At 50.6% G+C, this 139,440-nt stretch overlaps 4 protein-coding genes across 7 annotated transcripts in view; 1 reads left to right on the top strand and 3 right to left on the bottom strand.

Annotated features, from left to right (window-relative positions):
• The first annotated feature begins 15,684 nt into the window (after window positions 1–15,684).
• On the top strand, window positions 15,685–33,686 carry PIGU (phosphatidylinositol glycan anchor biosynthesis class U). Its single transcript, XM_075721112.1, has 12 exons — window positions 15,685–15,814; window positions 17,467–17,531; window positions 18,855–18,914; window positions 19,884–19,946; window positions 21,494–21,603; window positions 23,265–23,365; window positions 25,092–25,189; window positions 26,864–27,018; window positions 27,522–27,665; window positions 28,481–28,605; window positions 30,458–30,600; window positions 33,474–33,686. The coding sequence occupies exons 1-12, from the start codon at window positions 15,685–15,687 to the stop codon at window positions 33,585–33,587; spliced, it is 1,308 nt and encodes a 435-aa protein (XP_075577227.1). The 3' UTR covers window positions 33,588–33,686.
• A 2,458-nt stretch (window positions 33,687–36,144) lies between these two features.
• On the bottom strand, window positions 36,145–62,137 carry SAMHD1 (SAM and HD domain containing deoxynucleoside triphosphate triphosphohydrolase 1). Its single transcript, XM_075721077.1, has 16 exons — window positions 61,933–62,137; window positions 61,764–61,830; window positions 56,016–56,088; window positions 54,685–54,845; window positions 54,255–54,370; window positions 53,675–53,745; window positions 52,453–52,608; window positions 50,171–50,271; window positions 49,954–50,062; window positions 49,257–49,348; window positions 47,840–47,955; window positions 44,709–44,848; window positions 42,069–42,158; window positions 40,779–40,883; window positions 40,271–40,408; window positions 36,145–38,197 (listed from the first exon to the last, which is right to left on the bottom strand). The coding sequence occupies exons 1-16, from the start codon at window positions 62,135–62,137 to the stop codon at window positions 38,081–38,083; spliced, it is 1,857 nt and encodes a 618-aa protein (XP_075577192.1). The 3' UTR covers window positions 36,145–38,080.
• Window positions 62,138–68,370: 6,233 nt separating this feature from the next.
• RBL1 (RB transcriptional corepressor like 1) lies at window positions 68,371–92,873 on the bottom strand. 4 transcript variants are annotated; one of them, XM_075721135.1, is made up of 21 exons: window positions 92,554–92,873; window positions 91,023–91,087; window positions 90,801–90,929; window positions 90,526–90,686; window positions 89,731–89,780; window positions 87,774–87,960; window positions 86,114–86,280; window positions 83,740–83,852; window positions 83,074–83,177; window positions 82,370–82,507; window positions 80,434–80,598; window positions 80,126–80,261; window positions 78,224–78,490; window positions 77,056–77,234; window positions 74,661–74,837; window positions 73,065–73,136; window positions 72,792–72,876; window positions 72,188–72,194; window positions 70,929–71,073; window positions 70,317–70,481; window positions 68,371–70,060 (listed from the first exon to the last, which is right to left on the bottom strand). In XM_075721135.1, the coding sequence occupies exons 1-21, from the start codon at window positions 92,730–92,732 to the stop codon at window positions 69,890–69,892; spliced, it is 2,862 nt and encodes a 953-aa protein (XP_075577250.1). In that variant the 5' UTR covers window positions 92,733–92,873; the 3' UTR covers window positions 68,371–69,889. The 4 variants fall into 4 exon arrangements, with proteins under 4 accessions (XP_075577250.1, XP_075577249.1, XP_075577252.1 ...); XM_075721134.1 differs by lacking the exon at window positions 72,188–72,194 and having other exon boundaries at window positions 70,929–71,095; XM_075721137.1 differs by lacking the exons at window positions 72,188–72,194; window positions 92,554–92,873 and having other exon boundaries at window positions 70,929–71,095; window positions 91,023–91,155.
• Window positions 92,874–101,140: 8,267 nt separating this feature from the next.
• CHD6 (chromodomain helicase DNA binding protein 6) overlaps window positions 101,141–139,440 on the bottom strand; it is a 50,421-nt gene continuing 12,121 nt past the window's right edge. The window contains exons 5-37 of the mRNA XM_075721378.1: window positions 139,031–139,096; window positions 138,488–138,546; window positions 138,017–138,134; window positions 136,491–136,577; window positions 136,063–136,212; window positions 135,643–135,764; window positions 134,766–135,009; window positions 134,155–134,331; window positions 132,324–132,467; window positions 131,272–131,527; window positions 130,558–130,768; window positions 129,850–130,045; window positions 129,149–129,313; window positions 128,570–128,749; window positions 127,188–127,298; window positions 123,797–123,999; window positions 123,201–123,400; window positions 119,710–119,869; window positions 119,192–119,281; window positions 118,132–118,235; window positions 117,345–117,474; window positions 116,997–117,057; window positions 116,254–116,311; window positions 115,352–115,571; window positions 113,073–113,281; window positions 110,342–111,907; window positions 109,599–109,747; window positions 109,104–109,310; window positions 107,976–108,422; window positions 107,093–107,284; window positions 105,198–105,317; window positions 104,052–104,156; window positions 101,141–102,031 (exon numbers count right to left, since the gene is read on the bottom strand). Of these exons, the coding sequence (XP_075577493.1) occupies window positions 101,141–102,031; window positions 104,052–104,156; window positions 105,198–105,317; window positions 107,093–107,284; window positions 107,976–108,422; window positions 109,104–109,310; window positions 109,599–109,747; window positions 110,342–111,907; window positions 113,073–113,281; window positions 115,352–115,571; window positions 116,254–116,311; window positions 116,997–117,057; window positions 117,345–117,474; window positions 118,132–118,235; window positions 119,192–119,281; window positions 119,710–119,869; window positions 123,201–123,400; window positions 123,797–123,999; window positions 127,188–127,298; window positions 128,570–128,749; window positions 129,149–129,313; window positions 129,850–130,045; window positions 130,558–130,768; window positions 131,272–131,527; window positions 132,324–132,467; window positions 134,155–134,331; window positions 134,766–135,009; window positions 135,643–135,764; window positions 136,063–136,212; window positions 136,491–136,577; window positions 138,017–138,134; window positions 138,488–138,546; window positions 139,031–139,096 (7,398 nt within the window). The remainder of the gene's footprint in view (window positions 102,032–104,051; window positions 104,157–105,197; window positions 105,318–107,092; window positions 107,285–107,975; window positions 108,423–109,103; window positions 109,311–109,598; window positions 109,748–110,341; window positions 111,908–113,072; window positions 113,282–115,351; window positions 115,572–116,253; window positions 116,312–116,996; window positions 117,058–117,344; window positions 117,475–118,131; window positions 118,236–119,191; window positions 119,282–119,709; window positions 119,870–123,200; window positions 123,401–123,796; window positions 124,000–127,187; window positions 127,299–128,569; window positions 128,750–129,148; window positions 129,314–129,849; window positions 130,046–130,557; window positions 130,769–131,271; window positions 131,528–132,323; window positions 132,468–134,154; window positions 134,332–134,765; window positions 135,010–135,642; window positions 135,765–136,062; window positions 136,213–136,490; window positions 136,578–138,016; window positions 138,135–138,487; window positions 138,547–139,030; window positions 139,097–139,440) is intronic.

Consider the following 139,440-nt stretch of genomic DNA (forward strand, 5'->3'; position numbering starts at 1 on the left):
CCTGGGGGGGTTAACTTAGGCAAATGCTCTCCTGAGCAAGGACAGACACCGGTGAGGTTGTTAGGGGCTGATCCACAATGAGGGGGACCAAAGCATCGGTCCAGTGGGAAAAATCACCTCCATATCCTTCACCCCAGCTCCTGGCCCTGCGTCAGCAACCCCAAGACCCTGCAACAGCGCCCTAGGCAGCTCCGCAGCATCCCTTCCCAGGTGAGCAATAGGCAGGAATTTTATTTCAATAAGCTCTTTCCCTTGCCTCATCTGACTGAAAGCAAGGACTCCAGGGCAGCAGCAGAAAGAGCACGTTTAGGAGCACTGCTGCTTTTCTGGCTACAAACCCCTTCACCTCTGAACCATCACACACTTAGATGAGAGCCTCCTGCAGAACTGCTTCTCCTGCAAACCCCGTTTTGCCCCAGCTGGATAATGTGTGTGTGTATAAGTCGGGTCATTAAAAAACCCACCCTTTTTACTTCCTGCTCTTCAGCAGCCGAAGGCCGCCGGTGAGGTGATGCAAGAGCCGGCTGCGATTGCAGCTGGGATAGGCGCAGGCAGTGGTGCCAGCTCCGCTCTCCTGCTCTGGGTACACAGGGTGTTGTGCAAGGTGGGATTTACTGAACTGGTGCGAAGGTAAAGCTGGAGACAGAGCCACCTGCCAAGCCTGACCTCCCCTGCGGTGGGGGGAGGATGTGGAAAAGCAACGGAGAGGATAGAAACCATGCTTTTGGTCGCAATAAAGTATTTTAGGTGTGCCTGGTTCAGCGCCCCAAACGCTGCAATTGGGATGGAGCCAGAATATTGTAATTCCACCGTCGGGACTGGCATCAGCAGGGCTGGTTCAAGAGGTTGCCATTATAGAGGAGCACTCATGGACGTGCTCCTCTGTAGGAAGATAATTCCAAAGTCAGTGGGACTCCACCTGCCCCTGTGCCGCCCTATAACCAGGAAGCTAAAGGTGGTGTTTTCATCGCCGCCTCTTGCCATCAGAGATCTGAAGAAATAAAGCTGGGGTGGGACGAAGACAAAGTAATTTGACCGACACCCCAAGAAGGGCGTTGCAGCCCCTGCCCTGCTTCCCTGAGGTCTGGCGGCGGCGGAGGTCAGCAGGAGCAAGCACCCAAGTCAGGATCCCCTGCGCGCCCACCCGCTGCCGGCACGGCGCGGTGGCACCGGCACGGCGCGGCTGGGGCTGTGCCGGGGGCCACACGGCAGCGAGGAACGTGTCCAGCAGACCTTGTCGCTGCCTCCTGCCACCATGAGCGCAGGCAGCCGAGCCAGGGCGGGCGCTGGCCAAAACACCGGCGATCACCCTGGGGACAAAAACTGGGGAGAGCCGGCCTGAGCAATCCAGCCGAGCCGGGGTGGCGAGGAGCCGGAGAGACAGGTTTGGGAGAGGGACAGCACCTCCTCGGAGCTTCCTCCAAACACCCTGCGCAGCCTGGGCCGGTCCCTCCGCGGCCACATCTCCTGGGCGTGCGTCCCCAGCGCGGCCATCGAACCCGCCGGTGCCCTGCGGCTGCTAGCAAAGCAAGATGCGCGGTGGGGGGGGAGCAGAGCAGGGGACCCCCAGGGCCTGTCCGTCTGTCCTCCCTGCCACGTCAGCACAGCCCCGACCTGCTGTTCGCAGCAGGGGGGAGAGTCAGCCGGCGTGGGGCCGGGAGGGCACAGGGGTGCCGGGCTGGTGGGTGCATGGCCCAGCTTGCACCCGCCCTCCCTCGGCCCCCGGCACACCACCGTGGCTACCGCGGCAGACGTGCCGGCCACCTCTGGAGCACAGCACGGCGTGCCCCGGCACGCAGGTAGCGGATGTGACGGGGTGGCACCCGCACAGTCTGGAAGAACCCCCCGACCCGGGGAGGGCTGCGAGCCCCAGCCCCGCGGGCGCTGACGCTCCGCTCCCCGCTGCGCCCTGGGGTCCCTGCCCGTGAGGACAGGAACGGCCATCACAGCGGGTGCACCCCGATGGGACAGGGTGCACCCCGATGGGACAGGGTCCCTCCCAGAGGACACGGTGCACCCCAGCAGTGCTCTGATCCTTCACCAGGCGGGACACGGGGTGGGGGGCTTGGCCGGGGCAGGGCTGGGGCACGGCAGCTCGGGGTGCAGGGATGCTCCGGTGTGGCGGCGATGGGGAGGACACGGTTTTCCAAATGTCGGCCAGAAACACCCCACTGCTTCCCCGGAGCTCACAGCTCAGGGGCGGGGAGCCTCCGGTGCGGTCAGAGACCCCCAACACTCCCTTTACCCAGCGCGCCATGGCGGGAGCTCGCCCTCAGGGTCGTCGACCTCCTCTTGCGAGGCAGCAGCAAAACCTTCTGCCTCGCGGAGCGCCCCAGGCCCTGCGCCCGCCGCCCGGCCGCGGGGCAGGGAGAGCGCGGGGCTGCGGCCGGCAGCTCAGGCAACGCGCGATGGGCACGAGGGAAGGGTCCCGGGGCGGCCGGCAGCCGAGTCACGCGCCACAGGACAGGCTGGGCGTGGACTTCAAAGAACCGGGTCCCGGCGTTGAAAACAGCCGCGGGGCGACTCCTTGGAGAGCCAGTCAGCAGGCTGAGCGCCCAGCAGACACGCTGATCATCCGGAGCGGTGACGGAGTCACGGCCAGGCAAGCTCCGCGTCACGAAGGCTTCGTGCGTGACCGCGGGTGGCCCCAGGTTCGGCTGGGGATGCAGGAGGAGCAGAGGTCACCGGCTGAGTCGCCGGTGGGTCTGAGCACCGCGCTCCTCGGCGCCCGCCACCGGCTCCCCTCCAGCCCAAAGCGCTGCCCGGTGCCTCCCCCTGGCACCCTCCCCCTTGACCAAACCCCTACCGCAGAGGCAGCTCTCAGCCCCCGCCCCACTCCCCGCAAACTCCAGCGTCAGCGCCAAGAGGAACGACCTCGTTCAAACGTAAAGCAAGCGTTCCCCGAAGCCCAGCGGTCACAAAAAGCATCGAGTTGGGGGCTGACCGGACTTGGGCTCCCAAACCCCTCACACCTGGTAGTGTTTTCTACAGCCAGGCTTCCTGCAGTAATAGATATGCAAATAAAAACCAATTAATGGTTCAAAACAGCTGACCTGAAATGTTTGCTAGTCAGACACAGGTGTACTTGGGCTTCAGAAGGAATATATAGAATATATAGAAGGAATATGTAGAATATATAGAAGGAATATATAGAATATATAGAAGGAATATGTAGAATATATAGAAGGAATATATAGAATATATAGAAGGAATATGTAGAATATATAGAAGGAATATGTAGAATATATAGAAGGAATATATGTAGAATATATAGAAGGAATGTGTAGAATATATAGAAGGAATATGTAGAATATATAGAAGGAATGTGTAGAATATATAGAAGGAATATGTAGAATATATAGAAGGAATATGTAGAATATATAGAAGGAATGTGTAGAATATATAGAAGGAATATATAGAATATATAGAAGGAATGTGTAGAATATATAGAAGGAATATATAGAATATATAGAAGGAATGTGTAGAATATATAGAAGGAATATATAGAATATATAGAAGGAATATGTAGAATATATAGAAGGAATATATAGAATATATAGAAGGAATATGTAGAATATATAGAAGGAATATGTAGAATATATAGAAGGAATATATAGAATATATAGAAGGAATATGTAGAATATATAGAAGGAATATATAGAATATATAGAAGGAATATGTAGAATTTATAGAAGGAATATGTAGAATATATAGAAGGAATATGTAGAATATATAGAAGGAATATGTAGAATATATAGAAGGAATAACTTTAATATATGTGAGAGATGTAAAGTCCATCTTAGCCCACAAAATAAGATGCATTAAGTGTTGTGACAGGCATTCCAGTGGGAATTTCAGCTAATCCATATGAAAGCAGGAGCGGTGGGGTTTGTAGAGAGAGATAATGCCTAAAGCGGAAAAAAACAGGCTTTGGGCACCCCGAGTCTTCCTCAAGTCTGAAAAAAAGAGGCATGCATCTTTAAAGCTAAACAAACCCGTAAATCAAAAGGTTTAATGTTTATGTTTAATGTTGAAGACAAAGTTCGATGGTTAGGCAGGGATGCAAGTCTTTGTGAGAGGTCTCCGAGGTCTCCCCTTGATCTGTGTCTGCTACGGCAGAGCAACGTCTGCCAGGATGGAGAACGCCGGGGACGTGGGTTTGCCGTAAAGCTCGCCTGACGTGAGGAAGCCCGTGGAAACAGCGCAGTTTTTCCGGGCAAACGCAGGGCTTTCCCCAGAGACTAAATTCCGCAGCTTTCCTGTGGCTGCTCAGGAGGTGCTGGAGCTGCGGTCGGTACCCGGCAGCGTCTGTCCGCGCCGCCTGCCAGCGGCGGGGCCGACACCGAGCTTCTGCGACCCCTCTTATAATTTTGGCAACTGCCCGCTGCGGCCGCTGTTGCCGACAGACCTCCGCGGTGTCCTGCGTCAGCCGGGGCTTGGCGACCGCTGGGATCGGTGCCCCGCCGGCTGCCCGTCCTTGGGTGCCGATGGAAGTTCTTCGCCCCGCGCATCGGCGGACGCGCTCGTCGGCCATACGAGCGTGACGGCTTTTCCATGCAGCGCTCAAGGCACCCTTCGCTCCAGGCATTCACACCGGGAGGGAAAGCTGTGCTGCGAGGAGCCGCCACGGCCGAAACCCCGGGGGTGAGGAGGGGATGGCACCGTGCGGGGAGGACATTTGCTGTCCCTGCAGCCCCCACATTTTTCTTCCTTTCTCCAGCTCAGGCTCCCCGGCGAGGCACAGGTTGCTCTGTGCTGGGTGGCACCAGGAGCTGCTGGCAGGGCTCAGGGCTCTCATTTTCCAGTTACAGGCATGACTCAGTCACCCTGTTTTGGCTTGGTGGCCTTTCCTTTTCTATGACAATCTTCCACTCGTCTCTCCAGCATCCCAGAAAATGACACTTGTTTTTAATCACCGGGTCCCAAGCAGAGGGAACCAGGGACTGTGGAGCTGGGCTCAGGGTCTGAAGATTTGCTCCCAGCTGATTTGCAGCAAGCGGTTTCATCTCCCTCTGCTTTGGTTTGCCATTTGGGAAAGAAAAACGGATGCTTCCTCTTGCCTGTTTCAACAGGGAGTGTGTTAGTGCAACCCCTGATAGGGCTAAAAATGACTATATTCATAACGTAGCAAAAACTACCGAATGCTGGCTCAGATCCTGTAGTGCCCACTGAGGGGGAGTGACGTTAGTAGAGCATTTGGGTTAACTTCAGTTGTAAGATTTGGCCAGGAAGGGCATGTCGTTCCCCAGTGGCTCCTTCCAGAATCACAGACGCACAGAATGCTTTGGGTCGGAAGGGACCTTCAGAGACCACCCAGTCCCACCCCCTGCCCTGGGCAGGGACACCTTCCACCGGACCAGGTTGCTCAAAGCCCCGTCCAACCTGGCCTCGAACACTTGCAATGATGGAGCATCCACAGCTTCTCTGGGCAACCTGGTCCAGTGTCTCACCACCCTCGAGATAAAGAAATCCTTTTGGCAACAGGAGAATTCCCTTCCCTGCAGGCTTCTTTGCGTGCGTGAAGCGTCCACCGTGGAGCTGAGAGCGGAGCAGAGGGCAGGCGGACGCTACAGCCCGTGCTGCCCTGCGCAGCGCCGGCAAGACTGGCCAGAGGCTCGTGGGCTCTTCCCACCCCACCCGTGCCGGTCCCACCTCCAGCTCGCATCCGACCGGTCCCTAGTGCCTGCCACGCACGCCCAGCTGCCCGCTCTGCCACAGCCTCGCAGCCCCTCCAACAGTTCAACCCAGTTCAGGGCTTATCTAAATACAACAACCGGAGAGTAAGCCGTGCTTTAATTTTCCTTTAATCTGGTTCTACACATTGCCCTCTTTGTTCCTCGTGCTGGACTTGATGCCTGCAATTGCAGCTGAAACCCCAGGTGGCAACATGACATTTTCCAGCAGCACCCCTTAAAGTGACTTTCTGTGGGGAACCCCCAGGAACGAACAGTGTTTCTTCAGTACAAATAAATATCCATAATAAATAAATAAATAAATTAAAGGAGTGGGAAGAGGAGTACTTCTAGATGTCATCCAGGGTTACCAAATGATGGAAGTGACAAGCCTGCACTTCCCGGCGCTGGCGCTGGCTCTGCTGCATTGGTTTGGACCGGGATCAAGCTGTCTACAACTTTGGTTGATGTTCCGTGGGGGAGGTTGCAACTCATCTGACTTTAAATCTTTTATGTCGTCATTTAGCCTGCTCCCTCCCGTCCCTTCTGAGGATTAGCTGGGAAAATATCGATCCAGACTCGTACCTGGTTTCAGCTTCGCATTGGCTTTCCAAGTGAGGGCTGCTCCCTGCTCCCGGGACAGCACTGCTCTCTTCTGTCACGCAGCGGGGACGGGGAGGGGGGTGCAGGGTGGGGATTTGTTGCTCAGGGATGGAGTGGAAATGGGTTCCCAATGCCCGGGTCAGAGCAGGGCTGCTCATAGGGCTTCTCCGCATCTGGTTCTTGCCTTAAAACACGCACTTGCCTTGAAAACAAATAAATCTAATGAAACGGCTGAGAAAAACATGCTCTGCTCTAGCAGTGCCCGCAGCACACAAAGGCACGGTACAGTTCAGCGGCTGCCAGCCAAAAGCCAGCTTTGTTTTCTTAGAACACACTCGCACCCCTGCGTAGCCACACGAGGAGAGGGAGCATCCATCCTACAAACCGACTGCTTTAGCACGCCGGCAGCAAAGGCTGAAGCCAAAGGAACGAGCCACGTGTGTCAAAACAACGTGTGCTACCGCCGTAGCTGCCCGTTGGCAAGGACCGTGCGAGGGCAGGAGAGGGGCGTGGGAGATGCCCGGGAAGGCGCGGTGCCAAGCGGCAGCACCTCCTGCGCCCACCGCCCTGCTCCCAAAGGCAGTGGGTGGCCGGCGGTTCCTGGGCGGCTGGGAGGAGCCCACCCGAGGAAGCTTGTGCTTTGTTTTGTTCTGCTTTCCTTGTCCTGCTCTCACCAGCAGCTCCTCCTCGGCTGGGACAGTGCTGAGCTGGGTAACGTGCCCCCTCGCCGCTCGTTGCAAAGGCGGTGAGGCAGCCCCAAGCTGAACTCGCAGATCTCTTCTCCTTGGAGACCGTGTTGTCCCACTGGCCTCCCACAGAGGAAAACATGGGCAATAAAAGCGAGTGTGATACGCAGAGCTGCTTTTCATAGAATCGTTTAGGTTGGAAAAGACCTTTAAGATCATCCAGCCCAATTTAAGATCATCCAGTCCAATTTAAGATCATCCAGTCCAAATAATAACTCACTTTGCCTTTCCAGTCTCTCCTTGCTCCAGCTGTTACAGACCTGCCTGGTTTTCTTCTGTGTGAAAAGGAGGAAGGAAACGGGGCTGCCGGCTGTGAATGCTCAGCCTGTGTCCTCGGGATCCTGGATCCGACCCAACCTTTTGGTATAAAGGATTTGAAAGCCAATATTCTACTTCATCAGCACAAACCCCACGTGTTTGTAATAAATGAGCAAACCTAGAAGATCCACAAGTATATTCAGTTGCGAATATTGTCTAGAATACCGCAGATCTGGCTGTAAATTTGCTGCCACATTAAAATTGCTGCGTAGGCTCTTTGATGTGTTAAAATCACAGAGATACGCAGAAGTCAAAGTGCTGGATGCACTTAGGAGAGCAAAGACAAAGTGACTGCCCTCAGCAAGGAGAGGGGAGGCAATCGATAGCAACACGTTTCCTTACTGTTTCGTTAGCCGGGTTAATCTGCCACCAGGGTGCAACCGATGTCGTGTCCAAATGTGTGATCCCATTGTCCGGGAAAACATTAACAGCTTCAGGGCTTATCTGAATACAACAATTAGAGCAGCAACCTAAAAAAACATTAAAATGACAGTTGACCAAGAAATTTGTGAACCCCAGAGAGCTCTTGAAAGGTCACTTTCTAATCAAGATTGGCTCGGTCACTGCAGTGCTCCTGGCCATGAGAGCGCGGGACCGCTGGCGATGGAAAAGGGGCAGGGATTGCACTGACCCCCCCGGCTCTGCTGAAGAGCTTTTCCAGCAGCCTCACTGCTGGCTCCCACAGTCACCTACATCCACAGCAGTCATACTCCTTTTATTCCTTTTTAAATCTTTGGGTTTCTTCTTCTTCTTCTTTTTTTTTTTTTTTAAACTACAACAAGATGTTGTGCCTCTTCAGGCAGCTCAGCTCCTCACTCCTCTCTGAATGGGCAATTCTGGCCAGAATTTGTCCTAAATCTCCAAAGAAAGAGTTTGAGCTGTCCTTGGCTAGATTCTCTCTGCATTTGGGGCTCCTGACGACATGTGGTGGTTGTGTTTGGACTAATCCCTCTATACCGAGTGCTTCAGTTGGTCTCAGCTCCAGGTTGTTATTATGGCAATGACATATTAACCAAGCCTTGCTCCAAATACAGCTTTGTCAAGGCTGGATCACTAAATCTAAGTTGCCTTTATTTTTGGCTGCAGCCTGAGAATTTGGGAGGCTGAGCCTCTTCAGTTTGGTTTCTGTCAACAGTGAGTCTTTGAAGGAGCAATCAGTGAAGGTGGTTGTGTGGTTCTGGTCTGTTGACTGGTGAGTAGATGACCTGGACTTACGTCAGTAACTGGTGGGCAGCTGGAGGTGGAAAAGCTTTGAAACATCTTTATCGACTTCTTAGTCAGAGCCTCCACGCAAAGGAGAGGAGACAGAAATGATTCCATTTCACAGGTGTGTTTCTCACTGCTAACCATACTCCCCCAGCCTGGACAGCGTGAACGTCTTGGTACTGTGATATCTTGGCCCACTGAAATTCCCCACTGGACAAGTATCCATTTTTTTCCCTGAACCGCGAGGTTCCATGGGGAATGCTTAGCAACCCCATTGCTGGTTTAGGCGCCCTGGTCTGCCCCTGTTACCTTCACCTAGACTTCAAGACTGAGGTGGAGGTTAAATGAAGGATTTGAGAGGTGCTATGTAAAATGGGCCCCTGCAAAGCAAGATCTTTGCTAGCTAGGGAGACAAAAGGGGTGAGGTTTGTGGGCTCAGCACTTTTACACTGGTTGTTTAAGAGAAAATCTTTAATTCCTGGGATTTCTGTGCAAATGTAATCGTTTGAATGCCTCCACGGTCACACGACCTCTGGAGCAGCAGTCTTACAGACTGCATCCAGACCAGTGCAGTCCGGCGTATTACCTATTGCTCAAGGCCTTGGATGGCTCTGCACAAAACAGAGGATGTGACACTGCTCCAGACACGCAGCCCGGGAGCAGAGAGCCAGCTGCTCTGGACTCACTCCAGCACGTTGCTTTCTGTAATGGCTCACATGTTGTCCCCTGCCTCTGTGACGGGTCACTGCCGAAGTACACGGTCGTCGGGCGGCTTTCCATGCAAACACCTCTCTAGGAAGGGAGAGCTCCACTGTCCCTGGCAAGAGCTGCCAGCCTCACCAGTCGATGTTGCAGACAACCAATTGCAGCAAACAGCCAGATTTTGAATACTTGCATTCTCTTTCCCAACGCTTAACGATTTCCTTCTGGCTGGACTGTTCCCAAAGCTGAAAAGAGACAGAACAACTACACATAATTCATCCCAACCTTGCTGACAGCAGCAAACACCCTACCTGTGATTCCCTGTTGCAGTGGGGATGTGTGTGCTCCAGCATACTACTGCAGTTGGAAAAGGTGAACTGGTACCATGGCACAGGACTGGTAGGGGAAAGGAGATGCTCCTGCAACTAGCAACGCACCCTGGAAATGAACAAGTGTGAGCGGAAGAGACATACAAAGGAAGGTGGAGGGCAGCGACCTGGGCAAGGGCTGGTTTGCAAAAAGTCTTGGTAATGCAGAGCCAGATCCCTTTTCACTTCTTTCCCATCTGATTGTGTGGCAGATCCTAGACGGAGGTAAACAAGTGGGGTTAGATCTAACTGGGAAAAGCTGTCAAGCTTCCAGGTGCACAGCACGTTCTCCGAGTTCCCTCATCTGCCTGTTCCCATTCCTCAAGCCGAGTGAACAAGGCAAAGGGAAAAGAACATCTAGTTTTAACAATTGCTTTTCCATCCATCACACCCTGCTGGCTTCGATTCTTTCACTGAGTTCGTCACAAATGAAGAAAATCATGTTGATTTGGAACCTGTATTGTCAACTTGGCAGCGCACACATCCTGTATGTTCCCTCCTCTCCTCCCTTCTGCTTCTCCTTTTCTTTAGCCCAGCTGGTGGATGCACTTCCATGGCAGCGGGGGTCTCTGCACGTGGGCCAGTGGCCTTGGTAGGTGCAGTACCTCTAACAGATCATAACACAGATTGTTACAAGCGGTGTGTAGCCCTTAGCTGCTCTGCCAGTGGGTGTTGCAGACCGTTCTCAAACCTTCCAAATGGGCAATACTGGGGGAAAGTAAAGCACTGCTGAAATGGTGGTACAGAAGTACTCTGAACTGTTATGAATTCATCACACCTGAAGTGCTTCTCATCATATTAAAAAAGACCTAGAGCACCCACTGGTCTGCAAGACCGTATCAACCTCTGGTCTCTCCTCAGACTTGGCAAGAAAGGTGCAAAGGAGATGACTCTGTCAGGCAGCTACTAGGATGAGAAGTGAAACCACCAGCCAAATCCGTAAACCTTCACAAGTCTGGTATGAACAATCATCGCTGCAACCCAACAAGGGATTTTAACCGGGGACCTTCCCAGAAGAAGGGTGCCAGGTCCATCTCGATGTTATTATTGGGAGCTGATCACACGCCCAGGTGGTGCAGCCCTGAGCAGGCTGAGTGGAATGATGGCAAAGTCAACGGCAGCTGATGAGACAGCCCATTTTTTAAGATGCTGCTGTCAAGGTGAGTAGTTTGTAATGCTCTGTTTAGACAAAGCCCAAAAGCTGAACAGTGCTGTTTGTCAGACCCTTTAGATTCAGCTTGCCTAACTTCAGCTGTCCAGAGTTTCGGTGTTCAGTTCACGTAATCCGCTTGGCCCTTCCCCACCTAGGAGAGATGTCTGAGGTGAGTTTTTAGCTCCCTGGACAAGCCCGTCTCTCCCTCGTGTAGATGACGAGCTTCCACTAGATGATTAGTTGCCTTCAGTTAGCTGGCAGAGATTACAGCTTTCCTTTTTGGGTATTTTTATTTTTTTAGCGTTGCCATTTAAAACTCACCCTGGAAAATGTTCAACATGGCACCAGAAATATAATCTTCCTGGGGGCTGAGAAAAGCTGATTTCCTTTCTTACAAAGAGATCTGTCTTTCATGTAAAGGAAGTTCCTGGCATATGAAGCCACTCAGAGAAATGTGAAGTGCAATTCATTCACTCCTCTCTCTCTAGCCAAAGAAGAGCTGATCACTCAGACTCCATTTTTGATACAGACCGCTGCTAACCTCCACAAAAGAGCATAAAGCTCACGCTGTCTTCTGCCAATCAGCAGCAGAAAGACCGGAGGATACCTATAGTACTGCTATTCCAGCCTGCTAGGAAAATCTGTTGTTCTCCAAGCTGGTAAACACAAGGCTAGTAAATAAAAGGCACCTTTCTCCCAGTGATTTATAAAACCAGCAATAGCCTTCAATTTAACAGCAGTTTTTACCCAAGAATCCCAAAGAAAAGTAATGAGAACTCATGTAGCCCACACAAATTAAATGCATATGAATCGGGAGGTGGGTGTTTTTTCATTGGCAAAACCAAAAGCTGGCAGGTGTTCTGGCCAATAAACTCCAACAGGAGACAACTTGAAAAAGAAGAGGCAAAAGCAGCTGAACAGTTTAATCAATAAAGGGTCCTGGTAAGATCGAGTATGTAAAAGTGGACTGGAGAGGAAAACCCAAACCACCAAGGAACAGTAATGACTACCTTGCAACTATTGCTGTGTAAGGTCTGTGGTAAGAAAGGCAGAAGAAGAGAACATGGTGTAGCACTGAAGTGGTTGACTGTAAGGAAATAAAACATGACAGCTTGGCCAAAATAAATGGTGGGTCAAAATAATCCCTCTGGGACATGGGAATGGGGTGGAATAGATCCCACAGGAAGAGGAAGCATCTCCCAACTATGAACGCCATTGCACAGGGCCCTGATGAGATCTCAGTTAGAATAATATATAGTTGTGGTCTCCCAAGTGTAGAAAGATTGCATTAGATTAGAAGAGCTGCCAGGAAGGGCTGCGGGGAATCAGAACACCTAATTTATACAGTGAAGCTAGAAAAGGAGTGGCTTGTTTACCAAGAAAAATGTCACCATTGCATAATTCTGACAGGGCACACAAAAAGTGCCCAAACCAGCATCTGTTTGCAGGAACAAGGATGAATCATCCCTGAATTGGCTCAGTCTTAAAGAGAGTGTTTTATGAAAGTTCTGTGATGCAACATCACCAGGTTGTATTCATCACCTAAATTATCAGCGTGGGTGCCCCACAGAAGCAGTGCAATCAATGAAGTGAAGAAGCTTCCAAGAGCAGCTCTCATTTGCTTTTTTGGCTCCATCTGGATCTGCAATTTTTTGTTAGGCAACAAAAGCTGGAGGCTTCAGGGTAGGCAGTGAGAGTCAGTCCCCTTCAGAGCTGCGTTTGCCGCTACCTCTGTGGACCAACAATCACTTCACCGCCCCACCGCAGTACAACCGGTGTAGCAGATACTCAAACTTCAGATGGTTAAACTGCTCCCATGCTTCAGCTCACCAAGCCCTCTGCGGGTGTTAGTACCAGCTCACTTGCATAGCAAGGAACTTCAGGAAGAACGGATAGCACGTAAAACCCCCCATGCTGCAAAAACTACCATCAGCTTGGGGTAAACCCCAGCACACAGGAGATCAGGCTTACGCCTCTGCTGAAAACCACCAAATTGTTGCATGAACCAAGCAAGCCCTTATTTCTCAGAGTTTTCTGGTTTGTATCCTTAGAGCTCTTTGCTGCAAGTCTCGGTTCAACTCTCTGTATCGGTCTCTGATAGCCCCTGAGCCCTCTTCTCTATCGCTTTGGCTATCGTCCCTCCCTGCCTCCTCACCGCTGCTGGGAAAGCAGCCGTCTACGCGGTGCTGGCTTTGAGCTGCACGACACTGCTTGGCTGCACAGTACATGCTGCCAGCTGATCTCAGACTATATTGCCTTTCCCAAACCCACGCCCCAGTCTGGGTCTCTTTAACCTCTTCCTGATTTTCACAAAGCTTGTAGGAACCCCGAGGTCTTTAGAGGTCTGTTCCCGTGTCTCATCTGGCTGCAGGTGGGTTCAGGAGATACTGCCAGGCACAAGGCAGCACCCCAGCGTGTGTGTGCTTCCTGCAGCTCCTCAAGGACCCAGGTAGTGTCAGTCTGTAGACGCATACCAAGACTCCAGCACTTAACCCACTCATATTTGCCTTATATGTTTGATACTTTGAGGGGGCTGAACACGTGAACTTAGCTTATGAACTTGACTCTGTTGCTAGCCCCAGGATCTCCTACTGGAGAAATATTTGAGCAAACCTATGCTCCAGAAATAATCGCTGCACTTCTCATGAATTATTCTTTTGACCTTTCTTTTTAGGCGGCTTTTGCACTCCAGTTAAACACAGAACAACTGTAGTGGCATGATTTCACATCTGATTTCGGGTGCCCTCAGAGGTTATCTCAATTTCCCCAGGGCTTCCATTTCCCGGTGCTGCATCAGATGGTGCTGGAAAGCATATGGCACAGATCAGACTAGCAAAATCAGCATCTCGGAGCCGTGCAGCTTTAACCACACAACTGTATCCTGATTATGCAGCAAAGTAGCACTCTCAGGCAACTGCTGTCGATTACATTGGATCAGAACTGTCACTTGGAGTGCCGGAAAAAAAAGCATTTCTGATCAGAAAACTCAAGAGAGCATTGTTAACAGCTGCAGAGAAGAAGAATCAGCGTTTCTGACTGCTTACTTACAGATGTCTGCACAATTGAATTAACTTGAACAAATCCAGTCTGATTAATCAGAGGATGTGCCGAGCCCAGCCAGTCCTGGGGCCATCAAGCCCCACAGCCAGCCAGTGCCCGTGCTAATAGGAAATGACTTTTACCACCGCAACCAGTGCCTTCATGGCAGCGGCCTGAGAGCAGGAGTGTCCACACGACGGACTGAACACTGAAGCTCCCCTTAAGGCTTCAGGCCCGGATCTGCTGTCTTGTGGCAGCGGACAGGACCACATTTGAGGAAACCCCTGCAAAGGCAGCAGCCGAGCAGATGTGCCGCCTGCCCCCGCAAGGGAGTGAGCACAGCTGGAAACACTCCTTGGACCATCTGAAGCCTGTTTTGTAGCACGAAGGGATTAATGCAGTTCTAAGTAGCTATGCCTTGGTCCAGAAAGTGTGTACGATTTACCTGCTAAATCCACCAGCGTCTCCAGCCCTGGGGAGAACATATGCTGTGCCACCTGGGCCTTCAGGGACCTTGCCCTGGCGGCACGCAGCCCTTCTCCGTGCCTGCAGGCGGGTGCAAGTCTACGCTACGGCTCTGAAGCGGCACAAACCCAATGTCCATGTCGTGACTTGGGCGTTATCCAGCTCTTTTACACGGCAACCCCAGTACTGCCAGCAAATCCTATCGGCTGCTTACACGAAAATAAGTGTCTTCACATACCATGATATGAAGTGTGTGTTCTGTCCCTCTATTTTTTAAGAGACTACTTCATTCCATTTGTCTCCACCCCAGAGGAAGTGTTGTAAAGGCTGCTTTTGTGGGAGTTTGTGTGAACGGGCCGTACAGGTACCTATGGGTGCGGATGGAGAAAGAGTTATCAGAAAACTGCAGGAAAGCATGTGCTGGGAAGGCAGCGTGTGAAAGTCTTCCAAGAACTCGTAAGCCCTGGAGACCGACGGTGCTGTTGAAAACACACAGGCAACCTCAGCTCGCCGAGAGCCTGCCGAACCCGCGCAAGGCCGCCAGCGCTCCCCGCCATCGAGAGCAGCTGCGCAGCGGCCCACAGCCGAAAGCGTGGCGGCAGCTGCGCGCAGGCAAAGACGACAGAGGCGCAGGGACCCGATGAAATACAGAACCGTCTGATGAAATACAGAACCGTCTGATGAAATACAGAACCGTCTGATGAAATACAGAACCGTCTGAGGCACTGCCCAAGCACCTGCCCACAAACCACTGATGCCCCGGCCACCCCGGCGGGCTCCCGCCCCGGGCAGAGCTGGGACCCCGCGGCACCGCCGCGGCTGCGGCCTGGGCCCGTGAGGGGCCGTGAGGGGCCCGGAGGAGCCCGGAGGAGCCCGGAGGGGCCCGGCGGAGCCCGGCGGAGCGAAGGGAGGCCGCACGCAGGGTCCTGCGGCTGGGGAGGAGGAGGCGGCCCTCGCAGCAGGCCCGCCCGAGCTCGCCACGGGGCCGCCACGGCTGCCCGGAGAGGCCGAGGCACCGGGGCCTGCTCGGAGCGGAGCCGGCGGCGGGCGGGAGCGGAGGGCCCGGGCCGGCCCCGCGGAGAGGCCCGGCCCCGGGGCAGGCCCCGCGCCCCGGCTCCGCTGGCGAAGAGGCGCAAAGCTGAGCGGGAAGGGGCAGCGCGGCGGCGGGGGAGCGCCCCGGGCCCGGCCGCCCCGCTCCAGCCGCGCTCGCCCTCGCCCTCGCCCGGCGGGCCGGGGAAAGCCGCCCGACGCCTTCGCGCTGCGGCCAAGTTCGCCCCTCGGCGCTCGCCGTAGCGCTCGGGCGGCGGCGGCGCGGTGCCTCCTGGGACGTGTGGTCCCCCCGGCCCGCCCGTGCATTGGCGCCGCCGTCTCCGGCGCCGCCCGGGAACTACAGGCGGCGGCAGCCCGCGAGGATGGCGGCTCCCTTGGTGCTGGTGGTGCTGGTGGCCGTGACGGTGCGGGCCGTGCTCTACCGCTCCACCCTCGCCGCCTTCATCTCGGAGCGGGTCGAGGTGGCGTCCCCGTTAAACGCCTGGAAGCGAGGTGAGGCCTAGCGCGGCGGAACGGCCCGCGGGGGGGGAGGCCAGGCCGGGGCCCGGCCCCGCGGGGGTCGGCCCGGGCTGCGGTGGCGGGGCTGGGGACGGGCCCCTCCGCTGCCGGCCCCGCCGAAAGCTGCGTGGAGCGGCCCGCGGCGCCCGTCGGGACGGGAGGGGCGCGGGGCCGAGGGCGGGAGGCCGGGGCCTCCGCCACCGCGCGCCGCGGGCGCTTGCACCGGTGCAAAACCCTGTCACAGACGCGCGTGAAACGGCAGAGTGACAAAATCTGGCCCCGAGCGTGCAGCGGCAGCGGCCCTGAGCCTTGCCTGGGTGGCCGGCGCCGCGCTTCAGCCGCGCCGGTGCTGCTGCCGGGGCCAGCTCGGTGCGTGGGTTCCCGTTCGGGCGGAGCTCGGCGCCGTTTCGTTCCCCTCCGTCGGTTTGCGGCCCCGCGCCTCGCTACCGACGTGGTTCAGGTTCTCTCCTGAAGACTGAGGCGCGGTTTAATCAAGGCTTTTTGGTGGCATTCATCTCCGTAGCCTCTGAGCCCGTTAGGAACCTTAATTTATCTTACAGACAGTCCTTTGGGAAAATAATATCCAGTTATTATGCAGGTAAAATTATTTGCAGTTTAAGGGTGGAAAACAGTGGCACAGACTAATACAGGTCAAAAGAATGAACGCATATGATGACCTAAGGCCTGCGCTCCGCGGCGCGTAGCGCTTCACGCTTCGCGGTTTCAAAATACAGCTCGCAAAAATTCCCTTGCAGCAATGGACGCTTTTAAAATCTTACCTTAGAGCAGCAAGGTGGGCCTCTGGAGAGTAAGCAGCACGGTTAGGATCGCCTTGAAAAGTCTGGGCCGTCGTCATACGGGAACTTCGTGGCAGAGGCAGGATCCGCTTCTCCAGTGTATCGCCGAACCGAGAACTTGTTGCTTCCCGCGGTCTCCTGCCTCATTTCCCTCTGAACACATGGACCTGTTTCCCATAGCTCCTGCCACTGCGCACGCTGCTCAGTCCCCAGGGAACCTTTGTGCTCAGGAGGGTGGAGATGCTGTGGAAAAACATGTGCACACATTGCAGCGCAAGCTGTAATTACATGATCGCAAAGGGTCTGAATTAAGGCTGTAAAATGTCAGGAAGTTTCAACAACGGATAAAGCTTTTAGCTTTGCCTGGTAATATGTATTCATTTCTGCTCTTTTATCGTGGTTTTGCACGTTTCAGGTCTCTCTACATCTAATTAAGCAAAATAGTTCAAATTGTGTATTATGTCGTGATTTGTCCTCTTAGAATTAAGTATTTCTCCAGCGTAGATACCATGTATCACATAATAGGTGACTTAAAATCGGTAAATATCATACATGTGATTTCTTTATAGTTAAGTGCAAAACATTTCAGCTCCAACATTTTTAGCTGAAACAAATAAATAAATTACAACTGACCATTCGGTTACTACAGAAATTTACATGGCAGAAGTAAGAAAACAATCAATTCTAGCTCTTTGTTGGCTTTGTGGCCTTTTGTGTCACCCATTCAGACGGCGATTCAATGTGAGATTCTTATGAGCGTGGGTGTGTTAAAAACTGTCGTTTTGCCATCACGAGATTTTTCTCTCCCCACATTACAGGGTTCTAACGCAGGCGTTTTGTATGTTTCAGTGGTCGAAGGATTAGCTCTGCTGGATTTAGGGGTCTCGCCATACTCTGGAGCTATTTTTCACGAGGTCGGTATGCACGCTTAATTCGAAATGTAATGTTCAAGTGGCACGTTTCTTAGTCTTACTGCTCACGGACTGGCAAAGGCTGGGGATCTGTCTTGTCCCAAAGACTTCAGAGAACTTGGAGTCGGGTAGTTGTCTGTGCAGTAGTTGTATATGTAGTGACTAGCACAATGAGGAAATGCAGTTCGTCATGGAGTAACTCGTTGCTGTGCAGATGATAGACGTTGTAATGTTTATTACTGCATGAGGAGAGTCTGAAATAGGGGAAAGCTGTAATAAGTAAAATACCTGTTCACATCCAGATGTTTCTGTCAGCAGAGGCCGGAGCAGGCAGAGACAGCGTCCTTGTGAGTCTGAAGACAATTTTGCAATTTTGCGGGACAGCAGCATCTTGAGTTTCTGCATTTGCAGAAATATTAACATGAGCACAAGAATGCGGTACATTCGTTCCTCATCTTGAAAACACCTTGCTCCTCAAAACACTTAAGCACCTGTGGAGCTTTTGTGCCCTTGAGTGGCCTTACTGATATGAAGGTACTCTCATACGTAGTGTCACCTAGGGATGAGGCAGATACTTTGTATACCTCTGAAAACTTGTTTCTCTTCAATAAATTCTCCTTTAAACACAATTTTCTTCCAGACTGTGAAATATTTTCCCGTGCTTATTTATACCATCACATTATTTTAAAAGTATTTCAAAAGAAAACATATTTTCTCACAGCAAAGACTGAGTTTACACCGTGTAAATACAGTATTTCCAGATTAAGCTTTTCTGTCAAAGGAATAATTCAGAAACATGCTCTTCCTCTTACCCTAGAAGGGAAACGCTGTGGGTGTAAGAGGATGATAGGACTGTAGTGCTACTGCTTTATGTTTTTAACATGGTTTCTTCTTTTTGCTTTATAAAAGACTCATCTAGACAACAGGCTAAACATTGAAACCAGCTATGTAGGAAATACTTCCAAAAGTACCTGCAAACAACCTGAAAAAATAGCTTCTCTAGAAAAGATTATTTTCTAAAGCTGCTCTCTGTATGCTTTCTATTGTAACTCTGCCGCTATGCTAGCAGAATTGAAAAGTTGCAATAGAATATAATTTTCAAAGTTGATGGTGTCTTTTATAAAGTGTATTGAGAACTTTGCACGGGAAAAGACCAGAAGTGTGCTTTGTTCAATCGCTTTACTCTGAAGTAACAGCATTGTAGAAGAGGCTAAGGAAAACTGCATTTCACAGTCTGTCATAGTACTGCTCCATTTTTGTCATCAAATCACCGGTTGTTTTATCTCGATAGTATTTGACATAGGTTTCCCTTCTGCTCTCTTTTAGACCCCGCTGATAATATATCTCTTCCACTTCCTGATTGAATACGCTGAATTGGTGTTCATGGTAAGCGCTCCTGGAGAGCTCCTCTTGCACAGTCCCGTTCTGTGAAATGCTGAGTATGACTTTCGTTTTACTCCTGCAAGAATCGGGGACCTTCAACCTCCCTGTAGCTCAGATTCCTGCTGAGCTCACAGTTTAATTAGGAAGGCAGCTGTGCCTGTACAAACCCACGCTCGGGCTTTTCCCTTGTTGTACGTATTCCTTCTTTTTTTCCACGTTCTTGGTTAGATAAGCATCCCCGCAGAGGGACAGGAAGTTGGCATTTGGTCTCAAATTTCAAAAGTTACCTCTTAAAGGTCAGAATATCTTGTCCTCCCAGCCTAATCCCTACCCTGCAGCGTTTCTCACTAAAACCCACTGCCAAACCCGAGGCCTGCAAAGACAGCACGAACGGGTTAGTCCTCCAAGCGTCTCCTGTAAACTGTTCTCCGAGTTCTGCGTAATTCGGAAGGACAGAAATCACGTAGCTGGCTGCACATGGCGCCCAGTGGAGCCTCTCCCCGGATCCCTGCTGGGCAGGTCCCACGCAGAGCTAACAGCCGCCTGCCCTGTGCCTGCGCTGGCTGCTCCGATGGCTGCGCTGCTGCCTGGGCACCTGGGGACAGCTCAAGGCGCTGTCGTGCTGCATTAATGGACAGGTGGGTTTAGCCAGCTGGGCACTGCCCCAGCGTTGCCTCTGCTCTAATTAGACCAGTGATTCTATTCCCCTCGCATACTTCTTTCCCCTTAATTCCCCGTTCTTTTGTTTTGTAAATATTACTATCTTTGGTGCAGCTCATGGCTTCAAGATTAACCGATGGTGTGTGAGCAGAGTGTACAAATGAGTGATCTGGTGTTTTTAAAGCTTGTTTTTTCTTCTCGTGAGCTGAGTCAGATCAGAGTCCTTATTCAGCATTGCAGAACTGTCCAATATCTTTTTCTCCATCTGTTTATTTTGCTTACAGTCAGTCTGTCTATGCCTTGCTTTTTTAGATAACCGATGTGCTGACTGCTGTTGCCCTTTACTTGGCCATTCAGGACTTCAACAAAGTTGTGGTAAGTGTTGCTGATCCTCTTCTCCCAGCAAGTATAAATATCTTGTACCAAACAGAACACATGCCAGAGGATGCAGTATCAGACAGTCCTTGTTGCAGTAAATCTGATCATATCAGTAAACACGGGACTGAATGTGGTAAGCAGCAGAGGTATTTTAAGTTTTGTCCTGGCAGTATTTACAAGTATGAAACAAATTAGTGTCCGTAGCTACCACGCTGCCCTTGAATGATGATCACAGCAGTGTAGATTCTTTAATCCAAAAGGAGTATAAAGAATTGGGGAAATTTGTGAGAATGCAGTAACCAAGGAAATGCAGACAAGTCTAGGGTCATGGTGCACAAGATGGAATGTGAGATTTTAAAACGTGTACTGAAAACCTGCCTTCGGTTGTTGTGGCACTTTGCAGTATGCAGAATTGAATTACTGGTCTATGGGTTTGGCAAGACTTTCGGCAGGACTTGAGCACTCCCTTTTCTCACCTCTGCTTCTGCTACAGTCTTCTGTACATTTGGTACCTAGGGCCTGGAATGTTTTACCCCGAACATGGTTTGTGTTTGCACACAGCATGAGTTAATACACAGACTGGAAATGTGTGAAGGAAGGAATAAACCTTCCAAGGATGCTGAGGTGACATAAGTCATTCTACTGAGCAAGGTGAAAGTCTGACACCGAATGTTACTTGTTCCCTTCAAATTATAAGTACATGTATTTCGAGGAGAGCAATTCCTCCCAGCTCTCTCTCATAAGTAGCTCAAAGAACATTTTGTGTAAGCAATGCTGTGCTCTCTGCGATCCTGGAGGGGCAGCGATTCCGTATCAACACGAACAGGGAAGCTGCATTTTCTACAGCATCTGTGTGGTCTCCCATCCAGCTACATAGTGGCTCCTTGTCCTCTGACTTTGAGGTTGAAGAAATGACTCATGAGAGAACTGCGTGTAAAAATCCTGCGTGTGAGTTACTTTGCTCACTGAGAATTTATTGCCAGTATCTCTCTCCTTCTGTCTCACCATGCCATAGTTCAGTAGGCTCATAATTCACATTTCTCTTTTGTCTCCATACGGAGCATCATAGAACAAGATAGATTAGAGAGAGGGATCTTGGGTCCCCAAAGGAGATTTGGCATAGAGGTATCCATCTTCAAAGTAACAAAGACCGCATACTTCTGTCACTTGGTTTCTTAGGGGCTTGTATGTTGAACAGTAAAGTCAACTTTTCATTGGAGATCCAGACAAGCTTTAGGAAGATCGAAAGTATTAAACTCTAGTGCAGTGAATTTACTGTCAGCTGTGTCAAGAGTTAGACACAGGTAATTAAGAACGTTCAAATAAGTAGAGATTATCTGCTTTCTCATGACTTGCCCTTCAGTTGTTAAGTATTTGGGAAAAGAGAGGGGGGTTTCATTCTGTTTGTACAAGACCTCACATAATAGGAATTTTGGCTCACGCCTGGGGCTCATATCTACTGTTTGACAGTAATGGAAATCCTGAGTAATAAGAAATAATGACTTTCCTCATCTGACAGTCTTTGGTCATTCTCCCTTGTTCAGTTCAAAAAGCAAAAGCTCCTAATAGAACTGGATAAGTATGCACCAGATGTGGCTGAACTCATCCGGACGCCCATGGAAATGCACTACATCCCCCTCAAGGTAGCACTATTGTAAGTATTGCTTCTTGTAGGCTGCTTTGGTTCCTCAGCTCCCTTTGGGCTTTATTTGTCTGATTTGGGACTTCAACATTTGTTGAAGATTCCCCCCCCACCCCCCAAATTCTGATTTTTCTATTATACGTAAAAATCCCTCCAGCTCTGAATACTCGGCTTGAAAGTGAAAAGCAGATGCTTTTCCAAATGTGTGTTGCCAACAAGGAAATCCACTCAGGCCCTCTAAGACAGGCTCAACAGCATCATTAATTTGGTAGCAACAATGTTGTGTCTGCACAGATCACATTCCCATTTATTTTGCCTGTACGCTAATGTCATCAAAACTGATTTTATGCCTCCCAAATGTCTCATGTGTCTTTTCAGAAAAGTTAGGAGAATTTTTGAGCAGTTGAACAAAATGTTTGCTGAATATCACAACTTGGATATCCCAGAATTGCTTATAATAATTCAAAGATATTTTCAGGTTGTCATGTCTTGGTGTTCCTCTGTATACTAAACATTATTTTTTATTTCAGAAAGCTTCAACTAAAATAAATAATATACAAGCAAGGTAGTTAATGTCAAAGAATTATATTTTTTATTGGGTTTTTGACGTGAATAAATTATTACCTGAATTATTCTGTGTCAGAGATGGTTTTCCATTAGATAAGTTGTTATTTTTTTTCTTATTTTTGTATGAATTTTGTAAAATGGTAAATTCCCCAGGGCGAGAAAGGTAGTCTGTAAATTGCAGACTGTTTTGTATTTAACGTTGTTGCACATTACCATAGCAAAGTTGGCATTAAGTTGTACCTACTCTGCTGTAGGCTGTGTCGCTGGAAACACAGAAAAAAGCCAGACTGGAAATGTAGGAAAAATGTTTCCGTAAAGAGATAATTAGGAAATCATCAGCCCTGTCTACTCACTCTCATGATTGATTCAGTTATTAGCAAGGCTGGTCGATACATTATCTCACTTACTGTATTGGTAATCCTTCCAAACATTTTCCTGTGCTTTTGAGGTTATTGTAAGTCTCATTTCCAAAAGGAGCTGGCATCCTTACTAACTAAAGTGTGGCTGCATTCTGGAAGGTAAAGGTGTTCAGTGTTTGCTGTCTTTCCATAATTCCAATTAAAATATGCCAGATTTTCATAGCTGGCAGGTTTTGTGGTGAACATAAATGATTGCTCTGCCGTAGCGGGAGTGTGCAGGTGCAGTTGGGTGGGGGGAACTCTGCAATGTCTCAGGATTTGTTTCCATCTTGCTATCTCTTATTTTTATTACTTTCTCAGAGTCAGTAGGTGAGAGTAACAGAAAGAGTTTACTTTGGACCAAATATTCCTAGGTCTGACTGAATAAATGCACAATGTTTCTGCAAAGCAAGGAACATTTTTGGTAGTCATTTTCTAGGATAGGACTTGCATTTTAGACATTTCCCAATCGTCTCCGTTTGCTCCCTGTGGCCGCTGTGGCCAAGGCTACAATCCAAGGATCTGGTTTTTGCTCCAGACTAAAGAACCTGTTCAGTTGAATTAATCTGATGATGAGAGGATCCCATCAAATGTAAATAAACAAAAAGAAATGGCAAATTGTATCTGTTTTTCCTTTAAATATCTCTTTTATTAGATGGTGTCTCCTTTGAATGGCATGAATGTAACTCGAGCTTTGCTCTTTTTCAGCTATCTGTTAAACCCCTACACGGTGATGTCTTGCGTGGCAAAGTCCACCTGTGCCATCAACAATACTGTCATTGCATTCTTCATTTTAGCTACAATAAAAGGTAATGCAATGAAGAAAAAATGGTTCATTATGTCTTTCTATAAGGATTAGAAAACATAATGCTCTGCTGCTCTCTCTTTTGTACATGAATATGCACTTAAAGTGTTGTATGCAATTTATTTTCGAAGTGTATCTTTGAACTTTTATTCAAAAGCAAGCAGTTGCCTGCAGCTCTTATTTAGCTTTCACTCACAGTTGTAATCTTTGTTTGAAATTAGTTAATTGAGCTTTGGGGAAGCAGAAACAGTAACCAAAGACCCATACCAGCACAGCTGAATAGATTATGACAGAAGAACTGTTTCATTCATTTTGTGCATAATGCCAGGTTTCTGTTTCTTTTATGACTCCCCAGTGCTAAAGTCTTTTAGCATATGTAATTTGTGCTGGTCACATAAATTTTAGGAGTTCTGTGCTGGATCAGAGGAAACATCAGTCTGATCTCTTGTCTCCAGCAGAGCCCAGACCCAGACACTGCGAAGAAAGCCGATACAGATTGGTTTTATTAGTGTTTCCAAAAGAACGTTTTCCTCCAGTTACTGCCTAATGAGGCAGGAGGGGTTTTGATTTAAAAGCGTTTGCAAAAGCAAATGAGTAGGGTCCGTTTAGTTAAACTGATTTTTAACTGTTCACTGATACCATCAGATGAATAGTTCAGTCACAGACAAAACTGTAGTGGCTGTCCCCTGTGTTTTCTCCCTGATCAGGAGTGTGGCAGCCTCTAGGTTTTAAAGTGGGCAAAGAGATGTTGTCAGATTATGACTGTGATTTCTGGGCACCAATTCTTTAGATCTGTGCAGAAGGGTAGGGAGGTTTCTGTCTAGGAGAGAGTAGCTGGAGAATGGAGAAGGCTCATCGCCAGGTAACCCTGTATTTTCTCTGTCAAGAGGTGGAAGCAGAGAGGAGCTTACCGGGTGTTTGATGTCAGTAGGCTCACAATTAGTCCAATGCCCCGAGTCAGGATTCTTGCTGTCTAAGCTGTATTTTTACAGATGACTTCCACCAAGTGGCATAAGACTGAAAGCTATGACCAGGCTACTGCACTGGGTACTTGTATTTTTATTGTTTAATCTGGGACCTTTTGGACTTGATTTCTGGTATTGGTAGCTGGGCAATGTGAATGCTCAGCACTTGGCTCAACCTGAGACACCTCAAATAAAGCTTCCTCAATAAAGGCATTCGTATTTTTAAGACCACTTGGAAAAGCTGTGCTAAGCCTTTCTATGCCTCAGTTTTGGTATCTGTAAAGTAAGGCTAATGCTGCTTCATTCCTCAGCTGCAGACTGTCGCTTGCTCTCTTTCCCAGAGCTTTGCTGAGGGCCCTGACACGTTCTGGTGACGAGGTTATTCAGCATGCCCCGTATAACGGCTGTTTCACGAGGATATGACTTAGGTGAATGCATTCCCTTGCATAGACAGCAGGCGGCATGGTCTATATATAGACTGAATTACATGAATCTCTTTCTGTATGTGAATGATAGGAGATATAAACCAGTCAGCTGTTCTTTCGTGTGGGAGAATCACCTTGGTATGAGTCATTCTCTGTTCAAAATGTAGTTAAGAAAAGGACACTCTCCAGACACATTCTGCTAAAAACGCCTTTAAGTGGTGTTCTGATATTTATAAGGCCCTGCAGAGGGTTATGCATTTCTTCCCATTTGGACTTCCTGTCTGTAAGGCTGCTTATATTAAATGTTCCTTACAAATGAACATATTCTTTTTCTTTGCAGGTAGTGCCTTCCTCAGTGCTGTGTTCCTGGCCTTAGCAACGTACCAGTCACTCTACCCTCTCACATTGTTTGCTCCAGCACTCCTTTACCTTTTGCAGGTAAGGTGATTTCTGACTGTTGGTACCTGTGGTCTTGCAGCTGTGCAGGGACAGCCCTTAGCTATTGAGAGAGGAGTCGGGCAAGTCCTGAGTTTCAGAAAAAGTGACTCCTCAAGCCATGGGAAGTTTGAAGCTTTAATGGGGATGCCTGTGCACAGAGAGAAGGGAGCAGAAAATCGTCTACAGAACTGGCTGGTGTTCAGCTTGCCTGAAATAAGTGCAGTTCTTTGTGTCGTGTGAATAGCAATGAGGATTTTAGACTTGGAGAGGAGGAATGAGGAGCTGTGTGTTTGAATCACTTGAACTCAGAAATGCTGGTTTGGAGTTTAATGGCAAAAGGCATGAGCTTGTGAAAGCGGCTGGTTGCCCTTGTCCTTTCTCCCTCCCCATTAACAGGACCCCTGAATTCCAGCAGGGCTGACCTTGATCATTCACGGGTACGCAGTGCCTCGACAGACGCTGCTCCAGGCAAGATTAGCCCAGCAGGAGGGTGGCAGGCACATCTGCAGGCAGGGGTAGGGTTTAAAGCTGAGGCAGCTCTTTGCTAGTGAGTGGATTCATCGCTGCTTTGCCTGCGTGCTTCCCCCTGGTCTGGCTCTTGGCTCTTGTGCTGATACTGTAAACATAACCGAGAGTCCAAATTATAATGCACTTAATGAAAACTGGTCATTTGCTGGTCTTATTCTGATACGGGAGCAAGGTGAGGCTGTGACCGTTAGCAGAGGACTCTTATACCAGTTCACAGATCACTTGGTGATCGTTTTCATTATTTTTGCCATTCTGAAAGTCCTGCTGTTGAGTGTTTCACCAGTCTTTCTTGGTTGCTTCTGTCTTGTCTCCCTCATGATTTTATAGCTAATCTTAACTACAGGTTCATTATAGCCTATTCTCAAACCTCTGAGCTTCAAAACAGAAGGGAGAATCAGTTCTCTTCCATTTTCATTCCCTGACTATCTGACATGAATGTCTCTTAACTTTTTTTCAGAAATTTTATTATTATTATTACTCTTTGCAAGACAAGAACTTCTGCAGAGTCAGTGTTGCTTGTTCAGTTTAATCATTTTTAGGAGCATTTACTTTATATATTATATATTTTTCTTGCCTCATTTGTTCACTTTTAACTTCAGTCAAAGTAAAGTGGCAGTAAAGTACAAACATTGTGTTTACAAGCAACAACAAGTGCTTTGATACGTGAATGCCTAATTTGCAACTTTTAAAGGGATCATGCTAGTGTGTGTGTTCTTTTATCCAGATTTGTAAATGAACTGTCCTGCACTCTTTGTACAGAATTAAATAGCTTTTTCTCCAGCAGTTTCCAATCTGTCCTGCCAAAAATCCTTGGTAAACTTGCTTACATTATTAGGGTAGCTGTGAGGAGGTGTGTGTAAATCTTACACTGAGTGCGTGAGACTTGACTTAACTGCAAGCAGAAATGACCAGCTCAGCTTCTGTATTTTCAAGCACAGTTCTGGAAATACGTGCAATGTGTATGACTTAATTGGCCAGAGTGAAGAACATCAAGCAAACTGTGCTTGAGCGCTGCCCTTTCCCGTGCCATAGTGCCAGTGTTTGATGCTTTCTTTCATCGATTTAAAATTATGTACTGAACACTCAGGCTTTCTTGTGGCTTTCGACCTGATGAGGGATATCTGCCTGCTTGTATTTCATTTTCAGCGTCAGTTCATACCAATAAAACTGAAAAGTAAAAGCTTCTGGCTCTACACCATGCAGTATGCAGCCCTGTACCTGTGCAGCCTGGTGGTGATCATCTGCCTCTCCTTCTTCCTCCTCAACTCCTGGGATTTTATCCCATCTGTTTACGGGTTTATGTAAGTATAAGCATTCCTACTGTTTTTTCTGTCTAGCTCCCGCTATGTTGTTTCTTGTGTATCACACACAGGTGCCCCACTCCCTGTCCTAAGGAGTGTGTGATCTCTGATTTTACTGGCAATGCAAGAAAAGAAAGAGTGTGTGGAGGAGAGTAGGCATTAGCCAACTTCTGTTAATTAAGTAACAGCAAGAATTAGAGAAGACAGGAGATGTTTTCCACTGAGTTGATTGGAAATGGATTTGATCGTTCAGCTACCATGGCTGCAAAATTTTCATCTCTCGAGAAATGTCTGCTCGGGAACGGTTTAAATCCCTGCTGGGGCATAGGAAAGGATTAGTCCCTGTTCTCTCCAGGTTTTCACCCATTTGGTTTCTCCTCCACAGATTTAAAATATAGGTCCTCCATCCAGTAGTGCACAATGATTAATTAATATAACAGAAGCAGGGCAGTGAAAAACAACCGCTTAAAAATGTTACCTCGACTTTTCTTTTCAAATTTCAGCCTTTCCGTTCCAGATCTGACACCCAATATCGGCCTTTTCTGGTACTTCTTTGCGGAGATGTTTGAACACTTTAGTCTTTTCTTCGTATGTGTGTTTCAAATCAATGTGTTCTTCTACACCATTCCCTTGGCAATAAAGCTAAAGTAAGTATGTTTCTCTGCTAGTTTTTTTTACTCTTAGTTGTCTGGTGGAAGCTTATAAGGCTGGTGTCAGATGTCTGGATCTACAAGCCTGAAAAAGATGGTTCTTTTAACAGGGCCTATCCTCCTCATTTCCCAAAGCTTCAATTTTTATTCCTCTTAAACAGAGTGAGTTGGGCTCTGCTATGCAACAGATGTGTTATAGGCATCAAAAAAGGGAGCAGAAATTTAGGCTATAGAGGTGCCTGCTCCCTGCCAGCATAAGCCAGTGTAGTCAGAAAGCAAGAACTCTTGGCTGGAACTTCAAGTTCTTTATTGTCAGAAAAAAAGTGAAAACTTGGGGACATTCTTAGCAGACTGCGCTGACAATATTGCCCTTCTTTCTGATAAAAACACCCATTAACACGCCTGGATTCTCAGTGACCTGATCCTGTTGACTTGGAATGGATACAGACATCATGATGGACCAGAGGGACAACTCTGGGCTTCTCCAAATAACCTTCAGAGGGGAGGTGCTGATTGCTTTTCGGTGAATAAGACAAAGCTGGGGAAGAGCAGCCCAGATGAGCAGCTGTATAAAAGTGTGCTGAGTTGAGGCATGCAGTTTCTGTGTGAGGGCAGTGAGCAGATGTGCATTCCCTTATAATGCTCCTCTGCAGAGCAGCTCGGTCTGCCCCACCCAGCACTCGGAGGCTTGTTTGGAGAGAACAGCCTCTCTGAGCCTATCCCACAGTACCTTTGTGCCCTTGTTGATATTTATTTCCAGTTTCCAGAGACTCTACTGCATCCTCTTATCCTGTGTGTCTTATTCCTTCTAGGGAACACCCTATGTTCTTCATGTTTGTCCAGATCGCGATCATTTCTATCTTCAAGTCCTATCCCACTGTGGGAGACATTGCACTGTACATGGCCTTCCTTCCAGTCTGGAGCCACCTTTACAGATGTAAGTTCTTTGTGTTTGATTGTTCCTTGTCTGGAATGGGAAAGGCCCTCTCCAATAATTGTCACTACTAAACCAAACCAGGCCCCTGTCCGCAGGCTCTTGTGGCCTCCTTGGGGTGTCTGGAAGGAGGCTTGATTTTTCTGGTGATACAGAAAACGTGTCTTTAGGACTAGGGCTGAAATTGGTCGAGGAGGGAATTTTCACTTGTACCTTATCTTCCCCCTCTCTCCAAGTTGTTCTGAAGATTAACTTTTTTGTAAGAACCTTTTACAGTCCTGTACAAGGGATGTGGCTTACTTAAAGTACACCCATCCTTCAAATGCTTCCGCTCCCATTTAAGGCTGTGTAATTTGAACACTGCTCCTGCAATTGGTGAGTCCCCCAGCCTTAAAATCCTGCACCTTGCAGTGGTTCTTTGTTTTGCAGCTGCTTGTTTGCTTAGAGTGAAAGTAACTGAATTACTCCAAGCAATTGCCCAGTTTTTCTTAAATGCTTCATGAAGAACCTCTTTAGCTCTTTAAATCACCAGAGAGCTTCCTGATGATTTTGAAACTCAGTCTCTAGAACCTGCTACACTGGGGAGATTTGGAAGCGCTGTGTTGTTCCTGGTGTTTCTTACTTTGACCAACCCTGCCAGGTTGTCCGGGCCTCTTACTGCAGCCTTCTCTAACCCAGGCCAAGTGTGTTTATGGACAGGTAGCCTGCCTGCTGTCAGGAGGCGTAATCAGGAGCCAAGAGACTTGGAGACCATCTGCTCTATTAGTTTCAGACTCGGGAAAGCTAAGGCCAAAGCAGCTGTGATAAAACAGGGCAGGAAGACCCAGACTAGCCCTGAGCACGTCGCAGCCATAGCAGGTGAGGCACTTCTGAGAAGTCCTGATTCAGCGTAGTCCAGCTGCACGTTCCAAGCATGCAGATAAGGGGATTATGGCCAGTGAGAGGGACAGTCTGTCACGTGCTCCCACCCCACAGTGAGTGAATAGACCTACTGAACAAGAAGTTTAAAAAGATAGGTGTGAAGAGGTTTGGGTGCAGCAATGCTCTTAGAATGTCAGATAGCTCCTTCAGCTGCAGAAGGATCAGGAGTGTTTCAGTTACCTTCAGGGACACTGGCTGAGCTATAGCCAAGCACAGCAACACAAGTGCCGGGATGAATTATAATACTGCTGCCAAAGGCAGCAGGCATAAATAGTTCACAGAAACCAAAAATCTCTTCTGGCCTAGTAGTTCCTAGCTCTTCTAGACAAAGTTGTGCTTGGTTTTTGTCCATCTGACACGTACTCACACAGACTAATGGATTCTGGCCACACTTGCACCTCCCAGGGTCGTGTGTTTGTCAACGCATTTGGCCTATATGAGTTTCCTCCTTTTATGGCACTTTCATTTCCTTACTACCTCCCAAGAAAGCATCTCTTTTCCTACGGCCCACGGGTTCATTTTTTTCCTTTGTCATGAGCTTGACGAGGCATGGGAATGGCATGCTTTGCTCTCTGAATTGTGATGCTGGTGGAAAGGCCCTTCTCAAAACTGCTGGTTTCTGTAGCGTAGACACCAAAAAGCCAAAGTCCTCCAAGGAAGAGTGTTTGGAAGCAGGACCTAGAAGGAAAGAGCTACAAATGAGGATTTCACACTCAAGCAAAGGCAGAAGTATTTATTTTCAAGGGAAATATAGTGGATTTCTTATAAAAGCTAGCCAGGAAATTATTAAAGCAAACTGTGAAAGATTATTGGAGAGAAGTCTGTGTTCGCGAGTGCCTCTCCCCCACTGCATATACCCTAAATACCATTGCTGGTTGCGTGAGCATGGCTCCTCAATAGTGCATTGTTTTAACAGCTTGGTTTTCTTTTGCAGTCCTCCGGAACATCTTCATCCTGTCATGTGTGCTCATTGTCTGCTCCCTCCTGTTCCCCGTTCTGTGGCATCTATGGATTTATGCAGGAAGTGCCAACTCCAATTTTTATTATGCCATCACGTTGACTTTCAACATAGGGCAGGTTAGTAGAGCGAGGCGAACAAGGCTGCGCTTTGGGTACATCACTGGGTCGGGTGTCCTGTCAGCAGCAGTGAATTCTGCAGGATATGTCTGGCCCTTTGCATCCTGCGTAGTCCCGCATTGCAGCTTCCTGCCTCTCCTTGCTCCAGCTGAAGTCTGCCTAGTCCTCACCTTCTGGCATCCTAGTGGGAAGGGGCTCTTGTAGTATTTGAGCTATAGCTTACCAATCCAGCTAGACTGGACTGCAGGGTACGTGGTCTGTTGCTTGGTAGCAGAGGAAAAGCATCCTGGTATGGCAGGACTAAGGGCACACGTGAATGGGGAAGGTGAGCTAAGAGGGGAACTGGAAAAAACCATGGGGCAGACAATAGGCAAATGAGAAATGCCCATACACAGGGACGTGGCGCCAGTTTTTCTGAGCGTTGTACCTCACTGAAACCTAGCGCTGTGGGCACGTGCAGGGTCCCAGTCGTGCCAGGGCTTGCCCTCCCTGCTTCTCTCAAGGCCGTTCTAGACACACGACTTTCACTAGCCTTAGGGAAAGCAGAGCTGGAGCATGGGATTCAATGTACGCAGTTGCTACAACCTTTTCTGAGTCCTTCCTCTTGTCTGTGCTATTTCTTACATCCCTAAGACCTGGGACAGTTTCACACGTGGGTGAGCAGAATGTTCATTTCATGTTAAAGTTGCCTTTATTTTGAATGTGCCTCAGCCATTTAGGTTTGTCTGCTGCTCCTAAAACTAGAGGAGCAGTTTTGCCAGGGGCTGAAAATCACCTGCTTGTACATCCCCCCACCCCTTAATAAATGGGGACAAACACCCATTCCGTAACTGCAAAAAGAGACTCCATGCAGTGAGTGGGTGAGAGGGAGTACAGAGATAGTGCTGAGGAGGGCTTATAGGAAATGGGGAGTAGTTCATTAGCTTTCTAACTACGTGTCCTGCTATGGAATGAAAGGAATAGGAAAACTTTAATTAGACATGGCAGGTGTTGATATTCTAAGAGGATTTTATTTCCTGCCTGAGAAAGGCCTGGCAGATCCTGCAAGGTCTTGTGCTCTGTGTAAATGCAGACAGAGCAAAACTCTGCCTTCTGATTTCCTTGTGAGAAAGAACTAGCCCTCACCCCCACTAACCTCAGCTCTTTCTTTTCCCATTAAGACATCTGCAGAGAAGTTTGGTTAAAAGTAAAATCAACTGTATTGATATAGTGTGTCGGTAGTCCGCCATGGTGTTCAGCAGAACAAGCGGAGAGACTAAGCATGACTGTTCACTCTCCCTGGGCACATCTACCCTTCTCTGTCTCTTCTCCTTGGCACTTTCTCCTCTGACCTCAGCAGTCTGCAGCCCTGTTTCTGTTTCCCTCAGTCTCCACCCAGTCCTCCATATCCTCCCGTCCTGCCCCTGCGCCTTCTCCGCAGCAGCTGTATTTAACAGGAGCCCAGGCAGGCGCTGGCTGCCAGCCCGACTCTCCCTCCCTCCGTCCCCTTAGCACTGCAGCGCACCTCAGGTGAGGCTCTCCCTGGAGTCAATTCCCCAGGGAAGCGGACGAACGCATTGTGCCAAAGCGATGCATTAAGTGCCATCTGGGCATTAGGACAATACTCGCTTGGTCTGCCGCTGAAAAGGTTTTCCACTCTAGTTACGTGATGCTGTTTCCAGGTGATCGGCATTCCTGGGGAAGGGTTGCACTACAGAGGCTAAATGACAGCAGGGACGAGCGAGCCAGCAGCTCGCTGCCTGCGCCTACAGCAGCCCAGCCGGCCCCTGCAGAGGCTGCTTGCCCGGGGGGGGCTGCTTTAGAAAGACCCCCGAGACCCGCTCTTGCGTTCTCAGTACTTTTAGGCAAGGGAGCCTTGGTGGGGCCTCAGTGCAACAAAGCGGGGCTGAGGAGAGGGAAGGGACCGTGGGATTTCCACGTCGGGTTTCTGTCTTCACTGTGGTTCTCTGGAAGGCACTGCGGTTGTGATTTCACGCTACAACGCGGCCGGTGGCAATACCAGCCTAAGGTACGCCCATGTCCCGAGCAACACGGGACGGTGCCAACATCCATGTGTGTGTGTCAGCACGCTCTGACCTGGATCAGGGGAAAACCTGGGGGAGAGCCAGCTCTGGTCACCACTGAAAGGGAGCCAGTGTGCAAATGTATACACAGGGCTGGCTGCCCCGCAGAGAGGGCATGACAGCACAGGGGCAGGAGGGAGAGGCAGAAGCGAGGGGGGTGGAAGAAGTGCTTTTATCGGATGCTGGTCCTGGATGTTGTACTGTGAAGCCACAGCCTTGACATTTCAGCTCTCCTCGTCACCCCTTAGCCTGGTAAGTATTATTTTGTTAAATTGCTAAAGCTTCTGTTTGCTAAGGCTGACCTGGGGAGCTGTGGTATTCCTGCTGCTGCCTGCAAGCTTCTTACCCTTTCTGAGTAGAGGCGGCAGCTGAAAAACAATCGCAACTGAAAAGTGCGTAATAGCAGTCAGCAGCAGGAGACTTCAGCGTTTGGGTTGAACTGCATGGCAGTGCTTGCATGGGAGGAGTACTGCAGGTGAGGCCGAGACGGTCTGTAAAGCTGTGGCACGCATGGGCCTGCCACTGTCGTGTGTCTTGGCCAGTTTGTGGAGCTCCTGACTCATTAGCGGAGCTGTCTGTGAGAGCACACTGATAGCGCAACGAATAGATTAGTTTAAGTCTCCCTTGGCTTAATGCTGCAAGGCATTGGACAGGGCGTGTTCACAGGCTCACGCAGCCTCCTCTTGCAAAGCGTGCTGAACAGCATAAGAACGTCTTAAACCCCTTCAGCGTCCATCACAAACACGTGTCCCTTTTTTTAGTCCTTATTCTGAAGCCTCACTGATGTGTCTGAACATCTCACTTCTGCAGATCCTGCTCATCTCGGATTATTTCTATGCCTTCCTCCGGCGGGAGTACTACCTCACTCACGGACTCCACTTGACAAGGCCAGATGGGACAGAGGCCATGCTTGTGCTGAAGTAAGGACTGTGCCCACCGTTCCCTGGGACACGGACCACTCCAAGGAACACGGAAAGCTTGGGGTATGTGGGGTGGGTGGGGAAGGTTCCCTGAATGAGGTCTGACTTTGGGAATGATACCTACTGAAAGAAAGGGCTGAGGTTCTTCTGGGAAAACCCTCCTGAGGTGCGGGCTCAGTGCAAAGACTGAAAGAGCTACACGTAGGAGCTGCAGTGCCTCTGTTGGAGCATCCCCCTCTTCCCTCAGCCCTGCTTCTCACTTCCACCAGGCAGTCCAGCAGGAACTGGCGAAAGTGTCTGAGCTAAAACCAGGGCTGGATCTCTGTCCCAGAAAGAGCTCAGGCCATGAACTGTTTACTGTACTATCACTGCTTCTGGGAGAGGTTTGCTTCTCCTGGAAATTTCCCCTTCACTGCTTTGACCAGTAATGCTCCTCTGGGTACCTGGTGCCTAAGCCCTGCCTGCAGCTGCCATTTCTTGGTTCTCCTACTGTTGTGGGATCTGGAAAAATCCCATGTGGGTGGTGGGTGCTTGTGAAACAAATGGGTGACCAAGGCCGAGTGACCTGTTGGAAGGAGGACAGCTGAAGCTGCTGCCACAGGTAATCTTGGCGCTCCAACACCAGTAAGAACTGGAGTGGGGGTGAAAGCAGGAGCACGGTACGGGGTAACTGCTGTGTCTCGTTCAAGCGACACAGATGGTTTCATGTCAGGAGCTGCACAGAGGCATTACAGGGTCTCAGAAGAAGGAACGCTGCTATGGAGGTGGACTCCCACTACTCCTTGTTTCTGTAGGGTAGCAAAGCTTGGCAGTGCAGGGCTCACACTACCGTGGTGATTGCTTGGGGCAGCAGCCTGGACATGGACTGAGCAAGCTGCCTGCCTGGGCTAGGGACCAGGAGGTGTCAAAAATCTCCCCTTTAAGGCCACAGGCCAAATCCAGAAAGAGCCTCAGCCACTGCTGGGGTGGAGTTGTTGGGCTCCAGGTGTTCCACAGCCACTTAGCGCTGGGGACAGGCGCTTCCCGGGTTACCCTCCTGCAAGTACAGCGACGGCATCTTGTGGCTGTGCGCAGAGGCCCCCCGTTAAAGCAGCACCCCTCGCTTCCCCCACGGCTCCCCTCCGTCCGGGCTCAGAGCAGCTCACGTGGGAGCTGCTGCTGCTGACGCCGTGAGTGTGACCAGCGGGGGCGAATGCACCAGCCTGGCTTCTCACGCTGCCAGTCACAACCACTGAGAAGCGGCAACCGCAGCGCGAAAGCCGCCTCACGGGGGTCAGGGCCGCAGGCAGCCAGCTTCCCCACCGATCCCAAGAAAAATCCGAAGGGCTGGGAATGTGACAATGGCAAAACCAAACTGCACCTGGTACAGAGGAACTGTGAGCCCGATGTGCCCAGGCAGTTGTGTAAATGGCTCTTCTTTCTTTCTGGACAATTAAAACTTTTGCCTTACTGCACTGCTATTAGCGCTTTGGTGGGGGTTTGTGACTCCGAGCCCAGCTCAGCCCCCGACGCTGCGGCCGGCGCAGGCCCTGCAGCAGCCCTGCGCCTCCGGCCGCGGTGGGGCCGCACAGCCAGGGCTGCTCTGGGCTGCCGGCTGCGTGGCATGTCAAGGAGCATAATAAACTGCAAGTTTTAAACACTTCTTTTGTGTTCTGTGTTGAGGGGGGCTCTGGGGCACGCCAAAAAGCCAAGTGCCGTCTCTGGGGCCCCGCACTGGTTGCAGGCAATGCCAGCTATGCCCAGTTCAACCCGACAACACTGCAAAAGAAAACAAGGGGGTGGCTAGCCGGGGCTGCCTGGGGGGGCAAAGTAGAAAATAATTCACCTGTCTGGAGGGAGACGATGCTGGCGGGAGGTGGCAGGACAGGGCTGAGGCCGTCCTCTGTCTCCAGCGGCTCCGCATTTGGTGTCGTCTGCAAAGTGGCTGAGGGTGGACCCCGTCCCACCATCAGTAACGAAGACTACGGGGACTGGGCACAGCGCTCGTTACCGGCCTCCAGCTCGACTCTGTGCCACCACCCACCCACCCGCTGGGCCCAGCCCTCCAGCCAGTCTTCAGGCCACCCGAGCGGCTGCTCAGCCAGACCCCCCTGCGGCAGCTTTTGCGGCAGACAGTATCCGCTGCGCTCCCTCAGCTACCAGGCCAGTCATTTCATGGCAGAAGGTGATCCGGTTGGGCAAGCGTGACTTGACTTTTCCTCCCCCCCCCCCCCCCCCCCCAATGGCTGGAGCAGCGCCTAAAGCCAGCCTGGCCGCTGTGAGGGTGCTGAAGCCGGAGGCCTGCTTGCCCAGGCACGGCACCGGCCGCGCGGCTGCAGTTTTGCCGCAAGGCACGAGGAGAGGTTGGGTTCTCCGTCTTGGCACACCCACTGCAGATACCTATTCACACTGCACTTGAGGAAAGGCAAATTAAGAAACCATCTCCATCTGTGGCTCTGCGCTTCCGCCGAGCAGCGTTTCTCCTTCAGCAATACGCTTGGCCATCTGTAACTTTGCAGTAAGACTGTTTTTTAACAAAGTTCACACACTGCAATTCCTTAAAAGAATAGTAAAATCACGTTTATAAATTTATTCTTAGTCCAGGGAGACTCAGATTAACATGTTTGAGAAAAAGATACGCTCTGCCTCACAACTTAAGTACAAATTTTTGCTTAAGCACAAGCAAAAGCTATTTCTCAAGTATAAAGTGCACCTTTTAGAACAGCAACAATAACAAAATTACATTTTTCTGAACAATGCTTGATTTTATGCAGATAAGGGAGATAAATGCCTTCACTCTATGATGTTGTTTCTCGAATAAGAAGTTCTTTAAAAGCTTTTAAAGAGCTCACAACCCCTTCGAACAGTTATCTGGTACACCTGCAGATCTGAAATACTGTTAAAGCTACGAACAGCAGAGGCTGCGCCACATCACCTTTAGACACACGAGCACAGGTAGCTAAGAAAGCCGCAGAGGGCAAAATGACTTCTGGTTACTTCAGCAAATTAAGTCTGAGTAAGTACATGAATATACTCATTCTCCTTCCCCCTGCCTAACAGCCATCAGTTCCCGTGATAAAAAGGGCAAAGGAAACGTAATCAGATATGAAGCGAGTTCTGCAGTTCCTTCTCTCACAGTGACTTCCCATTGTGCTAGTTTTCAGAAACTAACCTCGTTACCCTTGCTTGGCTGTCAAACCTGAATGCCAAACTTTTCTTTCCCCATTTCAGATAAAAATCCAAAGCTCGTTCCAATTTCTGAGCAATACTGAACCTTTTGTTTTGCATTTTTAGTTTTGAGGGCGGGCTTTTTCAAGCTTTTAGAGTTTATTTAATGAAAGCAGCCTTCCTCTTAGACCTGAGTAAATGATGAGAGGAGAAAGGTCTTCCTCCTTCACTTTTTCACCTGGACAGACATTTAGCAATGCTCACATTAGTACTGCCAGTAAGGGAAAAACGTAAGAACCCTTACAGTTCTGCAAGGGAGAGAAAAATTACACTGAAACAGAGATCCAGGAGAAACAGGGAAGGGACACAAGAATGGAAGAATTCCTGAAGAGCCTGTCTGCCTAGTACAGTGTAACGCCGAAACAAGGCGCCCTCGGTGCAAGGAAGAGCGGAGCCAGGGCAGCATCCCGCTGGGACCCACTCACCGCGCCAAGAGCTGTGCGCACGCCCACCCGCCCTGCCAAACACTCGGGTCGCTCCGCTTTCCTGCAAGCACTCCAGCAATGGACGTTTTGAGCAGTTTTTGCAGTTCAGTGCAACAGTAAAAATATAACATTCAATGTATCAAAAATGCATTATAAAACAATAAAAGGCTGCATGTCACTGCAATGCATTGTTACTTCAATAAAAATTGTGGTCACACTCATAGCAAGGGGCCTGCATCTTCACCAGCTTTTTGAATACCAGAAAAGTAATCTTTGGTTATGAAAAAGATTCCCCTCTCCCCTCCTTTTATTTTTTTAAATGAAATCTGTTTTGCTATTCTTGAAGATGCCATCTGTGGTTATTTCAAAGTTCCATGACCTCACTGTATTTTCAGAAGCATACTTATTCCTCTCTTCCTCAGATATTGGGGGGGAAAATCCAAAAACCCAAAAAAACCCAAAAACAAAAACCTGAGCTGGAAGTTTTTCTGCTAGCTCATGCAATAGCACAATCATCTTAAGAAGGGATCAGAACTAGAAGTAACGTGTCCGGCACTGCTTGTAATAACGATGAATTACAATTTTTAAAGTTACTGTTGCTAGACAGTGCCAATACATTCAAAAATAAATAAGAATTGAGTGTGCTCTGCTGTAACAGGTTGTTAATTTTTTAAAAGTCCATTTGGAATATGCCCTTTGTTTAAGTACCCACATTAAAACATGCTGTATTGTAAAATGCATTTCTGCATTGTTCCATAAATTCCTACAGTCCATCCAACTGGCTTTTAAAAAAGAGTTGCTGCTCAGGTCTACTCATCTTCTGAAGAAACAGACTGAATAGTGCCAAAAGGAAAATTGTTACTTATCAGAAAGGAAGCTTTTGTTTGCAGCTGGGTTCTGAATCTGTCCTGTGTTCACCACCTCTCATGTTATTCCAGCTTCTCTTCATTGGAGTTAGATGAGGGGCAACCACATCACTATCCTATTATTAAAAGTCAGAAAACATTAATGATAGCACATTCCTTTTTTGCTTTCTATCCTAAAGCAGGGGAAAAGAAGCTCAGTATTAGACTTAACAGAAAAAAAACAAATCCAAGGTCCTAGAAGCACTGTAAATCAACAAACATTGAAGACTGCGCATCCCAGAGACGGAAACTGCTGTAGTCAGTGGTAGCATCTGGTGGGCAGAAAAAAAAAACCCCTGCACATCTGAGAATGCTTCAGCATTGGCAGTTCACCTCTTCCTAAACTATTACCAACAAATCCAGGAAGATAGCAAGCTTGTATTTTGGGCATTGGTATACGAACCGGAAACATAGTATTCTAAGTGTTTCCTGCTGCAATCTACCAGCTGCAGGTGCCTGGATGTGCCTTGCACTGTCTTAAAGCACATAATGTCGGTACAGTGACTGGTCCGGTCTAAGGCAGTGGCGCTCATCCTTGTCAGACACATCTGCTCATCTAGTGCTCAGGCACCGCAAACAGACAAGAGAGCAATAAACTCTCTAAGCTTAGAAATAAGCTGTTGAGGCGCATGTCGCTATGTTCTGCAACGTGCCAGGGCTGCAAGATTGAAATGCCTGAACTAGAGGAATATGCTTATAGGATACAACCATACGCTACAAGCTACAAGCAGAGAAAGCTTGTTGCCTGATCCATTTGTAAAAAGCCCTTCCGAAATTAACTGCTCTCAAACGATGGATGCCAGAAGTACAACCTAAGAATGAGCCTTAAAACAAGTCGTTCGTGCCTATAGCTGGTCTTTCATTTCAGAGGATGTAGCTCTTTCCCCAGATGAGACTTGCAGGTGTCTCTAGCAAGTAAGATGCAAGATCAGGGATATTAACATACTTCATGAAAAGGAAAAATACACGGTTGACAGAACAAACTGTTCACACTGCATTTCAAAAGCAACTTGGAGCATTTATTTTACTTTGAGGCTTGGCCCCAGATAGTGGAAAATATCTGAAAAAAGTGCATGGAACTGAAGCAATGTATTCCTTTCCCTGGTATCACTATCAGACAAACAAAAGCGAAAGCCAGCCATTAGGGGAGAAACGTAACAGCAGATTTACCAGCACATCTATCAAACCTACTGACACTTGGAGCCTAGAAACTTCACAGCTCACGCACACAGCGGAGTGGCTCCACTAGCATTTTCTACTGAGAAAAACTCACTTGATACAACCATAACTGCTTCCCTACAACGATGGAGTCACTGGCAGTATCAGGGCATAGTAATTATTTCAGACGAAGCCGCCCACCTTCCTGCAAGGGGGATGTGATGGGGATGCTGCATCACACATCACCAGTTTACAGCCACGACTGTTGCAGGCTTCTTCACCTTTGGCAGGAGGAAGGCAAAGCAAGGCGTATGGACTCAAGGTCTGCTTTAGAGTCTCCACTTTACCTGCCAGGGCAGCTCTAACGCAGTGCCCAATAATATCAGATGAGCTGTAACACACCCTCTGCCCTCCTCACAGCTGGAAACTTGTATGTTCTGAGAGCTCACAGGAAAGGGAAACACAGAGAACAGGTAAGGCCTTGCAGGCAACCCAGACTCCAGACTAGTGGCCCAGAGAGCAGAGGTTTGCAATCTTGCTCCCACAGGCATTTTCTCCTCTCACCCAGAGCAAATGGACTGACCGAGAATCTCCTGGGGGAGGAGTGAGTTTAACAGCTGGTGAACAAGGAAGGAAAAGAGCGAAAGCAATAGAAGAACTGATCTGACCTCCTCCCTAGATCTTTTAATCTCTCAGTGCTGTTTTAAGCCTTTGTATGAGGAAACTTGTATGAGGAACTAGTGAGTGTCTGTGTGGATACTACCTTTGTTATAAAAACACGACTTTTCAAATCACGTAAATTAAATCAATGCAAATCCATCACTATTTCAGTGAAACCAAAGCACGCCCAGATGCGAGCCACAATAAAACCAGAAGCTAGGTTAGTGAGGAGTGGCTCTGCCACAAAGACAAGGCCTGAATGCCAAGTTTTTTAATGAAAGACAAAGGTGAAGAGCTCTAAGACCAAGAAAAATAACAAGTGAATTTGTTACCTGTGGTTTGGTGAAATCATTCTCTATACACCACTGAATAAAATACTGTTTTGCAGCTGAAACAGTATCTGTGTTCTGACTTCTGCAATAAGCCCGGATAACCTGCTCTGCAAACGTCATGGGTAAAAACTTTGAAACCTTTGGAATAAAAAAGAAATAAGTTTTAGTGTTTCTTGGAATTTAGAGTCCACTGAACTTCAATTTTTTTCATGTGAATACAAATGGAAAGCAGTAAAAAACCATCCCACTACAATCCACGAGCTTTATCCAGATCAATTGTATTTTTCTAAGACTCTCGGTGTACTCAAGTTAAATACTGTTCATATGCAAAGGCCGTCAGGATTCCAGACTGTCGCAGTACAACACACAACGAAGACCTGCAAGGACACGGATCCCACAACCTCCCCGCAACTCCTGCAAGAACTACCACGAAGGACCGTAATCACTTCCACTGCAAGCTGTGAAGACAATGCCCTTCAGAAGCCAGCTGAGGAAAACAGAAGGCTACCTGTTCTTTAGCGATCCTGACTGCCTTGGAAGGATCAGCCTTGCAATAGAAGAGAACATTATCAATGGGATTCTGTTCTTTCATTCCATAATCCATATTGATAACCTTGCATGTAAAACAAAGAAAATGGCATTTGTTAATGTTCGTCTTTAGTTTTCTCATAATAAATACAAAAGGATACAAGCTATACTTATGTGAATTACTGTTCTATTTGATTAGTGTCATTAACAAATTATTACTTAATAAAACTTTCGCTCTGCTGAGAGGTGGATATTCACGCCTACACCAACCAGGTCCCAGTCGCGCTCTGAAACGCTCCAGTTTCAAACAGTGGAAGCACGCTAGCCCCTTGCCAGCCTGCGCCTCCCCGGAGCACACAGCCTACGGAGGCAGCAGTAGAGCTTACAGTTTTAAACATGAAGTTTAGACAACATTATTTACATCCGCTTGGTGCACCAACAGTTTTGTGGTCAGCAGGGAGGAGCCCGCTCCCCCATGACTTCAATTTGTGGGACAAGGAAAGCACAGTCAACTACTTTAAAGCTAAGTAAACTGCTACAGTTTTACCCAGCCTGAAGTGAATCTTCAATGCAAGGGAGCTTTAGAAGCCATTTGTGACGCGCTCTATGGAAAGCCATTCGTTAGCTCTTCCCAGAATTAACCAAGAACGGGAATTAAGCTATCTAAGCTATTTGACACTTGCAGACCGCTCAATGTCTCTCCTCCGTGCCGGGCTCTCTCCGCCCCACAGGTGCTGGCTGGAGACTGAGCTGTGGCAGCAAGGTGCTTTATGCAGAAGGCAAAACCCGGGAGCGACGCCCACACACCGGGCATGCAATCAAGGAGCCTGGAAGTCACCGTGCCTGCTATCCTCCCGCTGGGGCCCGCAGTTTACTTGCCTTCGTAAGCCGCGGCAGCGGTTCCTAGACTGCTGACTTTAACACCCCTATAAGCCCAAAGGTTTCCCTACCGCTCCTTTTCAGAGTGAGGACAGTCGTGGGAGAACACATTCGTCACCGCGAGCGGAAGAGCCCAAACGCCAGCCCAGGGAAGCTGCCTGCAGCCTCTGCCCCCAGGCCCCCCCAAGCACAGCAAACCTCCCAAGGGGGAAGCCTGCTGCTCTCAGAACCTTCAGCTGAACAGCTAGGACAGCCTTTATCAGGCAACCCTGTGGGTTTGTTTTTTCTCTTTGCAAATGTACTGAAACGTATCTCCAATTTTCACTACGGTATACAAGGCCCTCTGTGATTGAGACATTTTTAGTCTGAACCCGCTTTGTGAGATATTTACATCGATTATGAAATCTTCAGCCTTTAGCTCCACATCTGGAGGATCCTTTTCTGGTTTGGAGTTAGCAATGCTTGCTGCCAGGCTCTCATTCTGAAAAAAGACAGTAACTCGGATTACATTTATGCACTATCAGGTCTAGACCAAGGCAACAAAATGCATGACAGAACGTGGCACTAAACTAAAGCTTTCATTTCTTCATAGCTGACAGACTCCTCTTGCAGCAGTCTGGTTGTTTGAATCCTTGTACACCTTAGCCATAAGTCTTCCACTGGTTTTTAGAAACAAAACAAGCTTATATAATTGAGAAGACCCAAATACAGCCAACCTGTGGAGGAGGAGTTTTACACCTGATGACAGGAAGGAAGCAGGGGAAGAGGGAGGGCAGAGAGCGTCGGTCCATCCAGGATGCTGAAGTCTCCACGAAAGCAGAAAATAAGTACCTTCAAGCAATTGTTTTACTAATACAAATATTTTGCAATTAAGTTCCCCAAATACAAAACGTTTTTACTGAACTTTTTTCTTTTTATAAATGAAAGGCTGCAGGACCTCACCCTCTAATAAAGCTTTTATACCTCTACATTGAAACAGACAAACAAACCCCAAGAGACAGACAAGATCAGAACGTCACCGATCCCTATTTAAAAAAAAAACAAAAAAACAGAAGCAGCAAGCTCCTAGGCCAGCTTTGGAGGGGACAGTGACCCACTTCAACAGCTGAAACCCCCAAGGGGCCTTTGTCTGCTTCTGGACCCGAGAGAATATTCCCTGCTGATAGCTAGGCTAAAGCCAAGCAGAGCACGGTGTGACGGAGAGTACCGTTCATGGAAATGGATACGTTCTCATTAAAAGGCTGTGGCTGGGCAGGAGGGAGAAGGTTGCCTGTATACCTCTCCCAGGTATGTGTGGTTTGTTGTTGCTCAAGAAGCCAAGGAAAGGTTTAGACTGAGAGCAAACCTAGAGAAAAAATTGCCAGGAGGCAACTGGCAGGAAGCGGCCTGTTTATAAGCTCTTCTATTTCTATTCTGTATCAAAATGTACCTACGGTAACTTCCTTCTTTTGTTCTTATGTAGTTGTTGTTTGCTTGCTTTTTTTTTTTAAAGCTACCTCTTCCAGTTTGCATTAACTGGAAACTGAGCTTTGAATTTAAGAACTCCGTAGCCATCTGGGATGTTCCCCTGGCTCTGGCCAGCCTGAGGGTCACAAAACTGGACAGGGCTTTGAGAAAGCTGCTCTAGTTAAAGCTGTCCCTGCTCGTTGCCAGGGCGTTGGACTAGATGACCTTTAAAGGTGCCTTTGACCCAAACTATTCCATGATTCTAAACATAACGGCATTGCGGTCTCTTAAGGAGCAAAACAGACACAGCTATGTCTTGTCTGGCTGCTACTCACCTCCAGCACTTCGGAGGAAGCTGAGCCTCCAACTCCTGCACCACAGGAGGAAAAATTCCCCCCCAGCCCCTCAGCTGAGCGTCAGAAGCTGCAAAGCACCGGCTGGATATAATTACGGCACTAACAGTGATCCAGTCTCCCTTCAAACCGACACACTGGGCACCCCAAGACTCAACACCTCTGGCTGGATTTTCAAAGTGAGAGTTTTTCTTTTCATTAACCAAGCTTCTGAAGGGAACTGTTTAAAGACGGAACTCACGCAATTCACTCTCCTGCCCGTCTCCTTATCTGTTGGGCTATCTAGCCTGAACTCCTCCTCAGAAGGGCAGAACCTTGACAATCAAATGCACAACCATTTCATGGTTTCCTTCCTCTCATTTCCTCCTACTTTTTTAATACAGAATCTCTTAACGCTACTTTTTCTTACACAAAGAACATAAGCAAACCTCTTCAAACAAAAAGATGAACAGAGCAGTAAGACATCTAGTAGTCCTTCTCTAACCTTATTCTTCAAAAGACTTGAATTAGTTTTACTAAGGCTTTCTACAGTCAGCCACTTCTGGAGATTCGGCACGGAAAATTTTAAGCATCACGGCTGAAGTTTAGAGATAATTAACTGATGATCTGATAACACGGTATAGCACTTTACAAGAGAAGCTGAGCCATCTGAAGTAACATCAGCCCTAACACAACATTATTTTGAAATAAGACAACAACAGTTAAACCGATGTCTGATGAGTGCTTTGAAAAGCAAACACCGGAAAAAATACATGCATGCTCATGCTAAGCATAGAATTTAATACCAAGAAATTCAGAAGTTATTCTTCAGTTTGACGTTTGTTCTCAAAGTAAAGCACATAAATTACAATTCAAAACAAATGTATTCCTTACTATTTTGAAATTTTAATGAACACAAGATGATAGTAATAACCTTCTCAATCACTGGACTATAACAGCTTTTTATGCAATTTTGTATTTTTCAGAAGACAGTTTTTTTCTGAAAATATTTTTGCAATAATCAACTTCTGAATTTCCACCTCTGCCGGCTGTTTGTATGTAAAACTCTTCCCACTTTCCTATAATATGTTTCATGGCTCAGCTACATAAAGATAGAACTTTTGACTCTATTTTTGGAATAGCAGTTAAGCAAAAAAAACCCAAAGAAACAAAAAACAACACAGAGATAGAGAAAAAAAGATGGTCAGCAACTTACAGAACATTTTTACAGGGACAGAATTCAGGGACATTACCTTTACAATTTTCCTCACTGTTTCAGGTTGAGTCTCTCCTAAAAACTTGTATAATTCACGTCGTTCTATTTTACGCAAAATTTCTCGTGCCTCCTTCAGTTCTGGAGAACTCGAGTGCAGAATTTCCAGGTAGATATTATCTGCCAAAGTTGCATTGATTTTTGTTAAGTATGTCACTATCCGGTGTCACAGCAAAATGCAGGCAGAGAGACAAAGGTTAAAGCAACAAGAAAAATTGCTGGTACGGGAAAGACACTTTCAGAGAATGACTGAACATACCAAGTCTGACAACTGAGAAGTCACTTACAATATCACCTTGATTATCATCAGATTCGTAACAGTTGTTGACAGAAAAACTAGCTTAATTCTCACCCTTGCAACAGGTTTTATTATTTCACTGGAAGTTGCTTCCTCTTCTTATTTAGCCAATCTTGTGCAGCAGAATATCCTAAACCCCAGCACTAACTGGCTCAGGGACAAGGGAGCACCCCTGTAAAAGTACTCTATCTTGCAAAAGAATAAAGCACTTCCGTTAAACCCTCAGAATTTCTCAGACTTTGGGTACTAGCATCAAAGTCCCCCTTCCTATCTCCACATGACAGTGAAGTACACGGTGTGTTTCCCACCATCAGTATGAGCAGCAAGATGCAGGTTTCTTTTGATGTGGCTTCAGAGCAGAAAGGTTATTTTTGGCTCTCCTGAAGAGACTGCTGCTGTCAGGATGCTGCTCGTCTGTCACAACCAACACAGCTGCGCTCCATGTCTATTCGCGTTACCTGGCCACAACTACCCAGGCATCTTTGACCTGCAGTGCCAGCACAGCCCTGCAACGCCCCGCCCAGGACTGCAACCGGCTTTAAGCAGCTCCCAACGCACGCCAGAAGCTATGAGCCACATACCAAAACACCTTTAACTGAGGGGTGGCTTTATGGAAGAGGTTGGTCAAAGTCAGGAACTTCTCCGTGAGGAACAACAGACTAGGTCTCTTCAGATTGAGAAGAGAGAATGCAGGGGAAATAGGAAGGCCATGAACACATCCATTGTGCAAAAGCAGTAGTGACAAGGAATGGTTTGCTGTCTCATCCTTTACTAAAACTAGGATTTTCTGCCAAATCAGGAGGCAACAAATTAAAAACGGTGGTTCTTCACGCATCATGGAAGAAAGCTAGGCAACTTTCTGCTGCAGAACCTCACAGAGGTTTATCATCTGCAAAGATCCAAGAGGCATTTGGACAGTTTCACAGAAGCATCGCTCATCATGGACTATTGAAAACAAGCCTGTTGTCCTCGCAGAAGCCCCCAGGTTGCAACCACTGGAGGCAGGGAAGGAAATGCCTTGGTTAAGAGGAGAGGAACATACTCATCCTTTGTGATCCACTGTTACATCTGACGTTAGCATATTCCTCACATCACTCTCCTTGATGTTCCACTCTCCTTGTTGAACAGGACAGCCCCGGGGCAAGTAGCTCCATGCTGCAGCAGACTGTAAGAGGTAGGGGACAGTCCTGGTCTCCCTGCCCTGAGCTCTGCTCCTCAGCTACTGCCCGTCAGCAGGCAGTTACAACAGGACGCTGGTGCTAACTTGCTCGCACGGCTGATCTTACAGACCAGACAGCCCCCAGGGAACAGATCCTAGCCCATTAAGAACTTAATCTCAGTTCTTGCCTTTCTGCCCAGCCTTCCATGGCCCAACACTGCAATTCATGCTCTCCAATAGCTACTGCCCCTCAAAGCCAGCCCCTTCTCCCCTGGGGCAGAGGCATGCAGTCAGAGGGGCCAGGCAACTCCTCATCTCATCCCTGTGCAGCCCCTTCACCTGCTTGATGCAGCAGGTCTGTGGGCAGGCTGAGTGTGGCTGTGGCAGATGAAGGATTGCCAGCAGAAGGCCTTTAGCATGACACAGGTTAAGGCATACGGGATCCTCTGCAACAGCTCCCTCAGCCTCTGTCACCATGTCCATGGACCAAAGATAGAAGTTCTAGAGTCTCTCTGTTGGCCAGCCAAGGCTTGGTGATGGAACCTCAGGAAAGTTGCCTTGCCACTCAGGAAAGATGCCTTGGGAGTCCTCATGAGCTGTAGCTCACGGGTGCTGCAAGAGCTGCCAGTACTTGGGAGCACTCTTCAGCAGGGTCTGCAGCACCCTCTGCCCTGCAGTCACCCAACCACAAACCCCTCAGCACATCTGCCTTGCCCACACTGGCCTCCATCCCCCATGCTGCACGAAGCTGGTAAGGGCATGCCACAGCGCCGAACACCAACCAGAGCAATGCTGGTCTGCCTCGCAGCAAAGACCAGGAGGGGCAGGCAAAACCAAGACGCCACGGTGGTGGGAACACAGAGGACACAACACAACTCAAGCCAGTTTCTGTGAATTCAGTAATTTCTCTCTGTTTCCTCTTGACAGCACTGAGCCAGACCTTCAGAAATGGGAAAACATCGTAAGTCTCAGCTCTTGTTTGCTTCACTCCATAACCACACTGGAGCTTCCCTGCATCTCTTCAAGCAGGTTGCTGCTCTGTGCACTCACCCTACGAGAACCATTCTCACAAGCTGTTATCTGAGCCACCAGAAACTTTCAGCAATGAACTAAGTTGTTCATGTCTTGTTTTCTTCTGTTATATTTGCAAGTGAGGTAGCAATGTCTCAAACAAATCAAATCAAATCAAATCAAATCAGACCCCATCAGAGCCCTTTGAAACCTGCCTTGGGGTTAGTTTCACACTACAACACATATAGTACTTCTCTACCTGATGTAGCTACATGTAGTATCGCTCAGAGCTGACTTACATCCCACTTGTGACAACTGCAACAAACTAAGGGCACAGGCAGGACCTCCTGACAGCACTGCTTGCAATAATCTGGATTTGAATGTGTGCAGAACATAAGATGTTGGTGCTTCTCTCTCCCTCTCAACATAAAAGTAATTTAAACTAGAAGGTCTTGCTCTCCCAGCAAGATACGAGAGCACAGAGATTCAGCGGTCCAGGTCTGCCCCACCATCTGTGCGCAAAAGCAGCACTTGAGTCCTAGTCATGGGCAAGGGCCACTGTGCCAACAGCTGTAAAACCAGCATTTTAACAGGTATTCATGTTCTTTTACTTTAAAAAAAAAAAAATTCTGAGAGCTCATACCAGTTAGCTTAGTGTAGGCTTCCATGTCCTCCATTGCTGTAGAAATCTGGTACAGCTTTCCTCCAGAGCCTTCTATTTTAAAAAATCTGTCTGCTTTTTGAAAGGCTTCCGTGATCCTAGTTTGAGACAAAATTAACATTTAAGTATAGCAACATTTTGAAATACCTTATTGCTCAAGAGTCAAAAAAGAAATGCATTAGTATTTTATAAATAGATGAAACTGCATCCCAAGCACACAGCAGACCCTGATCGTACTGCAGTACGTCCTATCTCCATGCCGTCACTGCACATTTCAACACCGTTTACTGGAAACAGGTTCAGATCAGACCTTAACCTTCTTTCAATGAATGAGCAAGTCCACTTTGTCCTGCTTCAGACTACGAGTTTAACATTGCTTAGACGGCTGCAGAACCCTCCTTACAGTGACATGGTCACTCAGCTGCAATGAGGCTGCCTCACAGATGACCGTATCCTTTTACAGACTCATTGCTCCAGGAGTTAACTGAGAGAATACACAGCATTGTAAAGGCAATGAACGTGGTATTTTCAGGTGGGAAAAACTGATGTTCTAAAGATCAAGTTCTTCCAGAGTTCCCTGTACCTCGTTGCCATTTCCAGCTCAGAGGCTCATTTGGATAGGCTGCTATAATTATAGTAAGCCATGAACTAAATTTCTTGGTCGTTTTACTCCTCAACACATAGGTACTGCCAAACCTTAGCATTTTTAGTCTGAGTTTTAGAGGATCACTAAACCAGGAGCTGAAGTTTGTGAAATGAAAGGAGTCACAAATCACTCTTGTACTGTGTAATCCTCTGTGTTCCTTTTTTCCAAACTCAGCAGATGGTAACTCAGCAGCCAAGACCCTAATGGAAAACTATTTGGGGATACTAGTATTTCTGCTTTTCAAGAAAAGTAAAAAGAATAATGCTATAGGGAAACTTTTGTAGACATAACAAGAGAGGTACAAATGCAGGTAGCCAGCTGAGCTGGTCCTGAACAATATAAACATAAAATACACAACATAAACACAAAGTCAGGCCTCAGCTAAGCTACAGTAAGCTTGCTCGTTACTTTACTCAGTAACCTTGCTCAAATAACCAGCCAGTTTGAGCTAAGAGGTCTCTAACTTGCAGATAAAGATTTGACTTCAGCTGTCAGCAGTTAAAACAGCATAAGCACACCCTGGTCCTATGCTTCTTCAGGGCTCTAGTAATTTTCCTCTAACTGAATTCCACATGGAAGGATGCTGCTGTCCTGCTCTGTTTTGTTTTGTTTTGTTAATCACAGTCTCCATGATACTCTAAGCACTGAGCCTTGCCACAAGAATTGGGTTATACAGCCCAGTGGCTTTTATTCGATGTCACACCTAAATCTAAAAATAAATGGAATGCAAGAAAAGGAAAGTATAATACTTGCATTATTTCAATGATGTTGCCAATCTTATGCTGGTATGCTCGTCGGTGCAGGCAATTCCGCGTGTGGAACATCTCATACAGATTTCCAACTTCCTGAATAAAAAAAAAAAAAAAAAAACCAATCATCTTTTACTTTTGACATTGTCTTAATCGGAAAACTGAAACAATCAAGGAATCAAATGAGTTGTCTCCTTCCATTTGCAGCGTAGAGCAGAATGGTTATTTTTCACGATTTACAAATTTTGAAACAGACTCGGGCCACCATGGGAGAGCAGAGACCTGACAGCGACGACAGCAGCCTGGGCAGAGAGGACCTCTCGCTCCTTTAGCAGCCCCTCACCCAAGCCGCACTCAATGCTTGCGCAGAAGACCCGGAGCAGGATCACGCTGAGCTGCTGGTTTCGCAGAGTCCCCCCTGGAAGGGCCCACCACAAGCCCTTCAAACAGAGGCTTGCTCTGTCCCTCCCTTCCTTAAACCAGTTGCTTCTGAGAACAGCTTTCAGAGCAGCAACTCCTTCTTCCTCTCGGGCTAGAAAAGCGTCGGGCAGGCAACCCCCGACCCCTGCTGCGATCCAGAGCGCAGCTGTACCACGCTGCCCGAGGCAGGCTTTGCCGTGCCCCGTACGCCCTCCGTGTGCTGTTGTACCTCACATGCACGCTGCTCCTGAGCGCTCCCTCGGTTCACAGGCGCTGCTTACCTTGTCGCGGGTACAGATATGCTTCTGGTTTCCCACTTCACAGACCCGAGTGAATTTAAGTAATCGCTTATGATCAAAATTATTCTGGATTCCTAGGTGATGGCAATCCCTAAAAATATTCCACAGAGAGTGTTTAACAATGAGATCATACTTATACATACAGTAGCATTGTTTCAGTAGGAATTGATAATAAAAACAAAGACTGTACAATTTGTACCTTGCAAAATAATCCCATTTGTCAACGTCAATGCCATTTTTTTTGTTAGCTACTATCTCGTATAGGAAACTTTTCTCCTTTTGTCGACCACGGTAGGGCCACTAACAACATAGGAGCAAAAAAGAAAAAAAAAAAAATCAGAAACAGAAATTAAAGTGTGCAAACAATGTCAGAACAATTTTTTAAAGACAGTGGGAATACACTCTGATTTTGCCTTTGATAAACATCCAACACTGAGCTAAAAAAGAACACAAAGACAATAAAGAGCTTTCAGAAGCTGTCAGGCATTTGAAATCCACAACTAGGGCTTAAGCAGCTGACTTCCCAGAATATAAGGAAGAATAAAAACAATGTACACAAGTATTTGATTTCCCATTCTACTAAAGCAAAGCCTGCAGCTTTGGAATGCCAAAAAAAACCCCAAAACATAGCAACAAAGAGGGGAAAAGGTTGGAATCATTTAATCCTCAGGGAATTAGTTAAACCCACAAACACGTCACTGTCTTGCAGTCTTCTGCCATCAACTAATCAACGTTATAGAACAGAGTTTTAAAACAATTATTTAGATGTTGTAAACAAAAATTGTTTAAACAGCCACCTACTTAAACTCCTAACCCACAAAGATAATTCAGCCATGAGGCAAACAGAAAATCAATCCCAAAACAATAACATACAAGTTGCACATAAACATTTTCCTGAAAATTCAGTGATTCTTCAGCTAAACAAAAAAATGCCATAAAGTGGCCTTGAAATTCTGAAGGCGGAAAACATTGCATACAAACAGACAAATGGCTTTCATGTTACCCGCATTACAGAAATGTTAAAATTGATGTAAGAATGGAAACGTGTGTACGCAGCAGGAAGAGCGCACATCGTAGGTAAAAATGCCCTGTACTGACCACAAGAGCTCTGCCGCTGGGACAGCGTTCAGGGCACGGTGTACGCTGAACGCACGAACAACCCGCTGTTCGCGTCAGGACCAGGCGGCCTGCAAGGTGACAGCATCACGGCACCAGCGCCTCATCAGCAGAGGAGCCTGTGCTCTGGAAAGGCCACCACAGTACGAATGACTGCCAGTGGAAGATCCTGCAGCCTAGCGCCAGGAGGCGGGCAAGAAGGTTGCCACGTGTTGTGTACAACGCTCCTTTTCCTGTCATCCCGCTGGAAAACAGGCACAGAATCCAAACAAGGGAAAAGAGACATTGGGTAAGAACATGGCACAGAATCAGTGGCAGCAGCAGGCCAGCAAGATTTGTGTACAAATGAGGGCGAATGGGTAAAAATCAACTTGCAGACTTTGTAAATGAATATCCCCTTCCTTTAAGATCTCAGACTGAATTTTATTATGCTAATTTCCCTATGTTTGTCATTAGAGTGCTGGAGTACACATGGTAGAGCTACACACTACTACAGCAGAAAATAACGGGTAAGTGCTAACATTTGTGGGTGATTTGTTTGGGACAACGTACAAATTCTGATTAGGACCAGATTGTCATGACAGATCTCCCACTGACGGGTTCTTAATTCTGGTAGCAACTGAATGGGTGCCCCTGAAGAGATGACAAAGGCTGTAAAGTGTAAACTGAGGAGAGAGGACTTAATTCTTTCATAGACTTGCAAGAATTAGTAATCACAATCTCTTCTTCCTTCCCTCTTGAGGCAACACATTTCTTCACGTCTTATCCCTGCCTGTATGTTTGTTACTGCAATAAATCCAGGCATTTTGCTACTGTCGTCAAAGCTGATGCGGCTCTGGCACTGGGGTCACGCTTTGCCTTGCTCGTTGCTTCATCTCCGCCAGTTCTCAGTTTTGTTACCCCTTATCAGCTTGTTACCCTAAACTATCTCCATGTTTTCTTCATACGGCCACCTGAAAACACGGCCTCCCGTCGCCACGGCCTTCAGGCATGCACTGAACAGGCTGTTATCCTAACCTGGTCACTTGAAGTTCCCGTTAAACATTCAGTTCTACCAATTTAGTTACAGTGAATTAGTCTCGCTAAAAACAAATTAACATTCTTAAGCTTTCCTTTAATCTGAAGACTTTGAGGTAAGAACTTCTCAGGAAGATATAAGCACATAACATAGTGAAGCTACCACCTCCTGCCAGCACTGTGAGAAACAGACACTACACTTCTCTAGCATCAGTTGTGCCATGATTTTCAGAATTTCACGGGGCTAAAAATAAATAATAAATCATAGCAGAAGCAAAAATTATCTGCTCTCTCAGTAAAATCAAAGACATTTATTGGGATAACCACAGGAGCGGTACACTGACTCACCGATTTCTCGCAAGCGGTTTCATCTATAGGCCCTCCTATTTGCTCCTTGATGAAGATCATATCTTCTTCCAGGACAAGACCATACGACTTCATGACTTCTTCTAGTTTATTGGAAGTGACCAGGTACTCAAACATTTCAACAGAAGCAGTTTCATGCTGTGAAAAAAATACCTAAATGTTGCCTTACAAAGTTTAAGGATCTTTCCTGCAGCGTCACAGCTTTCTCCTAACCCAGCAGCACTGCCTGGCAGGGCACCTGGGCACAGTGGTGTGAAAGTGCAGTACTTGGGTGATTTGCTGTTCATTTTGTATCTAACCAAACAGGAAATCACCCAGTCTACAGAGTCCAGAAACACACATAACAGCAGAGCGCTGTTAATTTTGTGTTTTAGCAAACAGCAGCAAGACAGTTACAATGCTAAAAGACAAAATACGCAACTCTCCTGTGCAGAAGATTAACAAGTTCACTCAGCTGATTTTGCTTAGTAATTACAAGCAGAGAGAGGCCTGAAAGGACTGCATTACATTTCATTCAGAGCAAACAACCCTTGAAACTCCATTCGAAGTTTCTGAAAGTTTGAATTCTAAACTCTGTATTAAATATCCTGGCCTTGAACTAAAATCTTAAACTGGAAAGGAAGCTCCCAGTTGGTATTTTGTATCTGTAAAATATATCCTGAAGAAAGCTTGTAATATGCATTTTAAGGTGCAATGCTGGCTTAAAATGATCAGTGCAGTCCTAATGAATTCTGCCTCTTCAGAGTCAGACTACAGGCACTGACAAGACCGAGACATTTCATTTCTCCTGTGTCACCCAGCAAGACATCTGCAGGAAGAAGACATGCGTACACAAACAGATCTCACGAAAGTACACGGGAGTTCAAGAGCATTTGCGCTTTCAGGGAAGAGATGCTGGTGACAAACATCTGCCCTCGCTTACTTCTCCCCACACCTCTTTCTGCTTTGCTAGTAAGGCTGCATCCGCTCATGGCCACACCGAGGGGGCTGGCGTTCCCCAAACAAACAGTTAGAGAGAACAACAAGGAAGTCATTTCAAGATTAGAAGACAACATTCTGGTTTTTAATTACGCCATCAAAATGATCAATAAGAAAAGGATAGATCATCACTATATTGTCACAAGCACTGGCAGTCTTTCAAGTTGAATTATTCTCCCTTTAAAAATTTCAGTTTCTATTTTTACTTCAACAGTGAAAAGCTTACCTTCCACTTCAAACCTGGACGAGTGAGTGGAATAAATCTTCCATCAAACATGTGCGAAAATGGTCCATGACCTTAAAAATAAAGATTACACAGGTTTAATCTGAGACATGGTTGTCGGTAAAAATATTTTGAGCAAGCTAAGGATCTGGATTCTCTTGTATTTGACTTGATATTGACATCATCTAAGAAACATTAATTACTCTGCACCAGCTCTGAAGAAAATAAGTAGTTATAAAATAATCATAACAATTTTTGAAAGGGCCACCAATTTTCACTCTGAAATGTTTTAAGAGACCTGAGGACAGCACAGAAGGAAGCAGGCACTTCAGCCACCGAGGGCAGAACTCTATAAACGTCATATGGAAACAAGACAAAAAACGAGCTAAAAGTGGCTACAGATTCATCAAGTGGAGTTGCCTCCGCAGATGTACTCCGGATCAAACAGGAACAGGTAAATCCTGTCTCGGAATATGGCCACGCACTGAGCAGCCCAAAACAGCTCTGACGTTCTGATCTCGCAGCCAGCTTTTCCTCCAGGTCAGCTTTCAAAGGGCAACGAGCCATCTCAAGTGCCACTTACCCAAATCATGACAAAGCCCAGCAATTTCTACGCAGAGGATATCTCGCTGGGTTATATCCAGTTCTGGTTGTCTCTCCTTCAGTTCACGAACCAGACATCCTGCTAGGTAGCCCACCCTGTTGCAGGGGCGGGGGGAAAAAAAGAGTGACTATAGTAGTGTTTTAGGCTGGACAGAAAAAGAGCAGTTCACCCATTCTGTTTTGCTCCATTAAGTTACAGTCCTTGTCTGAGAGGCAGCACACAACAAATACTCAGACCCTGACCTGCAAGAGAATCACAGGCAAACTATTTCCTGTAGTAGAGTTTTAGTCATCAGTAACACGTTTGAAAGCAAAAAAGCATGCAATACCATGCCTAAAACACGGGGACAACAGCATCCTGTAGCATTCCGTAATGCGCAGCCGCAGAGTGCGAGACAACACCCCCTTACCCTATAGAGTGTTCAAAGCGGTTGTGAGAGGCTCCCGGAAAAACCATGTAAGTGCCACCCAGCTGCTTGATGTATCTGAGGCGCTGGAACTGAGGTGTGTCGATGATGCGAACAAGAAGGGGGTGTATTTCAATGTGACCATGAATTGGATCGTTAAAAACCTACAAAAGCCAAACAATAGCGTAATTAACATTTAAAATTTGACTTTGAAAAGAAACAGGCACCAAGGTAAAGGATATCTAGAATGGTCCTGTATTTGGTGGGAGAGGGCAATTGTTTTGTTTGCTCCTGTAAAACACCCATATCCTGCCTACCCTATATCAAGATTTATCTTGGAGAACTACTTAAGCATGATATCAAAAAACACAAGGCTGCATATTTCAGAAGGGAAGGTCAAAATCTTTAAAAATGTTATCTGCACCTGTGTAGATACTCCAAAACTTAAACTTGAGAAAACCACTGTCTTTATTAATCTGCTACTCCAGTTAAAGCAGAATACTGCAATACATGTATGAGATATCCAGTTAGAACTGTATGGTTTGACATTGTTCACGTATTTTAAAATCAAGTGAAATTTTGCAGAGTGGAAATTACGATTCTTACCTTTTTCATAAAACAAAATGCGAAACCCAAGATAACTGAAATATGAAAGAAGTACTCCCTGCTCATCCCTAAGCACGCGTTTTGAGACATCTGAGTAGCTACCTTCTCTAGTAAGTCACTGTAAACACACACATTTAATCCTTGCCTCAAAACAGCAGACAAAACCATTTCATCAGACACATATCTTGGTAAAATACTGAGGCAAATAAGGCTTTCCTGTGTTCTCTCCACTCTCGGTCACTGAGCTGCCAGGGCTCTAGCAGATGTGCAGACTGCTACTAAGGAACGCGCGCAGCCCTGGCCCGCGTTAAACCAACACACAGCACTGCGAGGAACTGTCGGGCGCGGCAAAGGTGGAAGTGAGACGGTGCCTGCTAACCCGGGCGGGGGCTAAACTCATGAAAAACCCAAGGGGAGGCTCTGCACAAGGAGCTGTGAAAGGGGAGCTTCACACCTTTCAGACAGCTCATCTGTTCATTCAATCTCTCACAACCACCAGGTGCCCACATAAAGCTCTCCGCCGACGATTTTAACTATTTTTCTGGTTAATGTGGTTTTTCAAAGACCACCCACTCTTCAAGGAGAAGGGCTCGGGGTTTGCTGCTCTGCGAAGGAAAGGCACCACGGCAGCACCACCTGGCACCACCAAGCCAAAAGGAGGGGAGGCGGAGAGACAGGGAGAGACGAGGCCCTGGAAGAAACGTCCTGCCCCTGCGGCGCTGGGGTACCTTCATTACGTCCATGTACTGCTGTTGCAGTTTGTTCAGGCAGGCCAGCACTTTCAGTCTCTCGTCTGGGAGGCTAGAAAGGGAAAAAAAAAAGACATTGAGAGCAAAGTTTGCAATGCATTTGCCTTTACAAGAGCAAAGTTTGCAATGCATTTCCCTTTACAATTTGCAGTACGTAGGGAATTACTTGTGCAAGTTCATATTACTCTGATATTCGTTAACTCTTTTACAGAAATACATATTTCTGCAGCTTTTTCAGAAAACCATTGAAAGCATTTATCCTTCTAAAGTCAAGTACAGGAAGGAAGAGAACAAATAGCTACAGAAGTTGTCTGTAAAGCAGTGTAAATGCTTCTCCCACTTATACAGAACTGAGAAACAGAAACACCAGGAAAGACACAATTTTTTCATCAATTTCTTTCAGGGAAAGACACATCTGGGGACAAGTCCTTTAAATTTATGGGAAAGACAACATGCAATGCCTGAATAACTGACATTTTTTTAAGGTTGAAAAATTTCTTAAACTAAAATGTCAAACCCCCAATAAACAATTTTTATAAAAATTTCCTTCAGTTAGTCAACTCTGTATCAAAAGTAGTCAAATTTTGCCAAATCAACTTGAATTTTACATAAATTAATTTCAACTCCAACAGCAGAACCACCAGAGTTCAAGAGATGCTCTGATTTTGCTGAGAACTGATTCTTCTATTTCGTAAAGATATTTTGCTGTCATTTTTAACAAATTATTAAAGGTCCCCTTCACAACACACACATAAACTTTCAATGCCGGTACTCTGTTGTAGCCACAATAGTCTAAGGGCACAGGCAGGCCAAGTCTGGAGGGAGAGATAATACACTCTGTTACAGCCGCTTTTATTAACTCTGTCCACAAGCCTTGTCCTTGAACAAAATGGTTTCAGCCTCAGTATGACAGCAAATGCTTTATCACGAGAAAGTACAATTTGCTACCTTTGACACTCTGCAGCAGTTAACCACCCTGAGATCAGTTTTACATCAGTCTTTCAATTTAAACTTTAACAGAAAGCAATACTGTAAAATATCAACTATTAGCAAAAAATACCGCTTGATGCACTACATATTTCCATCCGAATCATTTCCTGATTCACAATCCATAAAATATTAAACACGTATGATGTCTGAGCTGCTGGTAAGCAGTCTTAACCACTTCGCATCCCTGTCCCTAACAGGGAGCTCTTGGGCTGCAGCCTCTGCTGCTCACAGCCTGTCCCAAGCCCTTAGCTGCTCCCACTTGCAAGCAAGATGAAGAGCACCAGCGGGGATGCTCAGACCAGCGCGTTACTTCACATCCCAAGCAGCCGAGTCTGCAGGAACAGCCACAGACCCCCAGGTACTTACAAGGGAGCTCCTGAAGGAGCCCACGTGTACAGGGCAACAGAAAGCAGCTAACGCTGAGGACAAGGAGGACCACCTGCATCTGCCCGTCCTTGCTCTCTGCTAAGAAGAGGAGATGAACTTTGGCACGGTGGAAGAGCCAGCAAACCAGAAGCTTGTACACGCTTATCCTTACGCTCCCAGGAAAAGCAACTGCAACTGCTCTTCGAGGTGTGTCCTGAAAATGGGACCAAGAATATTCAACTTCTGCTTATAAGAAACACGTAACCTTCCTGACCACAGGTATGGCTAACTCAGGCAGGACTAGCGCTTGGGCTGGTAGCCAAGCTCCTCCATCACCACCCGCAAAAACAGCTCAGGGACAGCAAAGTCAGAAGCGATCTGCTTCCAGCCATATACATTCATTTTACTTCTGTGGAGAAGCTCTCTCTCAAGACACTTACCTAACATGCAGAACCACACCTGGACTAGAGCGTCTTGGCGACAGCAGACTTGAAAAATTAACACCCAAACTGGACGTACAGAGATGACCCCCATGTTCTTAATTACAACTGAGGTCTTCAGTGGATATGACTTCAAAGCATGCTCGTAACGGAGATCAGACATCACAAGTGTGTTTTTGAACGAGCTGTAATGCTGCAAGAGGTACAGCAGCACCACCGTACAGTCACGCAATAGACCTCAGGTAACAATTGCCCCAAAAGATACTCCAGGTCATGCAAAGTACCCGAGGTAGGACTTCACCGCATTTTTGGGAAGGTGAGGCAGTGCAAAGCAGCACCCAGCGTTAAGTGAGGGACAGCACTGCTGGGTACAGGGCAGAGCCTGTTGGTTTGAAGCACCTGATTGTACTTTCAAACGCCACAAAAATTCAGGAGGAGAAAATTAAACGGAAAACAGCCGGATACATAAGGAGGAAGGTGCGTGGGCGCCTGCCATCTTGAGACATGACCAGTGACTGCAGCTGCAGGAACAGCAGAGAAAGGACGGCTCCGCACTGCCGACAGCAGTTTGTTATAGAACTACCTGTGCAAAGGCTGTCCGCAAAGAGCACAGCCTAACGCGCCGCTTTGCTCCAGAAACTCACCTCCAGCACGGCTGAGCTACACGGTGCGAACGCAGCTCTCCGCGCTGTACGGTACCTCTGCTGGAGTCACCCCCGGGACGGATCAGCGCTGCACACGGCCGAGAGAGCAGCAAAAGGAACAGGCCGACCAGGGAGGCCGGGAAGTCCCCGCCTGACATACCACGTCAGGGGCCTGCACGTCGTGTCATCTTGCCCTGCCTCCAGGAACACTAACCCTTGTTCTGGGTTTGGCCTCCAGATGACAAAGCGTGCTGTCAAGCCGAGTCCTGGCGTGACTGAGCACCCAAGTACCGCACCACGGAGAGCTCGCTATCCTTCTTCAGGTAGGAAACAACAGCAGGGGACTTTTCACCTGGTGCCTACGTGGTAAGACCACCCCAACCGAGAGACTGCACGCAAACCACGTGTTAGTACTGTGACTTTCCAGGGCTCTGCGGGCAGAGTTTTTCTAACAGCCAAAGCAGCAATACTGCTGGCTGTCTTTGAAAGGGCGAGAACTGACACTTCCGCATCCACTCCCCTTCAGCCCTCCCTGCTTTGCCCACAACCTCCCTCGTGCCGCAGGCGAGAAGGATGAGAAAACCCCTTTCCTGCACCCATTAGGAACTTAACTACCCCAGGGAGGTCAGCCAGACAGCCCTACTCGTCATCCGTATTTAACATGCAGCATGCCACACAAAACGTCCACTTCCAGGAACACGGGAATGCACGGGAAACCCATAGTGCTGTCTCCAGGCCCCCGTCGTCCCGAGCTCTCCCCGCTGAACGTCCAGGAATGACAGGGAACTAAATATACGCATTCATTATCAGCCTGTCACAGAGAAATGCTGAACGTTACCATAGGGGACAGCACACAGCAGAAAGACGCGTGCAAAGGGATCATTTGTTAGTACAAAGTTAAGATGCTTTAAAAAAGCAGAAGGCTCCAGCAATTTCTCATCCAACTCACAACATTTTCAGCTTAACAGAAACAAGATGTCAGATCCCACTGAAGGAAACAACTTATAAAAGCAAACCCGCAAGCATGTCATTCCACACCCCAGCACCATCCACGCTCCGTACCAGCCGAGAGCTCTTCGTAGCCATTTAACTCCGCCACCTGTACCACACGATTAGAGGCGCTTCCTCGCTGCCCGTCCTGCCTGCCCACACTCAGCACTCGTGGAGCCTGGCGCCCGCAGGTGCCCGGTGTGTCTGAGCATCCGTACGGCAGCCAGCGAGGTACTAAAAGCAATCAGCCTCCTGGTAGCCTCTAAACAGGAACTATACATCCGCTTGTTATTTCAATTAGACAATTACCTTATACTTCAGAAATTAATAAAGCCTTTAGCTGCCTTCCTCATGATACCACGCCATTTCTATCTGCACCCTTCAAACAGCTGCGGTTAAAACCCTTCTTCCAAAAAAAACAGGAACACCTTAATGACTCCTACCAACATCTTACCTCCTCCGAAGCACAACCCTTCTGCCTTGTCCTCTTGAGTCACACCAGCTCTTCTTTTCTACTGATGGCCACACCCAGACGCCCAACTCCCCCTCCACAAGTTGCAAGCGCAGCCAGGACGTCTGGATATAACAGAGGTGGGGCCCTTCATCCTCGGCACCCTGTTAGCTCCGACAAGTTTTCAGCCAAGGAGCCAGCCTGCACACCAAAGCCCTCAAAACTCCCAGCAGACAAGCACAGCTCTGCACTTGTGCACGCCTGCCAGATAACCACACTCCAAGCCGCCTTAGGTCCACTAACCACAACACCAGCAGATAGCTTGAGAGGAACAGTTGGGTTTTGAGAGAGATTTGGAGGAAACAGCATAAACAAGGTTAGCGAGGGAGTAAAGAAAAGACATTCTAAGATTAAAAAGCAACAGGAAGTATGTGGTGAGCGAGAAGGCTCGCATCCCGGGAGCGGTGAGCCGAAGTGGCCCCAGCGGGGCAGAGAAGGGGCAGCGGGGGCCCCTCAGGCACACAGGACGCCAGGACACATGTACTCTCTCTTCTGCTTCAGAAGAGCAAGATAGTATGTTCACCACCAGAAAAATTACAAGGGTTTTGGGACCAGTCATTTCCCTCACTGCTGGGAACAGCCCTTTACAATGCTTTAAGGCAGCATTCAGTTTTCCTGCGCTCATGCCAGGTCACTGCTACAGAGCTGGGAGTGAGACTTTGCCAGACTGCCCACAGCCACGTGCCGCGGCAGCTCATGGTGGCCACCGAACTCTGCCACTCGCCCACAGGCCTGTATTCTGTCAGGACACACAGCGAAGTCTTGCTTCCGTAACAGCCCGCCCTATTGTAGCAGGTGCAACAAAGAGCGAAGTCCCAACAACTGTTGCAAGATTAAAATTTCAGCGCCTGGGATGCGCGGGTGAAACCCAGCCTCTGCAGAGCAGCGCCTACTTGCCATTTCAAAAATCGTTCCTACTGTCATTACTAGAATCAGAGCGGCGTTAACTTTAGGCCGAGACAAAAGTTCTCATCAAAGCCCCTGGGGTTTACACTGGTGTTCCTGTTAATGCTGAAAAGGTTATTGCGCTACTGATGGTGGTTTTATTCAAGCTTTTTAAATGGATTTTTTTGCTTCTTATGGTTATGGGGCAACCAGCTCCTACAGCCTGGATGGCACCGGCCGCGCTGGGATCAGCAGCGGAGCTGGGAAACCATTCTGGAGGGCCTGAGATGAGCCCCGCTGAGCCCGCTCCATCACGTACACCCGCTCCGACTGCCCCAACATCCCGGCACCTGGGCTGGCAACGGGGACAAAGCCATCCCGTTCGCTCGGGAAGCGTCCTTCTCCCGGGGCTGGCTACCGTGGACGGGGCCTTGCGGGGCCGGGGCCCGCCGGCAGCGGCTCCCGGGCCCTGCTCCTGCTCGGACGGAGAAACGGCGCCGGAGGGGCCCGGGGGCTCGCCCGGACGGGGCTGCGGAGAGCCGGGCCGGGACCAAAGGCCGAGGGCCGAGAGCCGGGGGCCAAGGCCTGGGGCCAGGGGCCGAGAACCGGGGTCGGGGGCCGAGAGCCGGGGTCGGGGGCCGAGGCCTGGGGCCGGGGGCCGAGAGCCGGGGTCGGGGGCCGAGAGCCGGGGTCGGGGGCCGAGAGCCGGGGTCGGGGGCCGAGAGCCGGGGTCGGGAGCCGAGAGCCGGGGTCGGGGGCCGAGGCCTGGGGCCGGGGGCCGAGGCCTGGGGCCGGGGGCCGAGAGCCGGGGCCGGGGGCCGAGAGCCGGGGGCCGAGGCCTGGGGCCGGGGCCGCCTTCCCCCGCCCCTCCACGCCGCGGGCCCGCGGGGGCGGCTCTCACCAGACGCGGGCGACCTCGAGGGCGCTGGCCGGCAGCTCCAGCAGCATGCTCCCGGTGACTCCGCTCTCTGCGGGGGAAGCACAGCGTCAGCGGCGGGGCCCGCCCGCCCCGAGGGGCTGCCCGCCGCCCCCCTCCCCCGAGGGGCTGCCCGGCCCCGGCCCCCCGTTACCTCGGAAGCGGCGCAGCAGGCTGGGCTCGCCCACGCCGCAACGCGAGAGGTGCTGGCACAGCCGCTCCGTGTCCCACAGCCGCGGGTCGCAGCGGTCGCCCTCGGCCGCGGGGCCGCGGGGTCCCTCAGGGGAGCCCTCGCGCCGCGCCCGCTTGGCGGGAGCCGCGCCCCAGCCCCCCTCCCCCCCCGCCGCCGGGCTCCCCATCGGGCTCCGCTCCGCGCCCCGCGCCCCGCCGCCGCGCAGGCGCAGCGCCCGCTGGCCTCGGCCGGGGACCGGCGCCGCGCTGACGTGGGCGCCCGGCGCTGCCCGCCGCAAGCGCGCGGGGGGGGCGGCCGCCCCCGGGCCCTCGCCACCCCCCGGGGCCCCTCGCCACCCCCCCCGGGCCCCGCACGCCCGCGGAGCAACCGCCGCCACCCCCGGGCCCCTCACCGCCCCCCGGGCCCCTCACCGCCGCCCCCGGGCCCTCGCCGCCCCCGGAGCAGCAGCCGCCGCCCCCCCGGGCCCCTCGCCCCCCCGGACCCCTCGCCGTCCCCAGGCCTCTCGCCGCCCCCGGCCCCTCGCCGCCCCCCCGGGCCCCTCTCTGCCCCCCCCCGGGCCCTCTCCGCCCCCCCGGGCCCCCGGCGCGGGCGGTCGCCCTTGGCGCTGGGCTGCGGGCGGAGGCGGCGGCGCTGGCTCAGGGGCAGTTCGGCAGGCGAGCCCCGGGGGCAGCACGCCGGGCCTCCCCGGCACCGCCACGGGCGATCGCGGCTGCCCCGACCCTTCCCCGTACCCGCTCCAGGCACCCCGGCGCACCCGCAGGTTGCCGGCGCCCATAAACGTGAAGTAGCTGGCGGTGACCGGCTGCTGCGGAGCCCGTCTCTCGCATCCATGCGGGAGGCGGCTTTCCGCAGCGAGCCATGTCTCGCACGAAGGCGCGGATCGTGCCAGCGCAGATGTGCCGGAGCCAGGTGAGCCGTGCTCCCCACAACGGCAGGTTGCTGCGAGGGATCCGGATGCAAATACCTGGAAACCTACACCAGCAAGGCCCGTTCATCATCCCCAATCCCAGCTCAGCCACAAGCGTCAGCCTCCACGGAGGTGCTCCCAAAAGACACGATGCCGCAACGCTATTGCCCTCAAACAGTGCTGCTGAAGACACCCAAAGCCAACTTTTTCAAGATCTCGTTCCCAAGACATCACAGGTGATGAAACCAGATGCACCGCAGCTGCCAGACTCTGTCGCTCACAGCCGTGACGACCAGACACCGTGGCCGTCGCGGACGGATGCGCGTGCCGGTTTCCAGATATCCCATCCACAAATAACGTCCCAGCATCCACGAAACCAGCGCTGCTGCGAAAGGCCTCTGCGTGCCACAAAGGCCTGAGACTTTGGCTGCCAAACGCGGAGCCCGCAGAGCGCGGCTGGCGAAATCCCCGCTGCCTCGCTCCACCCCTGAGAGCGCTCTCAGAGACGCGCCCGCCACACGCCAAGCTCGCACCTTGGTGCCCCTGATGGGCTGGGTATTTGCACCAGCACCGCTTTTGGGGGGACAGCCCTCAGCCGCTCGCTGCTCCCAGCGGCCCCCCAGACCGCGGTTGTGCCGCGCACCTCCTCTGTGCAGGCAGCTTGCCGCTCCGCTGCCGGCACCGGCACCAAGAGGGATGTCCCAAACTCCCGTACACCCGAGCTCCCTCTGCGCTTCAGCAGCTCTGCGATGCCCGGCACAAGCTGCGCTTCCTGCGACGCTGCACGGGCTCCCCGGGGGGAAGGTTTCACGTTATCCCTCAGCAGCATGCACACACGTGTTGGGCTTACGTGCCGAGGCTTTGGTAGCAGGGGGGCCGCAGGGGTGGCCTCGGTGAGGAGACACCAGAAGCTGCCCCCGCATCGGGAAGAGCCAGCTCCAGCCGGCTCCGAGACGAACGCGCTGCGGGACGGCTGCAGCTGGGAGAGGGAGAAGAGGGAGGAGTGAGAACGCGTGCGAAGCCCAGCAGGCACCAAGGTCAGTGATGAAGGAGGGGGAGAAGGTGCTGCAGGCGCCGGAGCAGAGATTGCCCCGCAGCCCATCTCTGCAGCCCAAGGAGGTGAACAGCGGAGCCGGCGGAGATGCCCTCAAGGAAGCAGGCTCCTGGCAGGAACCGCAGCCCATGGGGAGGACCCCGCGCTGGAGCAGAGGCAGAGCGTGAGGAGGAAGGAGCAGCAGAGACGAAGCGTTACGGACGGACCCCAGCCCCCATTGCCCGTCCCCCTGTGCCGCTTGTGGGGAGCGGGGCTGGAAAAGTCAAGCGTGAAGTTGAGCCTAGGAAGAAGGGGCAGGGCGGAGGGGAGGTATTTTTTAGTTTTGTTTTTGCGTCTCATTATCCCCCTCTATTTTTAATTGACAATAAATTAATCTTCCCCCAATACAGTCTTTTGCCCATGATGGTAATTGGTGAGTGATCTCTCTGTCCTTATCTCAACCCGTGAACATTTTCATCATATTTTTTCCTCCCGTCCTGCTGAGGAGGGGGAGTGAGAACGCGGCTGGGTGGGCACCAGGCAGCCAGCCAAGGCCAACCCACCACAACACATTTCTGGGAATTGCTGTGTTCTTGTCACAACTTCCCCACCACGGTTCAGGCATGTAGAAAAGGAAAAAAAAGAAAAAAAAGTCATCTTGATAACAAAAAGCCTTTTCTAGGTTTTTCTTGAGGTCTCTGTATGGAGTAGAGCTTACGCGTTCTACTGTCATGCTACAGTAATTTGCTTTTGTAAGCAAATATTCTGCTTTATCACTTCTCAGCTCTTGTTAGGAAAGCGCACTTAATGCTTTCCTGCCTGTTTCTCACTTGGCTGAGCATCTCTCTCCCTCCCCTCTGGGTCTTCCCGAGGTTTCTGTCAGCACTGTGCCCTCACCGTCAGAAATGAAACTGCCTGCCTGGCTGAGAGCTCGTCCCACCCATTTAGAGGAAACGCTCCTCTTCTTGGGAAGAACCTTGGGAGACAAGAACAGGCCAGATCCATTAAGGAACACAACCCTACAGAATAGCCTCCCACCTTCTCCATTTTTCCCTTCTGCCACACAAGTGACACCCAAATGTCACTGGTGCAAGCAGCACCAAAATTATTCCTTTTGAGGAATAATTCATCACCTGCCCATTCCAGACCTGTATAGCTCAATACCCAGATCATAGCTAAAGAGATTTTTGGGGAGGGGACGGCGTTGAAGGGCTTGCATACTATCCACAGGCCCAATACATCTGGAGTGCTCTTAACGAAAGAAAGAAATTAAAAAATTCAAGAGGGATCTCAATCCATTTGCGGCCTAAAAACAGCAAGGGAGGAATACCCTGAAGCGACAGGACATCCTTCTTGGACCAGTGCAAAAACTGCTGATATTACACCAGCAGACAGACACATGGCATAGCAACAGGATGGAGGGTTACCAGTTTCACCCTCACTAGTAGGAAGAAAAAGAAAATACTACGCTAGGCAGGGCGTTGTTCTGAGAAGCACAAAGGCCCTAGTAACCAAACAAAGCACGTGAAAAAGGGGAAAGGAGGAAAAAGTGCTTGTTCAGCTTCGCACTTGTTTGCATACAATAAAGGCAGCCTGAACGCCCTCCCGGCCCCTCCTGCCGCCGCATGCACGGAAGCCCTGGGTTAGCTCTAGGCTTGCGGCTCGGTGCAGAAACCCAAAATGAATCCATCGGGACAAAAAGCAAGGCACATGTTAAAAGTCAGGATGAAAAGGGATTATTCCTGTGTAGGGGTTTTGTGGTTTTTTTTTTTTTTTTTTCACTTTACATGTTTCTAGCAGGTTTCTGGGTTTTGCTAGACTCCGTGAAGCAGTGCTGCAAACTCACTGCTGGAAGGTAGCACTGTTGAGGAACTGAAAAATTCACAGCAAAGCCATCTGTGACTTACCCAGCTCCTTCCCTAACCTTCATCTGCTTGAGCCCCCTATTTACACATTAACTAGCCGAAATTCTTGTGACTAAACTCTTGCAAAGCTGGTTTTCTGTTCCAGGGAACCGTGATGGATGACACAGAGAAGGCAGAGAGGATGCTTGCGGTAAAGCTACTGCAGCTTCAGTCCACTGTGCCCGAGCCGAGAGGCAGCACCCAATTTGGGGAGCGCACACGTGGGGCAAACTGGGCTCCCTTACACCAAAGGTTCCCTGTTACTCAGGCGTTACTCAGGTGTATCAAGCTCCAAGACGAGGCACCACATGAGCCCCGCGACCACCAGCTCTGCCCAGCCTCTAGCTGCAGGCAGGGTGGGAACCGCAAGCGTAATCCACCTCCGACGCAGCCTGGTCACTGGAGGAAGTTGAAAAGTTGGATGTGTTTGGCATCATGTTCATCTGACACCTGTTTTTCAAGAAATGCTACTTGGGCGATGAGTTATGTGCTTATTGTAAACTTTGGAGATTACAGTAAACTCAGTTTCTTTGGCCTCGAGACAGATTGAGACACGTTCAGCTTCTTTCGCCTGAGATCCCAGCACTTCTTACACGCTTGCAGTTCTTTCACAGCACCTCCTTTTGCGTCCCCAGTTTCTGTTCCTACTGCTCCTCAGGTTTCAAATAACAAAAAAACCTTGAGTCACGGGACAGGAACGCAAGAAGAGTATTTCCTAACAGGAAACTAAATAGAAAATCAGTTTCAATTCCCCACACCGCTTAATTGCATCTAACCACAAATTTTCTTGAGGCCACATCTTAGTGCAACACTTGGGATGTGGCAACCAAATATTAACATACTGCTTATATGTAAAGCGCTAGCAGATTTATGGTGTTCTCCCCAGTGGTGTTAATCTTTTCACTTTAACTCTCTGGAAAGCTGACCTGTAGTAAACATGGAAGCTCCGAATCCACTTCAAGCAGCGTTAAGGAGGTGATATTTTCAGCTGGAGAATTAGTGAAAATCCACCTGGCTGGGGAACGCCTCTGTCCTAGCAGGCAGGATGCAGTTTGCAAGACTCGGATACGGCAGCCTCATCTGTCTCTTTGTGCTGCCCGTGATGCTTTCCCCTCGCTGGCAGTCTTAGCTGCAAAAGGAAGTTTACAAAGAGAAAAGCCAGCCATTTTCACAGCTACGCCCCTCAACATCCCTTTGGGTTGGCAACTATAGTTTCACAGTCTTTTAAAATGAAAGCTCTGGTGTCAGAGAAGTCATTACAACCGAATCTGCACAAATTGGCCTACTTCCCCCGCCCCGAGCAGATGCACGAGAGCTGTTCGAAGAGCTCCGAGTCCGTGCCAGCTTTACGCTTATCTGTAGCGACAGAGCCAGCAGGAAGCCAGCTGGCGCAAGCCTCAGCCTGTCCACAGCTGGTCGGGACCACGCTCGCACATCTGGGGGGCAGGCAGCCAGCAGCAGCGCCGGGAGGTCAGGAGCCAGGACCCCGCAGCGAGAGCTCACCTGTGCAGCGGTCACACCTCCCCGCGCGGGCACCCGTCACCGCAGGACTGTCTCCTTTTCAGCGTTTTTCGGTTGTTCCGTGCAATGTGTTACTCACCTTCTCCTCCCAGAAACCGCATCTGACTGAAGGGCAAACAGTGCAGAAACCTCAGGAGGAAACTTCAGATAGATCACACGAAAGATGATGAATTTAATCTGGAAAAAATCCCAAAGAAACTTGAGGGAGCATAAAACTGATTAAGGTCTTTGAAAAATGCAGAAGGCAGGCATTGTTTAATGAATTACCACAGAGACCACAGGAAATACAGCAACACAGGTTATAATACTTCTAAATTGTTTATTACAAAATACATATTTACACGTAAAGGCACTTTGAAACTGTTACAAAGCTTTCATATAAGCTATTGTTTTAGCTGTTCAACAAGTCCAAAAACTCTTTCTATCATCACCTAAAAAGGTGAAAAAAACCTGAACTGCATCCAGTTGTGTTACATTCACTTTTCTATGAAAAAACCACTACACCTAATGACAACTAGTAAGGATTTTAGCACCATCAGTGTTCTAGTTTCAGAGAATACAGTAACGGTATGGTGAGCAGATACGTGAGAGATCTGCACATGATGTTGAATTAAAACCGAATCAACTGAACTGCTGTCATACAATATTGCTGAAAGACTTAGGCTGTTAAGCCTGATCGCACGTTTCCCATCCAGAAGGGCTGCAATCGGCCATGCAAATAAAGCGGGCTCTGCCAAAAGCTAAATCGAGATTCCCCATTTCCCCCACAACACAGGAGGCTTTTAGGGACTGCAGTATATACATTGAACAGTTATAGTTGTAACAGCACTGAGGAGCAGGTCAGGACAGAAAGGCTGTTTCTCTTCTACTTTTTCTCTCAAGATCTGAAGACAAATATTAAAAATTGAATAAAATTAAAGGAACCGAACAGAAGAAAGTAAATGAAACCTAGTCCACTGCGTGGCCATTTCCTCATACTGCAGTGCTCTATGGTCAAACCTTTCAGAGATAAGCACTTTTTTTTGAAAGTATAAAAAAAAAAAAGAAGAAATATTTAAGTAGTTAATAATTCAAAACCAAATTACAGAGTTTGTAAACTTTCTACTCACTGCTGAGCAGCGTCCCTGCACGTGTACACATTTAAATGCATTCTTCCTCCATCATTAGCTGAGACTGCTTGAAATCATCGCAGTGCTCTTCCCTGGAACTGTGGTACAGATCTTGCAGCATATACTAAGCAAACCAAACAACGAAGGCAACAGAGTTCCTTAAACAAGTCCTATGTAATCGTTCAATTTTTTTTTTTCAGTTCAAAATACACATAAACTGAAAAATACAGTGCTGAGAAGTTTTTCTATGGCTCTAATCTTAAATGCAATTATGAAATAAGATCAAGCTACTGATTTACAGTAATGAATAAACCTTGACTTTTCTCCATTTTGGTAAAATAAACCCTACCAAATCCCTCAGCATTAAAAAAAAACTTAGTTACAGAAATTGGATGCTGGAATTTACATATTTCCAATGAATCCAAGCCTTTCATAGCTATGAAAAAACCCCACATATACAAACACGCCTTATCTGATGGGCTTACATTCAGTGTAGATACTACACAAGAGGCTAAGATCTTCAGGAAAAAAAATAAAATGAAGAGATACAATTTGTTAAATGAATTTGTGCATTTGAACAGCTGTAAGATGGCCAAAGCCCCAGCTGTTTTTCAACTGCAACCAGCTCGTACTTCCCCACGGGTAAGCTGCAACACGCACGAAGAGCTACGGCAGCATTGCTACCAGGCTTCCAACGGGAAGGGAGCAGCTCCTGCGGCAGCATTCACCGGCTCGAGGGAAAGGCAATTCAGACTCGCTGAACTGTATATCTGCGTTTTAGCAGATGTCAACGTCCGATTTAAGTCGCTGCTATTTGTACTTTTTGATTATTGCCTTTGTTATTGCAAAAGCTGTCTGATCCACATCACACCGTACACTTTTACTGAAGTTCTGACAGGAGATGGAGCACAGCACAAACCATACAGTTCAAAACTGCTCCTCTCTTCCTGAGGCTAAATTGTCAATTTGTTCTCCACTCCAGTTACTCCACAGTAAAACAATGCATAAAATTCCACATTCTTTTAAAATAAGGCACTTTTAAAGTTTCTTCCCCAAATACCAAAAGCTTGAGGAAACTTAACTGACTTCACTCATTTCCTCATTATTCTTATTCCAAAAATAAAACCAGTATTACCAGAAGCTGAGTTACACTCAGAACTCATGATGCTCTAAATTAGGCTGGAGACCATCCAATATGGCTTTCTACAGATCACTCTCTTGCTAAAACAGCTCAGAGTAACTTATAGCGCAGTGTAATGAAGATCATCACCGCCTCTCATTCTCTGGTGTCTACTACTTAACCCTTGCTTTTTGCATCCTGCGGAAGTCGGGTGAAAGTTCAATGTTAAACTTGGCAGTTGTCTGTATACAAAAGCAAGAAATAAATAGCACAACAGCTGTATCCAAGTCCATCGCTTTTAGATCCCACAGAAAACCGGCAGTTTTAATGATTTGCTCTTTCACTGACAACGTCCTGGAGACGTTTAAGTAGAACATCATCATTTTCCTGGCAGAGTCGCTTCGTAGGGGACTCAGTGTCACTATCGATTGTTATTGCTCGTTTCTTACTTCTGTGTTCACCTTGTTTTATCATATTGTTGATGTCCTTCAAACTCTGTGATCAAGATAAAAAAAATCATGAGTTACTACGACTCCATTTCAAACTTGCTCTGGTTTTCAATTATCTGAGAACAGAAGTTATTCTGAACCTCTTTGCTGAACAGGTGATGGATTCTACATAAAGAATTCTACCCTTCACCGCAAACTGAGAGACTAGTTCAACGAAACCTCACTGCATTAGAACACATCCTAATTAGGAGACTGATTAACCCTCTCTCAAACTGACCAATTCCAACCTTTTTGCTTTCTACCTTGGAAGGGCTCCCATTAAATTTATACAGTAGCGCAGTGCGAGGTGTCAAGCAGGCGCCGTTCTTGTGAGGCGAAACGTAAACAGAGTGCTGTTGAGAAATCCGTCGAGGGGACACTGGCTGTTGCTTAATGTTGGGGAACGGAGACAAGGGAGGGGCTTCCATCTGCAAGAGAGGACAAATTTGGATAGGAGCCGAATCGGAAGATATTTAAGAGCAGTAACTTCACAAAAGGAAAGATTAATACACTTCCAGGTCTTCTTCAGAAGTTTTTATCCTGTAACAGTTAAACAACAGATCAAGTATCCACCAAACCACAGAACAAATTTATTTTCCAGATGCGTTACACAGATGCTCCACAGGCATTTGAACAAATGGGTGTTGCATCGACATAAAGAAGCTGAAACTGGGGTTGTAAACTGAACTGCATCTGCATTTGTCCTCTTGAAAGGCTGTTAAAGCAAGTCCTCGTACCACTACCTGCAACTATTTGACTCCTGTAACCACACCAGGGGAGCAACAGAACAAAACCATTGACATATGTTTAACCGTCAGGAAAAGGGCCTCTGTCCGATTATTAGACAGAGCAAAACTCCAAAATACTTTACTTACTACATGATCCTGGTTTGCGATATCGTACTTCAGTGCAAATGATTTTACTCTTCCTACATAGACTGCGTTGTAAAATTTAATAAGATCTCCTCTCTCCTCTGCTGCTGACTCACTGGAGTTCTCTGTTGCGGATCGTCCTGAGGAACTGCCAGTTTTCACAGACGAGTCTAACAATAACAGAGAGCTTCAGATTTCAGAAGCATAGTATCAGCAAACCGGGCGCTTCAGATTCAAACTTACAACAGCCAACTGACAAGAGCTCGTCCATAAATTGACTGGTTAATGAGACAAATTTAAGAAACGTGCTTCAGACAGGAGCAGGGTGTGCTGTAGGCAGTTACAAACATTAGGAGCTACAAATCGCTGCTAGCAGGCTAGTGGATTATGGCTAAAAAGGCTAAAATAAATCTTTATTCCAAACTTGGAAATAGCTGTAGCAAAAAACTGTGGCACAACTTTTCCCATGCTTAATTTTGGGAGTGGTACAAAGCCATTTGTTGCTCTTAAAACTAAGTTTTAAGCAGTTTCACAGCTCCCAGCTTTTAGCTTCTGTGAAAGTTTCTAGGGATCAGCTGGCAAACAGCAGCTTCACACTCCACTCAGGTCTGCTGCAAGGAAGCCGTGGCACCATTTGTTCAGGCGTATCACGAAATGGCTGTTTGGTGGAAAAAGCTGCAGCCACAGGGCAAGTGTATTTTTGTTAATGTTCTCTCCCCTCATTAAGCCGGACTGCTACCAAACACAACCTTCTAGGTTTCATCCTCTGTACTGTTTACTGCCAAGGAAAACAGGGCAACGCAGAATAAAGCCTCCTGCAATCAGTGCGCTAGAGACAAAGGTCCAAAGCTGCACCGCTACCCGAAGTGTAACCCCTCGGTGCGTCTGCCTTGTGCCACAACGCAAGCATGCGTTCCTGAGAGCTGGTCTCAACGGCAGCTAGTGCTAGATGAAGGAGGCACAAGTCTATTAACTGAAGAAAAAAAATCCGGCAGGAAAAGCAACTGAAGACCTTTGTAACCAAGTCCATTTGTTTGCCAAAACACCGGAGCCCAGCGCCACTTCAGATGCTCTACAACATCCAGGGATTGTGGAGCTGCTAGACAGGACGCTGAACCTACGGGAAATCAGCACTTTCCTGGACACCAGTGGAATCCTCAAAAGGCATTTCAAAATGGCTCGTTCAAGCAGTTGAATCCCACCCACAGTGGGAATTTACCAAACGGAACAGTATTCTAAATTTCTGCGTGCGTCCTGGCTGCAGATCTGCTCTGCTCGCGGGTTCATACGTGGGCTTGCGATCTCTCAGTTTCCTGACACATCACTAAAAATGGGCATGGCACAATTTTCATGCTTTTCTCAAATACCACTCTTATCCCTTTTCTCCTCTAACCCAGCGCAAAGACAATATCAAGTGTTTAAAAGAAACCTGAATATAAGAAAATGGTGGTCTTCGAGAGTCACCATTTTTATTTTCCGAAACAAGTTCTCCCTATTTAAGCCTTCAGGGTAGGTCACATTAAGAAAAAAAACCTGTCCAGGCACTGTTCATCTTTCTTTGTTAACCAGTGTTGCTGTCCAGGAAGAGCTACAATATCACTGACACGCTAAGGAAACATTTCAACCTGGAGCAACCAAATTTAAGGAAAGAAAATTAAAGATTTTTTCCAACTAGGAAGCGTATTTTCCATATCTAACACACAGGAGGGCTACTGACATGGTTTCTTTTTCAACAACACATTTATTTTTCTTTAATACATTTAAAACTGTAAATGTTGCTTTACTTCTCCTCATTATTGACAGTGCAGTTCTTTAAAAGCCCACAAATAAATTTTTAAAAAGAGCAGATCACTTTGCTGTACCTACCTTCCGTCATCTCCACATCTTGGTTAGCATTTTTGTCCAGGGGGACATCGGCAGAAATATTTCTCAACAAGACACTCCTATAAACCTACAGGACACCAGGGAAAACACTCTTGTCAAGGAAAACAAAGACACCAGAAGACTACATGAAATCCATCTGAGTAAGAATGAATATAACACTGAAGAGGATCTGACTTTTCACGTATCAGCGTAAACATTTGAAAAGCCAGCTCCATCTGAGGTTTATAAAAAGGAAAGGCAGTACTATTTACTCACATGGCTGTTTGCTTGTGGCTGATTTCTATAACTTTTCATTATGTCCTGAAAAGTTCTTTCCTCTTTGGTTACCTGGAAAAGAAAACGCTATTGAACACCAAGGGCAAGCAGCAAGGTCGGGCTGCTTGGGTCCAGTCTATTCAATTAGCTTCCCTCTATACAGCTTTTTCAGAAGTATCACTATGAACACAAAATTTTAAAACTTAGTTCTGGTGATGAGAATATGAAAAAACAAGCATTCTTCTTGTTCAGGCATTCCTTGTTTCTTAGCTACTAAAGCCTTTTGTTGCTTATGATGCTTAGGAATTATTCCTTTTCCAACTTTTCTTCTAGTGACACTGAAAATTAAAGGAGGGAAATATTAGTAAGTAAAAAATGTATTTGTAAATTTGAAAACTGGACCCCTTAACTTTTCTAAACAGAAAGTGAGGAAATCCTGAACAAAACACTAGGCAAGTATATACACACATGCAATTTCAGCTTTCTTTCGTACTTCAAAATAGCCAATTTGTTAAAGGACTTTGTTTTTCAGCCATGTATCTGTAGTTTTAATAGCAGATGAACAATTTTTGTAGTAGGAGCCAGAGAGAATGTATCAAGGTGTCTGGCTAAATTGTTAGGTCTCACACTGCACTGGAGACAGCACTCAGAAGACTTTTTTTTTTTAAAAAAAAAAAACAAACAACAAACAACAAAAAAACCCCACCAAACAACCAATCAATCAGCTGACAAACTACATGATAAAATATAGAGCACTGACTATTCAATGGTTTTGCTTTTCTACAGCTATCACTATCCATGTCAAATGAGCCTAAGCTATGCCACCATGAAGAGCACAGGCAGTCACAATTTGAACAGCGGTTCCCTCCACAGGTAGTACTCTTCATTTGTCTTCCTCAAGAAGAAAAGGTAATGCATCCCCAGTGTTTTAGAGGAGCCTGGGCTTAATTTCACTTTCCTGAATTTGTCTCCGATTGATGGCCACTGTAACCATCCGCTCTCAAGTTTGAGTGAAACCAATATTCCAGTTTCACAAACCAACTTAATAGCACCTTAAACCAATGCTGGCAAATTGAATAAGAAATTAAGAAGTACAAGTAGCAGGCAGCCAGCTCAATTCCTCAACCTGAATCTTTGAAAGCTAAGAGGACTTCTGTGGAATAGAAACTTTCCATCCATACATAAGGTTGTGAGCTCCTGCACATTTTTGCACCTGCATAATTCTGTAACTGTAATGGCGTTTTTAGTTGAGATTACACAGATCATGAAGATGATGAACAGGACAGAAGACACAAATATGGGGCAATGTGACCACACACTGCTTTGTCTATGCTGACCGGTGCTCATTGCGAATGTGCTCAGGAAGAGAAGAAAAATCCTCTCTTAGCCAACTGGCTGGTTGATAGGAACTTTTAAGATTATGCAAAACAAGAAAAAAAAAGAAAATATACTGGGATTTCATCCACTTCTTGGAAGGACTTTTCCCTTCCCTCCAGTAATACAACATGAATAAAGCAATCAGACTGTAAACCGTGAACAAAATTTATGTTTTCAATTGACATAGAATTCCCTGAATCTCTTAAAACTACACATTACCTTTGCCATGATATAAAAGGCACAGAGGAGGAGCTGGTCCAAATGTCTGTCCTTCATTAGATCAGCACAATGAACCAATGTAAATTCAAAGCATGTCCATATCTTCCTGCGCAAGTCATTGGAAACATCCAATTTTAAGCACAGATCACGTAAGCGCACACTTGCCAGATGATAAACCTGGAAGAGAAAGGCACACAGTAAAGAGTCAAGCCGAACGAGCTTAACCTAGTCTGCAAAAATGAAAGTCCTCAAAGCGTTATCCAAAACAGATGCTGCTATAAAATGCTCATTGTAAAGCCCTACCTTACCTATACTTTTGTGTGGTTAATAGGTTAATTGCTGTAGATGACAAAGTGTCCAGGAACAGGACAGAAGGTGATGTACTATTGTCTTGATTAGTAAACCATGAACAGTTACTAAGGATCTGCCAAGAAGGAAAGTAGGGGAAAGGTAATTTCGGCAGGGGGAGATTGCAACCACTGACTCAATTAAAAACTAGAAAGACTACTCCCCCACTCTCCTTGAGCATGCGTAGTAAGTTAAAAATCATACTGTACCTTTAATTTTAAGTGAAGAAGATATGAACCGGTAAGAGACAAGTATGCTAATTTAATGATTATGTAGGAGATAGGTGTGGTGTGTTAACTGTAACATATAAAAGTTAGAGAAAAGTTTGGTAGGTGCACTAGCTTTGTGGAATTACCACCTAGCACCCAAACTTCCGCAACTTTGAGAAGAAAACAAGACTCATCTCAGCGTGTGAAGATTGGCTTATTGCACACCGTGTAAACGAGCCCTATTTAGGACAACAAAAGTAGAGCTGTTCTATATTTGAATAGTTCATTTCCGCAAAATTTCCCCCCTCTGCCCAAGACAATGTCTTCAAAGACTAAGCTGTCAACTCTGTTCACATGTTGGATCTCTAATGCTTATAGGAAATCCACCTAAAAACATTGTGACTATAGCTTCTATACCATATCACTCACTCACGGTAACGGAACACTTCCAACAAGCACAAAGAAGGGACATACTTTAATTATGATCAAGTATAATCTTAGATTAGCAAGATGGCAGGTTTTTTTTTTTTTTTTTACTTTCTGATTACAAAAAAATCTGTTTCAAAACCTGAAATAACTATCAAGTACAACATTAGCCTTCTCCCATTTATTTCAGAAGTTCTTGCTTCGTGGATAGTAATTAGGCACATTCTTCACGTTGGAAAGCAGAAAGAGTTCATTTTCACTTGCTCTACTGAAGAGGAACAAGAAAGGAAAGTAGAGAAAAGCTATCATTTTTAATATGATGGTCACTGTAAACAGAAGGCCAAAATTTAAAGACAAATTTAAGTGAAGATTTTAGTTCTCCTTCATAACTAAGGGGAACACATTGCCTACCACATGGCTACAGCTGGAGCATTCCCCAGCTGAGAGTAAAGCTTCCAAAATGCAGCCTGAGTTCACGCCTGGCAGCTGGCTAATCAATTTGTAATCCATTCTCAGAGAGACAGACTGTCACTATCAAAATTAACGAACCAATAGTTCAGACACAGGATGTGGCTTACAAGTGTTTCCAGGAACTAGTTTCTGTATTAAGATTTACCTTAAAGATTGTTCAATGTAGAATTCTCTAAGTTTACAATACAGATACCCTAAAAGGCGAAAATTGCTGAAAAGAACTTCTCTAGTAAGAAAATAACAGCAAAAAAAAAAGAAATCTTCTAATATTTTCGAGAGATTAATTTAGGCATATATTCTTTGCAGGCTTTTAGGCAAGTTACCCCTGCCTCCTCCAAAGACACTGGAAATGAAAGCACCTGGAAACAAGTAATCTGCAGTTTCTCTGAAGCACACCCAGTTCTTAACCCTTAAATCGGTCATAATTTCAAGAAATTCCTACTTTCTAGAAGCTTTTAGATAGCGCGTTATTCATTACTGCTTTCTGAGGCCCCATACCAGCCAGAGCAGCACTACTGGGCAGACCTTGGAAAATTGCAAATTAGAATCTCCAGATGCAGGTTCTGAAATGGTGCAGTTTTGAATGAGGAAGGCACAGAAGAATCATCTCATTTCTGATACGTCTGACCCTTGCAAATGTGGGAGGCAGCAGAAACAGACAAGTACAAACTACCGACATTTCTTAGACAGTTATTTACAGAAGCTGCTAATTAAACGAAAAAAAACCCATGAAACATCTCATGGGGAGGAGAAGGGGGAAAACTGGATTCTCTGCAACATTTGACAACATCTTTTCCCTTCTCCTCCCAGGTATATAAGAACTGCTCATGCCAAAGTAAAGCTATGTGAAGACGGAAAGGAAATGAAAACTGCACAAGGAGGCAAGTTTCAGCGTGGCCGTGAGCAGCAGTAAAGCACAACTTATAACAAAGGCCTTTTACCTTTCTGTAAAACAGCGCCAAGGATCCCGTTTTCTTTGGTTTGCTTGCTGATGACAGATGCACTTCTTGTGCTTGATTCACCTGAGGGTGGCAGGGAGCCTGAGCCTCCACTTTACACGGCTGACCTAAATTCATCGAAATGGGTATCAATGTGATCCCACCCATTTCATTTGCAATACCTGGAGAGAATATACACATCCAGGAAAAAAAAAAAGAAGTTTGCTCTCCTCATGCTGCAGAGTTAAACTGCAAATCATAAATTCTTTCGCAAACATTTCACACTAAAGACACCTCATCCTTCTGTACTGGATGCTAAAAAGACTCTTTGTCCCTCAGTCTTCAGAAATTATTAAAAATTACATTTCTGGTTAACGCTTGAAGGAAGAACATGAATGTAAATGATCATTTCTAAAACTATCTGAAAGCACAAAGTTTACAAGAAATCACAATTTCTGTAGCCAGTGTTCCACTCTTTTGGGGAAGGCAGGCAGCATTCCCTTTCTTTTTTTTCTATTATTCTGCAACCTGACAGTACATCGTATACAGTCCTCATTAGTTTCCTCAGTAGTCAAATCCTCTTGCTGAAAATCCCCTTAAACATGAAAAATGGAGATCTTTTTCTTTTCATTTTTATCTATAGACCCAGTTTTTAAATTAAAAAAGGCTAGAAAACTCATTTCTCATGTATCATTTTCAGAAATATTCAAGCATCACCCAACTTCAACAAAACAAAAATCCCCCACTATTTTGCTCACATTAATACGTAGCCCTTATCCAGGAATTTCAGAGCCTTTTGAGGTTGTAACAGACCAAAGTTAAGACAAACAGTAGTAAATCATTATTGGAGTTGAGAAACAAAGCATCGCTTAATCTGTGGCGAGGTGTAACTGGAAGAAGCAAGAACTCCACAACTTTGTTCGCAAGGTGGAATCCTCAGGATGCTTGTCAGATATCAGATGTCTCCATGGAAGGAGATGTCAGTGTAAGCTTAAGTTTTTTTGGGTTTTGGTTTTTGGGGGGTTTTGTTTGGGTTTTTTTTTTGATAAAGTGATACATGTTCTTTTAAAAAAGAAAAAGCAATACATGTTCAAGATGCATGGTTGGTCTAAGCAGAACTTAAGAGCAAGCAAAACGTCTAGTAGAGAAGAAAAATGGGAAGCATTCGTACCGTGCAGTGGGATAGTAACCTTCTGTCCCGTTTTTCCCGGTACTGTAGCTGTTGTCATGGTCAGTACTGTTTGGCGAGGAGAAACCGACACATTTTCAGCAGCAATGCTTGGCGCCGGAGCAATTGTCAACTTAGTTCCTTCGGTTAAAATTTTTTCCATCTGCATTTCTTTGGGGCTGTCATCTCCAAAGAGCCTTCTCTTAGCACTTCCAGCTGTCGGAGAACTGTAGCGCTCATGAACCGAGATCGGTGACAACGGCTGCATGTCTAGTATGCAAAGGAGAAAAAAAACCCCACAAACTTAAGAGCAGCAGCTTAATAGTAATACTCCTCCACGGGAGGGGGAAAGGCTAACCTTCAAACTACAAAACCAGAGTACAGAAATCACTTCTAGTTAAGAACTAATCTGACAGCTCGCTGTTCCTAGGCGATATGAACAAGACCTACAGTCTAACTGCCTCCTCTGATTTTGTCGTCATCCCAGACAGCTCAGCTTCACAGTCAGGTACCACGTGGAAGACAAGAGTAACCAAGCTAATCCGCAGAGACCAAGGAACACGCAGGATTAGATTGTTACGCCAGTCGTCTTTGCAGATTAGTAATATTTGCAAGCGCTACTCCTCTGAACACATTCCTCTACAGGAACACTGACCACATTCCCTGGATACGCTGTCTTCTGTATGTTCTGCCTTTAAACTCTCTGAACGAACCCCAGTCAGAAGCCTCCACCTCATCTACCCCCCAGTTCCTCTCAGGCTCTTCTGCTGCTTTCAAACATTTGCTCCCGTAGTAAGACTGAAGTAGACAATAATCTACAGGCTTCTGTTCCTCTGGCTTTTTGCATTTCTGCTGAAGTCTGCTAGCCACTTGCAAGGATACCCGTGACAGCAGTTTCCCATTTCCCACAAAGCAGAAACCTTCTGGGTAGCTGGCCAGGTCAGACTGATTGGAGACCTTACTTCTAACTCTGCCAGGATGGCTTCCTTGGTACCAGGAGCAAATAAATATTTCCAATCCCCACCATTTTCCATTTGAAGTTAGGAGGAGCATTTGGTACCAGATTCTCATATACAAGATAAAGCCTCACACAGCCCAACCCATATCCATATATAAGACACCCTCTCCAAGTTGCTTTCCCTTCCACCAAACAACTAACCGTAACAACTACAGCAACTGCTTATACGTATCTTTCCTAATGAGTATTTAAAATACAACGTAGTTTGCGAGACAAACACAAAAGGAGACAGCATCACAACATCAGTTGGGCCACAGCGCACCAGCAAGAACCTATGGACTATTGTTTGGGATACGATGAAAGCAGCAATTCCTAACTAGGGAAGTACGGAAAAGCAACAGCAGTGCTGCGCTGCCTTCTTCACCTTCAGCATCAAGAGACAGTTCTGTGTGACGCCTAGGAATCTGCAAAAAGCAAGGCAGTTCTTCAGAGGAAAGAATACTGCAGGCAAAGTACTGTCCTCCCCTCCTGCAAAAAAAAGTTCTGTAGGAAGGAGGAATAAATACAGCTCTGTCATTCCATTTTAAAAAAGTCACCTGAAATCCAGTCAAACTCACCAAGAACAAAAAAAACCCTGGAAAAATCTGAGCAGCAAAGGACAATAAGCCATCAGATGACAACCCACCCAAGAGTAAGGTACCCCTTGCATCAAAACCGCAGCAAAACCTGCTCCAGTTCAGAAGTGAAGCATTGTCGCTGTCTGCTGCCAGTAAGACGCAGCCATGGTTTGACCGGATGCATCTAGACTTTCCCTTGATCAAATAAGAGGCTTCACAATTCTGAACACTTAATTGTAATTGCAAAAAGCAATCTTGAATGTGAAAGAAGTCTAAACCTCCTCTCCCCAAATTCACACATTCAAATCATATCAGAAACCTTGAACATACCCCGTCTTAAACTCCCACCAAGATCTGTCCGAACCTCTTTTACTCGAGGATGAATTATAGGAGATATTGGCATCATAGGCAAATGCCCAAGCCCACTTCCTCCATTGCTTGCTTCGAAATTACAGGGAAATATTACCTGAGAAATAAGAAATGCCAGTGTAAGACAACAAATAGATTTCCCTTCTTTGTGCCAATCTATCAATAGAAGTTTTTCTGCAGCAGTTGTCTCATTTGAACAGTTTTGGGTATAAAACAACAGTAAGAAAAAGAACGTGAATTTCCTAATAAAAGGAAAACGGGTAACGTACTTCTTCACAGGTTGGGACCTTGTTTTCTGAGGCCTGGAGGGCACTCCAGAGTGCTGAGTCCCGAGTCCAGGCGAGACTCTCGAGAATTTGTTCCTCAATGCTGTTGAGGTGTTTCACCATGTCTCTGGAGAGTCCTTCCTCAGACCGAATCAGTACTTCGATTACCTAATGGTAACGAGACACGCACACACAAGCAAAGTCATATCACTCATGCTTAACACTATCAAATCATCATTTGTTCCAGGATCCTGTTCAAAACTTCAGTGCAGAACGCTCCAGCCTCCTCCTCGCATCTTAATCTTCCCCAACCCTCTTCCAATCCCTCTTTTTTTAACCCCCTCTCCCAAAGGCAATCCAGGAGCTGGAAATGGACAGCAGATGTCCCATCAGTGCAGAACAGCCCACTCCCAGGGTTTTTTTCAAGGCCCTCCCTCACCGTCGCTAAGCACGTACGGAATGAAAGCACCAAGCACGCGCAGCGCTCATCCAGCACGCGCAGCGTGCCTAGGAAGGTACGAGCAGGTGTAGCCACGTAGGCTGGGCACACGAGAACCCCAGCATTTAAGCCTTCCTTCCTTACAAACAAGCAGCCCATAACGAAAAGGGCTGAAAACCACTGTTTGAAAATTTCATTTCAGAAAAGGTTAGAACCCTTGACATGTACAAATCGGGGCTGAAGAGTTGAAAGGGTCCTTGAAATATCGTACTCTACCCCCATCCTCCAATGCCATACTCTACCCCCATCCTCCAATGCCATACTCTACCCCCATCCTCCAATGCCATACTCTACCCCCATCCTCCAATGCAAGATCCACTTCATTTATGTTATTTCTGACAGAGGAACATTCAGCCTCTCTTCCTAAAGCTCCAGAGATGGAAGAGCCATAAAACTTCCCTGGAGGACTTACTGATGCGTGTACTTATTTGTACTACAGAAACTAAGCACCCAAAGAACAAAGTTGCAAATGGCACAAGTGGAATAATAAATATTGGCGCTCTCATGTGAAGTCTTTGTGATGGCAAGTTTTTTCAAGTGAGAGTGCTGCACGAATGTACACTGAATAGCAAAGAAAATTCAAGTCAAACGTACATCTGTTCCACAAAGTTGGATCTGCACCGCTGCATCTGGCATTGATGTAGGCTACCAACAGCCACAGCAATATTGACAAATTTGTTTCAGTTTCACTACTGCCCTACATCTGAGGATTAAAGAAGGAAGAAGGGAGAACAGCTTTCCCAAAGGTTTCAGTTTTTTTGGTTGTTATCGTCTAAACAGAACTACTACTGATTTACTCAGGACTAACTGCAGTAAGCTGTTAGGCGTCTAGTAAAAATAGGAGGCACATGGTAGATGACAAAAGGATCAAACAAGTCAAAGAACAGAAATTACATTGGAGGCAGGGGGGAATGAGGTTAAAAAGAGAGCAAAAATAGAGAACACCCAGGAAAAGAGATTTTATGTTGTTATATAAAACAAAACAGAGGAAAAAAAAAATGTAACAAAGCAAGCCTGTGATAGGTAGTAGTAGCCAAAGGCAACAAAGAATGTTACTGCTACTTTATCACCAATAAGCAGAACTATAGCTTACAGTCAATAAATACGACTATCATCAAAATATATGCTTGAATGCTTTAGTCTACTAAAAGTGTGTGTGTATATATATATCTCAAGAAGTAGAAGGTGATCAACAGCACATTACAGTTAAGTACCATTTTCAAAATGGTTTTCTTGCTTTAAATTTCAGCTTCAACTCCAGCATTACACACTGCAGGTAATATATTCAAGGACAGCCAGAATTTAGAATAGGATATTGCACATTAACATCAGTCCTTCTCCTCCTTGATTACCTAAGAAGGAAGAGCATCCTCTAAGACTGTCGATCCAGTAACGTGCTATTTTTGATACAGATCCAGTCCTAAGACAGTATTTATTTACCTTATAGAAATAGAACGGCCTGAGGTCAAGAACTTCAATGATCCAGGGAAAGGTTCGAGGTGAGCTATACGCAAAAAGCACAATCTCCAAACAGCATGCCATGAGAGAGCGGTGAAAGACATCTTGTTCCAAGAGAGCCTGAAGAGATTACAGAAATGTCAGTTATCTGAGGTTTGGGAAACAGAAGTGTGAATTTTGTGGCACTACTACTCCATAGTTAATTGCTGGAGAGAAGAGCTACTGCTTTCTTCTACCTTCCGCAATCTCCTCTTTTTACAGGGAAGTTCAGAATGGTAAAGACTAGAAGTAGACTAACAGCACCAAAACCATCACATTATTCATACTACGACCAAATGAATTGTCCTCCGTATTGTGAATCACAAAGCAGAGCAAACACATTGCTGTCTAACATAAAGTACTGATATTGTTAATTGGATAAAGAGGAGAATAAAAGTTATCTGTTCATAAAGTTGTGATCCTAGAGGGCAACACCAATTAAGATGGTTAATTATGCCAGAATTATACCATTTTTAATGGCAGTAAAAACTACATTTAGGCACCTCTGATATATTTCCCCTTTTTTAATATTAACAATATACACAGTCTGCTTTACGGCAGACTGCTCTGTTCTGGAACTGTCTGAAGATAACCCCCTAGAGAGAGTTACAAAAAGCCTTCTCCTCTTTTGCCACCTCTTTACTTACAGTCAGATCCTTCCCATGTAGTCTTCGCGTTTCTTGCACCACTATAGTCTCCAAGATTTTATAGTACAAGATCTCTGCCAGTTTTAATCTGTTCACAGCAAAATCTGAAATTTCAAACCAAGAGGTGAAGCCCAATGCCATGTGCACAAATGGGCTTAAGACTAAACTGACCAGTACTTGTCCTTCTCTAAGAAAATACTGCATGTGTGTGTGCATAGGTAGACTTTGCAAATCAAAAAGGTATGTCCAGAAATCCACTAGTCACAAGAACAGCACAAAATTCTACAGATGTTTTAAAGGATTATGTATTTTAGTATTTCTAGCGATGTAATTTTGCAGACAGTTGCAATAATAATGTTCCTATTTGTATTCAGTTTCCTTTAAATCCTAAATCTAAGAAGAATGCAAGTTTACAATTTTTGTTAAGAGCTGCTATAGTTTCAAAGCTCTCTCGGTTATCCCATTTTGAACTGCAACCTTGGTTTTACTCTGTAATAAAGTTTTGCTCTTTACAGTGTTCTGTTTGACGGCAACAGTTTTCTGTTTAGAAATGTTCTGGGTTAAAACCAGCTCCACTGTATTAAATACTTAGACAATAGTATACGTATGCATTTCATTTGCCCTGGTTTAGTATTTTGAAACATCCTATGCATTTCACGCCCATACCTATGTGAGATCCCGGCTGCTCATCTGTTGACTGAGTGTAGCTGCGACAGAACGTCTCACCTATTTCTTTCACTCTGCTCATAATGCTTTCCATAGGGCTGCGTGCACAAGACCTGAAGCAGAATGCAAAGAGAAAGCCTTGTTTGCATAAAAAAATACCCAGTTTCAAAAACCCCTCAAAACAGAAACAAAAAAATACCACCCAAACCAAAAGACAAGCTCATTATACTGAGCTTTCCTCATCAGGCAATAACCTGTATTACCATAGAGAACAGAGGAAAACATAAAGCGTACAGAAATATTGTTTCCTTTTTTTCCTTTCCTAACAGAGTTAAGAGAGGCTATGTAGATTTTGGAACAAATGCAGGAGAAAGCAAGAGCCACAGTAGCACACTCAGGAGAAAAATATCTCTGCTAGGAGCAAGGCAGTAGGAAGGATGCTACAACAGGCAACCAAGCAACCAAATGCGAGAAATGCGAAAAAATGCAAAACCAATCCACGAGACCACACAAACCAGGCACGGTTTGAGGGAGACCAGGAAAGCTTTCAAAGTGAACAGTCAGCATCTTTCCAAAAATACCTTATTCACTAGCAAGGCAGAGAGGAACTGATGAACTCCACACAGTCACTACCACAAAAAGGGGCCAGAGAATCTCTCTGTCTGGAGATGCTCTTTCTGAATGCTTCCAGATTTTCCAGCAATTCTGTATTAGAGGACAGTGGCTTGTGACTAGTGTCAAATTAAGACACTAAACTATTTGGAAATGCTAGCATTGAAATAAACTAAGGTTTCGTTGAACAAAGCCTTCTAATTAACCTCAAAGCTATGTTTCCAAGGAATTTTAATTTGAAAGAGAAAACATTCAAAAGCACAGAATATTACACAGTCCAAAACACAGTTCTTTGCATCTCTCCTAATCAGACAGTGCAGATCCTAGTGCTTGCTGAACTCCTATCCGAGATGAGCAAAGTACCCAACACATTTCTTGCCAGAGGTTTACTCAATTCTTCTCCCTGTTTTAATATTTACATCTCTCTTGACAGACCGGTTTATTACTTGAACAAACACATTTCTTATTAGAGACTGCAGACACGTTAGTGTTTTAATTGTATAATATAAGTAGTATCAAACAGTCCTTAAAAAAAACAATCAAAGAAACATTCAAAACAGAAATGCATCTTGCAGAGCATTTGTAAACTTTTAAGAACAAGTGCCAGGAAGACTTTCAAAATATACGTAACTCCAAAGATGAGAACTAAAAGCAGTATTTTTCACCTATTTATGAAGGTTGCTTTAAAAAAACATTACTTTTGCACTTCAAACGTTATGTGCTAATACTAAATGTCCATTCTGATTAATGAAAAAAATATCCGGAGACCTTACACCGTAATACAGCAAGGCCTTAATTTGCATGGATGTTAGGCAAACACCTAACAGCTTTACAGGTACTTACTATTAAATTATTGCTTTTTATGAGCTATGAAGCAATACTGATCTACCTTTTAGCGACAAACTTTTTTTTTTATACTCATCTGCTTATGCACCAACATTTTCATATGCATTTCACTACAGCCAGTATGCAGTCATTTGTCCAGAAGCCAAAAATATAGGTTGATTTATATAACTGGGACTCTGTCATGGGAATGGTGACCACGAAAGCTGTGTTCGGCAGTCACTTATCATTTCCCAGCATCACACAGCAGCTCTAAGGGCTGAGTGAGAGGCTCTTGAGTAGGAATGCCCTAACTCCTGGTGCGATGCCTGCCCTAGGACAGGCTCAGGGAAGAAACCATAAGCTGAAGCACGCTCCGGAACAGCCACCAGAACAACTAGAGAAGTGGAAAACATGGCTGCGGCTACGCAAGAGGTCAGCATCGACAATAATTAGGGTCACTGCTAGGCTTACATAGATGCTATAAAGTTAGAATAAGATATCCTGAAGTAGCACGAAGGAGAAATGGGGAGCCTTTAGGCTGCTTTTAGTCTCATCTTCCCAACTCCTTAAGCAAAGATTATAGCTTGTTGACTCTAAAATTTCCCTCCTTCCCCCAAACATAATTACCATATCTTTTAATTGAGCCATACTTGTTTAACACTTAAAAAAAACCCCAAACAAACAAGTATTTGGCTTTCAAGCAAACGACTAAATTAACATTACCAAAACCTGACAAGCTGGGGGAGGGGTTGTTCAGTTATCCTTCTCCAGAAGATGAGATCATCTAGAAAACAGATCTTTCAACTAGAAACAACACAGAAACACAGACAAAAATATTCTGCACCAAACAAAAAGTCAAATTTGAGCAAGAAAGCAGTCACAAGCATGAAAACATGAGTTTCTGTTTGTATGAGAGCAGCTGCAGGGACGTACTTACTCAAAAATAGTTACAAGTTGTTCACTTGGTGCATTTTTCAACCCAGCCACAATGTTCTGCAGCCGGCTCACGCTTTGTGTTGCTGAAGCAACAGGAGTGATGACAGCTTCCTTTTCTCGTAGGTACCTTCTTCCAGTCAGCGGAGTTGAAGGTGCAAATGACCTTTTCTGTCAGGCAGAGAAAAATAATAAATAAAATCAGTCAAGAAAACTGTTTGAAAAACCTTTCAAATGAGCACCTCCTGCAAAATCACTCCAAAGATTAAAATGACACCACTAGTACGCTACCTGAAGGCTGCCATCAAACCTGTGATCTCAGAACTGACTAAAAATTAGTTAAGGTTTTCCCAGGACTCCATAAATACAAAATATAACAAATCTTCAGACAGACTAAAATTAACTGAAAGGTTTTTTTAAAGACAAAATACAGGAAAATGAGACTTTAAATCTTAAAGCTGTAAATTTTTAAGCTCACTTGAACATTGAAAAATGCAGGGCAAGGAAGAGAAAGCGCGTGCTTCCATTCACAGCCCCTGACTGCATTAGGGAGGTGACACGAGGAGCACGTGGCAGAGCTGCCCAGGAGAGGGTCACGGAAAATGTTCTTTGGGAAATGCTGTCCCGGAGGACCCAGAGCCTCCCCTCATCCAAAGGACGATGCAGCACTGAGCAGACGGAGCTGTGTCAACTGCACTTGCCTATTTGCATCCTGCTTTCTGGAAGTGATGCAATAAAGTATTTGGGTTTGGATTATTAGAACAGGCTACACTTTGAAGATACAAGGCAAATAACGAGGAAAGATTACGCCTGCAGTCAGCATGCATAAATAGCAACGAGGTCATTATTATACTACAGCAACTGAAGTTCAAAATTGATAAACTCATTCCAAACCCTGTCTTTAATTTGCCCGAATATGAAATACAATTATATGTGGGAGAAAAAGCTACGCCGTATGATTCATTTACACCAGCACTAGCATCTTGTAATAAGTATTCTTATTTTTTAATTGACATGTAAATCAAACAGCATGTGGTTCTTTCACACAGCCGGCACCACTTTTTCACCTTATTCAAGTTTAAAAAGTAATCAATCAAGTGTTTTCCCACATGCCAACTTCATTAAATACATTTTACATTTTTAAACATAGCAAAACATTAACTCTGTTTACAGACTACTTTTTGTAATAAAGAGTTAGACTTCGGTGGCTTTTATGTCTTGAATGTTATTTTCCATAGAATAATACACAAGTTGACTTCTCCTGTCCTAAAAAAGGGAGTATCAGGAAAACAAATAAATTAATCCAGCATAAAGTTTTCATTGTATTCTTATGGGGTATAAATGAAGTTTGAACAAAACCGTAAGACCTATATATTTAGGTCTTAACTACTTAATGATTTTTCTTGGACAAAAACAGACTACACATGTGGAAGAGCTCTCATCCTGTTTAAGGAATAGTTGTTTACTGAATCCCACAGGGAGGAAGACATCACCATTTCTCTTTAGCAAGACAGCGTCCACTGAAGCCTGCAAATGGCATTTATTACCTTCCTCTCAGGAAGAAGTTCAAGAAATTCAAAGTCACCTCCGTGATTCAAATAGCGTACAAGGATAGAAAAACCTGAAGGAGTACTTCAGGTGAGACCAACACGCTATCAAATCACCTTTTCAAAATGCTGCTGAAGATGACACTCCACGTGAGCTCTTGCTGCCGTTTTCCCTACTGGCACATCTGCAGGAAATTTTCGAGGAGTGCCGATTTCTTCTTCCGCATCAGCTCCTAGGAAAACTCTCTCGTCAAAGTCACCCACGGTCAGAACGTACTCTTCATACTCTTTATTCAGTGCTTTGCTGAAAGAGAAGCCCAGTTTTTCTATCAAAGGTTAAACTGCTGAAGAAGCAAACAAGGTGCCAGCAGACCTAAGGTAGGAACCAGAAACCGATACGCATTCCAAGCCTTTAATGCTTCCAGCAGCAGCGCTGCTGGCAAACAAACCCTCGCTACCCCAAGCAATCTGCCTGCGGTGCTCCCTGCCCTCCTCCGTGCTTAACCCCCCGTTCCCTCGACGACCCGCTGCAGGGACCACTCTTCCTCCTAAGTTACCACCAACATTTGGCTCTCGGTAGGAAGAGGAAAAAACAATTTTGCTTCTGTCCCAGTTGCGAATAAACCAGTTTGGAAGTACTCAACTGACCAGAGGTTAAATCTTTGTATACACAGAGCACATTCACAGTAGTTGCTTTAAACGAGCTACGTTTGATTTCTACTTATGCCGCTTCGTAGCCTGTAATTTTCATAATGGCACAGAGGAAGGGAAATTTAAGGGCTAGCTGCCTGGATTCGATTTCTAAAATCACCACTGACATATGATACCAAACAAATCTTTACTTTTCTTTATTCCAGCTAACCCAACTGTAAGCCAGGAACATTTAATCTCACAAAGGCTGTGAAGCTTTAAACTTATACTTGGGAAGCAGAATGAAACTTTTGGATAAACATCAGAAACAGCTCACATCAATAAACCCTGCCTGCACATTTTTCATGACACAGGAATGCTACATGAAGTATCTTTTGCCTGCAAAGTGCCTCAGCAATTCAAGCTACCACTTAAGCATGTATATTAACGGCCCTTAACCATGTGTTCATGATGCAAGTGATCCCACAGTAACTTGACTGTATCACAGGTTCACCTTCCCCGTATCTTTTAGGAAAAGTAAAGGTCTAGGAAAAGTTTGGACAAGGAAACAGAGAGGCTTCCATTTTCCTTTAGATGTCAAGCTACTTACAAAAGAACAGGGACCACTGTATCATTCCACATGGCAGCATTATGAAAGTAATACTATTAATTTTTAAGTAGAAATACTACGAAAAGTTCACCGCTTCAAACGGATCACAGCAACACCGTTCTATACGTAAATTTGAGTGTTACCTACGTCGTTAAAACAATCGAGTCTTTGCTCAACATTCTCAAGGCAAACCAACAAGTTAAAAACTCACCTTGCTAAAACAAATTATTAGGTATTTTTTGAAAAGGCGAAAAAACCCTTTAAGGGATCCAGAACAAAGCAGCTGCTGTTCATATTTTGCATTTAAATTAGCTTTCAGAAGTGAATTTAAAAAGTTCCTGAAACAACTACACTTGCCTCCCACAGAAACGCTCTACCTCTTTTTTGTGGTTTTGCAATTGTTGCTTCTTTTTCTTTTGAGTACTTCTGTTGCATTCACAGATTTATGCACTCAATTGGAGACTGATAAATGAATCTAAAGACTTCCCTACTCAGGTATAATATTTGAGGTGTGTATAAAAACACATACATTAACTTCAGAGTCAAGGTTTCGATGAGCATTAGATTACTCAAAGGTTACAGTTGCTAGAAAATAAGGGCAAGCACCATGAAACCTGACATCAGGGAAGAAACTCTAGAGCTGACCCCCGACATCTGACGCATCTCGGATCCAGAAAGCATTTCAGCCAGACAGCAGCTTTGACTGTCAAATAATTAAAAACCATTAGTTATGGTAAGATAAAGGAACAGGAAAACCCGAGATTTAGCATTCAAAGGCCTGTATTTTAGAAATGAAACCAAACCCCATGATTAAGAACATAAGCTGTAACTTACTTATTTTCTGTAAAATTGCAAAGATCCAACAGACATTCTCCTTTTAAGATCTAAGAAAAAAAAAGCAGAAATATCTTACATAATGAAGTCAAAACTGTTCCAACTCGAACAGCGTGAGGAGGGCACGACTGGTTTAGCCAAAAAGGAAATGAGATTTAGGAGCATAACTGGACTTTTTTTGCCTAGACCAAAGGACTACAATGCCATTAGCAAGACAAACAGATGAGGAGAAAGCACAATTCTGCCCAAGCTCTAGATAAACTCACTCTTCAGAAACAGTAGTGCTATTTAACATCTGTTCCATTTGTGGGTTAGGGACTGACCTGGTGAACGACTACACGGAAACTTCCACAGAACTGGGAAAAAATTTGCAGGATCAAAACCAGACAGAACAACTTGTACACCTGCAACCTCAACCTCTTCCTTCCAGAGCACTTTGCTCAGCTCCAAAAGCGGCAGTAGGACCCACATTACCGTGACAGTTATCCCATAAAATTATTTCACAATGACATTACTTTTTTGCCCGAAGAAAACATCGTCCACGATTCGGTTTCATGCTGCCAGGAAAGGAAAGCAAAGGTTCTGCACTGACACAAAAAGCCAAAACACAGGGGACTTTACAGCACACGTCATTAAGAGCGATAGTAAATTCTGCTCCTGCTAAAACACATACAAAGAAAACCCGACCCAGCCCAAGTTCCTCTGCCTATCAGCACACTTTCCTGCAGGATTCACATGGTCTTGAGATCATTCATCTGAGCACCACCATGCATTCTTAAAAACAGCAAGATGTACCTTCCTATCAAATAGTTTTGAAATGTATGGTTTAAAGTAGTGTTCCTTTATTCCTTTTGCTTCTACTAAAAGCCCATCATGCAGCTCACACAGTGTGGCAATGATGCAAGGAGGGTCTTCAGAGGCTTTCATCTCTGTCGCGTGGAAGTCCGCTGGTAAGCCTGAGAACAAGGGGGACGGGGAGGGAGGAAAAAGACAGCCAACCTTCAACTTCATATAAAAAGAAACAAGAGAACAAAGCGTATTTGATTTTAAATAATCTGCACCCACCATACCTTTAAACGATGGATTTAGCAAATCTCTTCTGTTTGGACACAAAAGGGCATTTGCAAAAATCAGGTCCAAGCAGCACAGAAGCAAATGATAGGAATTTACTAAATCATCTCCAATCATACGGAAATTACCTTTAAGAGACAGCACATCACGTCAAGCAACACAAGAGAAGTTCATAAGTCAGAACGTATACAAACCATGCAGCTAAAAAAAAGCGAGCCTACCCTTCGTGTACACAAAGAGAGTCCAGCAGAAGTTGAAGAGATCCTTAACACCGCATGGCACCCGTCTGTCAACGAGGAAAAGCGGGGAGAAGTCAGTCTTCAGTTCCAGGATTGGAACTTGTTTTACAGTGAGAATTTCATTCCGTTTCCTTGCTCAAAATAACAGTCAGAGCCGTTGTCAATCTTAATTTCACACTAAGGCACACTCTAAGCTACATGTCCTTATTTCAGCTTTCACTGACCGACAGTCTCCCACCTCGCTCCGCGGAGCGTTTTGCACGTCCCCGTCCTTCTGACCCTTTTTTCAGCTAACGGCCGCCTTTGGCCTGTGACCCTGGACACGCTATTTTGCTGGTGTCACACCTCTAGCAGAATCCTCCTGCAGCTGCAGGCGGTGAGATGCCAAGGGCTATATAAATCGCAGTGATGGTTTTTCCTAAGTATTTTACTAAAGCATCAGTCTTCCCTTCAAAATATGCAGCTACAGCTTGTCTTACAGCTCATCTGAGTCGTGTCTGGAGCAGAGATTATCCAAAACCACAGAGCTGGAAGACCAGCGGAGACGTTATTCCAGACAGCCCGCAGAGAAGCTAAAGCTGCGGCTGCACTAGTGAGCACTGCTCCAAGGAAGGAATACCAACAGAGCACACCGACAAAATTCCTCCCAACACGCAGCGATGCCCACAAAGCTACCTGCCCTAGGTGAAGGGCCGTAGCAGCAGAAGCATCCTTCCTTCCTGCAGACGTGGAGCTATGCCGGAGCGTTTTACCAGAACAATTATCCCCCCTCGCATTCAGAGGACACAGCTGAGCTGGCAAAAATACCTCGCACAGACCCAGCTCGGCTCCCTCGTCATTCAGGCTATGCTCTCACTAGAAAGGTGTCAGAGCGACGGCCCGGCGCGGAACGCAGACAAGCTCCTTTAATCAAGGCAGAAGTTCTGCGTGCGTCCGGAAGACGACACCACCAGCTACTAAGCTTGTCATAAAAACGACTGCATCAGCTGTAACTTTCTTCCATTTGCGTGTTACCACCCATCTGGCAACCACGTCAAAAATCCAGTAAGGGAGGTCACCGTGGATGCAATGCCGCTTTGTGCGGAGGGACTACGTCACGATACCAACGTCCTCAGCCAGTACTTTGCCAAGACAAAAAATTCTATGATTTCTATGAAAATGTCCCCGGTGCTGCTTAAGTTATTTCTGCTAAACGTTTTAAGCGTCAGTCTCGCTGTACCTCAAGTGAATCCATCTCACTGTACCTCTCCCACGGCACACGCTCTCACTACGGGCCAGTTTCTGCACGTTAGTGACCCGCGCCAAGAGCCATCGGATGCAAAGCTCTGCTGACAGGAGCCGAACCCCATCCAGACGAGGGACGTTGCTGTATTCTGCATTTCAGAATCACGGCCACAAAGAGGCCCTATCACTTCGGAACTTTTTAAAGCACAAATAATGATCTTAAATTTTCATAAATCTGTATTAGGTATAGCCCTTCCCAGGGAAAAGTCATACTAAATCTCAAAAATACCTCTGTTTCCTACTTCGCTGTGGTTTAGAAGTTTCTTCGTAAGGGTTTTGAAATATATCCAAAAATATCGGTTCAAACTTTTTGAAAATCACAGTTGACACTTCAAAATTTCTCTCCAGCCTCTCCACTCGCTCTCGGAATTCCTGTGGTAGATTTGACATGTCCATCCACTTCTTCATTTTGCTAAAAAACTGAATTAAACTGAAAAGAAAAAGGAAAAGCCTGCTTTGTTTTGAGCTTTAACTAACTTCCTTTATTCTGAATTTTTTTAAAAAGCCAAAATGCAACATATTTACTCCTAAGTGACCAATCTGATTAATATATAGGTTAATCTGATTAATATATAGGTTTACCATTTATTTTGGTAGACTCCCAAACCATATAGACTGTAAGATTTTCACCTTTTATCGCTTTGGTTTTTCTCCTTGACTCTCTTTAAGGCACGGGAGTGGAAACACTAAGTTTATTTAGAGGCTGCCATCGCAGCCGCATCAGCTAGGGGACAGGCAGAAAGGCAAGAGCGTGCACAGCTCCGCGCGTCGCGGGGGAGGCAGGAGAGGCAACAAAACCACAAACAAGAGTCTATGCCTATCAAAGTCACCTATGCAAAAACCCGTTAACTGCAGGTGTAGTTACACTGGCAAACCCCTCCGGCAGCAGCTGAGAACAGGGCTTTCAGCGGAGCCAGGAACATCCCCGGTTCCGTCACCTCGGGTCCGAGCTCGGCGGCAAGCGCAGCCGCCTGCCAGAAAGCCGGCGCGGCACCCAAGCATTTCTGCGAGCGCTCGGTTCTGCGTTCCCAGAACGCCGCACGACGCAGCCGTCAACGCTGCATCCAGCGATTCGGCCTAAATCCCGGAGCAGACACGGGTCTTGTCTGGATTGCCGGGAGAACGCTTGGAGGTCTTATTTGCGTTTCAATTAACTACAAAAAGAAAAATAAGTAACGGGCGCGGGCGGAACAGTTGCTGGTGGGGCGTGGGTGGTTTCTCGAAGGCTTGAAGCTGAACGTTACGTACATGCATCTCCCTTCCATTTCTACGGACGGAGGATTTGTCGCTTTTACGCCGTGACCTCGGCACACGCGTTCTGCGCCGCCGGGAGCGGCGTGTGCCCGAACTGGGCTTCAGCGGAGCGGCCAAGGAGTGGGCCTTGCAGTGGGGCCGCCACCGGCCCCTGAGCCACCAGGCCCCTGGGCCCACCAGCCCCTGAGCCACTGGCCCCTGGGCCACCAGCCCCCGGGCCCACCAGACCCTGAGCCACTGGCCCCGGGGCCCACCAGACCCTGGGCCACCGGCCCCTGGGCCACCAGGCCCCCGGGCCACCGGCCCCTGGGCCACCAGGCCCCCGGGGCCCACCAGGCCCTGGGCCCACCAGGCCCCCGGGGCCCACCAGGCCTTGAGCCACCGGCCCCCGGGCCACCAGGCCCCCGGGGCCCACCAGACCCTGAGCCACCGGCCCCCGGGCCGCCAGGCCCCCGGGGCCCACCAGACCCTGAGCCACCGGCCCCCGGGCCGCCAGGCCCTGAGCCACCATGCCCCGGGCCCACCAGCCCCCCGGGGCCCACCAGCGAGCAAGGCGGGACGCCTCACCTGAGCCTGGCGGAGCGCAGGATCCTGGTCAGCGACACGCCGTTCCCCTCCATCAGGCCGCTCCCCACGGTGGGCACCCGGCTCTTGCGGCAGGCGACGTAGAGGGCGCAGGCCAGCCAGTGCAGCGCTTCGCCCTGCGGGGGGGAGCAGGGAGCCGCCGGCTGCGGGGGGCCCGGCCGCGGCGGCAGCTGGAGCCCCCCGGCCCCTCCCGCGGCGGGCGCTCGCCCCGCTCCGCCCCTGGCAGGGCCCGGCCCCGCCCCGCCGCCCCGCCCCGCCCGGCCCGGCCCGGCCCCCCTCACCTCCAGGCTGTAGGTGCCCCGCAGCGCTGTGAAGTCGCGCAGCGCTTCGGCGGCGCTGGCCGCGTCCAGGTTGAGCTCCTGGCAGAGCCGCTCGATGGCGGCGCCGGGCTCGGCGGGCGGCGGCGCCGGGGGGGACATGGCGGGGCCCGGCCCGGCCCTGCCGCGCGCCAAAACGCCGCCGCCGGAAGGGAGCGGCGCCTTCCGCCGCGCGCGGCGGGGGCGGGGCGAGGGGCGGGGCGGGGCGAGAGGAGGGGGCGGGGCCGATGGGAGATGGGCGGGGAGGTGGGCGGGGCGGAGCCGGGGGCGGGGCGAGGGGTGAGGCGATGGGCGGGGCCGAGCCGGGGGCGGGGCCGCGGGGCGAGGATGAGGCGATGGGCGGGGCGGAGCCGGGGGCGGGGCCGCGGGGCGAGGATGAGGCGATGGGCGGGGCGGAGCCGGGGGCGGGGCCGCGGGGCGAGGGCGGGGCGAGCGGAGGGGGCGGGGCGAGCGGAGCCGCTTCTGAGCCGCCCCCGGGGCCCTGCGCGAAGCCCCGGGCCCGTTCCGTGGGCAGCCGCGGCCGGCGGAGCCGGTCCCCCGCCCAGCATCGGCTCAGCTCGGCGCCTCCCAAAACGCCACTGGCCCCGGAAAGCCAGCTGGAATCCAACACCCAGACTGTAAAAGGATTTGCTGCAGGAGGACGGAAAACTGACCGCCGTGAAAAGCCGGAAAATGCATTTAATTGCTGATAATTAGGCTTCGCAGTCAGAGCCCTACAGCCGTATTTATTCCTTCAGGAACAGAGATGTGCCTTCCTTGCAGGGAGCCGGGCTTTGCGTCTTGTGCATCTGCTCCTCCATTAGAAATCTCCGCCTTTTTTCCGGGGGGGAAAAAAAAAAGTCAGTCACTGCGGGGTTCTCCTTTAAACATTTATTTTGTCTTTCCAAATGGTACAGGCTATTCCTGTAAAATGCCTCCTTTTGCTACAACATCTCCAGCTGAAAAACGTAGCCGCCAAACGGCTACCCCCCCCCCCGCTTGCTCGCCCCCCGCTGCTGTTCCGGGAGCCCCCGCCCCGAGGGCTGGTGCTGCTCTTGCGCGAACCGATGCTTCCAGCGAGAGCGGGATTGAATTCCAGGCTAAACCAGCAACGTCACATCGCCATCCGGACCGCTGGCAAACGGGCGGCAGGTTATCGGTGCCGAACGGAGCCGTTCCGCTAGTTAAAATCACTCTGCAGGGCTAACGAGGCGAGACAGGGGAGCGGCACCGATTTTCTACTGGGATGGAGGTCTTGCGTTGTTTTACGCCTTTTGAGGCATAAATTCCTGGATTCTCCAGGAATCAGTGCTGCCTCGGCACCGTGCCGATGGCCTCGAGCCGCCCCGGGTGCACGACGACACCGCAAACGCCGCAAAAGCCGCAGCAGGAGGCCGAGGATGATGCTCCCAGGCCAGCTGCACAGGCCGCAACGGGCACGTTACGCAGATAGCTGGGAAGGGGAACGAGAGAGAAGCTGGATTTCTCTCGCCACCAGTTTTCCAGAGCTGCTGCTCTGCCGGCCGCCGGGCCAGCTCCCGGCCTGGCAACGCTGCCCGGTGCCCGCGGCCGAGCACCCTGCCCTCCCGGCCGGCCCGCGACCGCGGCTGCTGTGCGCTGGCACGCGTGGTGCGGAGCACTCTGGGACCACGAACGGCGCTTTTACCTGTTCGGTAAAGCGCTCAATACCGCTTTAAAGTTGTAAAAAGCGACGAGAATTAGTGGTCTCCTGTGACACAGCCCGTGCTCCACAGCCCTGGAGCTGAAGTGGCTCCTGAAGAGGTAGAAAATACAAATGCACCAAAAAGCTCAAGTTTTATTCGATACAAACCAAATGCCATTAGAGGAATTGCCCTCTGCTCACTGCCAGATGAGATTTCGGACCCCAAATCCTTGCTTGTGACTTTGTCAAGACCCCAGAGCTGCGATGTCTGCCCTTAGGGCAGGTAACGCTCACCCGGCCGTAGTTCGGCGCTGAGGGAAATGGTTAACAACCTTTTGCGACCATGCAGAGAAGGAGAGATCCTGCCCACACGCGCGCTACTTTTCTATTCCGTGTCCTATCAGATGAAAATCAGGCAGGGACAGGAGCGCAGAGCCGAGCAGCTGCAGGGTGTTTTACCCCCTCACACTCCGGGAAAGGGCACCCGTGTCCTGCAAACCAAAACCCAGCGCGCTGCGCCCGCCCGCGCCCCGTCCTCCGCAACCGCATCCGCTCGCTGCTTACCAGAAGGTGAATTACGCACCTCACCTGACGAGCCCCAGCACACCGCGGCCGCCGCCGCCCTGCCAGCGTACATGCCAGCACGAACGCTTCTCCACGTGCCAAAGGGCTGCCTGGTTTCTGCAGATCCTTGGAGCAAATACTCTGCATCAGCGATGCCGGGGTGGAAGGCTGCAGCGCGCCGAGCCAGGCTGAAAGGGAGACTCGGGAACTGGAAATTCAGAGTTCGCGCCATCCTTTCGCCTCCTCTGCCCCAGCCCACGCGACGCCTGATGCCTCTTCTGCCCGGCGCTTCCCTGTTCCCCCCGCAAATAAACACAGCACAAAATGCCAGGACAAGGCGTTTACGCAAGGGCAAGGGGAGCAAGCACAAACTGTTGGTTTACTCTGTGCCTTTCTTCCTGGACCTCAAAGAAATTGTTTAGCTTTTCCTGTGCATATGTTTATTCATCCGAAAAACTGCACGAATACCTGCCTTTCTGAAGCATGAGATCCTTACATTGAGATTTATGGCAAGCATTTATTTGGCACCTATTAGCGTTTTACAAGGCTTAGACGGAGGCGCTCAGTACCTCCGTAAGAGGAACCGAGCTCCTCTTCTGCTGGAGGCAGCGCCTGAGCGCCAAGGCCTGCACTGCTGCGGGGGGATCCCGCGACGCGGCCCCGGGCTCCCACCCATCCTCCGGACGAGGCGGGCGGGCAGGGAGCCCCGGCACGCCACCGTGCTCAAACCGGCCGCGGAGCTTGGGCTGCTGCGGGGATCTCGCAGCCCAGGCCGGACGGCGCGTTAACCCACAGGGCACGGCGAGTTAACCCACACGGCACGGCGAGTTAACCCACACGGCACGGCGAGTTAACCCACACAGCACGGTGAGTTGAGTTAACCCACATGGCACGGCGAGTTAACCCACACAGCACGGCGAGTTGAGTTAACCCACACAGCACGGCGAGTTAACCCACACGGCACGGAGAGTTGAGTTAACCCACGGGGCACAGCGAGTTAACCCACATGGCACGGCAAGTCGAGTTAACCCACATGGCACGGCGAGTTAACCCACACGGCACGGCGAGTTGAGTTAACCCACATGGCACGGAGAGTTGAGTTAACCCACAGGGCACGGTGCGTTGAGTTAACCCACAGGGCACGGCGAGTTAACCCACACGGCACGGAGAGTTGAGTTAACCCACACAGCACGGCAAGTTAACCCACACAGCATGGAGAATTGAGTTAACCCACAGGGCATGGCGAGTTAACCCACACGGCACGGAGAGTTGAGTTAACCCACACGGCATGGCGAGTTAACCCACACGGCACAGGGAGTTGAGTTAACCCACATGGCACGGCGAGTTAACCCACACAGCACAGAGAGTTGAGTTAACCCACAGGGCACGGCGAGTTAACCCACACGGCACGGAGAGTTGAGTTAACCCACAGGGCACAGCGAGTTAACCCACACGGCACAGCGAGTTGAGTTAACCCACACGGCACGGCAAGTTAACCCACACAGCATGGAGAGTTGAGTTAACCCACAGGGCACGGCGAGTTGAGTTAACCCACAGGGCACGGCGAGTTAACCCACACGGCGCTGGCTGAAGGAGCCGCTGGCCGCAGCGGGGGGATGCAGCCCGGTAACCTCCTTCCGTGGCAGGAGAAGCCGGCGAGCCAGCTGCGAGCAGCCCTGCCCCAGAGCAACACCGTCTCACGGTGCACGAAGAGCGACCCCAAAGAAGGGAGAAGTCCGCTGGGTTCGACAGCTTCTCAACGGATTCGTGCTGAGAAAAAGGCAAGTAACGTTTATCACTGAGTCAGGTGAATTAAACATTCACATATATTTGCTGAAAAAAATTATATACATCTGTAGCAAGGCTCTGCCAAGTCTGAAAGATAAGCATCATCTAGTCACTAAATTAAAAAAATAAAAATCTGACTTTTAAATCTTTTTCTTTTTATCCATGTTCAAGAGCACAGACAGTTTATTTTGTTAGCACATTCGGTGAAGAATGTATGTTTGTGTGAGTAGCCATGAAAACCGGTGAAAATTTGGCATTTGTTTTGGATATGATGGAAAATAAGAAGAAGCCACTTACGCCTTACAGTCTAAATAATCCACAGAGTATATCGGGTTGCAAAAGGGTCACAAAGTAGCAGTCAAAGAGAAGCCTAAACACCCAGAGACGTAGCATACATGTCTGATAAGGAAGAACAAGGTATAGAGCATGCTGGCTAATTAAATAAATTTCACTTTAAACCCTGTTCCTTACACGTGTAACCCTGGAAAAACCATCCCGTAACAAGAAATGGACTCGGAAGAGATTTCTGCATCCATTCACAGTAAGGCTTTGAAGATATATGAAGTTTTATAGCATTTGTATTTTAAGGATTTAGGGCAAGTACATGTTCTTCTACTGAATAAAAAGAAAGTTAGTACTTAAAAGGTTCAAAAATATATCAATCGTGATTTTTTTTTTACATAAATAAATTATATTGATTTTGGATTTAACAGCTGAAAAAACCCTTTCTGCTTCCACTGGAGGCAAAACTGAACAAAATGTTAGTTAAATAGAGATAGCAGCATTTCTAAGAAATCTGTCGATAGTGATACAGTATCTATGCTACAAGGATGTTATTAAATAGAACACATTTAATTATCGGGGGGGGGGGGGTGTTGCATTATGATTGGTTACATACTTAAAAAAAAAATCATCCAATCCAGTAAACTGGGAATAAAATCCGTGAAAATATAAACCAAATGCTTTTTAGACCATGGGTAACAGACTTCTTTGAGATGCTAATTTTAACATGTACATAATTTATAATCCCAAATGTATAAAAGACAATGACAAAAAGCATCATAAATAAATAATGCAAACTGAAATAGTTATGTCAAAACATTTGGACCATCTGATAAATTAGCAAAACTGTAACAGAAAATAAGTAAAAAATACAGTAAATTGTGACAACCGAATGTGAAACCGATTACTAGCACGCTCCCAACTCCCTCACCAGCCTGCCGTGTATCTCACTGCTGCACCACCGCGGGTTTATTTCAAGTCTCAAACCATGAGCTGCAAATAGGAACAAGCCCAAGTGAAAGAAAAATTCAACGAGGAGTGAGGGGGAGGAGAAGTAAGAAGAGTCGCCTGTGGAGGTGTCCCAGTACCCAGAGCTGGGGGGCTGACGGCATTAGAGCCTGGCCGCTTAAAATGCAGACGCCGAAATCATTTGCCAATGGGGGTGGGACTCGGAAACACGGTTCAACAGCAAACGGAATGGACAGAAGAAGCCAAGGTCATCTCTTCACAGTCTAACGCTAGAAAAGAAGAAGCTCAAGCTCTGAAAGTCTCGGCGGCCCTTCTTGGAGGACTCGCCAAAGAGGAACGCTGGCCTCCAGCCCTTCCCCTGTTTGCTGAAAGGACGTTGCTTCTGGGGCAAGGAGTGGAAAATGTAAAAACTCAAAAAGCCTCAGTGTTCATATAAGAGCATTAAAATCAGTGTGGCCTGTTCACGGCTGGAAAAAAATACCTTTACAGCACTTCTAATGCCATAGATGAGAACTAACGCCATAGAGGAGAACTGAAGACTAGCAGAATGATGAAGAAACTGGTAGCTACAGGTACAGTAATCCCAAAAAAGTCATGCAAGATGTGCAAAACCTTTCCAGCTCGAGCTGAAAAGTTCTTGTAACTATCGAGGAAAGGCAACTAAATTCCACTTAACGTAAAACCAAACTTTGGTTTTAAAAAATACAAAAGAACGTCTACGTCATATTTTCACTCGCTGCAGTTTGTCTCCAAACCTTTGAGGTGGGGGTGATAAAGAAATTATATCACTACCAGTTATGCTTTTTCCTTTCAAAGAAATGAATATATGCATTTTCAATCATTAGTTATATACTTCTGTCTATACTACTATTCTAGTAACCATGATAAAATAGGGAAATACTTTAAATCAAAAATACACATTAGCACTTACTATAGCTGTGCTTTTTACCCCCAAATACAGGCTTTTTCGTTCAGTGTCGCTGTAGACAGAAATACCCTTGTCTGCGTGTAGACCAAGAGGTAAAGACTTTGCTTTTGCTCTTTTTTTTTTTTTTTGCTGCTTTTTCTTCTCAAAGGAGTGAGCAATTTGGGGGGGGGGGGGTGACCGAGTACTGGATTTGCTATCGTCGGCTGGGATGAACGACTGGTAAAACAGAACGAGAATTCGGTGCCTCCCATACTAGCTAGACAACACTGTTTATCTAATAAAGTGGCAAGACCCTGCAACTATTAACATGTAGTATGTCACCAGAGTTTTTTCTGACAGGGAATTAGGTAGATAATATTACTCATGGAAACACAGGTTTATGAAGGCGGAGCGGGGCAGGAGGGTAAGTAACAAAGAGTTTATGGGATAAGAAACTCACAAGCCACAATCTTTTTGTGTTTTTTTTTTTTTCAATGAAACAAAAGTTCTAATTGGTATCGCGAGCCGCTTGGCGCTCCTCCTCTGCTGGTCCGTCCTGCTCCTTCTCTGCCGACAAAGACGGGGTTTGCTCTGTACAGTTTTGACCGTTTGCAGCTTCTTTTTCCGGCAGCAAGACAGTTTCTGGCTCTGGGTTTGCCGATTCCCCTTTCGCTTTCTTTCTCTTCCGCTTCTGGCTTTCCAGGTTCGCTGCCTCCGAGTGCCTGGTTTGCTGAATGCCGGGCAGCGCCATGCCGATGCCAGGGGAAAGAAACATTGAGGGATAGATCAGTCCAGGAGACATCCCTGGGATAAGAAACGGGTTAAAAGCTACAGGACTACTGGTAGTTATTGCGGATTCTGTCTGATTAGAAAACGAACTAGGACCAGGCTTATCTTCCGAGAGAGTTTCTTTTTTCACATCCTGGCTACTCTGTTTATCCTCAGTAGCTTTCTCCGCGCTGGCCATACCACTTTTTGTTGTGCTTGTTAACGAAGTCGGAGCGGTCGCGGTACAAGTAGTTGTCATGGGGGGGTTGAGAAGTCCTCCAACGCCAAACATCTGCGGTACGGTAGCCATGCCCGGCAGCATCATGGGCAACATACTCAGGGTGCTTTTCACGTCCTCGCCGGCGGGCACTGCTGCAAATCCAGCAGGAAACCCAACCAGCCCGGTCAGAGGGATCCCTTGCATGTTTCTCATGTTCTGAAGTCCCACTAGATCCATCCCAGCAATCAGTCCGTTCATGAACAATGGTCCCATTCCAGAAGAAGAATCTGCTACAACGCCGGGGCCTTTAATGAGTTCGCTTCGGGGCCTTCTCCCCCTCCGGCGGGGCCCTGCGTCTCGGAGCACGGGCTCGGTTAGGATGCGATTGAATTTGCTTTCTGGTAAGTAGCCCTGCAAACGAAACACACACAACAGAGAACACCTGACAGTTATTACTGCATCAAAGGAAATCCGGCTTTTCTGTGCTCGCATCTGCATCCCAGACGGCGTCAGCACAGAAATATCTGCCTACATGATATGGAATTTGAGAGGTACGCACAACTTTTCCCCAAGGGATGCTGCCGAATGCAAAACACCCTCGCTCTGCCCTGGCATGATGCTGCAGCGTCGAAGCGCACAGGGAGGAAAGGAGGAAGCACATTTTTACCCCGCATTCTCACCCGAGCCCTCAGCATTGGCTGCTCACAACACGAGAAGCACCGGGGCAGCTCCGTGTCAGACGCCAACTTAGCTCCCTTCCCAGCTTTAATCGTGCCTTCAGCAACAGATGGAAAATATCATGTCTTTTAGATGTGAAGGGCCAAATTTTCCGTGCTCTGCAGGACAGCAAAGCTGCATGGGATGACAGAGAGCGGACATGCTGTCTGAGGAGTTCCCAGTTAGAGCTTCGCTGAGACGCCAGGAAGGTTCTTCTGAGCATTCAGATATGGGACCAAAACCCAGCAGCCACAACTGGGCGAGACCGTCCCGTTACACAGAGCAGTGCGGGGGGATCCATAGCACAGTTTAAAACTCCATTTTTCAGCATCCTCAGCACAGACGTTTAAACATTTCCCTTTGTGGCTCCCTTGAGTTTCAATACCGCCGCTCTTTGAACCATCTCCAATAATTGATTTAGGTACAAAAAGTATTTCCATTGACACCTGCAGTGCGGAAACTTGAATCAAATGACCCTGGCAGCCTGCACAGCACAGCTGCTGCCCAAAGAGGGAGAATCTTCTGCTCTGCTCCCACGGGCACGTGGGAAAACCTGCGTGGGACCATGACCGTGCCTGGGCTCTGCGGGGCAGCCGACCCCACGCTCCCGCCTGCCCAAGCGCCCGGAGCAGCCAGATGCCCCTCCACATGCACGTGCCAGGACGGATGCACGCTTGCCAAAAGCAAAGTGCTGATGGGGCTCGGGGGTGCGAACGCTAACGGGCATGCAGCCGCCAAACCAGGGCACGTGAGTGGGTGCCCGGGGCGGTGGCCAGGCGCACAGCTATTCCTACCGGCAAAGAGACCGTCCCCTGCGAACCGAGGTAAGGAAGAGCTGCCAGCTCGCGCGGGTGCCAGCCACCCAGACGGGGTGCCGCGGCCAGCCCGGACGCGGAGCTGTTTCCTGGGGAGTGGGACAGACCATGCCAAATCTCCAGCGCTACTTAAAAGCAAATTTGAGAGCAGTACGAACCACTAAGCCAATTGATTCCCCCTCCAGCCCTCTGCAAGGGCGTCACACAAAACACTGCAGCCACAAAACCAGGGAGCAGGCGAGAGGGACCGTAGGGAGAAGTCTGGCCAGCCCGCAGGGCAGGGAAGGGCGGTCTGGCAGCGTGTGCCGGAGGGGAGAGCGCTTCTGCCACGCCGGGGCAGGGCCGGACAGGGTGAATGAACGCAGCGAGGCGAGGCTCCGTCCTGCCCCTCTCCCTGCCTGCATCTGAGCCTTCGGCCTGGGAGCCTGCGGCGCCTTCGGCGGGCCAGGGCTGCAAGGGCAGAGTTTGCAGGAGCTGATGAAAAGCCTCGCTGAGGGTATTTTTGAAAATTTGACCCACGAGAATGTGTTTTGTTCACTCCTTGCCGTCCAGCACCCAAGGCGGATTACTGCTCCTAGGGCGTTTCTCATGCCCCTGCTATTTCTAAGCATCCCGAGGCTTTCTGGACAGTCACCCTGGGCTGCTGAGCCCCGTTCCCAGGGCGCTGACCCCCTTCTCTCCTTGCCCTGGCCGCGCCGCTGAGCTGTGGCACGCGCCCGACCTCCCTCTCTGCCACGCGAGCGCTCCCGGTGCTGCTGGCCCTGCAGCTACCCCCTCCCGCGTGCACAGATGAGGTCCTGCCTCGCAGCTCCCGGATCCTCACTGGAGAAAGGTTGTGGGGATGGGGAGGGGAAAGAAAAGATGACATGATACAGATTTCTCCAAAAGCTCTAACTTACTGAAAGCTTAACAATGTCAGCCCAGTCAGCTGCAACAGCATACTCCAAGTTTGCATCAAGCCACCTTGGCAATTCCTTCAATGCTGGTGCCGTGGCTCCCCCTAACTATAAAACACAGCAGAAGGATGACCTCTATTGCAGAAAGAGTTATGTAAAATAATACAAGAAATACGATTACACTTCCCCTAGCTCCTTGCTTTGGGCTGCAGATTGGCTGGGGCAGAGACTCTTCCCTGGCTACACACCTTTGCAGGACTCGGTATGCGCCTGCTGCCTCCAGACACACAGCTCAGGGAGAAAAGGCAAGTTCAGCCTCTGTGGCCCGTCCCATCGCCCTCCCCAGGAACAAGCGATGGGGACAGAGCTTCTATAAAAGCCATGCTCAGAACCCACCAATTCACCCAGGGCTCAATGGCCATCGTGGGTGTAACAGAGGGAAACACAGATGTGGCTGAAACCGCCTCTTTCTGCCTCACACTTTAGTTTTGGTTTTAGACGTGATTAATGTCACACCACCTTCTGACCTAGTGCGGTCCTGGGTGTGTTTAAGAACTGAATTTGGGTGGAAAGTATCCCTGAACATCCCTTCTCGTTTGGAGAGGTGAACATCAGTGCACTGGAGATTAAACTGCAGACAAGTAAATCCATGCTTCTTGCTCAGTAAGCAAGAAAAAGCCCTTCAAACCCTCCACTTCCCACATGCCCAGCACTTGGATGGGTATTGGTATGCTCTGCCTGCACCTCGTAAGGAGGAATAAATCAAAGATATTTGCATGGCAGTATTACAATTTGTGGCGTATTGCAGTGAATTCAAGGGGAACAATCAAATCCGGAATGGGAAGCACCAGCCAGGGCTGTGCTGATGGTGGCTTTAAAGCCAAAGGCTGAAACCCTTTGTGGGGTCTGTGCACCCTGGCAAGGGTGAACACTCAGACTTTCCTTACTTCACACCGAAAGTCACTTATTCCGCAGGGCTGTGTCCCCTCGGGCACACACGTGTCACAGGATAGTGTAGATTAGTGACGTCTTCCAGACTTTTGTCCCATCCATAGGCTTGTCTGGATTAAATCTCCCCCCAGGTGAGCTCGGGGTCTGCTAAGCATTTCAAGACACCAAGGGCAGAGCACAGAACAGGCCTTCGCTTACCCGCCGTCCGGTACCCTTATGTACCACAGGCACCCGCTCCTCTCCTGTGAGTGAGTTAATGTCCAACTTGCTGGGATCCTTGCAGCGTTGCCTCCTCTGCTTGGGCTTGTCTGAAAAATTCTGGAGTGCAAACAAGACAACATTAATGAGACTAGACGGCTTAATGAGCCCGGCCGGCTACAAGCCCTGCAGGAGAGCGGCACGGATGAACTCCTGAGGCACAGAGAGTCCCCGCAGACCTGGGCGGGAGCAGCGCGAGCGGCACAAGCTGGTCTCTGCCACAGGGCCAGCTCTCAAACAAGCACAATTGATTTTTGTAGGTGTAAAGGCGTTTTCAGTGTACCCCACTTAGACTGCTCCAGCTCTAATTCCCCTCCAACCCTAAAACTGCAACCTGCTGCCAATTCATACACGTGCACGGGGCGCTAACTACAACTAGGAAAGAAAGCGGGAACCGGTCTGCGTGTGCCATTCGTGTCAGTCTGATACAGCTACCTGCTTCTCGCCAGCTCGTCTGTGCTTTGTTTCACTCCTATTCCAGCTGCCCACACCATGTTTCTTTGGGATCAGAGCCCTTCAGGACCGCAACCTACAGAGTTACAGCTGAGTTGTTGCACACCCACTGCGTGCACCGAGTCCCGGCGTCAGTGTGCCTGCAGGGATGTAGCATTATAATGAACTACCGCAGGCTCTGATTCCTGAGAGTCAAAGAAAAGACCCTGAGCTCGGTCTGTCCTTCAGCAAGCTGAGCTGCTGCAGTACCCCAAAGCAGCTTTCAGTCCATCCTACCTGGAGAGAGGACACCCGCCCTGGCAGAGGAGATCCTGCAGGCCTGGCCCAGGGCACTGCGGGCTTGCTGGGACCAAGAGGCTCACCAGCAGCATGGCCAGACTGGGCGAGCTCCAGTGAGCCCCCACGGACGGCAAGGGTGATGGGAAGGCGTGGGAAGGCGGCTCCACGCCCGCTCCGCCACCTGACTGCTTCCTGCAGTGCTTCTGGGAGTCTGGCCGTGGGCACAGAGCTGCATGTATCTCTGGACTTGGAAAAGCAAGGGCCATCCTGCCCCAGCGAGCACTGGGCTCCTCGCCTCTCATCTCTAACGAGCTCCAAAACACTAACGGCTGGCCTGTACTCCAAGCTCCAGGGAATCCCTGCCTCAGGCACACAACCTCCAGGACCAAGATGCAGTCCTTTATGGATTACCACCACATTTCTTCCTACTCTGTTTTGCAGCCTGTGCTCTGCCTACCACACGGTCTAACAGGCTAAATAAGCTGAAACCTGGGGCTAAACAACCTGTGAAACCAAGAGGCGGATGAGATGGCAGGAAGAATCAAACAGACTTTGCATCCCACTTTCTGCCATTCTGCTTTCTGGCAGCACCCGCGGCCACGCAACCGCAGCCTTTGCAGCCTGCAACACAGCCGCTTCGGTCCAGTTTCTAAAGCGAGGAGCTTTCCTCTTGTCTGGGAACCTTATTTAATAAAACAGCCCTGCCTAAAAAGACCCCAGGTGAAAGGGAGCAACACAGACCTTGAGCATCCCAAATCCCACTTCCCATTTCTCTCCCCATCCCTGACGCTTCTGGAAGACACTGGATTAATTGTGCATTGGGCAGACAGAGGCACTGGAGCTGGAGAATGGACCTTGGGGCAGGAGGACGCAGCCTAGCAAGTGCCTTTCACTGCTGTACAGGGAACCGTGCCCGCCTCCCAGACATGTGATGAACCTCCCAAACAGCCCTGATGAACACCACAAGCCACGGTACAGGGAAAAAGGCTGCATTTTGAGACACTGTGGAAGCCCTGAACTCAAGAGCAACCACAGAAAACCTAACACGAAGGGCAACGCACAAGGCAGACACACACACACGTGCCACCGAAGGCCACCCTTACTGTGCCAAAGCCGGGAACGTCGAGTGTGTAGTCGGACTGCTGACGGAGCCAGTCGAGGAGACTCTTATTCGGGACAGCCTTCTCTGCTTGGCTGCCTGCAGCTGGGACTGGCTGTGGAGTTGAGGTAGCAGCAACCGGCCCATCGGGGAGGGGACTGTTCTGGGGGGGCTGCGGCTGGTCTTCCTGAACATCCTGACGTGGAGGGAGGAGCAGGGAGAGCCCATCAGCAGCACATGGTGATGCATGTGCACCCAGATAAGCAGAGCCCCAAAGCAGGTCATCTGCTCCCATCGCGCAGATTAATCCACATACTCCTAGTGCCTGTTCCTTAAATCACCACCCACCACCACAGTACACTTCCACTCAGTCCCCAGCACTGGTGGCACAGAGGGCGGAGCGAGCTGGCAGATGCTTCTGAACTCACCTGGAAACACCCTCATCACCAGGAGGACCAACCTCCCCTCAGATCACTCCTAAAAGTGGTCTAGAGGGACTGGTCTTGCTCCCAGAGCCCCAGTCGTCTTTGAGTGGATCCCAGGGTAGAAGGAGAAAGGGTGCAGCAGGCTCGTGGCCGCAGCTCCAATGCAGTCAAGGACCTTCCCCCATGTTCTCTAACCCTAGACACCCCCCGAGGTGGGACAGCTGCTTTTGATAAAGCTTACTGGAACTCAAACACTCCAGGCAGAGTGCTGCAAGCCAGAGGGAAAACTTCCCTTCCTCCCTGGAGTAGTATCCGCTCCTGCCTGCTCCAGCACAAGCCAAGCTGTCCTGGAGGAGGTCCCACATTGTCATGAGCGGCAGAGCTCGTAGGGGAGAGCTGGACCGTGAGACAAATCGTGCTGACTCCATCGGAGCCAAGTGAAAGAGGGGAGCGTCAACCCACCTGCAGCCTGGTTGGAAGAGGCCTCTCCTTCAAGAAGATGAGGTCCATCCCTTCTACATTTTTTCTCCTGCCCCGTCTCCTCCTCATGGCAGCATCGTCTCTTCGCAGGCTGCCATTTACAATTTGTCCTGTGACAGGATGGATTAACCCTGCCTGGAGGATGCCAGATAAGTCCATGCCCAGAGAGCCCTGGAGCGTGTTCACGGTACCCAGTTTGGGCATGTTGGCATTCAGGGGGAAAGGAGAGGAGTTCCCCGGGGACCCATCAGAGCCTCTGGACAAGTCCACCGCTGCATCACGCCAGCCGTTCAGCACAATGGGTGGATGAACGTGGGTTGCTGCTAGCTGCTCCAAGCTCCTCTGCTTGGCATCTCTCTCCATCTCGAATTCATAGGGCCTCCTGTGCTTCCGCTCATCCTTTGCAAAGGCAGGGGTCAGGAAACCTTCCTGTGTGTATCAAAGCCATGGAGAGGGTTACGGCTGCTCGTGCGCTGCCCAGGGGCCACAGCTCTTCAACACTGAGCTAATGGTCAGGCTCTTCTGTCTCTCCACAGGAGCCCTGGAGGATGCCCTGTCCCTGGGCACGTCACACTTCTCCTTCCCTTCGTGGGAGCACCCTCACACACACCGATCCCCCAAGGTGCTATAACCCTGGGTGCTCTGCCAGCTGCCGGGCAGCTGGGCTGCGGTCCCATGCCAGCAGCTTCCGCCTCTGCGCTGTGTCCAACAGCAAGAGGAGATGGAGAGCGCTGGTGACTGTCGGGGCAGTGCCCGCTCCTGCACCCTTTCCTTTGGGACACCAGGGCAGTGTCCCCTTTTCCTCCTGACCATGCCAGGTGCTCCAGTGCTGACTCTGGAAGCACCTCTACAGCCGCAGGAGCTGCGGAGCTGCCGCAGAACAGCCGCCTTCCCGGGGGGGAGCAGGGCTGGCGGGGGGCTGAGAGCACGGGGAGCTCAGCAGGAGCCCTCAGTGGAGGGGACCAGGGGGCTTAAGCCGTGTGTTAGACACTGCAAGTGGCACCAAGAGGCAGTGAAAACCCAGGCCCCGCTTGGGAAACTCCTGAGCACTTGTGGGCAATGCTTCACCCCAGAGTCCCAAGCCTGTCCCTGCCTGAGGGCCCCCCTCACCTTTTGTACCTGTGAGATTAACACCCCGTTATTGAAGCTGGGTTCGGGGGCTTCTGACTCGGCAAAGCTGTTCCTGCTGCCGGCATTGCTGGCTACCGCTGGAGCCGTAAGCAGGCTTTGTGTCTCAAACTGCTGGCTGGAGGAAGGCCACTTGCCCTTCAGGATGGCATGGCAGATGTTGTCAATGCGGTTGATGATCACACGGTCCTGCAAACAAGAGTTGGACAGTGGCAGGCTGGGACTCGAATGACTGACTCGTGTATGTCGTCTCAGGATTAAAGACAAACCCAGTCCTGGTGACCTCAGCCTGGCAGGGAACTGCTTTGGGGCAGGCGTGTCCATGGCACGGGTGCTTGGGAAGAGCACCCCAGTTAGAGCATCCGTGGGGAGCCGTGTGCGGAGGACCAGGAGGCAGAGCTGAGGCTGTGTGAGCCACTGCTGCTCAGGACCATGCAGCAACACTTGCAATACAAACAGTGTTAATTTTCAACTCACCTTAGGCCACTCGGAGAAGGAGTAAAGTGTCTTCTCCTGCAGCAGCTGGGCTATGGTCGGTGCCCGGGCATCCTGAAGGTCATCGATCTCCCCGGGCAGGACAGAAGCAGAACTCTTGCTCTCTTCCTCCAAGTACTTCTCTGGACCATCTGAGAAAGCGACAGAGAACAGAGACCATCACCGCCCCGCCTCTCGCCTTCTCGAGGCAGGAGCAACTCCTCACACCTGCCCACCCCAGCGCCCAGCTGGCTCCACAAAGGTCCCATTCCTCAACCAGACACCAAGAAATGCAGCAGCCCCGGGTCACGGCAGGCGGCCCACGCTGCTCAGGAAGGGCCAGCACTCCCCTGAGTCTGGGGGGCTCGTACTGCAGTGGCCCCCAGCCCTGACCATCCCCGTGCCCTGGGTGGGTGAGGAGGATGGCACATGCCTTTCCAGAAGGAGCTGCTCACCAGGCAGTGCCCCGTGCCAGGACGGAAAGGGCGTCCTGCATTCCATGGGATGCTCATGGCAGAAGGGCTGCTGGGGCTCAGGGTGGGGGGTTCTGGCCAGCCCTGCTGGCAAACGCAGCCACCAACCCTTTGTTCCCCAATCACATCAGCTCCAGGGACCCCAACGCCTGCAGAAGGGAGGCTGCTCTGGGGGCTCGGCACCCAAGGCTTCGGCTCCGCAGGGAGGACAGCAGGTCCCTGCCACCCCAGCCGGAGGTGACTGCCATCCAGAGGGAGCTCTCAGGACCGTACCTTGACTCCGGCTGCTGCTGGCTTTCTCCCCCTCATCTCTGTTCTCACACTCTTCTTGCTTCACCCCCTGGGGCTCGGGGTGCAGGGTGTCTCTGCAGCCTGCCTGCCCCTCAGCCCCTCGGCCCCAGGCCTCCCCGCCAGCACAGGGGGGCTCTGCCCCTGGGGCCCCCAGCAGAGGTGCGGGCAGGCTGAAAGCCTGGCTCCGAGCCTGACCCGGTGAGTGCTGCAGGCTGCTCTCCTCATCCAGGCCACGGTCCTCCCTGCCCTCTGGCCCGGGCTCCCCCAGCCCTTCGGGTGTCCCCAGCCCCAGGGACTCTCTCTCGCCATTCACATCTTCTGGGCAAGTGTCCTCGGGCGTGGGGAGGCCAGAGCTCTGCTCCTCGCCCCCTAGTTCATTAGCTTCGGGGTCACAACCGGCCCTGGTCCTGGGACCACTCAAGCCTTCCACCACATCTGCTGCTGCCTCAGAGTTATCATCGTCCTCTTCTTCCTCTTCATCTTCCTCGCTGTGGCTCTGACTTGGCCCTGACTTTGCCTCCATTCCTTTCTTCTGCAGCAGATTGATGAACCTCTGCTCAGGAGGAACCTTTATTTCATAGTTACGAAGACTGGGACTGTAGAGCCCCACGCTTATGACCCCTTCCACGGCACCGTGCTCAGGCAGCACTGGCGCAGGGCTGGTGAGGTCTCCCTTCCGCTGCAAGGCTTCGCAGAGCTCTGCTGGGACGCTCCGCGAAGGGTCGCTTTCGGGGGTAGAAGGTGAAGGCTCAGCTTCCTCGTTCTGGCTGTCCATGCGGTCACAGCCCACCTGCAAACCCTCTAGGAAGGGAGTGTCTCTCATGGCATCTGCATCACAACTCGACGGATCCTCGTCCCCCTCTAGCTTGCCCTCAGAGAGTTTAGCAACGCTGCTTCCAACTTCCGTGCAACTTGGGCTGTCCCGGGCAAGGGAGCTTTGCTCGCTGTTACAGGCCTTCTCATCGTACATCATGCACACCAACGAGTCCGGCAGAGAGCTCTCATCATAGTTACTGGAAATGATGTCCCGGACTTTAGACATGAATGTTTCACAGTTTGCATCCGGTGGACTGCCCCCAGCCTGGGACATAGTGTTGTCTACGGTGTCTAGCTTAATCTGACTCTCAGCTTCAGTCTCCAGGGATTCGCAAGTCCGGTCCACCTGGCTGTACAGAGGGGAACTGTAGAGTTTGGAGTTAGTCTGGTAAAGGCAGCACAGGGTTTCTGGGCCTGGGAGCCCCGTTCTTTTATGCTGGGCATAGTTCCTGTATGCATCTAAAAAAGACAGCTGGGGGTCATTCATGATGTAGTAGTCAGTGCGATTCAGGCCATGCTTGGCGGTGCCGATCAGCAGGTCCCGATCATGTTTGCCACACTCCCACCACACTGGCAGGTAGAGGCTCGGCCGGCACAGCTTAAGCCGCTCGTGGAGCTGCGGACACTTGAGCACCTGCTCGCGCACCTTTCGCAGAAGCTCGATACGGTAGAGGGTTCTGGCAGCACGTTCCTCCGTGATGGGCTCCACATAGATGTCAGGGTCTGGGGGACCTACAGCAGGGACAGAAAAGCCAAGGCCCCATTATACAGATTGATGAGAGTTACTCAGAGGCAGTGATGAGCAAGGTGAGTTTTAACTCTCGCTCAGACTGCAGGTCAGGTGCGGGGAGTGCCTGTAACCACTGTTGAGGCTGCTTTTTCTCACCACCTTCACTTCATTTGCCACCAAATGGACACATGGGAGTAAACTCCCTCGACTTTAGCAGCTGGACCAAGAGCAGCACTCAGATGCAGAGGATTTCAGATTCTTGTCTGAGCTCTGCTCCATCAGTGCCAGCAGTGCTGGAGCTGCCTGGACCTGCCGGCAGAGCGGCTCCATGGGGTCTGTGCCTCTGGTAGCCCTTCAGCAGGTTCTCAGGGAAGGGAGTCCCTCAACTCGTGCAGCTCTTTTGATGAGGAACACCTACCTAAGGCATTAACACACACATCCAAGGAACTGCGCCTGAGACCAGACCTCCTGACAGGTCGGAGGCAAAATCCTTTCTGCTGCTGTTAGAAGCAAATCACTTTGGGCTTAAATAGCCCCCAATCAGCTTTTCATCTGCCATGTCCTGCATGGTGCCAATGCACTGGGGCTCTGCAGGGCACTCTGAGAAAACGGATGCCCTGTGTGCTGGCCAGGCTTCCCAAGCCTCCTGCAGTGGGTTCAGCCTCCCCTTACCCTGTAGCAGAGCTCTCTAGTCAGCTACGCCACAGCATGAGCACCGTGCAGACTCTGTCCAGCACCAGCAGAGAGATACTTGGAAAGAAAGCAGCAATACAGATCGCCCAAACAACCCGCAGCTCCAGTGTCGAGGAGATGTGATCTGCTGCTTCTCTGCTCTTCCTGCCTCACATCTAGTGGTTGCTGTCTTGGATAAAATTGGTTGTGATTTCACGGGAGAGCTTCGTGAGAGCTGTGAGAGCAGGGGCTGGAGCCCACAGGGCTGCTCTACCTCCCCATCATGCTGGGGAGGCTGTACACGGTGGTGACAAGGCAGCCAGAAATGCACGTGGCTTCTGCAAGCCCACAGCTTGCCTGGCGTCTTGCTGCCTCCAACTGTCCCTGAAACTCCTCCCTCGCTCTCCTGCTCCATGAGAGCCATGGGACCATTTCTGACCTATGGCTACACAGACCTACCGTTACCCCCTCACAGGCCATGCAGTTTCCACTCACCATCCTCTTTCCACAGTGGGAGACCACAGACATTCTTGCACATGGCCACGAAGCTGTAGAAGTACTTCTCCAGGCTCTCATCTGTCTTCTTCTCCAGCCTAGAGATGGCTCGGAACTGGGCCCAGTCAAAGACCTTTTTCTCCTGGTCATAGATAACCCCAAAGGAGGAGACAGTGCGGTAGAAATCTGCCTGCTCCCTCCTGGTCCACCTGTGGGGCAGGGAGGAGACACGAACACCACTGAGACACGTTCTGGTCCCAGCGTGGGCAAGGCACCAGGCAGAGAGGCTCAGGGAGGACTATCTAGTTACTGTCCACCAGTTTTGGGGGAACTGCCAGGAGGAGCACACCAGGGAGAACATCACAACCTCAGATCCTCTGCCTTATGGCGCATAGCGAGGAGGAGCGAAGGCCACGGGCCCTCTGGCTCTCAGCTCACTGTTGAAAAAACACTCTCATCTGGTTGAAAAAATGCTAAGTGCAGCTCCTGCCTGTGCTGCCGATGGGACGCAGGCTCCAGCAGCTTCTGTGGAGGCACAAACCTATCTCACCTATCTGCTTCCTGCACATCGAGTTGTCTCATCACTTCCACAGAAAGGCCAACTCTCTGTACCAGGAATTAGAAAAGAAGGTCCTGCAGACACAGCTCTCATCCAGCCTCTTCCAGAGGGAAACCGGGACTGGGGCTCGCTGTAAGGGTCCGAGTAACAAACACCATCCACCCTGCTGACTCCTGTGGACTCCTGGGTGCCAGGGGTGGGTGTCAGCCCCTCCCCGCTGAAGGAAAGAAGCCGTGGTGATGGGGGCTTTCAGTTACAGCACAGTTAGAGCACAACTTTCACTCTGGCTTGGGCCCTCTGAGCTTTCACCTCATGGGGATCACTCAAAGGAACGATCCAGGACAGAGATGGTGAAGAGCATCCTGGGCAAACGCAGCCCCAGGCAAACAGAGCGCAGAGAAACAGGCCACAGAGAACAGCCCAGGGTGCAAACTGCAGGGCAAGCGCAGGAGCAGGTCCTGGCAGAGAAAGGTGAGTGCTGCAGGCTGAAGAAAGCTTAAAGTCACATCTCAACTCCTCTGAATTGCAGCTGGGACACGTCAAGGGAGAACAGACAGGGTGACAGCACCCACAGCACTCTCCAACTGACCAAAACACACCTAGACCAGCATTTCCACCCATGCTCCCAGGGGCCATGAGCCCTCTGCAGTGGTATTTCATTCCAAAAAGGTGAATAATAAGAAGAAAGTTAATTAAAAAATCAATGATCCAAATCAAGGAGCCCAACAGGGAGTTTGTTGAAAGGTCTCAAAGGCTGGTGGGAAACTGCCTAGGATGCTCCTGTAAGGAGACGCAAAAAAAGAAAAGCCCACAGAATTAAAGAGCAGGATACCAGGCTGCTGTGGTATCTGAAGCACAACCACTGATGCCCCCACTTTGGAGAGGGGACGGTACAACTGGAAGAGGCCCAGAGGAAGGGGAGAGGGCTGGAGCAGCTTCCGTGCAAGGAGGCCGTGAACAGAGAGCACGGGGCAGCCCAGATACCAAGCGGTTCCGTGGGTTCCTGCAATGGGGACAGGTTCACAGGAGACAAAGCCATCGAGGACTGCTGACCAGAGAGAGCCCCTGCAGTTCTGGAAGTCCCAGGGCTGTGCACTGGAGACCGGCAGCGATGGACACAGCATCACCCGGCCGCACACCCTCCCCGGTTTCTGCACAGAGCCACGCAGGGTGCCAGGAAGGTCCCACCATCCTTCCACTTACTGGGACGCGAGCGAAATGCGAGCACACCACAACCAGGATATGCCACCACTGGGCTCCCGAGGCCATGAGCAGGAGGCTAAAGCAGCAGTGTGAGAGCCGTGAGGGTCAGAAAGGCTACGCACATGGGCTGCAACAGTGCTCATCCATCACCCTCATCCATGGTGTGTCCCAAATGCACAACACTGCTCAACAGCACCGGCTCTGCTGGGACTGGGGGGCGATCCCTGGCCCAGCAGACGCTGGATTTGACTCTGAAGAGCTGTCCCCTCACTTCCTTTCACCGTGCCACCAGCTGCTATCCACAAACTACAGCGGAGGCTGCTCCCCGGCCGGGCTGGCTGCCGGAGGCTCCCTCACGGCTGGGAGCAGCATTCCCTGCCCAGCAAGGACCCACGCGCCTCCGTCGCGCGGGCAGCTGGCTGCACAGACAGCCGTGGTGACATCTACCTGGGTAAATGCAGGGGAGCAAGGATTTCAACTGGCCTAGAGCTTTGGAAAGGACCCTCTGCTGCATTACCTTTTCTGCATTTCTTTGTTCACCGAGTCCATCTCAGAGGCTCTCCTGAACATCTCGTCCTGCAGCCAGTATCCATGGTTACCGGGCACCAGCATCTCGGCACGGGGAGGCAGCTCTTTGCGGTTGCAGCGCTGGTAGACAGTGACGAGCCTCCGCAGTCTGGCTGTGAGGGCAGATGAGACAGGCCAGCAGGATCTGTCTGAGTCGGAGCCATCCTGGGCTTCAAACATCAGCAAGGACATTAGTATTTAATGCACACTCAAAGCCACAGGTTCCCACATCCCTCCAGCCAGCTCTAAGAGCTCCCTCCCACAGGGAACACCAGGGATCACAGTCATGAGTGGGGGGCTGCAGTGACCATCCCTGGGCCTCCGCACCCCGAAAGCTGCTGGCTCACAGGCTTGCCATGTCTGAGCTTCCTTCAGACAGAGCCCAGAAGTAGAGGTCAGGGTAGGAATGATGGCTCCGGGCCAGGCCACGCATGGGAGAGGACTGCAGCTCCCTGCGCAGCAGCAGGGCCAGCCAGCCCATGGCATCCGCCAGCACTGCCCACTGCAGAGACCCCACACGCTCATCTCGTGCAGGCAACTGTATGGACAAGGGCAGGCTAACAGCTTCTAGTCACCCCTGGCTGGCTTTGGCTAGTAACACTTTTTCGGGACCCTGTCTGCCCTGTCACGGGGCCCATCCCTGGGTCACACGTGACTCTGCACAGGAGGGCTCCTGACAGGAGCCTGCCCAGCTTAAGCTACCTCACCCACTGACACAGAGCAACGCGTCCCCCCAGCCCAGCAGCGTGTCCCTCCCACCCCCAGCAGCGCCTGCCTCAGCGCCCCGGCTCCGACTGCGCCGTGCCAGCCCCCGGGAAGCCATGCACCGTGCTGCGGGAGATACGGCCTCACCTGCCGCTGGCTCGTCCCGCTTCTCACTGGCTTCGCCCACCCCAGCAGCCATGATGTCCTGCAGAAGAAAACCATCAGAGAGGGCTCTCCAGCCCCGCACAGAAATGCCCACACCCGCGGCCCTGGCAGGGTACGGGGTGGCAGGAGGGGCAGGGCTGCGTGTCCTGTGCCCTCCGGCTGCAGTCGCTGGCTGCATACGGGATCAGAGCAGCACGGACAGGGGAGGTGACAGCTCAGAGGGGCAGTGCTGTCCACTTTGGGCCTGGAGTGACACAGGCTGTAGTGCCACTGCCCGGGACAGTAGCAGTGCAACAGCCTCCACTGCTCAAACGACCCCTGCACCCTCCCGTGCTGCCTGGTTCACTGCTCTTCCTCTCCCCCAGGCCCATTTCTTTTGGGACACCCCCGACTCCTTTGCCAGGACCCCATGTAGCTCCTGAAGCTGAGTGCGCGAACCAGCACCCCTGGCCGTCCCCAGCCCTCAATCCCCCTCAGCTCCCCACGAGGCAGACGCTGCCCAGGTCCGCAGGAAACACAGAGGCAACAGCAGAGCAGAGATGACACAGACAGCGTGGGGCAGAGCCCGTGCACGGCACAGCAAAGCCGGCACAGAGCAGGGTCACCGGCAGCACTGGTTCCCCTGTGCCCCGCAGCAGAGCTGACAGAGCCAAACCTGCGGCACGGGGCGGGAGGGCAGGCCTGGCAGCAGCAGACGTGCAGCCATCACCGAGAACCCCACTCACCTCCTGCTTTGGCAGCCCCTCCAGCTTTTCTCCACCGCTCTCTTCCTTTTCCATGCTGCCCCTGGGTAAGAGAGTGAATTAGTCCCTGGTAGCAGCAGCACAGCCCCCTTGGCTGTGCCAGTCCTTGGCAGGAGGGAGCGGAGAATTGGTGCTCATGCCATCCCTCCGCCTCGTACTGGGGAACCAGCTCCCCCCAGCCTTCTCCCCTGCCCGCTGTGCTCCGGTGCACAGTCTGCTTCCTTCCTCCTCCCCGCGCACAGCTCACCCCACAGCACCGCCCCACTGCTAACATGGCCCCCAGGAGTGAGCCAGACAGCCCCCGAGAGCTTGGCTCCGTCCCCTGCCCACCTTTCGGCAGCGTCCTGGGCCCCGTCGCTGACACCCTGCTCCGCAGAGAGCAGCTTCTCGTCCGGCATGCCCACCTTCTCCAGGAAGCACAGCGCCGGGTCCGCCCGCATGGCGTTGTACCTCTCGTAACCTGCCAACCACCACGGGCCATCAAAAAGGAGAAAGACGACACAAAGCCAGGCCTGAGCCTGGTTCAAGCAAACCTCCGGCTCTGTGGGACACAGCTCCCCACCTAGCTCTCACTCTCTGTGCTGCTGTGAGAGCAATTCTCGCCCCCAGAAATTCAGAACACTTTCCCAAAAGCTGCTAACCGCTCTGCAGCCCCTGGGCAGCAGGCAAAGAGAAAGGTCAGCCTTTCCACCCCACCAGGCAGCCCTGCCCGGTAGCAGCGCAGCGCCCAGAGAGCTGCGCACAGCACCCGTGGCAGGCTGCAGCGGGAGCAAACAGCCCTGTGGCTCCTGGAAGCCGCAGGGCGACTTCATGACAAGGCTGGGGATGCCAGGAGAGGCTCTGTGCCTCCCTCCTCGCCCTCACGTGGCAACTGCACGCTGCTCCTGGCAAACCAGAGTCTGCCACGAGCCCGGCCATGGCCACCCCGGGCACCGCAGCGCGCCTGCCCCACCACCTGAACGAGCCGGCAGTGCCGCAGCTGCCAGCGCCTGGGGAGTGCGGCCTTGGCGCTGTGTGGCCACGGCTCTGTCCCCTCGCACCGGCATGACGTCCCCTCCAGGTACCGGAGCTCCGGCCAGGTGCTCCACTTGGGTCCCTCGACAAGCTGGGTACACACCGTGCTTGAAGACGCCAATGAGCAGGGATTTATCGGCTTCAGCATTCCACCAGTCCACTGGGATCTCCACGTAGTCAATGTCCGGCAGCAGCACGTCCAGCTCCCTGCGGCAGACAAGGTATGAACGCCCCTCTGCCAGCCCCACCAGACACGGGAGCGCACTGGGCAGCGCCGGGCAGGGGGAGACAGGAGCCATCACTGCCTGGCCTGGGGACAGCTCGTGAACGTGCGGCTGGCCCGGGGCCCCGCCACGGCTTGCGTGCACGTCTCCCTGGGGTCAGAGAGCTGGAGCCTCAGCTCCACCGCAACCCACTGCCTTCCCCATCCTCCTTCTCCACCCACCCAAGCAATACCAGAGGACTGGAGATCCTATCTGATCTGAACAGCATCTCCTGGGGGAAAACACTTCAAACCTACCAGCCTCAAGAGAACAGCGTGTCTGGAGGGATGGGCTGCAATGTCCCCTCCGCACAGACTCGTGCTGATGGAGCTGTGCTGGGGAAGGCAGCAGCCCCTGCTCTAGGAAATTAAGCTCAGCAGATCACACTTCTCTCTGAAGCACCGAGGGCTGGGTCTTTGCAGGAAGGTCAGGAGCTGGCAGGCTGCAGGCTCAGTGGCATTACAGAGCCTGTCGGCCCCCTTGTCCTCAGTGCTGGGAAGGGGCTGCAGGCCACAGAGATGGGGCATGCTCTGCACCGAGGCCTGGCCCTGGGAACTGGGCAGTCTCTGTGGGCTCCCACTTTGGATTAAAGGGCAATTTGTCAGGCAGCACATGGAGACATTTTCCTGCAGGCTGTCCCCGAGGGCCTCACCACCGCCCAGGCTGGCGCTGCAGCCTCAGAGCTGCCTCAACAGGGCTGCCACGGTCCCTGCTCGGGCAGAGCTGCCATCCAAGGATGAAGTTTTGCCTGAGCAAGACCTGGGGATTTGACCGCAGGGTCTGACTCGCCCAGAGCCGCAGTAAGCCCAGACGTGGCTGGGCTGGATGGCTGTGGCAGTGCCGGAGTGCCGCCACTGCCTCCCCGAGAAGCATCGCAGGGGTTCGCTGCAAGGTCCCTACCTGGCAGGGGTCCCCTCGAAGGCTTTGTCAGCGGCCTCCCCCAGCACTTCAGCCTTCAGGTAGTAGAGCATTCGCACCCGCAGCAGAACCCTGTCCCGGGGCAGGAGAGGAACGCACACTAGCACGCAGGTGCTCAGACGCCAGCCTAGGGCCTGGCCAAACGGCCCTCGCCAGAGCGTTTGCAGGGGGATGCTCCGAGGGTCAGCAAGGCCAGGAAAACCAGCTCGACACCGTGTTTCCCCACGAGAGGACCCACATTCCCAAAGCAGGACAGGCACCAGCCATGTGGTGTCACACCACAGTGCCCAGCCCTGCGACCTGCTGGGGCCCTGCGGCCGGAGGTTTGCTGCTCAGGACGCAGCTCCTGTTAGCTGGAGCAGCATCCAAGCGCGGTCCAGCAGCCGGAGCACGGTGACCCTGCATGGGCTGCCAGCCCTTTGTAGCTCCCTCCCGCCCTCCCCATGCCAAAGGCCCTCAGCCCACGGCCTCCACGAGCCGGCACGGGCTCCCACACTCACTTGTTGCAGTGCTGTTTGAGGTGCTTCTTGTAGCTGTCGTCATGCAGGACGACCTCGGGGTTGCAGGTGGCGAGCCAGTCCGCGTTCTTTATCTCGGGAAGCAGCATCTGGTTCTTCGTCTTCTTCCCCTTCCGGCCTCTGGGCACCGGTGCCGACAAGCCTGTAACAGCAAGCGGCAGCCAGTGAGCACCATGGGCACCGTGGGCCAGGCCAGGCACCGCCGCGAGGCATCTCTGGTGCTGCGGTGTCCAGGCAGGGCAGCAGAGCCGGGAGCTGGAGGGGCCACACAAAGCTCCTGGCTGCCAGTAGCTGAGCCAGGGTCGGGGAAGTGCACGGGGTAAATGCAGAGCATGGGAGATCTCCAAGAAGAATTTGGGGATTGCCACAGAAAGCGAACTGCTGTGAGTTCTCAGTGCAGTGCTGAGCCCAAAGGATAACACGGCCCCTTGATGGATAAAAACATCACACAGAAGCACGGAAGGGACCTTGGTCCTGGGCATGGCTCTTAGAGCCTTACCTGGACACTACAGCCAGCTCTGAAGCTCACCCTACAGGGACAACACAGCGATTTGGGACAAGAGTTCAAACAAGAGACTCCCAAATGATCAAAGACCAGCAGACAATCTGATGATCTGAGCTGTAAGGGTTGTTTCCTATTCCGTGCATCAGCAGGAGGGCTGTGTGGGAACCAGGTCACTGCAGGGGGCATTTACACTTAGCACAGATAACGAAGGGAAAAGGAATGCAGTCCCATCTGGTTGACAAAGATAAAATGAGATCCAGTGGCTGGAGCTGAAAATTAAACATCTTTTCAACCTTGAAATAAGATGTGAGTTCACAGCAGAATGTGGAAACAACTCCTGGTGGGGTCACCATTGTTTGGAGTCTTCCGAGAGGGATGAGCTGTCCCCCTGGGCAGCCGCTTCTGAGGCAGGGTCCTGCAGACGTCCTCTCCTGCCTATGTGTGTGAAGGGGAAAGAAGTGTGCTTCAGCAGTCCCATCCCGTCCGTAAGGTCTTGCGAAGCCAGGGAAGAAGAGAGCACGTTGCCATGTCCTCAACACCTGCACAAAGTTTGCAGCTCCACGACGGGACAAGGGCTCCAGCCCAGGTGGCTGCAGTGGGCACCAGGGCTCCCGTCCCCAGCACCGAACTGGCCTGATGCACTCTGAGCAAACGCTGCTTCCTCAGCAGCTTGGCCTCTTCAGGACGGAAGGCAGGATGGGGCTGGATCAGAGCAGAGCTCTCAGCTGTGCTCGCCCCTCACAGTCACGTGGATACGGGATTGAGAAGGAACAGCCCCAGGATGCACTAGCAAGGGCTGGAGGTTGCTGTTGCTTTCTGCACATCAGGGAGGCCCGCAGCATGTCTCGCCTGGTCAGCTCTCTGCAAACATGAGTGGTACCTCAGGCTCCTTGGCGAGCCACAGCAGCACCTGCCGCGTGGCTGCTCCACACTGGAGGGTTCTGCTCTCCTCCAGCCCTGAGGTTAGGCTAGATGGCTTCATTGTTCCTCTAGCCAAGACCACATGGAGTTTTCACAGGAGGGAAAAGCCACTCTGAAAAGCTGACGGAGAAGCTCCTGGTTGCTTTCCTCTGCTAAATATCCAATTTTAGTCCTGCTCTTGCACTAAAGCATTCCTGACCCTCCACTGAAATCATGGCTTGTTCCTTACTTTGCATTATCTAAATCAAGCCCATTCATATCAGCCAATTTGTTTCTTACCCTTGCTCTGCTCCCCACAGGGCTCTCGAGTCCAGTCCCAGTGCCGCTCTGGGCAGGCTGCGTGGCAAGGGCAGGAGGCAGCGCTGCCAGAGTGGCTCACGTTGTAGGAGGTGATTGGAGTAACTTAAAGAAGCCATTGACGGCCACATGCTCGGATGTCACACTGTAAAGCCAGTTGGACATTTCCAGACAGAAGGAAGCGGTGATGTCGGGTTTTAAGCACCAAGTAACACGCAGCACGCTCTTGGGGCTCAGCAACAGCACTATTCCAGAACAGCCTTCCCTGTGCTCCACCACCTCGGAACAGGAGCCCCAGGTTTCAGCTTGGCTCCCTGACGCCAAAAGCAGGCTGGAGAGTCCCAGCCTCCTCGCTACTCACCTTGCGCCACAGATCACAAGTGCACAACAAGCAGCATGCAGCCGTGGGGCTCTGACCACCCCGAGGGAGCGCCGTGGCCTCCCCCAGCCGGCCCTCCCAGCCGAACTCACCTGTCCTGAAAGCCGCAGGATGCAGGCACTGTGCTGCTAGGTCAGCGCAGAGCCCTCTGACACAGAACGGGCAGTGACCACGTGTCCCAGGCCACAACCCTCCAGCTGATCCAAGGAGCCAGCACCGGCTCTGTCTTCGTATCATTAAAGACAAAAGCCACTGCGGCTGCACGATGCTGTTCGCATGGTGGGCTGTATTTGCTGTGCTCCTCCAGCCCCAAGGGACGCCTACAGAGAGCAGACGCGGCACTGCAGGCAGCGGGGCAAATCTGCAGTGCCCCACTGCCCAGGCAGGGTCAGAGAGAGGAGAGCAGGGCTGGAGAAGGCTCTGGGTGGCCCCTGTCTGAAGCTGAGGATGGAAACCTCCACCCAACAGAATGCTGGTGCAATTACAAATTGGACACGAGGTGTGGTATGTGGACCTCACACACACTGGAGAATAAGCATACAAGCCCTCTGAACACGGAGGCCGCAGCCAAATCGGAGATAAAGGGTCCTGCTAGATGGAGTCAGGGAAGGCAGCATCACCTGCGTAGGATTCTGCGTTGCAGACGTCTTGGGACAAACCAGCGCTGCACCTCCACCCATCAGGGCAGGCGCTGCAGACCAGTGTGTCTGGGACAAGAACCGTGATGAGAGGAGGCACGAGCTGGCGCCCTGGGGTGAGATGGCTGCACAGACTGCACCACCAGCTTCACCGGCACAGCCGCGAGCGCCACGCTCGGCAGCCTCAGCTGTTGGCGCCAGGGCCGGGACTGCCAACGGGCACAGGCAGGGTCCCTGCACAGCGATCCACGCCGTGTCCTGCGATGCCCTGAGGAACATCCCGGCATGTCTACGCTCTGAGTGGAATAAGCAGCCTCACACGTATCACACCCAACGTGTTCACACGGTCACCAGTGCCCCACGAGCTCACTGCCCAGTGTCTCCCTGCATGGGGGAACCCTGACAGTATTCACACGCCAGAAAAAACTTAGCAGCACCCACTTGAGATGGCATCTCTGCTCCCACCTTGAGGCTCTGTCTGCACCAGCCATGGCACTGGGAGCCAGGAAACGGCCTCCCCTGCCCAGCCAGCCCCTACCACTGGCTCTAAGGGTCAGTGTGGAGGTCAGTCCCATGGCAGCCACATTCTCTGTGCAGAGAGAGGCGCAGTGCTCAAGCACAACTGCTTGCAGGCTGTTTCAATCAGCTCTGCTTTGAATTGTGCAGCCTCGGCCCCACAGGCTGGCACAGCGGCGACGGGTACAGGTGCAATGGCAGAGAGAACACGCAATACCTGAGTGATTCTGCAGAGCCTGGTTCTGGCCGTCCTTCGTCGGCGTGATGAGATCCCAGATAAAACTCTTAATCTTCTCATCCCCCTTGTAGTGTTTGACGCAATAGACCAGCAAGGCCCGACAAATCATCTCCATGTCCTTCTCGTTCAGGTGCCACTTGAACCGCCCGTGGGTCAGGATATCTTTCCAGCGTCCCCAGCTGGAACAGCAGGAACACAGACACAGTAAACACTCCTGTGCAACTAGAGACCCCACTGGCACCTCTCTCCAGGAGCTTGCTCAGGGGCACGGCCCTGCCAGCTCCCCTGGATAGGAGCGTTCTGCCCCCACATTATGGGAGTGGAGAGGTTTGCCTAGGACTGAACAGGGCAGAGGCAGGAGTGCTGGAAGCTTGCAGACATGCTCTGCCCCCCTAACTCTCCTTCCATCCCAAATGTTCACTTAGAGCCCAGGTCCCACCAGGGAGGTCACTGCTGGAAGGAGGGGACGCTGCAAGCAGGACAGACAGAAAGTGGCTGGGGCAGCCGGTGGCCCAAGTGCACACTGGGGCAGCTGGAGGCTTTGGCCATGCTCTCTGGGAGGGGGTGAGACTCACCCAAATATGAGCAGGTTCTTCTCCACACGGAAGCACTCAGCCCGCAGGTACCGCCGTGTCTTCTCATTGAAGCGCCGCGAGCGCGTGGGTCGCTCGTCCGAGTCGCTGTCCAGCTCAGAGAACTCCATCAGCTCATCCTCTTCAAAGGAGTTGTAGTGTTTTGTTTGCTTCCGCACCCGGGGCCTGTCAATGACCAGGCTCTCCTACGAGGGACAGAGAGAACATGCTCAGGTACGGGCAGAAACACCTGCCTTCCCTCAGGGCACAGCACGTCCTCTCCAAACGGCCACCCTGCTCTGCTCACGCCTCTGGTTCCCAGCTTGCCGGCCCTGTGGCCAGCCATCACCTTCCCACTGGGATACCTGCTCCAAATCACCTGCATGCGGCTCTGCCTGCACACACAAGACAATTCCTGGCCAGCACAAAATTCAGCCTGAATGATGGCAGGCTGAAAATCAGGCCCTCTGGGTTCAAACTGCTGACAACCAAGCAGCTGATTCAGCTCTGAATCATACTCCTGCCCTGCCAGCGCTGCCTGCGCCGAGCGCTGTGCCGGAGGCGGTGTAATTTCTGTGTCAGGGGTGGATAGGATAGGCGGGCTGGAAGAGGAAAGGCAGCTTCCAAGAAGGTGCAGGAGGGAGCAATATGAAATTAAATAGCAGGTACCTGCCTCCTCTCCTTGCCCTCACCCTGCTGAATGAATCCATGTCATCTAAATCTGCCTGGATTTCAAGCACGTGGGACACACACACACACATGCCCTCTCCCATTCTCCCTGCTAGAGCAGTGAGCTCTGCAGAGCCTCCCTCTTGCTGCTAACACCATCTCTACGGCATTGCTGCCTTAGCGGGAATTTCGGCAGGCCCCAGGGCCGCACTGAAGCCGGCTGCAGTGCTCTGTGCTCGATGGAGGAGCCGGGAGGAGACGCCCCGGTTGCTGCCGAGCCCACAGGCTCCACAGGGCCAGCAGAGAGATGGGACCCCACTCCTGCCTCCCGACGGGCAGAGTCACCGACCAGCTCCGTCTCAGCGCTCAGCTAGAGAGCTCCTTTCGTGGGCAGAGCAGGCAGGGGCCGACAACAAGGATGCTGCCCCAGGGAGATGCCCCACAGAGACACGTGGGGAACGGCCAACAGCTCTGCTACCAGGCCAGGAGAAACCAAGCACGGGCTCGCCGGAGCTCCAGCTGCCGCGTTTGCCCACAGCCGCTGCTGGGAAGGAGCCAATTTGCCAGTAAGGGCAAGAGGTGAGACTTGGAGCATCCATTTACAGTCCACAACCCCCTCACCGGGACATGGTGACAGGCCTGCCAGATCCATTTGGCTTTAGTCCTTGTTCCCATCCCTGAAGGCAGAACAGCAGGGGTGCAAACGCTCATGGAGGAAGGAGTGGCACGATCCAAACCTGTCCCCACTTGCTCCATCAGGCCAGGAGAAGCTTTGGGCAGCTCCCTTCATCCCTATTTACGTTCAGCTTTTAGAGAGATTTGCTGCTAAAGCAACACCTGGATATTGAGCCTGACCCACACGGCCTTCGAACAACCCCCCAGCCTTGGGTGAACATGGCTAGTATTCAGTTGGGTGTGGAAAATACCCAACCGGCAGCACGAGGGAGTGTTTGACACTGTAAGAGCAGGGGGAAGTACCGGAGGAGCTGCCCAAGCCAGAGCTCCTCTCACGACACCCCTTGCGCTGTCAGGGCCAAACCCAGCTGGCCCAGATGGCCTCGCTTGCACCCTCCTGCTCAGAGAAGACAAGAAGCTGAGCAAGAGGGAGCATTTGCAGACACCATGCAGGGCTGTGTCCATCCCCTGAGGCACTGAGCCCCTGGCAGCCCCTTCCCCAGCCTGCTCTAACCTAGGACAGAGCTCCGAGACCCAAACCAGACCAAGCATCCACGCACAGTGACACTCTGACAAACCCAGTGCCACAGCCATGATATTCAACCTCCCTGCAACCTGCCTTCGTTTGTGAGCGCAAACGAGCTGGGGAAGCAGCACGGCACCTCGCAGCCCTCACAGTACTGGCGTGCTCACCACAGAGACACATTTCTTCTGCAAAGACGTGCTGCCTTCCCAGCCAGCCCGCACCGCCTGCTCCAGCCCAGCCAGTGCACTGCTCCCACTACGGCACCACAGCCCAGCGCTTGCTCAGCGAGGGCCCCGCTGCCAGGGGTGCCCTCGTATCCATGAAGCCGGTGAGAGGCTGGGGCCCGAGGGTGCTGGTGTGCCAGACACAAGCCGGTGAGACCAGCCGCGTCTCAGCACCATCATGCCACTGCAGCTCCTCAAAATCCTCCCATGCTGCTGCTGGAACCCACATTAAACATTATGAATAAATCACAACAAAGCAGCACGGTTATTACAGTTATTGTGGTTATTACCTTGGCATTAAACAGGACCATGTGACGCACGACCGATTCCAGGGACCTGCCCGCTCTGATGTTACCTGCTCTCCACCAGCCTCAACTAATTGCAAGTCCGCTTTGCTTCTAGGTCACGAAATGGCTGGACTTGCTGCTGGCTTGAAGGCTCCCTGAACAGGACCACAGGGGCTGCGGCCCTGCAAAAGGCCCGGAGGGCCACCCGGGGAGAGGAAAGGAGAGGGAGCCCGGGCCAGCAGGTGCAGCCGCACGCAGCACGGCTTCCTCTCTGCCCGCTGCCAGGAGAGCCGGGGCACCCTGCCGAGCTTCACCACGACAAACACCACCTCCTCAGCTATCCAGACCTGGGGTGGTGGGAGCCGGGGGGCTGCGGTGAAACGAATGTGCCTGGCACTGCGAGCTCCAGGGCTGGAAGGGCTGGAGTATGCAATCTCACGTCAGCTCGCCAGGCCTCCTCCAGAGCTGCCAGGCCAAATGCTCCCCTCTGCCCAGGGTGCCAGGGCTCATGTGGACTTGGGTTTCGGCTGGCGAATGGTTACGCAGCTTCCCCTGAGCACGGGAAGGGCCTTGCCCACCCCACCAAACCCCAGCCACAGCAAGAGCTGGCGCTTGGGCCCGCCTGTGCTGCGGGGAGCTCTAGCACAGCTCCAGCTCACCCACAGGCAGTCACACCAGTCTGTGGGTTCACAGGCATGCCACTGCGCTGCCTATTTCATCCTCTCCTCCCCTCACAGCCTGCCAGCCCCAACTGTCACCCCTTAACCAGGCTTGGGAGTAGCTGGGAGCACAGACTGAGCACCCTGAAATACCAGGTAGACACAGCCCGACATGTGGCCAAAGTCATTGGGACTTTCGGCAGCACTCATGGGTCAGTCTCATGGGCAGTAATTCCTGACACCTAACACATATCCCTTCATGAGGCCAGCAGAAGCACACAGCTCCCGCCTGGAGACCACGCCACGCAGTGTCACATCAGTTGCGGGGCACACGGGCGATGAGCTGTATCCTACCTTTTCATTCTTGGCGTCTGTATCGAGCTCTGCTATCTTGGCCCACTTTTGCCAGAAGTTGGGATCATCTAAGGAAATGTCAGTTCTGTTTCCTGATGCTACGAAGCTGGCCTGGGAGTGAAAGAAGAGGAGTGAACAGGGTGCAACCCACCATCCAGATGTGCCTTCCCCCATATAGAGATACCCAACACATCTGTCTGCAGCGCACAGTCTCACGGCCGTTGGTGTTACACCCCATGTTGACGCATGCCAGAGCGCTCCTTGTTCGCTTAAGAGAGCTAAACCCCTCTGTTCTGCAGTCCTGCCTGACCCGTTGGAAACAGAGCCTGGGCTGTGCCACCCGGAAAAGGAGGAGGGACAGATGGCCCTCAGTGGCCCCAGCAGACACCAGCCACGAGCGTGGCTCAGCGCTGGCTCCTCGGGCTGTCTCCTGTGGGGACGTCAGGGCCCCACGGCGCGCAGCTTCCCGTGGCATGGCAGCACCCAGCTTCGGGCATTGTGCAGGCCAGCAGACGGCTCCCGCCACCACCCTGAGGGTCTCCCCGCAGAGCCAGGTCCCACGGCAGCGGAAGAGTGAGGCTGGAGACAGAGATGGGCTGCGCTGCGGGAGGGCTGTGCTGAAGGTACCACAACCTCCCACACCACCGGCAGCCCAGGTCTCCACCTGCATTTCTGCTCAGCAAAGCACCACACCAAGGCAGCCTGGCGTCTGGAAGGGCAGGGGAGGTGACAGACTCCGGATCAAATAAGCTCAGCCCATGAGTATAAGATCAGCCCAGCTCAGGACTGGTTCTCACCCAGGCTTTGAACTCATCCATCCTCCCTAAGGAGAGGCCTGACCCTGCCCACAACAGCCCTGGGCAGAGGGTCTAGCTCAGGGCATGGCCTGCTGCCGCTGCACGGGGTCCTCAGCCCATCAGGAGAGCCAGCCCTCCACCCCGCAGCGCCCTGGCTGGCGCACCAGAGCAGCTCTGCACCCACCCGCGCCGCCGGCCCGGTGACAGAGCACACCCTGGCACTGCCCGGCACCTGGAGAACAGCCCCTGCTCTGCCTTCTCGCCTGCCTGAGCCGGCTTCAAAGGGAAAGTGGAAGCTGGCAAGCTGAACCCTCCCAGGCAGCCTCCCATCAGCTGCCCAAGCTGGTGGCCCCCTCCTCAGTGCTCTGCTGACCAGCAGCGACACAGGAGACCACGCTGCTGCCGTGCCCAGCAAGGTCTCGCTCCTGGGCACAGCGGGACAGGCAGGAGAGCTTGGCCTCTGTGCGGACATGTCTCAACACCCAGGCAAGAGGTCAGCCCACCACTACTGCCCTGTGCGCTCCCAGCGCGTCCCCCACTACCCTGGGAGGAGCCCCCCTTCCCTCCCGATGGAGCCCAGCACACCTTGGCAAAGGTGGAGCCCTTCCCCTCAGACTGGATCGTGATGGTCTGTGTCCTGCGCTGCAGGATCTGATCAATGTCTTCCTCACAGAACTTCGATCCTTCGTCCTCCTCGTCCATGAGAGCGCCGTAGGCACCCTTCCGCAGCAGGTCCTCCACCTCCATCTTTGAGAGCTGCTGAACCTGCCCAAAACACGGCGGCATTACCAACCTGGCCAGCTGCCCTGAGCACTGCGCAGCAGGAGAAGACTCTGCCCTCTGCCCCAGGAGGGAGGGCAGAGATGCCCCAAGACAACCCAGACCTCCACTGCTACAGCAAAGAGGTCAGTTCAAAACACTGCTGAGAGACTGTCAGGAATTTTAGTCCAAGTCACCCAGACCCAGCACCACGTGTCCTCCAACTCCGTGGCAGTGCAGGGACAGCCTGCCAGGCCAAAGAGCAGCAATGCCAGTGTGGGACCAGGCTCTCCCTCCTCAGAAGCCTGCCCAGGTCTCTGCTCTGGCCTGGCAGTGACTTGCAGAGGAAAGAGGAGAGCTCTCCCGCAGCACCTCCCGCCCAGCCCCACTCTAACACCAACCTACCCCGTTGGTGCTGCCCTTGCGGTTGATGTCCTGCAGCACAGCCTTATCCAGGCCCAGCTTCAGGCTGGCCTTGTCGAACATCTCCCGCTCGTAGGAGTTCCTGGTGATGAGGCGATAGACTTTCACCGCCTTGCTCTGCCCGATCCGGTGGCAGCGAGCTTGAGCCTGGGAGTGCAGAGGGCACAGCGTCAAGCACAGTGAACCCAGCAGGACGGGGACCGTGGGGCTTGTGGCACGCCGAACCAGCACCCACCTGAGCCACAGTCGGTTCCCACCCACCACAGCACCCTCAGCTAGCGCTCGCGGCTCACCTGGCAGGGCTCTGCCAGCGGGTGCTGGTTAGCACCAGGCCCGTGCAGTTGTGGAGTGGGAATCGGAGATACCTGCACCCCCAGGAAAGGACACGGGGCTCAGGCTGGAGCCTTGGCTCTCTGCAGATGAGGGGTACCCAACACTTCACCCCCTCTGACACCAGGTATGGACAAAGTATTGCTTGGTCTGTGGCCCACTCGTGCTTTTAGAGCCACACCGTGATCTCCCCCATGACATGTCCCTTCTGCTTGCACTGCTGCCGGCTCTCCCAGCATGGCACCCCATGCCCAGTACAGCCGAGTGCTGCTGCCCTTCCCTCCCCGGCTGGCACGAGTGACGGGAGCCGTGCTGCAGGACCCCCGGCAGCCTGGCCCAGCCTGGCCCATTACCTGGAGGTCATTCTGTGGGTTCCAGTCCGAATCAAAGATGATGCAGGTGTCGGCAGCGGTCAGGTTGATGCCCAGCCCTCCCGCCCGCGTGCACAGGAGAAAGACGAAGCGATCGGAGTCAGGCTTGCAGAAGCGGTCAATGGCAGCTTGGCGCAGGTTCCCGCGCACCCGCCCATCGATGCGCTCATAGGTGTACCTGCTCCAAGAGGGGAAAAGGCGAGAGCAGGGTCACGGCAGGGCCTGAACTGGCTGCAGCTTACAAACCCCTTCCTGCTCCTTCCCCCGGGCTGTGGGTGGGCAGGCAGGCAGCCAGGACCTACTGGCAGGACCTGTGCACAGGTGGAGGCTCAGGCCCCCTCAGCCTGCGTGCACTGTGGTTGTTCCCAAAAGTCATTCCTCTTACAATGGCAAAATCACCATGAACCCACACACGGTGTGTGGATATGGGGCTCATGGGAATCAGGACCAAGGGAAGGGCCTATTTCCATTTGGTCACTCCTAGGACTAGCCCTGGGCAACGCAGAATGAACAGGTCAGAGCTGCCCAGCTCTGGGGTCTTTGCACCACCAGCAGTAGCCTGTAACTTGGATCCTTTGGTATGTGGCCACAGAACGGCCCAATCCCCACCCCGGGTTGTTTCCACTCTGTATCTACAGTGCAGGATGGAGATGATGTGGAGCTGTGGTGAATGCTGAAGCCTGTACTAACCGCCTCTGAATGAGATAGTCTTCCAGGATGTCGAGGCAGCGCACCATCTGGGAGAAGATGAGCACCTTGTGCCCACCGGCGATCAGCTTGGGAAGCAGCTTATCAATGAGCACCAGCTTCCCAGCTGCCTGGATCATCGCCTGCAGCTGGAAGTCTGGCGCCTCTGGGCTGTGTGTTTTACGGAAGTCTTCCAGGATCTTCTCCTCCGCCCCTGCCAGGTGAGAAGGGACATGAGCTCTTGGCAAGGCTGGCAGTGCAGCTGCCCCAGCCTCCCACCCAGGGCAACAGCAAGCCACCACATGAGGAACAGAACCCGTGCAGTCGATCAGATCTAGGGAGGTTGGCTAGAGACCTCCAGAAGCCCCTCCATTCCCGTGACTCCTTCTTCAGGGCTTGCACCAGCTCTTGGCAGAACAAGCCAGACTGCAATGTCGGAGAGAGTCCCGCACCAGAACACCCCCAAACACAGAGAGCTTCACAAGACCCTGAGGTGCTCACCAGCAAGCGGCACTTGCGGGGAGCTGGGCTGCCCGTGAAGGCAACAAGGCAAACCACTGCATCCTGTGCTGGGCCTGGATGCACAGCCACACCAGCAGCAGATGGCACGAGGGCCTGAGCTGGCTCCCAAGCTGGGTGAGCTCTGCAGGTAGTGACCAGTATTTACTGGTTGCAGTGATATCTGTCCCCCCAACACCTCCTGTGCCCAGCCCTCACCGTTGATGAGATACGGGTGATTGCAGCACTTCCGCAGCTCCATCATAGTGTTGATGAGGTTGGGCATATTGTGCTGGTTGGCACCCTTGGAGAGGAAGGAGAAGTTCTTCTCCAGGATGGCCCGGTAGTATTTCTTCTGGATATTGGTCAGCTCCACCTCAATGATGGTCTCCTGCTTGGGTGCCAGATTCTTCTCCACATCATCCTTCAGCCGTCGCAGCATCATGGGCTTCAGGATGGACTGCAGCTTCTTCACCTGCCAGAGCAAGCACAGAGATTTACTGCCCTCCCTGCATGGCAAGCACTTGGTGACAACAGCGGAGAGGCCTGCAGCGCTAGAGCCTCCCCAGGCTGGAAACCCACTACAAATGACCCTGAAGCAGCTGCTGTGCTGACAGCCAGGCCAGCTTCAGGGTCTGGCTTCCTTGGGGCAGGCGTGCGAGTGACCAGCCCTGGGCCATGATCTCCACATGCTTCTGCTGCCGGCAGCCTTGGGTAAGTGTGTCTGCTGCAGGAGGAGAGCTGAGAGCTCTGATAGCAGCTGAGATGATGGCTGCTGCATGTGCCCATGCCTGCTCCCTCAGAATGACGATCTTTGTGCAATCTCCACTTAAAGCCAGACATTCAAATGGCAGCGAGACAGCCCAGGGGAGTGAGCTGCTTTCCATTACCCACGCTCAAGGGGAACTTTGGAGGATGGCTCCCCAGGGGAACCTGACAAGGGTGACTGACACATGGACTTACTGATCTCCCCGCTCCCCCTACACTCCTGTTGGTCTCAGGGACAGACCAGGTGGGAAAGCCGGGTGAGCCATGCTGCCGAGGCATGGAAGGGGCAGCTGGGAGCTAGGCAGGGAGCGGATCACTGCCTTGGCACAGGCTGGTCTCCTTTCTCCAAAGCAATGTTGGAGGCTCTGTCACAACTTTGCTTCTCCCGGCACGAGGAGTCCTATTCGCTTCTACGAAGCACATGTCTGAGTGCGTGCCTGGCTTGGCGACCATGTGTCCCGGTGACCTGTGCTAACAGTCACCAGTGTCACTCTTCTAGGTACCTGCTCCTCTGTCTTCAGGTCTCCAAACTCCTCCAGGAAGGCTGTCTCTGAGGGGAACTGCTGCGGCTCCAGGAAATTCAGTAGGCTGAAGAGCTCCTCCACCGAGTTCTGCAGGGGGGTCCCTGTCAGCAGCACCTTGTGCTCCTGGGTATACACAGAAAACAGGTTGAGGGCTCAGACCCACTGGCTGGGTCCAAGGGGTCCCAAGAGCGCAATGCTCCTTGCTTTCCAGCCTCAGGAGCACTCCGGGTGGCCTGGGGGCACACACACTCCCTGAAAGGCTCCCCCGCCCATGGCGCCAGCCCTGACCCAGCCACTACCACGAAACACTGTCTTGTGGCTCCCAGGACGCTCCCCTGGACGTGTCCCAGTCCAGCTCTGTGCAGCAGCAACAGCCAAAACTGAGAATCCCACGCTGCCCCCGGGCTTCAGCCCTGCGCTGGCACGAGACCCTCGGGCAGGGCTGTGCTGGCACCAGACGGGGATGCTGACAGAGCCCAAGCCTCCATGCACCCGGGGGCAGGATGTCGCTCTTCAGAGAAGAGGGTAGAACAAGAGGGAACATGGCCCAGAGCCATGTGATACCAAGGGGCATCAGGGACCTGCTGCTAGGGCCAGCGTGAGCAGGGTGCTCCAAAATCAGCAGGGGCACGTGTGACTGCGTGAAGTGTGCACTGGGAACACGGAGGAGCTTTTTTCAGAGGTTCACCATGTAGGTACATGCTCAATAAAAGGAGAAAGGAGTCCAGATGACCCCCCAAGACCCGGGGGTGTGAGGAGCGGATGACCCCTCAAGGAGAACGCGCTGACACCATGGGCTCTGGCTTCAGGCACCGCCAGGTGCTGCCTCCTTGGGCACAGCAGCCACTCTGTCCCAGCAGTGCCAGAGACTTGGGCGCTCACTCACTGCTCGGGATAAGCCTTCTGCCCAGCCTAATGCAGGGAACATCCCCAGGAGTCACCAGCTATGAAAGAAGGGCAATTGTAAGGTGGAAGGCTCCCACAGGACTTGTACAAAGGAAGGTGATGGTGACCAAGGGGGGCCAGCAGCAACCCCGCTTTGCCCCAGGCTGCTCACAACCCAGCAGGGACCTGCACAAGACACAAGGTCATGGGGAAACAGCAGGGTCTTTGGGAACTGGAGACATAAGACTAATACTTTTTGGAGGCCTGGCCCAGCTACATGTGATGGAAGCTGGGTAGGGCTGGGAGATCCAATAGGCCTGATGGCCCTCAGTCCAGCAAACAGCAGTGCTGCCTTTCCCAGGGCTGGGAAGGAGCCGGACATCCAAATTCAATTCTCAGAGCAGCTCATTGATCCCTTTTTCACCATGCACAGTCCTGCACCCCCATCCCTGGCATGGACCGGTCCCATGTTTGCAGAGCAGTAAGAAACCAGCTTGAACACTGCAGCCCTGCTCACCGCAGGGTACAAGGCACACCACGGCCAGGGGATGCTGTGCACGGCTGGCCAGCAATGGCCTCCCTGTGCTGCAGCAGCCCAAGCTGCGCTTCAAGGCCAGGCAGTGCTCTGCCAGCAAGTGCACACAGATGGGAAGGCATGGGGGGACTTGGCCTGCTGTGGGTTAATTTCTACTTCAGCAAAAAGTAGTTTGTGATGGCTGCAGGGCACCAGTGCCCCATCCATCCAAGGGCCCCCCATCACCGGCACTGCTTCAGCGACCTGATGGGTCCTGGATGGTTCTCCCTCTGACAGAGAGCTCTCAGCTCTGGCACCGGGCCTGAGCAGCTGGCAGTGGCATCCGACTGCTGGGCATGGCCATCTCGGGCCCACCCTGCTCTCACGTGAACCTGGGCAGCACGTGCTCACCAGGGCCATGAGCTTCAGCCCCTCCAGGAGTTTGCAGTTCCTGTTCTTCAGGCGATGTGCCTCATCAATGACCACACAGCGCCACTGGATCTTCTTCAGCTCCGGGCAGTCAGCAAGGATCATCTCAAAGGTGGTGATAACCACCTGGAACTTGAAGATCCCAGGGAGAGGGTTACCCTAGGGAGACATAAACCATATGCACCGCTTGACTTCTGCAGGGTGGCAGGACACTGTCAGACATCCTGTCAATGTATCAGTGTTAGCACCCAGGTCCTAGCTGGGATTTCCCCAGATTCATCTCTCTCAAGCAGCAGGCAGGTTCCTGCAAGCCTCCTCGCTGGCCGCAGGCTGCATCTCTCCAAACCAGACATTGCTTCAGGGCAGACAAACAGGCCTGGACAAGAAATGCAGCTAGGGCTCTGCTGCATTTTCCCCTTTCTGCATGAGTTGGGCCTGTTCTTCACTCATATACAGTTCACCCTGAGCCCATGCCAGCAAAGCGGTCTTAAAAGATCATCTCTCCCTCTCTAGATGAACCACAAGCTCCACCGGCAGCTCAGCGCTTCCCAAGCTGGGGGACAGATCCCAGGAGTGTTGTGTGCGTCAATCACCTGTGTGTCCCTGTACACCATCTCGTACTGCTGGATCATCTGCCGGCTGATCTGGCTGCCGTGGTACACGATGGCATTCATCTCTGTCCAGGTGCGGAACTCCCTCTCCCAGTTGGTGATGGTGGAGAGAGGTGCGATGATGAGGAAGGGGCCATGGATGCCCATCAGGAATATTTCTGAGAGGAAGGTGATTGACTGGATTGTCTTCCCCAGCCCCATCTCATCAGCCAGGATGCAGTTCTTCCTGCAGAGAAGGACAGGGGCAGGTGAACGTGGCTGGCAGGGACAGGAAGCACCCTGTCACCAGCTCCTCGATGGGATGTCAGGCACATCACCTCCACCCCACCTCTCTCACCCTGCAGTGTGGAGGGTGGGGGGACATTGGTATAGTGGCCCAAACTGGTCTGGGTAAGCCAGACCATCCAATTACTTGCAAGACGATGGACTCAAAGTTAGTGTGAAAGATGCTGTCCTTTGGGTGCACGCTAGCCAGTGAAAGATGCATCTGATGGCCTGCTGCAGCTGAGAACATGCATATTCCTGCACTCCTGCCACAGGAATGGGTCACCAGTGGCCTGGCCAATATAAAAAATCAGGTGTATCTTAGACCCATAGCTAAGCCCTACTATCTCCAACACTCATCAGCATTTACCAGAGAGAAATGTTCCTAAAGACTCAGTTGCAAAGCTAAAACAAACACAGTTTTTCTGGCAGCTGCCTGCTAGCTCCAGCACTGGAAGGTCTCAGTGGCTGCTCTGTCAGGCCCCTGTTTGTCAGCTTTGCTCCTGCAGCTCTGCTGCTCCCGTGACCGCACGCACCAGGGCCCCGCTGCCAGCAGGACTCCTCATGGGAGTGGAGGGCTCCAGCCCCTCCTCACCTGTTGTACCAGTTAAAGAGCAGCCAGTTCATTCCCTCCAGCTGATACTCCCGCAGCTGGTTGCTGTTCTTATACTCCCGGGACTTCTCCAGTTTCTGCCAGGACTCAGATGCCGGGCGCTCCTAGGAGGAGAGAGCAGGAGCAAGATCCATGGAGAGGAAGAGGCTAACACTCAGCAAGGCCAGACCGGGGTCGGCGCTTCAGGACAACGCTTCAGAACAGTCATTGACAACTGATTCACAGCAAGGTCTTGGCCTCCAGACCCCACCCTCGGATCCTGCTAACTAACCCATCCGGAGGGGACGATACGGGGCTTGCACTGCAGCAGCGGGGACAAGAAGGTCAGCACCGCTGGACCTTGGCAAGACACAGACAGTCCCTGCCTGCCCAGGGCAGCGAGCTGCCAGCCGGGTACGTTACCTCTGGGTACGTTACCATGTGCTTGATTTCTGGAGGGATTTGGAGGGCTTCAAACTCTTTTATCTTCCCTGGGTCGACATCCTCCTCCAGCTCCCAGGTGCTCTCCTCATAGGGCAGCGAGCACCACTTCACCAGGTAGTGAGTCACCTCCTGCGGCGCAGAGACAGGCTCAGAGACGGCGCAGGCTCACGGCCGCTCGGCCCCAGCGCGCGGGCGCAGACCGTGACTGCGAGCGAGTCACAGGGACGGTCAGCGGCCCCCCATTTACCCTGTGCCAGGGGGTCCCCGGGGACAGGGCTCAGGCTGCACAAGGCTGGAAAGGCCTCAGGGTGCTCGGAGATGACACGCGATGCACATCGTGGGTCTGGGCCCCCTGCCAAGCCTCCCTCCCTCCCTCCGCGGGACAAGTAAGCGATGCAGCCACTCACCTCCCCAGTGTCAGGGTCCTTTGTGTGAGCCACCTCCAGAATTCGATCTACCTCCACGTAGTCCGGGTTGAACAAATCCTCATCAGGCTGCGACAGCGAAGAGTAAAAAGAGAGGTAAGTTCAAGGTGATTCCATGGTTAAACAGATGGCGGGCATGAGTAAACAGCTGCAGGACATCTGTCCCCAGGATGCTGCTAGCTGCGCGCAGCACACCGAGTGCCCTGGACGCAGGTACGCGACATCTGTCTCTGGGCAGGGAGGACGCAGGAGCCCTGCAGAAGGCAAAGCTCTGGCTTTAGAGCAGCCACAGGCTCCATGCTGCCCTTGCTGGGAGGCAGGAAAGTCCTCTCCAGCCCATCTGGCCCCAAGGCACAAAGCCCTGAGCTGTACGCTCCAGCTTAAATACGGCATCCAGAGCTGTGACTGCCACAGCGCAAAGCCATACATAGCACGCGACGAACTCCACTCCTCTGCAAGGGATGGCACCTTGTTCTCTGCCTCCCTCCCTCCCCACTCATGAGGCAAGGGCTCATCCTCCTGCCAGGAACACCTGGGGAGGAGTGGGCTTTAGACAGGCAGTGGTCCTCAGAGAGACACACTGTCTAGGGCTTGGGAAGGAGAAAAAATGGGCTTCTATGTTCACAGCTCCCCAAGCCCTAGTTAGTCACAGGAAAGAGTGTTTGCTCCTTGCTAAATTGTTAGTGGTACAGTGTGTTCCAACACATGCTTTTTCTTTGCATCCTGGGAAAGACCCCAAACAGACTCAGGAGTGAGAAACTTGACACACACCCCCAGCTTTCCAACTACATCCATGGAGAAATTTTCATAGCCTACTGGCCTGATTTACACTTCTAAGGGGCAGTTTGAGGAGATCCAACAACTATCTCTGGAGCAGCAAGATAAATTATAGAACGCCTTTCGTATTAAACAAGATTAATCTGCTTATAGAGCAGAGCAGGCAGGAGCTCCCCTAAGCGCAAGTATTTATAGCTCCCTCTCTCCCATAGCATCTCTGCTCCACCATGAAAGCACCTCCAGCACTGCACGCTGCCCTCCCTCCCGTTGAGCAACGTTTCCAGGGTTGGCAGTGCCTGGCAAGTGACATTTGTCACCCTGCCCATACCTCTGCCAGTGACACCGCGGGTGTTCAGGGCACTGACACGGCCCCTCAGCTCCAGCATCCCCACCTGCTCACCCTCGTGTGCTGTGCCCTGGTTCAAACCAGCCTGGAACTCGAGGAGCCACGCTGCTGCCTGGGCATTGCCACGGTGTCAGCGAGGGGGCACAGGCAGGGCTCTGGGCAGCACCCCGGCAACACTGAGCTACGGCAGAGCTCAGGCAGGGCAGGCACAGCTGCACAGTGAGCTCTGCCTGCCCGCTCCCAGCCCTGAATTTTGGCCCTGGAGCTGGTCTCGCCTGGCAGGGAGGTGCCAGAGGCAGCGCTCAGCTCTTGGCCTGCTCAACCACCGCACCAGGCCCACGTGTGCCAGGGTCGGGCACAGCTGCTTGCCACGCTCAGCTCTCACCTCTGTAAAAATATGCTTCATCTGAGCCTGCTTGTTCCGGAAGCGCTTTATCTTCTGGGAGATCCTGGGGTCCTTCTCCAGCTCCTCCAGAGTTGCCCACTTACAGTGGAGGTAGGAGCTGCGGAGAAAAAAGAAATCAACAAAACGTGACCAAAGAGGCCTTTGGGCCCGACGCCATCCGCCACGCGGACCAGCAGGGATCTCCCAGCGACCCAGAGACACCCAGCCTAAGCCTCGCCACGTGAAACCCCAAACTGGAAGAAGCCGTGGCTCAGGTCCAGGCCAAGACTGAGCACTGCGGCTGCAGCGGCTTTCCTGCTTCCCACTGCCAGGACTGGCTCGGGGGGGACAGCGAGACAGGGATGCTGGGGCTGCAGCTGGGCATGGGATGGAGGTGGGAGCCCTGACCCCTCGCTCCTACATGCACAGGACCCACTGCTAAGGCACAGAGCGCCACAACACCACACGTACAAGTTCCTGTACTTGACGTAGAACTCCTCCATCTCAAACGCCAGGCCTCCAGGATGAGCCTGAAACCAAGGGAAGGAGAGTTAGCGACAGTCAGAGCCTGTGCAGAACCTGGGGGCATCCTCTGTGGCCTGGGCACAGACAGGCATCCCTTGCCCAGCCCGGCAGGCTGAGCCCCACAAACAGCAAGGGTGGCCAGGCACTCGGCGTGCTGCCTGCCCCGGAGGCTCGGTGGCCCTGGGGAAGGTGGTGTGAGACCACGCTTGAGCATGGGGGACTCAAACACCTCCTGGGCATCAGCCCAGGCTTGACTCCTCTCCAGAGGCTTTCTGATGCCCAGGGCAGGAGAGGCACCACATTGATCCCCAACCCAGAAAGGTGCCAGTCTGGGCACATCCCAGCAGCGCCCTGCGAGGAGTGAGTGCAAGGAAAGGCACGGCAGCACCGACTGCTGCTACATCTCATGTTCCTGCTGCACGAGGCAGCCAGGTCCCATCTCTCCTCTTCCCAGGGACCTCCAGTCCCACTGACATTTTTGCCACTCACCTCCTTCTGCACCATCCTGGAGGCAAGGATCTTCTCAATGATATTGGCATCATCCTCGGGAGGCTCCTGGGGACAGGAGAGCAGAGCACTGTTTTCCCAGCTCATCACAGGCTTGGCCTCGGCACCCTCCCAGCACAGCACGGCTGCTTGCTCCTCTCCCAGCCCACCAGCCAGGCAGGCAGAGCCCGCACAGAGGGAGCTGGGAGACCTGTGCTTGGGGAACCCTTGCTGGGTGCGAGGGCGCAGGTGCTGCCAGCCCAGCAACACTCGCCCTCTGCCTGTGCCCCCCAGGCCAGCAAGGCCACAGCACTGCTGGGTTTAGCTGTGCGGGCCCTTCCAGCTAGCCCAGGGCAGCCAGAAAGGGTGGCAAGTCTCCCAGAAAAGAGGAGGGAGCTTGAGTGCTTCTGCCC

This window comes from Pelecanus crispus, chromosome 14, assembly GCF_030463565.1.
Source record: "Pelecanus crispus isolate bPelCri1 chromosome 14, bPelCri1.pri, whole genome shotgun sequence".
NCBI classification, from domain to species: domain Eukaryota; kingdom Metazoa; phylum Chordata; class Aves; order Pelecaniformes; family Pelecanidae; genus Pelecanus; species Pelecanus crispus.

Excerpts from the sequence above, each read along its gene's own strand:
- PIGU (XM_075721112.1), top strand. The coding sequence starts at position 15,685 with ATGGCGGCTCCCTTGGTGCTGGTGGTGCTGGTGGCCGTGACGGTGCGG. Across the intron at positions 25,190-26,863 it reads CACTCCTTTACCTTTTGCAG|CGTCAGTTCATACCAATAAA; the intron begins GTAAGGTGATTT and ends TTTCATTTTCAG. Across the intron at positions 28,606-30,457 it reads CTGGAGCCACCTTTACAGAT|TCCTCCGGAACATCTTCATC; the intron begins GTAAGTTCTTTG and ends TTTCTTTTGCAG.
- SAMHD1 (XM_075721077.1), bottom strand. The coding sequence starts at position 62,137 with ATGGGGAGCCCGGCGGCGGGGGGGGAGGGGGGCTGGGGCGCGGCTCCC. Across the intron at positions 61,831-61,932 it reads CCTGCTGCGCCGCTTCCGAG|AGAGCGGAGTCACCGGGAGC; the intron begins GTAACGGGGGGC and ends CTTCCCCCGCAG. Across the intron at positions 53,746-54,254 it reads TGGGCTTTGTCATGATTTGG|GTCATGGACCATTTTCGCAC; the intron begins GTAAGTGGCACT and ends TTTATTTTTAAG.
- RBL1 (XM_075721134.1), bottom strand. The coding sequence starts at position 92,732 with ATGAAGAAGTGGATGGACATGTCAAATCTACCACAGGAATTCCGAGAG. Across the intron at positions 90,930-91,022 it reads TCTCTTTGTGTACACGAAGG|GTAATTTCCGTATGATTGGA; the intron begins GTAGGCTCGCTT and ends TGTCTCTTAAAG. Across the intron at positions 80,262-80,433 it reads AGGTCCCAACCTGTGAAGAA|GTAATATTTCCCTGTAATTT; the intron begins GTACGTTACCCG and ends CTTATTTCTCAG.